Source organism: Fundulus heteroclitus, chromosome 11 (genome assembly GCF_011125445.2).
Source record: "Fundulus heteroclitus isolate FHET01 chromosome 11, MU-UCD_Fhet_4.1, whole genome shotgun sequence".
NCBI classification, from domain to species: domain Eukaryota; kingdom Metazoa; phylum Chordata; class Actinopteri; order Cyprinodontiformes; family Fundulidae; genus Fundulus; species Fundulus heteroclitus.
The window spans coordinates 33,631,699-33,746,379 of record NC_046371.1 but is presented as its reverse complement, the minus strand read 5'-3'; the positions used below and the strand labels follow the sequence as shown (position 1 = coordinate 33,746,379).

At 41.7% G+C, this 114,681-nt stretch overlaps 2 protein-coding genes across 7 annotated transcripts in view; both read right to left on the bottom strand.

The window, feature by feature from the left end:
* Positions 1-16,801: 16,801 nt before the first annotated feature.
* spns2 (spinster homolog 2 (Drosophila)) lies at positions 16,802-91,263 on the bottom strand. Of its 2 annotated transcripts, none has more exons than XM_012865233.3 (13): positions 90,781-91,263; positions 67,272-67,337; positions 48,902-49,038; positions 43,879-44,030; positions 41,475-41,541; positions 37,926-38,065; positions 37,189-37,341; positions 36,852-37,041; positions 33,940-34,005; positions 32,827-32,925; positions 28,234-28,394; positions 24,360-24,412; positions 16,802-19,384 (listed from the first exon to the last, which is right to left on the bottom strand). In XM_012865233.3, the coding sequence occupies exons 1-12, from the start codon at positions 91,010-91,012 to the stop codon at positions 24,364-24,366; spliced, it is 1,512 nt and encodes a 503-aa protein (XP_012720687.1). In that variant the 5' UTR covers positions 91,013-91,263; the 3' UTR covers positions 16,802-19,384; positions 24,360-24,363. The 2 variants fall into 2 exon arrangements, with proteins under 2 accessions (XP_012720687.1, XP_012720686.1); XM_012865232.3 differs by having other exon boundaries at positions 24,370-24,412.
* A 17,115-nt stretch (positions 91,264-108,378) lies between these two features.
* Positions 108,379-114,681, bottom strand: part of spns3 (spinster homolog 3 (Drosophila)) — an 18,746-nt gene continuing 12,443 nt past the window's right edge. For all 5 annotated transcript variants that reach the window (XM_021317863.2, XM_012865229.3, XM_021317862.2 and 2 more), the window contains 8 exons: positions 113,722-113,788; positions 113,473-113,615; positions 113,101-113,253; positions 112,826-113,015; positions 112,027-112,092; positions 111,833-111,931; positions 111,573-111,744; positions 108,379-108,770 (listed from right to left, as the gene is read on the bottom strand). In XM_021317863.2, coding sequence (XP_021173538.2) covers positions 108,700-108,770; positions 111,573-111,744; positions 111,833-111,931; positions 112,027-112,092; positions 112,826-113,015; positions 113,101-113,253; positions 113,473-113,615; positions 113,722-113,788 — 961 coding nt within the window. In that variant the 3' untranslated portion in view covers positions 108,379-108,699. The remainder of the gene's footprint in view (positions 108,771-111,572; positions 111,745-111,832; positions 111,932-112,026; positions 112,093-112,825; positions 113,016-113,100; positions 113,254-113,472; positions 113,616-113,721; positions 113,789-114,681) is intronic.

Sequence of the window (114,681 nt, the reverse complement as noted above, 5' to 3'; positions counted from 1 at the left end):
TTATGCTTTCCCATAAACTGCTGCACTGTTTAATAAGAGGCTGTTTTATTTAGTTGTTAGTAGCAGCAAGTTTTTACTTCACCATATGATGCATTACCATACATAATAACTTATCCTATCCCATAAACCTCCATCGGTTATTCTCCACAAGACTGCACCCGGCTGCTGGTTCCTGTCTCTTCTGATGGATTCACCACGTGCATTTCTGCCAGGATGGCTGTCTTGTGGTGAGGACAGATTCGCTGTGGCTTTAGTCATTACCAGTACGCTTATTTAAAATTTGTTGCATGTTTGGTAAAATATAGACATCCTAATTAGAATATGGTAAGGACAAACGGGTTGCCCCATGTCCCTCAGCAGCCTTAAACGAAATTAGCTTCTGTATTGGACCATTTTACTTTATTGTCCGTGTGAATCCAAATCATTATGTCCACTGTGCACTCAGCTCTGGCCCTCGGGCCTTCTTGGAAGGGCTCCCACAGTTTGTCTGCACACTGTCCGCAGGCTGTAAGGCTGCACAGCATACTAACCCTTGGTGCCATTTGGCCTGCTGTCCAAGTCTGGCTGAAGAGGCTCACTTCGTTGTCACGCTGCGGCCCTTTAACCCGCTGACATAAGTTATCAACAACAAACGTTCTGCAGATAAGAGAAATCCGTGAAGGACAGTTGCCCTGATGATCGCTTCTAAGCTTGCAAACTAGCAGCCAGGTGCTCTGCACTGTGCCTGGGCTCAGTTAACAGTTATGGCCTCTCAGTTTAAATGTCATTAGCTAAAAGTGCCTGATCAGATCTAGTACCGCTGCTCAGGAAGTGAATCGACTTGTTGATCAATGTTATTGATTAGAAATATCGGCAGCTAAAGTTCAGATAAGCTGACTGGTTCAGCCTTCAACCTGGATTTGACCACAGTGAGATTTATTTGGAAAAGACGGCGCCCCGTAAAAGCAAGGCCTGGTCCATGTTTGGACACGTTCCAACCGAAAACCTCAGTGTTTTTGCTGGGACTTCAGAGTCCACCTGTGATTTGACATTAATCTCTGTTCTAAATGCAGCTGTTGTGTGAAGGCCTCAGAGGTTAGTTAAAGAACCCCAGGGGACTCACAACATCATGAAGACCATTTGAGGAGAAGTTTAAAGCAGGGTCAGGTTATAAAACTGACTCCGTTGTCTGAAACTCTGAACAACTCTCTGAGTATTTATGGTCTCAGGGTCTGAAAAGTAAAATAGTGGCACACCTACCTGTTGGACAAGGAGAACATTAATCACAGAAGCAGCCAAAAGGCTCATTTTAACTTTGGAGGAGTTGCAGAGATCCACAGGCCAAGTTTGATAATCTGTTGACAGGAGAATTAGAAAACTGTACCATCTTATAGTTTTATGTATATAATGTATATTTGTAATTTTATGCATTTATATTTCTAAATCCTAGGAAATCCTGTTTGCGGTTTACCACAAGCCTTGCAGGGCAGGGGACATGCCTAACATGTTGAAGAAGCTGCTCTGGTCGAATGAGACCCCACATTTTCTCTCTTAAATGGAGAAAAATAAATACATAACGCCAGATATTATCCTAGATGTATATTACCCATTGGGGAATGCGATGGTGCCAGCATTATGCCGTGGGGATGCTGTCTTTCAGCAGGTTTAGGGAAGCTTTGATTTTCACTGATCTATAAAAAGGTTCAAACAGTGTTGGAATAACATCTAAGGTTCAATTAACAGTAGCGTCAAAGTGTTTGTTATTTGGATCTTGTGGCTGTTGAGAGTCAGTAATGATCGTTGTTAAAGCCATTGTTCCTCTGTATTGCAGCAACGTCAGGTAACAAACAAAGCTGCTGAGAGGTCGGGCCGTTCCTTGTCTGACACGCTCGTTGAAAAAAGTATCCGCTGAGATCCAATGGTGCTGATGGGTGAACTTTATTAACGAAAATAAATAAATAAACAACGTAGAATAACATATCCAAAATATAACTTGACAAACGTTAATCACAACGATCTGTATGGCGGTCAACAAAAAATACAGCGGCCCACTCACCCACTCTCTTTCAGTGACACTACAACAGGTGAGTAATGTGCCCAATTACCAATCTCCACCCACATCCTGTTTACCCATACCTCCACAACAAACAACCAAACAAAAACAAAACAGCTCTAAACCCAGACAAACGAACATCAAATTTATCTTTTCATTTATAGCTCCTACACGCTGATCTCCACTTGACCCCGACCAAATTGATATGAACTTTATGCCATGAGAAGGAACAGAAAGCCAACATGGTTTATTTCAAAACACTAAAAATAAGAAAAACAAGGATGACTGAAAATAGTGCCAGGATTCATCTCTTGCTTTCACATTTCTTCTGTCTACTCAGCACATATTTATTTATGTGTCGGCCTTGCTGCATCCAAGCCTAGAGGTCATCTTCTTTAAGAAGGGCTTTTAAGGTTTTAGATCCATTTGGACTGAGATGTCTATCTCCTCTATCTGGGAGGAAAAAAATATAAACCTTTGCTATTTCTTTCTCCATCTTACTGCCATATGTGGTCTACGTGGTCAAGTCAGAGGCCAATGAAAGTGACTCAGTCCTCCCTTTTATTCCTATGAACAATTCATTTTTTTGCAGCGTTGGGTTGTAACCCTGCTTCCAACTGACTTTTCTTAATGAGTAACCCACCGTGTCTGTAAAAAAAGATCCCTGCTGTCATAAATAACCTGGTATCAAAGTTCTGACTCAGTGATATCTGCTTCTTTGTGTTAAGATATGCAGTATATTTCTGTTGTTGCTCTGGAGGTTTGGTGGGTGAGGGAAGAGAGAACAGAGGTCAGAATATGGAAAAAACGGCTAAACTAGCCATAGAATCTGCTTTAGGACAATTAGTCAATGGTCCCAAGTCAAGTCCAAAGTCAAGAATTTGGGATCAAGTACATTTTATAATATATGACTGCCTGGTGCTGCTATCTGTCAGCTTAGATGCCCAATTTTAGGCTCAAAGCAAAGAAAAATTATAATTGTAGGAAATCATTCAGTTTGTTTAAGGGAAATACGGGGATCAAATCTTTTCAAGTCAGAGGTTGAAGTGAAATAAAAAGTCATTGCTGTGAAAGATAAAAGTCGGGTCCAAAGTCCTTCATGATTTTCTCGAGTTGAGTCTAAGGTCATTAAACCTGTGACTCGAGTCTGACTCGGTTCTAAGTCGCTGACTCCAGTCCACGCCTCTGCTGTCTGTGGACAGATGTTAACGGTGTTATAGCATCAGGGCTGTGAAAGATGTGGGCCCTGTACTTTACATTTGGATGAGTGAAGTGGAGAAGAGGCTGGAATCAAAGATGTGAAATCACCCTGCTGAGCTGCTTGAAAAGCTACATGTGGTTTTAGCAGCAGTTGCTTTTTCAGTAGATCGGAACAGCGATGCCAAACATTTTTCAGGGTGCAGATGTCAAAGACGGGTTGGTTCAGCATGGCTATATTCAAAAACTGACCTTTTTGGCTGACATGCAAAATGTTTAGAGTGGTGGAAAACCAGCAGATTTCAGGGAACCCCAGAATCTCTGGTACTGCTATGTGGTGGCAATCAGCAGCAATGAAGGACAACCGACTGGGAAAAGGTTCTAAGATGATTTCTTCAAAATAAGAAGTTTATATATAATTCCTTGGTACTTGGCAGAATTCCATTTTGGGTATCCTTCCACAAGCTTTTCGCATTGTACCAGAATTTTTGCCCATTCCTCCAGAGAGAACTGGGGTAACGGGGTCACTTTTAGGCTGCCTTGCTCACACGCATCTTTTTAAGCTGCCCCAAAATATTCTATGGGACTGAGATCAGAATATATTTATTCCATTTCAAAGATGCATTTGTGCCCAAACATTAATTTGATGGCTGATGTTTTGAGATGGTGCTTCAGTATTTCTCTGCCTACCTCTTTCCTCGTGATGCCATCTATTTTGTGAAAAACCACCAACCCTTCCTGCAGCGACTCACACACATAACGTTCTGTTTCCACCCCTGTAATTCAAAGCTGACAAGGTGTTCTCAGGCTTTAAAACCTCCCCCTCAAAATGATCATAACAGTGGTCTTTGCGGCCTAACACTTTGGTTTTAGTCTCATCAGACCCAACGACTTGTCTTCATAAATCGAAGTCTGTGTCTCTGAGTGCACTTGCACATCACACTCTGTCTTTTGTGTTGCTTTTGGAGTAATGACTTTATCCTTCCTGAGTGGCCTTTCTAGGCCACAAATGGGGCTAAGAGATCTTAGCTTTTGTTCTTTGGTTGATTTGCACATTTTGCATCATAACACGCTCATTACCGGGACACATAACCCCTCTCCTTCCTGAGCAGTGTGGAGACTGGATGTTCCCACCTTCAGGCATCAGGAAATTATACCTAAGCCAAGTATGAAGCCAACTTGTGGAAATCCACATCTATTCTAATATCTTGACTGTTTTGGTCAAAATCTTCCATGGTATCACATAAGGAAGCTGTGTGTTTGAGGTGCTGCCTTAGAAATACACAATTAACTTCTTCAATTAACCAAATGATGACATCAGAAGCTCACAAAGCCACGTGGACTTTGCTAAGCTGTTTATTTATTTCATTTTTCCAGTGTCCTGTCTAGCAATGTGGCAATAAGAATTGATGTCTTAATGCCAAACAGAGCTCGACAGATTTTGCTTTCACAAGTAGAGCAAACAGCTTTCGCCATAATGCTCCGCTTGATTTGTGCATGTAAATACCTTTATTGTGATTCCTGCAGGGAGAATTTCAAATTATATGGACACTACAATGGGAAAGTGGGAGAGTAAAAGAAGAACAAGAAGAGAAAAAAAAAGAAAGAGAAGAGGTGAAAGAAAGAAGAGATAAAAGGAAGAGAATGATAAAACGTCCTCTGTCTGCTCCATCACCTGGAAAGAGACGCAAAAAGAACAGCACAACCAGCAGACATAAAGCAACAGATACAATCGAGTAACACCTTGATACCATTGCTAAATGTATTATTATTTAAGCTGACATGTGTAATGTGATACCTTAAAAAAGAAAGTGAAAGAAAATAAATAAATAAATTATAGGCTTTCTGTATATAAGTGAACATTTAATACCTGGGACCCAGCACCTGTGGGAGTTTGTGAGAGAGCACTAGTTTAAGTGAAAATTATACAGAAGGAAATAGCTCGATAGTGGTTGTGGAGAAACAAAGACCCGCCTTCCCCGAGCACAGAGGCAGGGGTCAGGGGACCCATAACCCCGGACTCCCAAAGGGGCCCCCAAAGCAGTGCGCCCAAGAGGGGCCACCACGGGAAATCTGCAACCCCCCCCCCCCCCCCCCCCAAGGAAAGAGGAGAGACGTCCCCGAGGAAATCCCCCAGCCACCGCAATGCCGACGCCCCCAAGAGCTGCGGGGACGAGCCCGTGGGCTCCGCCGGCAGCCAGCCGCGCTAAGTTGATCCTGGCCATGGGCCCTGGGGGCCAGAGGCCCCAGGGGCGCCCCGCCCCCGCGGCAGGGGCCCCGGCCGCCCCCCGGGGGGCCAGGCCCCGCGGAGCCGCCCCCGGGAATGGGCCGGCGCCCACCCGGGAACCCGCCCCAAACCCGAGGACTGTCAATGCGCCAGAGGGCCAAGGCGCAAGCCAGCGCAGCGGAGGAGGGCAGGACGTGGGGGGATGGGCTCCGCACCTAGCGGAGACTTCAGATGTTCTTGGGAGAGGGAGCGGACCACACCCATACCAGGGGAAAAAAAAAAAAAAAACTCATTCACACCATACCTCCCTTGTGCCCCACTCACCACACACAGATTTAAAAAAAAAAAACAGACGCTGTACACACATTCCCACATAACACTCGCATCCAACACTGACCAGAGGGGGGGGGGGGCACCCCAAATCGACTATACGACTGCTTGTGCCCGACCCCCGGCCCCGCCCCCAGACCAGACGCCCCCCGGACCGGGCCCCCCAAAGAGGGCGGGCCAACATGACCTGTACGAGCCACCCAGCCAGAACCCCCCCTCACCCCCTAAATGCCTAATAAACCCCCTCCCTCCCCCACCTTACCCTAGCCACCCCTGCCCCCCGCCCCTCCTGGGGGGAGCGGAGGCGTCAGCCCCAGACCTGGCAAGCCGCTGACTACCCGTTGCAGCCCCCCGCCAAGACCCCGGACACAGTGGCCCGCACCTCCTCCAGGCCCCAGACTCCTTGCCACCATAGGAGAACGGGGGTGTGCAGAAGACCTCCCTACGTCCGCTCAGATGTTGTGTTGTTGCATGTTGAACTCAGGTGTGTTTAAAAACTGGGAGCGCCGAAGGGGGTGCACGGCACAGCCCACCCCCCCTCCGGAAGGAAGCTGGTGCCAGCGCCCCCCCTCCAAGCAACTACCCAGAACCCTCAATGTCTAAATGCGAGATGTTTAAAGGCAAAGTAATCGTTGTCTATGTTAACCTCGGATTTTGAAGAAAGCTTCATGGGTGTGATTCTATGAGACATATGCCAAATTTATATTAAAGGCTGAGCTGTAAAGCGACAAAATGGTGAGAATGCTGACAGAGTAGGATGGGAAACCTACTAGTCGGGATTCCTTAAAACTGTCAGTGGTGAAATATCTCCTCAGCTTGTCAGGAGCAGAATGGAGTTCAGTCTGTATCGGTCTCTCTCTTGTAGGACGTGGTTGGAGTTGCTGTTGTGTGCTTTTCTGGGTGTGGGTTGTTTAATCAGGCTTCTTTGCTGCAAACCCCCTTGAAATAGATACATATTTGCTATGTATGTAGGGGACATGCTGTATGTATACATTCCCTGCCTTTGTGGCTCCATTTAGAGAGCCTTTCACTGTCTTTTTGTCTTTATACTGCAGTCATTCACAAAGGTTCTTCTGGGGCTCTGCTTCACGTGAATGCAGCTCTTACTGTCACGCACGCGTGGACAAATGCTCAACTAACCTTTAGAGCCTTGCCCAGATTGCTATATGCTGCAGTGGGAACATCAGTTCTAAAAATGGAAGCTTTTGAGCTAAAAATAGCTCCTACAACCAACCAGCACCATTCAGTCTTTGCTAACTCAGGCATTCGCTCATGGTTAATTCAGAAAACAATGCTATTCATAACTCTAGCCTGCTTTGCCTACGGCCCTGAGCCTACCGTGGCACAAAACAAGCCCACTGCTGCAAGACTGCTGCAGTCAATTTACAGGACATCCTTATTAGTCAGGATGCAAATCAAACTGATCCCTCGCAGACACTTTTTGATAGTGTTAGAGCTCCATAGAAGACACTATCATAACTTGATGAAGGTTGATGACAGCCTCCCCTAATGTGACTTGAACATTTGGAGGGTTGGTTTTGTCGCTGGTCTTCTCTTTCTATGACCCTGCTTAGCTCAGCCAGTCTCTTTTTTCCTTTCATCGAAACAGACAGCACCCAGAAATAGGAAAGCATAACATTTCTCAGCAATTACTGTTAAAAAATGCATTTGTGCACACTCAGAGGTTAGTCGACTCCCAGAAGAATCCTTGAATGAAATGTAAGCGACGACCTTCCAAGAAAAGAAAGGATTCTCAGAAACTAGAAGAGAAAGGTCTCTCCATTGTCTCTCATTGTGTTGTGTTTTTTTGCTTGTTTTGCTCTAATCAGTTACTTTGATTTCATAGTTTTTTTAGGGGAATTCTCAAGGCTCAATAAATAATTGCCTTTTGGTTTCCTTTTTCTTTTGCAAAGTAACTGGTTATACAAGCCATGCCTCGTGCAAACTCCTAGTGGAGTCAGTGGAGACTAATTATTTACCTAAAAGGGTGGTAAAACTAAGAATCCCACATACACAGCTATGCACTGAGCCCCATACAGACCAATTTAACAATTAAGGCCTGGCTCACAAAATACAGTTATTCCAATTCAAATGCACAATCTATGATTTTTTTTTATGGGGGGTGGGGTGAGGGTGGGGGGGTTATTTTGTAAATGTGTACAAAGTTGAACTAATTTTTCAATATTCACTTGTAATTATTAAAGTACAATACATTTACATTTTAAAATACATTTTGAAAACAATAGCCTTTAAGTAGGCATCAAACAGACTTCTCATTAAGCCCAGATTTCTGTATTGAAGCTATTTTTATTGAACTGATGTAATGTTCTCATCTTTACTATGTTTTCATTAGCTGTAAGTGGAAAATAATAACAGAAATAAAGGCTTGAAAACACCAGACAGTTTGGAATTATTCTATGTATTGTGTTTCACTTAGTGCATGGAGACACTGAAATAAATGAACTTTTCAATGATATTACAACTCATTGAATGGCTCTCCTGCCTGAGGTGCTCACTGATATTCAAACCCTGGCGTTCCTGTCCTTCCAATACCAGATCCATCCATCCTTGCACCGTCTTTCCATCCATAGTGGGTCAGCCCTGGGACCTCTCAGTAGGACATGCCTGCAAAACCTTGCAGATATGTCCTACTTGAATCTCCTCAACTGCTTTCTTACAATATGGCAGAGCAGGAACTCCACTCCATGGCCCTTTATTTTGTTTAGTTTTTTCTAAATTTTATTCCAACTTGCTTTTATTCTGTTTTTATTGTCCTGTATTTTAGTCATGTAAAGCACTTTGCATTGTCATTGTACTGAAACGTGCTATACAAATAAATGTGCCTTGCCTTTCCTTTCCTTAGGAGAGGCTCTTTGTCCTATATCTGTGGCTGAGTTCATCTACTAGGTATCTAGAATCTTCTTCTTGTCATGACCCATGTGCCCTTATCATGGGTGTGGACTAAAGTGAGAGCTTTTTAACTCAGCTCCTCATTCACGATGACACCACCACTTGTCATAAATATATAAATAATAAATGCCCTCGTCATTCTGAGGGCACTTTTAGGCATCCCAGAGTGTTTTTTTTACAGTGCAGTCAGTCTTTAATGGATTGTATTTGTGCTTCATCTAATGACAGCTATGTTTGATTTATTCTCTTTTGTGTTTGCCTTTGTATAACCTCTTCTAATGGCAATGCTTGAATGGGTGGGCATGTCTACACCTCAGGCTACACAATTAACTATTCTTGCTTTTTCCCCTCAATTGCACTGACAGCCCTGACTTTGAGATTTTAGGGTTTTTTTTCAGTTTTTCTTATTAAACCTAATCCACTCAAGTTCATTCTTGTTAAAAAAAAAAAAAACCTGTAGTATATGACAAGAGCATGACTGGTATGTCAGCTTACGTCCTCGTCTTCACAGGGTGCAGCGTGGACACAAAGCTCTGGCGATGACATTCTTGCTCTGTCTCTGCATACCAAACCCATAGGTGCCTTTAAAGAATTGCAAAAATGTCCAAAAAGAAAAATGTAACATCAGATTCTAGGTAAGTGAAAATATTATTTAATGTGAAATATTAAATAATATTCACATTATAATATTCTCGCTCTAAGAGTCTGGTCTGACATTTTACTGCTGTCTCTCTTAGACATATCCATACCTCCACAGTTAGACCATCAGGACCAACTGCCTTTCCACTCTTCAGAGATTTCAGTATCTCCATTACTTCATACTTACTAGTGTTATGGTTTGTTTAATTTGTGTAACCTTTTGCTATAAAAGGGTAAAGCTAGTGTAATCAGACATAGGCTGTGTGCAGTTCTTGATGGAACACCTTTCCATGTGATTTAGAGACGCGCGTTCATTTAGTCAGCTCAAAGACACCCACAAATTAACACATGCTGGAAAAAAGATAACACGACAACACATTCTTTCTTCAGACATCAAGTGAAGAAGGAATGCGGTGTGTTTAAGCTTAGAAAAAGAGCACGTGGTTTTGAGTCGGGACGTAACCTTATGATGATTTCTTTGCCGTAATAGAACAAATGGTTAAGCTAAAATCTGAAGTTGAGTCATCCTTAGAGGGTGTTTATAGTTGCAAGCTGCTTGGAGAAGTTAAAAGAACTGGAGGAGCAGCCATGATGTTAGAGGCTTACTGTGGGTACAGTACACATATAAACTTACACCAATGTTTGCTGCCTCCAGATCCACAATGGTCACTTCTTCTGCTCTTTGTTTTCTCTTACTGCCTTTCTCAACATTTCAAAGTTCCCTTTCATCTTCCTATCCCACCTGCTACACCTGTGAGTACATTTCTGTCTCGATCCGTAATGTTTCTAACCTGCTGAACATCCTCACCATCTCTGTCTCTCTGCCTCATCAACCTGTATAAATCCTTCTCTCCCTCCTTAATGTCCAACATATCATATAAGCCACTGAATGCCCTTTGGCCTTAGCTACCTCTACCTTCACTCTACGTTGCATCTCTCTGTATTCCTGGTGACTTTCCACAGTCCTCAGCATCCCTCTTCCTCTCGGCTGATGTCTTTCTCTGAATACTCTCCTGTACTTCTTCGTTCCACTGCTAAGTCTCCTTATCAACTTCAAGCTCTCCCTACCTGTCTCCCTGATAGTGTTAGCTGTGGGGGTCCAGTCCACTCTGTCCTCTTGATCTCTCACGTGAAACATTGTAAAGTCTGAATTTTAATAAAGCTATTTGAAATTTTACTTGTATCCTGAAAATGTGTCGACATGAATTTTTTGTTCTAGTCAAATTTGCAAGACTGAATCACAAGTGATGCGTAATTCTTTACAGAAGCAAAAACTTTACTGTTTTTAGCCACTTTATTTCACATAGTTATGAATTCTCAATTTCTTAAAATCATATACATATGCCTTTGCCCCCAAAACAAAATAATTTTGACATTTTGTTTGGTTAAAAACACGCTTGTATTTTGTTTTGGCCTGCCACAACCAGCCACTAAAAAGAGAGCCTATCTTGTTGATAGCTGTAAGTCTGCGGCACACTTTCACTTACTTTTAAAACAGTTTTAATAATGTGTCGTAAGAAGGAGAAAAAAAACTATACATGTAAAGCTTTAGAGGATTATTTTATGCGAGGTCTGTCAGCTACAAAAAAAGTAATTGCTAACTTAATTAAGCACAGAGACAGAATGCCACATTTGTTTGCACCTTCTAAAAAAATCAAACAGTTTTCCAGTAGACAAGATGTTTTTTTAATTTCATACAAGCGGCAGCGCCTAATTGCTGTGGTAAAGGTAACTGTGGTTCTGCAGTGTGAGGTTGGCTGGAAGCAGAGGTGGGAGATCCACAGTGAAGGTGTGATTTCATGTGTTCTTCTATAGATTCTCTGATCCTGAATTAGAAGCGAGATGGGTCTGGTTGTGCTGTTTTCCTTCTTTAAATGTTCTGAATGAATATCTCTAAACAGCATTGATGTTTTTATGTAGCTTTATGTAGCTTTACATAAAAAAAGCCAGCTGTGTGCATTCTACCTCAACATGAGTTGAAGTGTTGTAAAAATATAATGAGTTTATGTTGACATGTATATATAAATATATATATATATATATATATATATATATATATATATATATATATATATATATATATATATATATATATATATATATATATATATACATACATACATACATACCAGATTTGCACATCTACACTGAAATATCTGCCCATACTTGCAAAAGTCTCAGTCAGATTCGTCAGATTCAATGGAGAGCATCTCTGTACAATAGTTTTCATGTTAAATTTTCACTGGACTTGAATGTATGAGTGCCAGATTAAAGGATTTAGAATAGAAATCCAAGGGCACAATTGCCATTTGTAAAATGAAAGGCATTTGTCCTGTATTATGTCCCGTCACAGCCATGTGTTACTTGGTCTACCACAATGCTAGCTAATGCTAGCTAACTAATTCATTTGAAATCTGTGGGAAGACTTGAAAATTGCCTCTCCATCCAGTCTGACTGAGATTGAACTGTTTGTTTTGGGTGTTTTTGATTGGTTTATTCCATTAAAGATTGAAATGTGTGCTTGCAATATGACAAAACGATTTCTTTTGCAAAGCACTGTCAGTCAGGAGAGCTCATAAATTTAAAACCAGAAGTTACCTTAGTGTGACAGTCTAATTGTTTAAGCTTTGCTTAAATCAAAATAACATGTCACATGAGCTCAAAGGGGAATGTTCAGTTTATTCACGTGTGGTCGGGGCATTTCAGTACCATATGGAGAACCTGTTTGCCTACATATACTAGAGCAGACTTACACTATGAAAGGGATTTCTTAAGATGAAATCCTAATTGTGTTAATGATTTCATTAAATCAAAGCTGGATCCAGAATCAAAGGAGGCATGCTGCACTGATGCAATATTGACCTACGTTTGTATGACCTTGAACCATTTGGATTTTATGTTGTGTGGGAGAGAGGTTGTTGAGTGTAAGTGCAGAAGTAAGTTTGTGTTGATTGGGTGTACTGTAGAGTAAGTGAGCGAGTCAGTCACCTGGAGGTGCCCATGTGGTTGAGTGGGCAGAAACGCAGAAGGCCTGCAACACCTAGCACCCAGGAGCACATACCTGACTCCAGAAAGCCGCAGCAGCCCAGGGCAGACAGACGAAAGGCGTCACCCCAGGGTAGGCGTGCACAGAGGTGGGTCATCAGTGAAGCACAGAAGCACCAGCACATAGGCCAAAGAGGCAAAGACCAAGTCCTTCTGAAAGCCCAGAGCCCATTTTCACCGCTGGCCCACTCTATGTGTTTGCCCATGCAGTTTGGACATGTCTTAGTGAGGGAGAAACCCATTTGGAACATCCTTTGTCCCATGTGCTTAATTTTATGAAGGATTTTCTGTTGTATGAACTAAAGGTGGGAATTTTGGGTCATTCTAAAAGCAAACTCTACTCTAAAAATCTAATTCTTTACTGGTAAACAGATCGATGTCTCCATTGATGATAGAAAGTGGGACAGTTAAATCTTCTGAAAGTTTCATGTTTTTATTTCTTTATCAGCTGAATAAATAGGACCACAGCAGGGCCTGAACATGTGCACATTAATGAGGGTTAGCCTAAACAATGCACCGCTGTAACTTTTGATCAGCCTGACATTTTGAAGCTTAATGTCCTCTTGTAGTTCCATTTTTTTATCCATCATTTAGATTGCGTGTTGTAAAAAATGTTGTCCTCTGTGATTTAAAGCGGGAAAGTGCAAATGGAAATTCCAGTGCCTGCTAGAATGGCTCCCCTTTTCCTGTCACACCCAGTGTTTCCTGCCCGCTGCCTGACTAGGTGTTGTTGAAGATTGAAGATTGGCGCATCTGACACTCTGGGGTATATTTGTCTGACTGTGGGAAAGAGTGTTGGACTCACTGGGATGTTTGCCCGCCAAGCAAATGGTCCTCCACTTTCCTTTGACTCATGTGTAATCTTCTCCTCATTAAGATGAACACAGGGCTAAGGTAGTGAGGGTCTGTCTAAATGAAAGGCCTCACTGCCGACATTTCAAACCTTTTGGCACAAATGCGGCATGCACTTAAAATTTGTGTTTGCGCAGCCTTGTCATTGACACATCCATTAGTGGTATTAGCTGTAAATGCCAGTCAATATTCTCTCTAATGAGCATCAGTACACAAAGATCCTTTTGTAGGAGGGCTTCCAAACTTCCTGTGAAGGTAAATATTATTTCTTTGGTCCTCAGCATTGATGGAGACCTGTGTCTGTGATGTGTCAGTGCGCCTGTAAACCACTCGAGGGGGGGGGGGGGGGGGGGGGGGGCTTTAAGATTGCTTTACAAACTGAGCCCAACATAGGCCTGAACTCCCAACAATACCGTAGCTCATTCATAGACAAAGGGCGGCTTTCTCTCACTGAAATAAAAATCCCATTTTCGTAAGCCTCTGCAAAGATGAGGGCTGGAGGAAGTGAATTGGATCCTGTTTTCAAAGATGGTGTTCATGTCAAATAAAATAGTTGGAATGGCTTTGAGCTGACTCACCTATCTATGTCTTTGGTGAAGCGGAGTCAAAACTGTTTACATTTTACAACAAAAACTTTGTAGGTGCGGTGAATTAAGGCATGCTTGTGAAATTAATTAGAGTTGCAAAAGCAATCAATGTTAAGACTGGTGTCTGTTTGTCCGTTTACAGATTTACAGAAACATGTAAATGTTTCAAATCAACAAAGAATGTTTAATATCAGAAAACATAATCTGCATAAATACAAAAAGAGGTATTCAAATGAGGATTTCAGTCATTTGGAGAAACAAACCTATCAAAAAAAAAGAAAAAAAAAGAGTAATCAGCCACTAAACATAATAACTGCCTGTGCCTCCTGGGCTGAAACGACTGACATGATAAGTTTTCTATTTTAATTTAGCCACACTGGAACATTCTCAAACATGAAGAGGCAATTTAAGGTGGGACCATGTAGACCTTAAGTGTCTCAATCAGAGTTAAGTCTGGACTTTGACTAGGCCAAGCCAAAAGTGTTTTTTTAACGTGCAGCTATTCATTATTTTCCTGCTGCATGACCAAAATGTGTTTAAAGTTAAGGTCACTAATTGATGGCTGGTCCTTTTTTTTCACAGGATTTTTTTGGAACACAGTTCATACTTTCATCAATTCCAGTGTGTTGTCCATGCCCTGAAGAGGCACAACAGCCCCAGACCATCACACCACTGCCACCAAGATTGACTGTTGGTATTATCTTTTTTTATTATCTGAAACGTTTTGCAAGTTATAAATGGATAGGGACCTTCCAAAAATCTTCACCTTTGTCCCATCTCTCCACAGATTATTTTCTCAAAAGTCTTGGGGATCATCAAGATGTTTTGGCCAAATGTGGGTCTTTTTGATGAGCAGTGTGTTTCACCAGAGAATTCTCCTCCTTGTTATCAAATCAAGCCCTATTTTTTAATAATAAAAATAGTAATTTTCAATAAAACAAAGACAGAGAAAAAAAACACAAGTAACAACTTAAAATATTCAACAATGTATTAAGTAACACCAAACAAAAAGTGAACAGTCTTGTCCCTGAGTTTACATACAAATCTAATCTATAAATTTATTATATACATAAATACACATGCACAGCTATATAGTTGCGTACACATACATATGCATGTGTGGCTACATAGCTACATTTAATGTACCTAGTATACATAAACACCTAAATTAATATTTGAAATTACAATTTATCTCGTTCACTGTCATACACATTATTTACGTACTACTTGTATTTTCTATGACGCGTGCAATATTTTACTCTGCTTAAGGAAAATTAGACCTGCAGTGTTTAAGATGTTGTTCTGGGTTCTTTGGGATCTCTTGAATAAGTCCTAGATTGGTTAATGGAGTCAGTTTGCCATTTTTGGGAAGGTTCCTCACTATTCCATGCTCTCTCGGTTTGAGGAAAACGGCTCTCACTGTGGCTCACTGGTGTCCCAAATCCTTAGAAATGACTTTATAAACTTTTATAGACTGAGAGATATTATTTATAATCTATTGTCAAATTTCTATAGGTTGGAGTATAACAGGTTTGATTCTTAAGCCCTTTAGCCTAATTAGTGTAGTCAGATATAATCTATTTATGGTAAGTGTTTTTTTTTATTCTATCAGGTCTGGATTGAGAAATAAATTTCCTGTTTGAACAATGGGTATTAGTTGAGCTCTGGAGAACGCTGATAGCTTGAAGGCCTCAAGATAAAGTTATTTTAAAGTCTCCACACAGACTTGGGACGGCTCGGCTCAACATTCATCAGAAAACAGGGCCGCATGATGTCAGGAAATATGTCATTAAGAAACTGGGGACTTGTCCAGAGTGTATACTGCCTTTCGCCAAATGACCGTTGGTTCCTTTAATTAGATAAGAATTGGCTTTACTTCTCTTGCACCATGCAAGGATTAAGCATAGAGAACAAATGGGTGGATGGGTTCTTTCCTCGCAAAGCAATGAACAAAACACAGAGATCACACTAGCATGAAGTGATTAAATAAGTTTATTTTGATTTACAGACATCTTTACATTTTTTTTTAATCAACAAATCCACATACGCACCATCCTGTCCCCTGACGGGAGCATCACAGTTCATGTCTAAAACTAAATCCTGATTTCTCTGACACGTAGCTCTACTGACTAAAAACAAAAATAAAATCTGTTTTCTGCTCAAGATCAGAAATAAGTTGCTTTGTACAGGATTCTTGTATAACAAGAAATAGCACATACTTAATATATCACCCCAGTGATTATTAACATAGCTTAAGTCAATGTAACAGGCTATAAAATTGGTGCTAAATCAACCCAGTTTTGGCAAAGTGAAACTCAGCTCCTGAGCCGTCCTCTGTGTAGTACGACAGCTCAAAGTCAGCACTTACTGTGGGTATGGAGTGACATATACTTCTGTGACAGAGGTTGTAAAGACGATGCCGGGACGCGGTTCAAACGATTCCCTGAACATTAAAGTGTGCAAAATGGTTTGATCGGTTACTCTAACAAAAAAACAAACAAAAAAAAAACCAAAAAAAAAGCAAGAGCTACAAATACGAATGCAAAAGCACTGCAGCCTTCCATCAGGCTACTTAAAAATCATCATATTGCATTTTGTTCCATTGATATATGAGATGTCTGATAAATGATCACAGTTAACAGGATGATTCTTAGTGACGTGTAAAAGGTACGGTGTTAGTGATACATATAAGGTGAACTACTTGGCATTTAAAAGCATTTAAAAACCAAATGACAAAAAAGTGTTGTATATTCAGACAATAAACTTCCCTTTATAGAATATTCTTCATTATGATAACAAACAAATAAATACATTGCATTCAAGCCATCATTTATACAATATATTAGATACTGAATGATATAGCTCTTTCTCTGTTTCATATATATATGTATATATATATATATATATATATATATATATATATATATATATATATATATATATATATATATATATATATATATATATATATATATATATATATATATATATATATATATATATATATATCTGTTGTAGTTTTAAAAAAACTCATTTGGTAACATAAAAAAGACAAGAAAATGTATAAACGTAAGGTAAGAAGCTTAGTTCATTAAGAAGATGAAGGTGTGTAAACACGGCAGGTTGGACACAATCACATTCAGAGAGCTCCATGCAGCTGGAGAGAAACTAAAGCTACTGATCTGGCCCAGACGGCATCCCACGCAGGGTCAGACACACATCACCACAGAAACCGCGGCCCGTACTTTCTCCTGTGTTCTCTCAGACGTCTGGAAAGTGCTTTCTTCCCCTTTAGACAAACGTTTTGAAACCTACAAGCATCATGGTTATTTCCAGCTTTCATTAAAGGTGTGAGCGTTCATCAGGTTATCTTCCACAGAAAGAATCCTTCGTGGTAAATAGTAGCACTTCATCTAACCAAATATATATTCCTCACAGATGTATTTGGTGAGTTAAAATTAGATAAGCTTAATGGGAAAACTGTATTATGTTTCCAAAACAGCATAAATTGTTTCAGTTAGAGACGCACCAATCAGAATTTTGCAGGCCGGCTTCCAATCACAGTTTTAGCCAAGACAATGGATCAATGTGATATATAATTTTACAATATTGAATTGGTTTTCTTTTTTTGGTAATTTTTTTCCCCCTCACCTAGCGTGGTTAGCGCAGTTAGCAAATTCTAATCAGCTTTCTCCGAGTTCATTTCCACAAGAATGTAGACCTACACCTTAACTCTGAGAGCTTTAAAAGGCTAACATTTTCTAATCCAGCATTTTGCATTACAAAGAGATTAAAGCTCAAAAGGAAAAAACAGACCAATACACCCAGCCTTCCTGTTATCTGATAAAGTCTTGCTCTCTCTCCAAAAACCTCTCCGACTGTTGTTGTAATTTTCTAAAACATGTCTATCATTCTGCAGAGTGAGGGTGGAGCTGGACTGCTTTGTAGCTCCTGGACAGACATCTGATCATTGGAAGCCTCCAAACACATTGCTGGACATCATTCTAACCTGATGCAAAAGGCTTTCCTCTTCCTGTCTTGGCGTTTTGATTCCGATCACTAATTTACTGATGACAGTGTCTCCAGGAAATGGCTCTCTCTCTACATAGGGGGGGGATCAGATATCTACAGCTGCATGGGGGACAGGTCTCTCTTCACAATGCCTGTTATTGTAACCCTCCAGGACTGGACGGGTACCCTTCATTAAAAGCCCCTCTGTCTATGTGTGGCCCTTTTTGTGTCCAGAAACTCAAAACCAACCATCAGAAAGCCACCCGTCTAAAGGGAAAGCAGCTTACTGATAAGGCAGTAGGGATACAAAACAGTTGGTTTTCTCAAAAGAAGGAAAGAAAATATTTTTTTTGTATTGCTTTTCATATAGATGAAACACAGGTGTCACTCTTTTCAAGTCCAAAGAGTAGCATTCTATTTTCTTTTGGGAAAAGCATATATAAGTATATTTATAATAAATTACAAAACAAAGAAAAAAAAATCCAGTGTCTGCTTCAGATCACCTGAACAGCATCATGATCCTTCTGAAACAATCATTGGCAGCGACTTCCAGTATTAAACATTACACACGCACACACACACAAATGAAAAATTACAAAAGATAATGTGCAGAAAGCTCCGTCACGTTCTGTGGCACTGTCTGCACTCATTTAAGTGCTAAAAGCTCAAAAGGGAAACATGTATGATGGGTCAAAGGAAACATCGGTGGCTGGGAGAAGCTCCTGTTTTAAGGCGGATTCACTGACCTTTAAACAGTAACACTTTTTTGGCTCTTAGCGGACCGTTATGTTTACATGCACGGCGTCATTAATCGGCAGAACACTGCATTTATTGTGTAAACTGTAATTGCAATGTTAATACTGTGATTAAAATAACATTGAGGCCATGTTCAGCCGCATAAACTGCATAGCTGCATGTTTTGCTGCAGTTGCACGACCCATTGCGAATAAAGTGGATTGAACACAAGGTTGGGATGATTAGTGAAAAACGTGCATGTTGTCTGGAAAAAGGTGTAGTGTGCATGTAAACGTAGTCAGTGAGGAAGTCGTGAGAGGTGTCGGTGGTCAGTGCAAAGTCTACAGGAAGGAATGTAATGAGGCTATGGCACTTAGTGCAGACTAACAGCCGATGGGTGATGCAGACATACAAACAGGAGACGTACAGGCAGGCAGGCGAGCAGGCAGGCAGATAGACAGGGCAGGTTCATGGTCAGCATTCAGTAGTATGGCATCCAAAGTCAGAAGGGCTGCGGGTGTCCCTTGCCCGGAAGGTTCAGTGGATCCTCGCAGACTCAGGTGAGAAGCTCCCTCGCTGTCAGACAGCCGCTCTCAGCAACGTTTCACCAGAGGGCTCGAGCGAGAGCAAGGCGCTCCCTATTTCCAGTTTTGAGTAGCCTCCTCAAGAGTGTCAAAAGAACATAAGAGCAGCAGGAGCAAAGAGGAGCTGGAGGATTGTAACGGTGACTAAGGGACGGAGGACACAAGGGCTCTTCTTCATGGCCGTTTCGTCATCCTTTTAAACGTCTGTGCAGATAGGTCCTCGTCTGCTTATTACCTGGGAGGGAGAGAAAAGGAGAGCGGCTTGAGCCTCTTGGAGCCTGGCGATCACCACAGGACATTCTCATGTAATTAATGTTGAGGTCGACAGTTCTCGGGCCATCTGGTGGGACCTTCCTGAACACGCCTGCACACTATGACCAGACTGTGACCTAAATATATTCCTGCACACAGCATACCAAAGTGTTAAAGGCGAGACTCTCCAGCCTGTACGGCACAAGCGTTAAATCACAGCGACGCACTGCGTCTAGGTGTCCGGCATATGGAGCTAAACGTGACTGTAGAACTCCATGATGCTATACTTTATTCTCCTTTACTGAACATAAACAATAGAAAACTTCTGAAAGATTTTTTTTTGTTGTTGTTGTTTAATCATATTTTAAGTTTTTAATTATCTGTGATGGTAGTGCCCACAATTATGGGCACACCTCGCTTCTCTAAATAATCCTCTTCTTTCACGAGAGACTCTAGGCCTGTAGACTGAGAGGAGCGTGGGAGAATGTTGATTTTGCGTCTAATGAAACCTTTCCGTGTTGATTTATCTGCTGATGACCCAGAGCAAATGGACCTGCTCGTGTTTGCAAAATCTCCTGAAGTTGCTTCGACGCTCATAAACACAGCCAACGTGGGAAATCTAAACCCTAGCGTGGGGATTACGACGTTCAGCGCTTGCAAAGCCACGCCTGTGATCTCTTCAGAGTGGACGTGAGAGAGTGCTGAACACGCCGCTTGTTGTAGTCTGTAATTACGTTGCCCTGGGTGCTCTGGCGCACGCACTGCCAAGGAAGGATCAGCGAAGGCAGCTCAGCGGATCCATGTTCTGTGCTACTCATAGAAACCCACCAACGGCCTCGCAGACACTTGCACATCTAGGCAGACACTGGCCGTGGTAATCAGAGTGGGTTAATTAGTTTCAACAGAGGGATTAGTGGATATTCAAAAACAGTGTGTTTTGGTTGAGTGCGAGCAGACCCAATTCGTTTTGGGATGGACGGTTTTCCACAGTTAATAGCTTCAGTTATGGCTGCATTGTTTGGCAGCTAGGCTTTAAATCGTAAGAAAGCTGCCCGTGCGACGTTGAGACGACTGAAGCCTCAAACGTTGCTCTGATTTGCGCGAATACGGGCCGTCCTGCTAATAGTTACCTTGCCAATATGCTGGGGGAATGCTGGCTTCATGAGCTGAGGGGAGGGCTGAATGGCCTGGCAGCCCAGCAACGTCTAATCAAACCAAATTGTGGTGCTTTTTTGGCAGAGAGGGTCCAAATCATGACTAAACATGTCTGGCTTCAGGTTTTGAGAATGGACGCGGAGAATAAAAGGCATGCTCTTTTGTGCCTTTCATGTTCATCACATTGTGAAGCATAATGATCAGGTATTCAAGAGCCCTTTCTGAGTCTGGCTCTACACTGTGTGTGTGTGTGTGTGTGTGTGTGTGTGTGTGTGGGGGGGGGGGGGGGGCTCTGTTTAAGTAGGAAGCGCTGTGGCCTGTGGCACCATGAACCCACTCAGCACAGCTGACAGAGGACTCGGAGCTTTCCCTAAATGAATAAAAGTGCAAAGCAGGAAAGTATGCACCTGCAGCTGTGCAAACACTTGTAGCAAACACTTCTAAAAGTTTTGCCGTGTGATGTGAATTTTCCTCACGGGGCAATATGGGATAGTGGTTACTGAATAAATGAGTGTGAAGCTCTGCTGTCAGAGCTCCTGCTGATGTTTTGATTGCGCCCAGCTTGGGGATGCCCTTCCGTAAATCCTGCGGTACAGGAGGAGGACAGCATGAGGGGGTGGACATGGTCAGGAGAGGCGAACAGAGGAAGCTAATTGGATCTCAGAGTAGTCGATCTGGGCCAGGGTTTGCGTCGCTGGAGATTAATAGCCCGCGATGTATAACAGCTTAAGCGATTACTGCTTCTCCTCATCCTCATTTATTTAGCCGTGATGTCTTTTCTCTCCCCTGCCAAAATGCTCTTGATTCCCTTCGACTTCTTGTCAGAGATAATTGCTAGTTTTGTATCTCTCCTTAAAGCCTCAAAGTAAGTTACGGTGGCGGCAGACTCAGCGCGTTCTCTGTCTCTCCGACCGCTACTCCTCCTTGTGTCACAGAGCAGGCCGCTCCGCTTTAAACAGTCTGTGAGTGCAAATCATGAGGTGCTTGTCATCAGTGAACAATGTCATCTGATAAAAACTCTACGGCTTTGATCCTTTGCATTTTGAGACCAGATTAGCTGAAGTTCAGTTGTTGCAGAGTGTCTCTGTGATTCTTCCACAGGAGAGAAAAGAGCAGCTCTGACCCGGAGTAGCAATGATCAGTGCTCTCTATAATTAGCAACCTTTGACAGTGGGAAACACATGCTCAGGCTGCTGTGTGTTTGTGTGTGTGTGTGTGTGTGTGTATGTGTGTGTGTGTGAGAGAGAGAAACAGAGACAAGGAACTGATGGAGCCAGCCTCTGAAACATGATACATGTGCCAGCTTTTCATGTCACCTGTCTTTAGCTTTTGCCTGCTAATATCAACCTGTCAGTAGTAATGAGACCACTCGTTTAGACACTTTTTGCTATTTTTGCTTACTTGGCTTAATTAAGCCAAGTATCAGCTTAATTTGGGATATATTAGTAAGCAGCTCTTAGCGCATATTGATGCTCCGTGTGGGCCATGGGTTATGTGACTTAGAGCGGCGCTTTATGGCAGTCTGAGCTCCCCTTAAACACGACAGCTAACCTTACATGCTTCTACTTTTCTCATCCTCGAGTTAAAAGGAGAAAGCAAGACAGAGATCGCGCCATAGGAAAAACAAAAGGGGATCTTGTGCTAACCCTGGGAGTTACAAGTCTAGCACCCCTAGTGGGGAAAAGTTACACCGCACTGCTTTAAGCCTAAAGTTCTAAAGTCCACTGAGATGTTTAGTCTGACTTTCTGTGTTAAAAGCAGATCACTCAGCTTGACTAAAGTAGTTGTTGTTTTATTTGTTAGTTTGCAAAAGAGGGACCATTTTATTTGACAATAATGCAATAAATGGCAAATGTGCTGGGCACTCTGATTGCTGACACATTCAGGTACATCTTGCATAACATTTTTTGTGTTCATTGTAAAAACAAAAGTCAAGGTTTACAGTTAATACCTGAATTGTGGTTTTACTGATTAAAATGTATTGTAGCAGCGGACAGAAAATGGGCATACCAACAATTCCCTAAAGTTCGACAACGGAATCGCGACTATGTCTCGCAAAATTTACGATGCATATTTGTTAAACTTTTCCAAATTGCAAACTTTTCCTTTGTCAAGCTTTGATTGTCATTTCATATGTCTCAATGGTCTTGACGATGCTGTATGTTGTACTTTAACTAAGGGTGCTTAATACAAATGCATCCTAGAAAATTTTGATTTCTATATTCAAAAAAGGCTTCCCCTTTACAATTAAGCATTAAAAAGTTGGTTGTAACATGTCAATATGAAAAGGTTCAAGATGTGTGACAACTTATGCAAGGTTCTCAACTTTCCATCTGGTAGGACAGCCCAATCATTCCAAACATGTTTGGAATGATTTTATGCAAATGGACCTTGAATTGCCTCCTGAATTACTTAGAAAATGGTGAAAATCACTGTTGTTTTTATTTGTTCTTTTCCCAAAATTGGCTTCATTTTGTTTTTTGATAAATCTGCAAAGACCAAATGTGTGTCCAAAGACCACTTTCATCACTGACGCATCCAGACACATCTTGTTGAACTTTTTCTATTATCCTAATATGATTTTATGTGTTCCAAACGATGCCGAAATTGCGGTTTTACTTTTGAAATATGGTTGTTTGTGCTTGATGGATTGACAGTGGAGAAAAAGAAAACGACAAATTAATAAAGATTCCAAAGTAAAAGCAAAGGATTCAACGTATCTGGAAGCGAGATGCATATTTCAAAATGTAGTTAGTGTCTCTAGTCAGCAAGATCTCTGCGTGACCTCGCACCTCCTCAGAGTTTTTCCACTCGGTCGGCTGTCTCTCTCGTATATTACAGGAAGATGCAATGTTGGCAAATGATCACTCTGCTTTCCTGACCCGAGCTCTGCCCATCCTGCTAGTGTCCCAGTTCTCACTTCAGTTTTCTGTTTCTTACCAGTCTGTGTAATCTCATTGCGTAAAAAAGAAGATGAGATAAGAACATGGGGTTGAAATGGTTCCTGCTTTGCTTTTTATTCAAATAACAGGAACTAATAGATGCATTGCTGTCATTATACATTTGTGCACCCTCTCTGTACAAACAGAGCTTTGCTGAAAGGTAATGGGACTAACCCTGAAGTGCACACATGACCTACCTGCTTTTCTATGCACTTCTGTGTGCTTACAGTGTTTCAACAGATACATTTTGACAGGTTTGTAAAGAAAGCAGCAAAGCCTTGACATTTGCTCTGAGCATGATAACCTTTACAAATAAGTCACAACAGATTCCTTGTCCTCCTTATCAGGAGTCAAAGTTTATGCTTGTTATTCTTCAGTCTCTACTACAGAAGCTCCCCATTGTATACAGAGCTAGCTGGTGTGCTGCCAATTATTGTGTTTTTCGTCTGGGTTAATAATTCCAGAGCTTGTGTGGGGTTCTGATAAAGGCAGGAAGGAGGAAAACAGCTCAGGTCTTGATAAGATGCCATACAGTCGGTCCAGTCTTTGAACCCTCCTGAGCATAATGCGTTGGGAAACGGCTCATGGAGCAATCATCTTTGCCTCGTCGTGTTTATAACCGTCAATGGTGAGGCATTCCACCTCAGGTCAAAGTCTTTTTTTTTCCGAAGTTCTGGAATATCTTGTTTGTGCTTTAATAAAACGGGGGTCTTCACAAGGTGTGTGTCAGGTAAAGAGAGGAGAGCTCTCTAAATGCTAATGTCCAAGGGAAGTCTCTGTTTTATCAGCCCCTCAAACTGCCTGACCGATGTGAAAAGCACTAACGTCTCTAAAGTGCCTTTGTAATAGAAGGCAATTTACCTGGTCATACCTTGACTGAAGAAGGTGGAGGCTGCTGCATCAGCTTCTTCAGCCTGAAAAGATAAAATTGGTTAAAGCAATCAATGAAGCACTTATATTTCTCAAACCACATGTAATCTGATACCTTTTTTGTTTCATTTCTTTCTTTTTCTACCATTAGTTTCCCCCTATGGCTGCACAGTGGTAGCACTGTTGCCTTGCCATCTCTGGCGTCCTCTCACAGTACCAAAACATGACTGTTAGGTTGGTTGGTCTCTCCTAATTGCCCTTTGGTGGGAGTGTGTGCGCATGGTTGCCCTGTAACGGACTGGTGACCTGTCCAGGGTGTACCCCACCTCTCGCCCAATGACCGCTGGAGATAGGCGCCAGCCCCCTTCGCGCCTCTGCGTAGATAACTTCATTTTATCGTCTCATAGTGAGGAAAGTCCTCCTCCGTCTGTCAGTCACACTTCATCGCTCTCTTTTTCTCGCCGTCTTCAGCCTCCCCGGATGCACACACTGGATCTGTGCTGTCAAAGCTCGTTGGATGAGACAGTTCTGCTCTCGCACATCACCAGGCAGAACTGAGGACTGTGTGAATACACTGTGGGTATACACTGCATCGCACTGCACTCGAGCTAATAATGGCAACCCAGCAGCTAAAAAAAGCTAAGAAGCTAGGAATAAAAAAGCACTCTTGAAGGCTGGAAATAGGCACACGCGCTCCAGTGAGTTACTTGTTCGGCTCAATGCCTTTTTATTAATAGCACCGAGTTTCTAAGGACACACTCAGGGGAGGGAAAAAGAAAAAAAAGAGTAACACTCCGTACAGTCATGGGGAATTTCTAAATTGTAGGGTTCATTGCATGAATGGAATACATAAATATCCCCATCGGTGCCATGGAACAACTCTTGCTGTACACTGTTGTGCCTGTCATTTTACTTGCTCCCCGAGGTGCTGTTTGCGACTTGGGTTACAAAAATAAATAAATAAATAAAACTGCATTTGCTACTGCTTTTTATTCATTGGAAAGTTTGGCATAGATCTGCAAAGGATTCATATTCTTTTTTAAATATGCAACATTATTGCATTGTGCATACCACGGTGGCCCAGGAAAGCACGAGCCCTGTGAAAATGCCAGGTTAAGCAAGCTGACAACTTAGAGCTTTCTATACATAATGTTACATTCAGCCTGTAACAATCATCTGAGAAACAAGCAAATCTGTTGGGGAGGAAAGGGGAAAAATCAAAACAAAAAAGTGCAATACCCTTCTAATAAGAGGACAGAGGATGTGCTGGTGTGACCACAGCTTTTTCCCCTTCTATATGAAGTACAGAGTAAAGGAATAGGGATGGAGGGCTGTGTCCAAACCAGCAAAGACACATTTGGAGAAATTTCTGAGTGCACAAAACCCTGAACAGTCATGGGATGGGTATTAAAGGAGAGCAACCCATCAGTCCTGTCAAGATAACACTGCTTTTAAAAGTACAGTTTAAAGAGAGGATTGTCATGTCTGTTAAGCTGCTGACTAGGGGCTGCATGAGCAGACAGCTCTACTAAGGTACGCCATAAGCTTGCCCTACTACTTTAAGAGTGATATGTATAAAAACAATACATTAATGTCATAAAAAGCCTTATTCTAACTAAACTAAAAGCTATATGGCATATTATTTCCTGTATATGACCATCAGTATGAATAAGCATTGCATTTCTGCTTAAAATTTTTTGACCATGTTATATTTCTTTATTTGATTAATTTTAGGGATGCACAATGTATCTGCATTAAAATCGTTATTGGCCAATGTTAGCAATTTTATCACATATTGGTATCAGTCTGATAAGTAAAACTGAGCCGATATGTTTATTCCATGTAGTCGGCCTTTGTGCCTGTGTTTCAGGAGAGGGAGGGTGTTGGTCATGTGTTTTTTATCGGGTCATGTGACAGTGACAGTTATGCATCGCAGCCAGAATTGTGTATTTTTTTAGTAAGTCCAGACTATAAGTCACATTAAAAAATTCAGACAAAATATGACTAATCTTTCAGGGTCTTTACTGTGACTCTCTCAGTGTAACTCTCCCCAGTCTATAGCTAACCTCAAATGAACTCCAAACAAAACACAAAGATTGGCTCCGAGTGTGTTTGTGCAAACTACTGTAGTTACAGTAGGCACTCCCTGGCAATCAGTCATTTGTGTTTGCAGCTCGCTGGAAGAAAAACGGTGTCTTTTGCACAGCGCTTTTCTAAAGCAGCACCTGGAGAATGTCAGGACCAAGGTGTCTGCACGCTCCAAAACTCACATATCATAAATTGCCAGAAACAACGAGGCTACAGAAAAATATGTAACTTTTCCCTATAGCTGCATACCTGGTGTCCAGCTCTTTCCTCCTGTAAGTTGTCCTAAGCTGTTTAAAATTCCACAGGTTCAGATGAAACACTTTCCAACCTGGCAACCCAAATTAGCTTGTATAATTGGTTTATTTTGGCAACCTACTAATTAAAGACCTTATAAATGAATTTATCAAAAATCTTATTCACTCATTTCTGGAATTTTAAAAGCTGTTAAACAATTAAATTAAAGCCAGCACCCACAACTGCACAACAGGACTCCTATCAATATGAAGACTGACTGTGTTTAGCTGTTTTTTCCCTGTTTACGGACACTTCATCAGCCTGTGTGGCAATATTGGCTTTGTCCTGCAGAGTGTTGGGTGAAAGTCAAGGAGTTGTGGTTAGTTTCAGTCTGAGTGAACATTCGCCAGCTGCCTGCAGCATCCGAGAGTGCGGTTATAGTTTGAACCACTTTTTGGACCACAGGCTAATATCTATTACTGGCACCCTTTTGGCAGAAGAGGTTCTCTTTTAGTCACTGTTCTGCTTTTTGTTTTTTCTACCCCTTTTTTTCTTAGAAGAATCCAAACAGAAACCATAACAAGGCTCGGCGGTGGCAGCCGTGGATGTGTGTCTATGCGGGCACCCTTTTCAGCACGGCATTTCAACATCAAAGAGGAAGTATTCCCAGCTTATCTGATAGTGGGAGTTTGTCATCATAGAAAGTAGAAAAGCTAATGAAATGGGACCTGAGCGGTCCTGGAATCTCTTTTTGCAAATTTTAAAATTCGTATGGTGATGAAAAGTTTTAGTTTTATGCCAGGCTGTGCAACAAAAGCCTTCCCTAATAATTTTAGGCATGGTAATGAAAAAAAGATTAAAAAACTCCTGAGGGCAAAGACAGGGCGTCTGCAGACGGACGTCAGACATCACATCGCCATCCTGTCTAAAAATGTTCCGCATCTTCCACATGAAGGAAGTCATTTCTGTAAGCACTGGTAACAGGGGAGCAAGCAAATGTGATAAAAAATAGAAATGAAAGAAGACGTTTTGTCTCGCCGTATAGAAAAGGACGGGAGAGCTTGTTTTAGCCTTTTAAGGCCATGACCAGCATTTGTTTCCTACTAATTCACATCTTTGGTGCTTATAAAAAAGGAAGATGTGAGTACATGAATGAGAGGGGAAGTAGTTGATGTAGGTCTAAAAAGCCGCCCTTAAACAAACTGATGGCTGGAACAGACTGTCGGCTGTGGAGGACTTTTAGCTGACTGGGACTTTCTGATGGCTAAGAGGCCTTATTTCTGGATGTACATCTTTGGATATGAGTTTAGAGCAACACGCCAACATCCCGGAAACAGGAGAAAAGTTGACAGCAATGCACAGAAAAAGGATCAACATCTTAAAATTATAATTTTATCTACATCAAGAAAATTTCTTTGGATTTCTCATTGCCCTTACTAAGAAAATCTGCAACAAACAACCCGTGGAAGTGCTAAATATCCTAAGAGTGGACTGCTGAATAATGAAATAATAAAGTTATTCCAACATTGTGTGCTTCACTCACTGTTCGGCCTTTTCCTTGTCGTCCAGAAAAAACAATGCCGTGGCCAGGAAAAACATGCCCCCCAGGACGATGATGAAGGGACACAGCATGAGGGCATAGCCCAAACTGAGGAACTTCCATAGCTCAGATGAAGCGTAGCTCTGCTGAAGCTCATCGGAGATCTGCAGCCAGACACGTGCACGCATTGCACAGAAGCAGACATGTAAACACACACACACACACACACACACACACACACACACACACACACACACACACACACACACACAAAACACATACACAGAGAAGAGAGAATTTATTTCAACAAAGTTTTGCAAATATCCCGTCCCTAACCCTTTTCTAGTACACTACATGGATTTCACATTTTTGCATACACTTTTGTCCGACTCAGGGCAGAGTTTGACAACTAATAGATCATCTTAGAATTCAGTGTGTCACGTGTTACAGCTGAACAAAAGTGGGTGTCAAGTGACCTGTTATGCCACCCGGTATCACCCATAACGCTTCCCACACTGCAAAAACGGATCTAAAAATAAGTAAAATGTTCTTAAAGTTAGTGTATTTGTCCTTGATTTGAGCAGGTAAATAGGATTATTTGCCAATGGAATGAGTATTTTGACCCCTAAAATAAGATAATTAGACATCATGCACTTGAAATAAGATGATGGAGATGAGTTGCTCCTATTTTAAGTGCAAAAATTTTATTCCATTGGATGATGATGATGATCTTATTCCATCATCTTATTTAACTGCTCAAATCAAGGAACAGGTAATTTAACAACATTTTACTTATTTCAAGTTGCGTTTTTGCAGTGCACTGACAATCATCGGCAACAGAGGCTCCTGATGGTAACACTAAGCAAACTGTGTGAGCGAGTCCGAGCGTTGCAGTGGCTCAGGACGCATTGATTTCATGTTAAGGGAAAGCAGGAGAATCACTGACAGGAGGATACCGAGGCAGGCGGACCCATGCGAGGAATACGTGCTTGGGACGAGGTGTGCATGCACACACAGCTTAGCAAAGAAACGTTCAAAAACCCAGCTGACAGCTGTGTGTGTGGCCGGCGCAGGGCTCATTTCAGCAGGTACGCTAAATTCTCTGCAACTTGCATAGAGCAGCAAAGCTAAAAATAAGCAGAGAACTGCTGCTGGTCTAATTATCCTGCCAGGAGGCATTTCTTGGATGATTGTCGAGAGATTGTTTCTGGCATTCCTTTGCTACCAACTATGTGGTCCAGTCCTTGAACAGAAGGGGAGGATCTGCGATGGGTTTCCAAAAGGGATTCTTGAGTGACAACAGTGTGTGTCCTAGAAGAAGATGAGTCTCGACTCATGTTTGTAAGAATTTAAAATATTCTAAAGCTGTTTTTTTATATATATTTTTACACCAAGGTGGTAATTTTCCTGAGGCGTTCCCACTAAAAAGCAGCTTTGCTGCACCGGATCTGGTTTGTTGAGCTCAATACATCATCTTCAGGTCTGCTTGGTGCTCAAGTCCAAAACCCCACTGTGAACCAAAATAACAGAGTCATTCCCTATCTTTCTCCTGTGGTTGCTTGGTGATAACCACTTGCTTTTTCCTGCTATTCCATTTTAGTCAATTCGCAGCATTCCTGCCAATATGCATGGGCGACTGCATATCTGCCCCCACTCAGTGTGCGTCACGACTGGTCCATCATACTCGTGTGCTAAAACCTCAGCTCAGGAACCGAGGCACGCAGACACTGAGCGCTGACGCACTTCCAGAGCTCTGCGCGTTGTCAGCCGCGCTTTTGCGGAGGAGCGGGAAACCTCCAAGCATTCAGAGTGTCACTCTTTGGAGGGGCGTCATGACCGCCCAGGAGAATGAGTGGACCAGACGGGGGCGACAGATGAACTGTGGGGCAATGCAGGACTGATTCAGGGCGACACAGCCTCTGTGCATTACTCTGACTGATGGCACTTGCACTGTTGAAAAAGTGGATTTACGATACTGGACCGCAAATTTAAGAATGATAACGTATAGTGCCTCGCCAAAGTATTCATACAGCTCAAACTTTTCTAGATTTTTTTTAGGTTAACACAACAAATACCAATATACTTATTGGGATTTGAGGTAATTGACCAACAAAAAGTAATGCATTATTGTGGAAGGAAAAGGAAATTAAAAATTTGAAAGGATTAGCCTGTATTTGCATTTAGCTCTCTTTATTCTGACGCCAGATGCCTTCAAAAGTCTAAACACACCATCACCACGGTGATACATGGTGATGACCGCATCGTGCTGTGGGGGTGCTTTCCCTCAGTATGAACTATTATTGGGAATTTGGGTGGAACTAATTAGTAAATATCCCCGATAAAAACTCATTAGAGGCTGTAGACTCCAGAATGGGTTGGGTTCACCTTCCAGATGGACAATAGCCCTAAGCATAAAGTCAGATCCACAGGTTAACGTTTTCATGCGTTAGAGGCTAATGGTCAAAGTACAGTCGGAATTCAGTTCAGAATCTGTGGCAAGGTTTAACATAACTACTTACAGATGCTCTCCATCCAATCTGACTGAGCTTGAGCTTTGTCGTTTATTGAGATTTTGTGTCGACCGTCTATCACATAAAGTCCCAATTAAATGCAATGAAGTTTGTGTTGCTAACATGCCAAACTATAGAAAAGTTGAAGAGGTATGAATACTTTTGCAAGGCATTCCATAATAGCACTGTTAACATTGTAGTACTCCCACTTTCCTAACAGTTCAAGGTCCATTAGTCAGATTTGTGCATAAATAAAAAACGAAAGCTGAAAATCTTACAATGCTTTCACACCAGAATGTTCTGGGAGGCTCGGTTTGATCGGGTGGAAAGCAACAAGAACAATTTCACCTTTATTTTCTGTGGCCAACTCTTAAAACCTCTAAAAAATGTGTAAACCAAATTCAGACTGAGGAAGTTGAGAATTATGTTGCCAAATAACTGAAATGTTATTTAAAGTGTTACTTGTCACTGGGTGGGCGATATGGACTTTAAATTTTATCACGATATATTGTGGTACTATTGTGATAGTGATAAAAGTGGTGATAAAAGACTGTTACGAGCTTTCTGTAGTCTTTATAGGTAACTTTTTGGCTGTGACGGTCACAATTGTCTATTATTGCCCCAAAAATACAAATACTGTCCTTAAAAAAAGTTAAATAATGCAAAATATCTTAAAACAAAATTCAAAATATATTTCATCAGGACCCAAGTCACTACATTTTTTTTATCACTAAACTGCACACAGTAACAGCATTTAAATATATTCTTGAATTTATTGACGTTTGTTGATGCTCTGAAGAAACCAACAGTGGAGAAAATTAAACAAACAATCCTGACAATACTGGCACCTTTTGGGGACATTTCTGACATTACTACTTGGAATTTATTGTTGTAAAGATAAACCCAAATTCTTATCATGATAAGAAAATTTTCACGATAATGATAAAACAATACAATAAAGCCCCAGCCCCACTTGTCATGTTTTATTCGACTTTTTTCCACATAGTTTGAGTACAACTCAAAGTGAACTCTTCACTGGCAACATTAAGCTCAGAAACACCACTGTAAAATGATTCCAAGAATAAGGACAATTTACTTCAGCCCCATGCTCCATCTGATCCCCCTTTTGAGCAGCTCTTCTTGTTCGTGGAGAAAACGTGCTGCTTCTTTCATCTGCTGTCGACAATAGTTTAAGATTTTCATTCAGGCGAGAAAGAAGAGAAACGGCAGAGTTTCAATGCCACTCAGCAGACAGCTGTGCCTGTCAGGTCCTGGCAGAAGATCTTGGATCAGTTGATTCACTTAATCAAAGACTTCCGCTGCTTTTGTTAATGCAACTCAGACTGTGAGCCAGACTACGAGTGATAAAACACGTGACGACAAAGCCCTCTGCTCTCCTGATACAATTTGTAGCCGTGCGATAAATACTGATTTCAAATGTTAAATACGCGGATGGAGTGTGACACGTGATGCGGCATGCAGAAAACTACACTCCTCCCTACCTTTATTCACAATCCAGTACTGCATGCAGAATGGATTGAGCGGAGTGGAGGGTATCCATGGAGTTACTATTTAACTTTGGAAGTGTTCGTTCTCACTTTAAAATCAGAGAAATGTGTTGTGACAGTCTGATGTGAATCCTGTTTCACACTTCATTGAATGCCGAGCAGCACTTTCACTCAGGCTTCCTGAATGCTGTTCTTTGGGTGTGTTTGGAGGGCGGGGAGAATTAGATTGGGTGGGCAGGCTGACAGTGACCTTGAGAGGCCCGGTAAGGACTCGCTGATCTCACAACCAATCACATACAGAAACCGTGGCGTCTCCAGGGAACCATGAGGCTTACTAGAAAATACCACTGATTGCTGGGAGAGCGGTGGTGAAATCACCAGCTCTCCTGAGACGTGGGCTAAAAGTGCCTCCTGCGGCACACTTTTTTTTCCACTGGCCTAGTTAAAGCGAGAGCTCAGCTGCTATCTAAATGCATGTGTTTATGTGTGAATGGGCTGCTGAAGTGGTGTGCCCCACCTTTTATAACCTGGGGGACATTTTAACACACATTCCCGTTCAAGATTGTACAGGGTCTTACCAGGCCTATCAGGTACGGGCTTATTGCATCACCCAGGACATGCGAGATGAAGGTCTGAAAGGCAATTGCTGTCGCTCTCCGTGTGGGAATAACAACAAACTGCGGAGAGATGAAAAGAGAGGGAAAGGGGAAAATGAGCAACTTTAGTCAAGGTGAAGAAGAAGGTCACCCCAGCTGAGACAACCACCTAGGTTCAGGTAAACCTGCCAGTGGTCTACTTTGTGCATACTCGACCCAGACGTACAATGCATTATTAAATACTAAGGCCCCCTTTTGAATTTTTTTTTATATTACAACAATTAAAACTTTAATAGGATTTATTGTGTTTTTATGATAAAGACAAATGCAAAACACTGCAACACAAACTTTAAACACATATAAAAGTCGGACGTCTTCTCCAGCTTTTCTTCCAGCACTGTTCTGTATTTATCTCCATCCATCTTCCCGTCAACGCTGACCAGCTTCACTGTCCCAGCTGAAGACAAACAAGCGCCATGATGCTGCCATCACCATGCTACACCACGAGGAAGGAGCGTTGACTTAAACTGTGGTCTATCTGAACAGAGGCACTCCTTCCACATGTCTGCTGTGGAACATCTACGGCCTGTGGCAAGCTGCAGACACGGTTCCTTATGGCTCTCTCTCAACAATGGCTTCCTTCCTGCTACCCTTTTTAAAGGCATTTTTTGGGGATTTGTTGAGTGCAGGTTCTCCTGACAGAATTACCCTGGACCTCATTGTTTCTTCTCTGATAAATAATCTTGTCAGTTTAGGGATTTGGCCGTTGTGATTGGTTAATCTGGATTGTATTTATGGGTATGAGAGTAAAGGCGGATGAACACAAAAGCTTGCCACAATTGTCAGATTCTTATTTGTAAAATAAGAAGAAGAAAAAAAAGGAAAACATATATCCTTTCCCTTCCACCTTAAAAGGTAAGAGCAGCTTCTTGTTGGCTGCACAAAACCACAGTAAGATGCATTTAAATGTGTGGCTCAGCGTGACCAAAAAGCAAAGAGCTATGGATATTTTTGGAAAGTCACCCTATTAAATTTAGTGTTAGGCCTTTATGACAGAGTCCAACTCAAAGGACTGTGCCACTTTATTCTACTTACCATTAAAATGTCCGCTGTGATGACCCAGTTCATGAAAAGCAGCGTCTCTCCAATGAAGATGCAAACCTAAGTAAAGAAAGAGAGATTTTATTTACCGCGATTTTACTTAAACAAAGAGGCTCCACTTTCCACTGACTTGACAGGAAAAGCAGAGAAGGGCTGGAAGATGTTTTCATCCTGTGAGAGCTCGCCGCTTTTTTAAAAAGCTGCTCGGGTTAAAGTGGTTGAAAAACATGTTATTACGCCGCGGCCCCGTGGACGCTGCCGACATGCGGGCTTTCACTGAGCTGCGCCCCACGGGCAGAAAACCAGCGCAGGACGACAACAACTGTTTATTCTTGTCACATTGCCAATGTGGAAAACACGCTGGAAATGCAAAGTTTCAGGATGTGAATTTCTATCCCTCCAGAATAGGTGGAGTGAGACGGTTACTCTTCAGGTAACCTCACAGAGCATGCCGTTGGTGTATGTAGGAGGCTGGATGTGCCGCCGCAGCGAGCAGGGGCAGCTGCTTTCTGCCCGCTTGAATCGTAAACACACCTAGAGGGGTTTGGTTGCTGTGGAATCTCATGTATCTGTACCGGCTGGTTTCATCTAAACCACTTTAGCACGGCCGACTGATGTGTGTTTCCTGCTGGGGAATAGCACCACCACCCCACCCATCAGCATGCCAGACCTACAGTACAGCACAGAGAGAGCTCCAGCAGGGGTCTGACAGCCGAGATGTCAGGCAGGTCTGCTCTAAGGGCCGTGAAGCAGGCGTCAGGCTCAGGACCGACACGCTGCCTCCTGAAAGAGAGAAGCCGAGTCTCGCCGCGGATTGGCTACGCGCTGAGGAGGCAACAGCTGCGAGGGCCCGCTTGGCTTCCACAGAGCAGCACCGGCGGGTCCAGCCATGTCACGCCTGATAATATGACACATCTGTCAGCTCTTTGCGGGGAAACCTGAGTCGCTCATTTACAACTGCAACAGTGTACGATGATTTAATACGGTACAGTAGAGCACTGACAGCAGAAGCCAAGCCCCAGGCTTCAAGCTATTTATGCTAATGAAGATGCAACATTATTTTTCAGCTAATTGATCCCAGCATAATCATCTTCATACTGCACCTTTGTTGCGCCTGATTTCTGATTCTCATTCATTAGTGTAAAGTACAACCTAGTTCTGCAACGTAGAACTCGTGTTAAATTGAGTTGGACAGATATGTGACCGTGAAATGAATGTGGATACTTCTGCAGCTAAAGTCTAATTGGCTGAGTCATGCCGCCGTCAAACACCTGATAAATGTCCACCTTTGACCTAATGGGAATTGATTTGGATTTAATGGAGTAAACGTTTTATTGTCCTCCATTTTGGCACTTATTTGATATTTGCAAACTAAATTAGAAGTTGCAGGTTGACTGCTGTATCTTCGCCAGAACATTATTTTACAAGCAGAAGCCATTCCATGTGTGCACACAAGCAGAACATCACTGCAGTACCGCTGAGAACTTCTTTCAGAGAACAATGATTGCAAACCAAACAACTGGATGAGAAATGGATGCACAACCTTTTCTCTAATTCACACAGAGTTACAATTATACATGCTGGTTCAAAGAGCTGTTAGATTAGCCTCTGGAAAAACACTCTGGCTGGATATTTGACCACTTTTCTTATCAGAATTAGCAGAGCTCATTCAAATTGGCTTGTTTCAGACTACAGGCATGGCTTTTGAGCATAGTCCACACTTTCTCATGACGATCAAAGTCGGAAGTACATTCTAAGGGGGCCTGTTTGATTTATATGGTTCCAACTGGATAGTGGTCCTCAACACATCAAAACTAGTTTCAGAATGGACAAAACACCTTAACCTTGAGTTTGAGTAATGTTTCAAACTCCAACACTGTTAAAGAATAATAGCATTTCCTTAAAAGCAAGGTCTGTGCAAAGCAAACAACCCAATTATATAAAGTCTACCTGTCCTGATAAGGAAAAGCCAGGTCAGAACCTTGCTCATACAAAAAGCGCAGGGACATATGTGCAAATAATAGTCGTGTGGTGTATGCATTTATTTAAGCCAGTAAATTGGATTTAATAAATTCATAATGAGTACAACCTTGTGAATCTACTTATTTTTTAATCACTAAAGCTGTTTGTTACATTTTTATTATTATAAGAATTTATGACTAGAAAATTAAAGGTTCTGTCTTCATAGGCTCTTAATTGATGTAATAATATTCTTTTTCACCAGCAAAGGGACCTCAAATGAAACGCTCTTCACTAACCCCGTTGTGAAACAATGAGAGGCTAGACTCTCTAAGGTCGGCCATGGCCTTACTTTTAGGAAGTCCGTCTGTTATGCGCTCTGACAGGCATGGGAAAATATTTTCCAGATATGCAGCACTAATACCAACCAGCACCTTGAGGGTCATTTCCTATTCCTTTGTAACTGATAAGAACAACAAAAAAAGTGTGCTCGCTCCAGACTGTATTGTTTTGAGACTGTGATTGTGAAGTTGCACCCTTTCCTGCTAAACGAGGCTGTTAGACTGAGAATGCCATGCTCATTTGATCATTTCACTATTAACCACCGTTACCTGCAGCAGCTTCTGGGGTCGCTTTAAATCTGACCTGGGATTAACGGCGATCATTATATGGAGCGACAGCCGCTCACTGCCCTGGGGGCCTGGGAAGAACTGCTGTCATTCTTGGTGTCCTCTTACAGCTTTATTCAAACATCAACCCCTCCTCAGTCAGCTTTAAAAAGGCCCTCACCTGCTAGACGGCTCACAGAACTGTCACTTTCAGCGTTCGGGCCCTAAGGTTAAACGCCGTGACTCACGTACTGCAGTGTCACCCTCTGTGAGGGGGATGCTCGGTGCATTTTAACAGGGAGGTGTTTCTGTCAGAGTAAACAGTAGGGATAAACTTACATAAGCTCCAGTGATGCTGTTTTTGGCCACGACGAAGATGAGGCAGATGAAGATGGCGGAGCCCAGCATGCTGACGGCGCACACAAGCGGGTCGGCCCGCTCCGTCTTCCGGCGACAGAAACGCGTGGTGGCGGCCCCGATGACCACGCCCAGAAGCCCCGTCACGCAGGTGATCGCCCCGAAGATGAGGCTGCAGGAAACAACAATGTGAGCGTTAATGCACACATCCACCCAGACAAAACCCACCAACTCTTATTGCAGACCTAGCTAAATGACTATATTTCTTTAGCACCTATAAGCATTTTGCTCATTGCATGAATCAAAACAGACGTCTCACCTGTCTTTGCTGCTACAAACTTTGGATGTGCAGGCTTCTACTTCCTTCTGCACCACCTGCGCTCGGAACAGGTAGATGGGAATATACATTCCAAACGCACCGACGGCAAAGGTCACTGTTGCCGACGCCACGGAGGAGAATACGTAGCTGCGGCTGGCAGAGAAGAAACACAAAGATAGCACAGCTTAGAAACCATCACAAAATACAACAAGCTCCTGTTAAATGATAACACAGTATCAAGCTTCCTAATTGCTCCAATAATAATAACGGCACAAAACTTGTTGTTCTAGGAAACATCCCTGACTGTGCAAGTGGATAATTAACCTAAACCCAGCTCTAACGGCAACTGGGCGTCATGTATGGAGAAATAATTTGGCCATTGTTTTTTCCTGCAGAGATTAATGTATGAACCTGTGATGTTGTTGCCTGGGGAACAATGCAGCAACAAAAATCTCCCCGGTTACATTTATCCAGTTTATTACAAATCTAAAGCGAATATGAGCCGTGTGCATCATGTCTGCCTCTTGGTAATGTAAGGGGACTGGCGGGAGTCCTACATGTTGTATGTTTTGAAAAAACAAAATGTACACTGTTGGAAAAAAGAAAACTGATTGGGCGTTGGCTGATCACAGCTTTACAGAATCGGCCGCAAAACTCTCTAATTGGTGCATTGTAAATTGATATCATTGCAGTTCTTGTCAAGTAGCAAAAACCCAGTCCACGGTACAAAGCCTTACTTCTTGGCGAGGGCCTTCATGTCACTGATCCACGATGGGGAGGCCTTTCGTCCTTCCATTTGATCTGCACTGCCTCTCTTTGGCTCAGGCACAAAGAGCAGGATCAGAGCGCTCACAGTGATCCCCAGGAACGGGGACACCTGAGGAGACAAGGAATCAATCGGTCAGTGCTGTTCACAGAGACCCTATGTGGGCTGTGATCATGTTAAACCATGTGATATGGGACAAAGAACCTTGTGTCTGTGGACTGAACCTGAGGCCGCTGTTTGCTGATACGCCTCACATCCTATACAAGCCCTATAAAACTACAAATGTTGCCTTCGCTCAATGTATGGGGACTCTGTATGTGTGTTCTTGTGTGGGTGTGGGCTGTATGCAGGAGAGCAAATCAGCTTTTTGGCTTTGTATTGTGAGTGGGACTAATTCTCGCAGGCTCCCATCTGCTGTGATCTTTACTAACATCCTTTCTGGCCCATGTAGTTGCAGGTTTGTACCTGTGTGAATCTGTTGGTGGGATGGTTGCGGTGGTGGTGGTGGTGGTGCAATGTGTGTGTGTGTGGGGGGGGGGGGGGGGGGGGGAGTTACAAAGACAACAAGGCAGGATGGTAGGTATGAGAGGGGATTTGTCTGAGTAATCCATGCTACTTACGACACCAAAGGTAATACGTGTCACGATAAATTAACCCTTAACACTTTATTAGCTCATTAAAGACCGTTATATTTAAAAGGTACTTTTAACATACAATCTGCTTGTATAAAGGGGTGGATGTGTAAGGATTAAATCACCTCCAGTATCATAACCTCAGCTTTGTTTGCTCAACTGAATCAATATCTTTTTTTTTTTTTTTTTTTTTTTTGGCGTGCTTTCAGAATAACACATTTATTGAATCTAATCTCGCCGAAGTGAAATGCACACATTGTGCACACTGGCAAAAGAGTTCATGCCCCATGGATGGTTTTATATTTTGTCAGGTTGCAGTCACAAACATCAGTGTTTTCCATGGTGACTTCATGAGGGAGTGGCCATACTGTAGGGAACCCATTGCTGTAGAAGTCAACGAGAAGGCATGTTTGGGGTGAGATAAAGGCCATGCAGAGCCCACAGCAAACAAGTTGGAAAAAGGTGCTCCGATCAGACATTCTATAAAATGTATCTTTTTGCCCTGCATGCAAATGGCCATGTGTTGAAGCACAGTGCACATCTCCCTGAATACGTGCAGGAGGCATACAGCCAGAGCTGCAATGGACTGGTTCAGATGGAAGCCTATTCATGTGTTAGAATGGCCCAGCAGAGTTCAAATCTAAACCCAATGGGAATATGTGGCAAGACTTGAAAATTGATGTTTCAGTTCAGTTGCTCTCCGTCCAATCTGGCTCAGCTTGAGCATTGCAAAGACAAACGTTCCCATCTCTAGATCTGCAGCTAGCTATTGAAACTTGGTGGAAACCTGCAGCTGTATTTGCAGCAAAAAATGTTGACTCAGGGAAGTTAAACACCCAATGCAGGCACACTTTAAGGATTTTCAGCTGATTAACATTTCAATACATCCAAAGACAGCAGCTATTTTCCTTTTTCCCCTTCATAATGACGTGATACTTTGCAATGGTCTACAACATAAAATACCAAATTTCTGGTTGTAACAGGATGAGTGAATATATTTGCAAGCATTGCATGTGCATGAGGCTTGTGGTTTACAATTTGTTTTAATATTTTTGCCTTCACAGTTAATCAGTGAGACACCAGTAGTCTGTGACCTTTGACCCGCACTCCTCCGGGACCCATTAGACACTTCCTGTTTAACGTAGTGCAATCACACAAATTAGCAAATCCCCCCTCTCCCGCAACACATTTTTTTGTTAAATCTCCCTGGCTATTTTACTCCATTGACATTTTCAGGAAGGTAGCTGGAACACACAGGACAAAAACAACGGGAAGTGCCGCTACCTTTTTATTTTTTTAAATCCTTGTTAAAACAGGATGCGACCGCACAGAAAACGTTTCATGTCTTGGTATTTGTCTTCCTCTGCATGCCACACTTCTGATTAATCGGCTTTGAGATTGTTTTATTGGAATGTCATCGTGACTGCTTCGGAACAAACTCCCCCACCGTTGCCCCGTCCTATGTTTGTTATTTTTTAATGTCTTACAAAGAAAAGAAAAGAAAACAAAACAAACGTACTTCCTGTCCCCTAAGTCGTCATGTCCAGGGTTGATTTCCACCTCCAATGTTCTGGGAATGTAAAGGCCTTCCTTTAAACAACGGTCTGTTCGCAAGAAAGCAAGGTCATAACTTGTTTTAACGAGTTTAAAAGCCGACCTTGAAGCCAACCGTTCCCGGGGAGGCCCGTTAGACCTTTCATTGGTCTTTTCTATTATAGCTGGTGTTCCTTTTAGAGCACTTTGGTGTCAAGTACCAAGTAGATTCCCAGTAGAAACGAGCTGTGGGCGTGCTCCAATGGTGCAGGGGTAGTGCGCACAACCCACATATGGAGGCCTTAGTCCTGGACGCGCTTGACCTGTGTTCGATTCAGGCCTTTGCTGCCTGTCTTCTCCCTCTCTCAAACCCCCTTTCCTAAAAAACTAGCCACTAGTGCTACAAAAAACCCAGAAAAAGGATAGATATAAAAAAAAAGCTATGACAGTGATGTATGCTACTAACTTACCACTAGTATTCATTTTGTTTATGCAATAAGTTATCACCTTTTAATTTCGAGATTTTCCACATTTGAGGCATTCTGGAACCAGGGATGATGTAACAAATGGGAGGCTGAACTGACAAAACATCACTTTCAAATAAACTGTTGCTCACCACAGAAGGTTGGGGAACTGATCCAGTACATTTTATTATGTCTTATTTAACTACTTGTGCTTTATAGGAGTTATCTTTTTGAGATGGGCCCGATCAGTTTAGATGTCGTTGGACCCGATACTGGCTTAACTCTTGGATAGGCTTAGCCACCAATCTAGATGACATGGTCCTATTTTGCTTTAGATCAATATTGATTGATCTAAATATACTCTGGAAGTTTAAGCTTACACACACAAAAAAATACATCTCACTGATATAATTAAATATAAATAGTAATCCAAAGATAGTAATCCATAGATAGTAATCGCTCATCCAGTGACGAGAAAGGCAAAATAAAAAGGACAAATGTTGGTTATGTGTTTTGTGAAAACATCATTACATTATGTCCGACTGTTATGGTAATAACTAAACAGAAAATTATTTGGTTTAAACACATTTGAAAATGCTAAACATATTTGATGGTAAAATGTTTGGAAGTGTTTCTGCAGGAGGGTGCACTATCACTGATGATTGTGACAGTTGTTCAGCCTCTAACTTTCTGTTGTGTCAGTTCTCTGCAAAGGCACAGCCAGGATGGCCGTGGATCCAGACATATCGCCCGAGTGCTTCTGTCCCCGCTGACCCCAGATCCATAACAAGCCCCACAGCCAATCAGGGACTCTTCATCTGTATTCATGGCCATGCATTTTTTATTTTTTTACAGGACTGCTGGCTATAACAAGGATAACAATAAACTTACCCTTAATGCACAGTGCCAGTCCTCAGCAGCCTCCTTGGCACCAGAGCCCAGAATGTACCCCAAGCCACTACCGAGGGAAAAAAAAACATTGCACATTAGCAACCAAAAAATCCCCTCCACTTATTGCAATTAACATACAAAGAGCAATGAGTTGACCTGAGTCTGTCAGTACCACCACTTAAACATATGCATACGCTGCTCTCTTCCTGTCAGTTGTCTGACTAAAGCTGTAGGATATGATGTGTGAGTGATCAAAGCAGGGGTAGTCAGTGGACTTACTAGTCTATTTGCAGCTCTGCGATCAGGGCACGCATTCAGAAACTGCAGGTGCAACACTGCCTCTGCACTACAGAATTGAACATTAACAAGGATTTCTGGCCACAAGCAGCCTTTACTTTTGTCTATATGACAGACTAGGACACATTTGTTGCCATTCCTTATTGAGGGGCCTGTCCCTTACATCTGTCCTTCACTTGGATTGTAGAGGGTCTGTTGAAAATACTCTCACTCCTAATCTCATCTGTTTAATTCCCAATGGAGTTGATCCAACACTATGTGTTTTGTTTGTTTGTTTTATTGCATACTTGGATGGATTTCTTCCCCCGGCACGCATCCAAAAAAAGCCTGCTGGCACTACATGGCATCTAACATGGAAACCCGTTGACCTCGAAGATGCAACTTCACTGCAGTTTTCCAATAGTATGCGGTTTAACTTATTTTACAAAAAAATCTGTCTGCTTGATTCAAGTGAATTCTTTAATCTTATTCCACTGCTAGTGCAGCGTCTCTGAACAGGGTTTGCTGTGTATTACTGCAATAACAAGACAACAGATTAGTGTTTAAACACAGCCAAGACCTTAGCACTGCATTCTTATCAAGAATAGCTGCTGATCATCCTTCACTGGCTTTGTACAAACTCACAGCAAAATAGAGAAACTGTTTATGCTTGTGCTTCGATGGTTAGTCCTCCAAAATCAACAGTGTATTATAAACTTTATCCCAACAGCGTGCCATATTTCCAGTGAGTGTCTTATCAGAATCCATTCAGAGTGCATGCTTGAAAAGCTCAACATCATCAGTAAAACTAAGGCCTTAAAAAACACACACTCCCATAAATCAGCACCTTGGCACACAAATATGCGAGAGAAGCCAAGTTCCAAAGAAAAACAAGGAAAACGGCAGTAAACACAATTTCCTTTAAATCTGATCTAATTCCTTAGGTTATTTCCTGGAAATGGCCCGAACACTATTAGTAAAAACAAACAAGTAGGAGACTGGATGGGAGGTTTGATGGCTGATTTCAGAAGCCAAACCTCTAGCCTTCGATTGTTAGTGTTGCTGGGCAGTTTGCAGTGACCAGAAACTGTTTCAGACAGTGACAACGTGACCACTCGGAGGCCAGTTGTCTTTTCTGTCTAATTCTCTCGTATATGAAATTAAGAACCGATATTTGTGATGGAGCAAATTGGTTATGTAACAGCTCACCTCTGCATTCTAACCGGAAATAACATAAAGTGACATGTTATATAATTTCAGAATATATCATGATGTTAGAGAGACTGCAGCAAATCCTTCCCACCTCCATCCTTCCTTGTAAGTGACTATGCATGCAGAGGAAGGTAAACAGCCTCATTTGCAGCTGGGGCTCATGTTGTTGAGCTCCGTTAGCATTAACTGATTCCCGTGATCCAGCACAACATGCACCTTTTATCATTTGGGTTCATTTGGTTTCTCCCCATGGACATGTTTTTCTGAACTGAAAAGGCTCCTGGTTTGTGCTTGATAATAGGCCACACTTCCACACCTTCACACCACATCTGAGAAAATAGCTTCCCCCAAAGCCCACCCTTTTGGAGGACAGCACAGTCAGGATTAGATTTTTTTTGTCCTGAAAGTGAGTTCAATAAATGATGAGATGATTACAAATGCCAGCCCAGAAGTTACAGTGTTGTTTTTTTGTCTCTTTGTTTTTACAACATCTAGATCCCAGTACAAATGATACTGTAGGTGCATCTCGATGATTTGAAATGTCAACAAAAGGTTGAGTTCTTTATCCAAGAATCTTAACGGAATATTGAGAGAAGAATAGGTTTTAGGGGGTGATAGCTTTGAGGGCCACCACATACGGATGTATAAAGAACATCCATTTTTGTTGGTGTCCTGGAATAATCTTTTTTTCTTCAAGAAACTGAGTTTTGAGTTTTCCCAGGGTGTAAGTCTTGCTCGTCAACACCAACAGAAATAACAGCTATTACTCTGTGTGTAATGATGAGTTTCACTTGTTGAGTTGCATTAATGAAACAAATTAAATCAATTTAATTTAACTAACATTTAATTGAAACAATTTAATATTCTAATTCATTGAGATGTACATGTATCTCAGCCAGACCTGCCTGCCTCTTACCTTCCCAGGGGGATGGCCAGGTAGAAGATGGAGAGCATCATGGTGCGGCTGTTGTTTGTGTACAGGTCTCCTATGATGGTGGGAGAGATGGAGGTGTAGCTGGACTCACCGATACCCACCAGTCCTCTGGAGAGCACAAATAGCCAGTAGTACTGCAGAGAAAACAGAAAAGGTGCAGAAAGAAAAAATAATCAATAGGCTCTGTAGAGCACAGCATCTGTCCTAGAACACAATGTCAAACAAAACACGTTTTTCATCGCATTTAAGGAGTCTTTTTCTTCCCAAAACTTTCATCTTATACAAATTCTGTATAGAGAAAAAACCTTTTGTTTAGAAATCAGTGTTATAATTATAACACTAAATCCACTAATTTATATATATCAACAGGGATAGATTAGTCATAGACAGGACATTTCTGAGATAGATAACAGCAAAAATGAATGTATAGACTCAACAATGAAGGCAACTGAAAGCACACCAATATTTGTTCAATTTAAAACTTTTAAAATCACTTTTGATCAGCTTAATTGAACATCGTATTTGAAAAAATGCAAACATGTTTTAGTGAATGTATAGTATAAGTATTGCCTCGACAAAAGACATGCCTGATACAATGCAGTTTGACTCATTGGCTAATTATGACTCATTATCTTCTATCAGATGTCACAAAGTGAAAAATGAAAAGGTGAACATTTTTAAAGGCTTTTTTATTCAGAGGCACCTGTGTAGGCAGCTGGATTGTCAGCTGTTTCCATAGCAACCACGATTCACAGGATATAGGCTTCGATGTCTGCCTGTGAAGCTGCGAAGAAATCTAGTCCCCCCCACACAGTGAAGTGACGCAAGCCTCACACATTGGCCACAAAGCAGATATCTGTCTTTTACATCAAAGACAAAACCTGAAGGGGAAGTCAGTTTTTGACACTGTTACTGTAGTGCCTCGTGTCCTGTGAATTCTGTCGGATTAACTTTCCCTACCTTCCAAATTCAGTGCAATGGATATTGCATGTCCTCCTCAGACACATACAGACACTGGGTGGGATAGGTGGTAGATGACTAGGGGATCACTCTGTAAAAAGGGCTAAAGGTGGCAACGGAAAAAGAAGCTCAGATCGTGACCTCAGGGCTGACCTAAGCTCCCAGCTGACACCTCAGGCTTTGTGCCGGTTGAAGGCCGGGGCACGGTGTCATGAGGTCACTCACAAGGAGACTACAAACATTCTCTGGAGACTACACCATACACACCCCGTTGTAAAATCACGCTCAAACGATTCCCCTCTACAACCCTCTGCTGCTGTAGTTCACCAAGTTGTTTTCAATGATAAATGTGCACAGGTTCCCAGGGTTGATTTTTTACCATTTAGTTTTGTAATGCTTCGTTTCAACTACTGTGATTATAAGCAATAACCCACTGAGGTCTAACTGCGGTGGCTACATCTTTGTCTCCCCACTTCAAAAGATTCATTCACTGTCTATTTTCATCCTTTAGCGGTCCATTGTTTAGTAGAATCATGGTGGCTGCGTCTTTGTGTGGTTGCAGCCAGACTATATCATCGGGGTTTGGACCAAAAATGCTAGTGGTGCAGCAGACAGCAAAGAAGTCAACGTGATGGCAAGAAAACACCACAAGTATTTGGCTTTGTATTTGTGGTGATCTGTGGTTTGACTACAAAGAGATGAAGGCGAAGTTTAGGTGTGTGGGGGGAGGGGGTGGGGGAATTAAAAACCGTTTACAGGTAGCCTATTTTTTATAAGCTTAAACTTAGCTAAGTTCTAATAAACTAAATGCTAACATGAAATGCTAATTTGAGAATTCTTATTGTGCAAATGTTTGCCGAATGTCTACTGGTTTACAGTCACTAGAGTTCTTTAATCAATTGAGACGATAAGGTGTCCACACTCTGTATTGTCTTTCCTTTGTGCTTCAGTGTTTAGGGAAATGATAATAGCAGATGTTTTATGTGTGTCAAAACAGCAGTGTTTCAAAGACCAAAATGGTCCAAGTACCAATGCCAATCCAAACATTTAGCTTAGAAATTGTGAAAGTGGCCTTGAAGACTACAAAAGCTGTTTTAAGTAACTATTTGAAATCTACTTTCAGTCTCAGGCTAGCTTGTTATCGACTAAATGGTAATATTAGCTACTTGCTAATATTCTGACAGAGGTCCAGCAGAAAAGCAACTGGTTTATCACTAGAATTTATTTTACCTAATACAACCCTTACACAAATAAATGACTCATACTTGGTCTATATTAATTTTTTTTTTAACCAAAAATCCAAGTAGAGCTGTTAACAGCAAAGTACTTCCAGTAGTGACAACAAGAAAACACCAAAGAATTTAGCTTGTCTATTGAAGACTACAATGGGGTAAAACCAGTTTAGAAAAAGCAGATTTACACAACTAATATCCATTTTAATATAATCTTTATACTACTACAAAATAAAAGCAAATATGTGCTACTGTGAGAAGGTTTAGTAGATAGGCTACAAGAGTTCTTTGTTATTTTGATGTAAAAATAAAGATATTATTATTATTTAATCTTTATTTTACCAGGATACTCTTTTTGAAACCATATTTGCAAGGCTGTGTGAAGTACTTATCTTATGCAGCCTAATTTGATGCCTAAAGTATATTGTTTTAATATTGGTGTTTCTTTTAGTTTTTATGTTTTTACCTGCTTTTACCTGTTTTTAAATTATATTGTTTTATTTCTTGTTTTACTATTTTCATCACCTACTATTCAGCACTTTAAATGAAAGTGGTTTATAAATACAGTTATTATTATTATTATTATTATTATTATTATTATTATTATTATTATTATTATTATTATTATTATTATTATTATTATTATTATTATTATATATTTTGTTTTAATACCCCTTTAAGACGACCTGACTTAATTGATTGAGTAATTGGACTACTTACAAGCTAAAGAGGCTTAAATAAAAAGGTCAAATCTATTGCTTGCCCAAAAATGTTTTATTCAGATTCATGTTTCATCCTGTTTCTTCTCATTCTTTTAACTGAAGCGGTTACTTGGCACTAATGCTAACTTCAATAAGTATGGATCTGGATTGCCGAGCAATGATTTTTCAAAGGTCATGGGTGAAGTATGTAACTGGCTGTAATTATTAAAAATCAATTACCTGATGTATATAGTATTCTATATGTTTTCTTAACAGAAATGACCCTTGTATTTTGTCTCACCGGTCACAACATAGGTTCTTAAATTTTATGAAAAAACATGTTTTCTGTTATTTTCAATTGAAAGTTGTACTCATGTACTGTACCTTTGTGTCCCTCTGCATCCTTCTCTGAACTGCTTCTACCTATCCTGATTTACTGCTGGTTACGTCACTTAAATTTCATTGCACCTCTACTAACTTGCATCACCCTCATCCATTACAGCCTTCTTATTGACTTCTCCTGGACCGTTTTTAATTTGCACATTTGTATAATAAACATGACTGTTAAGGGAAAAAATAATAAATACTTTGAATTACAACAAGTCTCATGGCAGATTTTAGCAATTAAACTGTAGGGTATTCAACTATGTACAAAATCTTAGGGAGGAAAATGCTGTTAGCTCGACTAAAGAGAAATTAGAGAATATGTTGTGCCTGTGTGCTGTGCAGGAATTCTCATTCTCACATTTCATATCATGTTTTTGGGATATGAGTGAATGAAATAAGTTGTGGTTTCTACAGAGGAAAGACAAAGAATAACATGTAATTGAATACAGAGTAAATTGAAGAGGTGTAGGTTGTTTTGCTGCATACATAACAGTCAGGAGCATTATGCCGCAGACAGTCATCAGTGTGTTTCACACTACAGAAAAGGGATCATTTTAATAGTAATCCATTGCATTCATGCAGAAATTGTCTGCCTTTCATGGATTTCTGTTACATAAGATCCAGATTCCAAATCTGCTACAAATTCAAATAGAAAATGGCCCGCAGTGTCCTAAATGCGTAATGATAGGAATCAGTTATAAGTGGTTGTTAACATTTCATTACATGACATATCTTTCATCTCTCATGGCGACAGTGGCTTGGTGCTGTTACGTAAGAGGGACTTGTCCTTTTTGACTGGCACAATCGGTAGCACGTCCACCGCCCACATCCTTTCTGGCATTTGTCAGAGGGGAAGAGACCCTTGACTTAAACAGCTGGGGCTTATTTCTTATTCTACTTCCCAAGGATGAGTCTGCAATTTTAGCTCCAAGCGGATGAGTCTGAAGAGGATTTCCATCAAACTATACCCCCCCGAGACCATCAACCTCTCTGAGCTGTCACTTTTGTCCACAGCTCTGAAGAGCTATGGCGGGGAACCGGATTACTCACCAGAGACACAACGTTGTAGGACTCCATAATGCTGCTTTGCAGACGTTTTGTGTGCTGCATAAATGTAACTTACTCTGCCTTTAATGGCACATGCCCATTTCAACATGTTCAAGTGTCAGTTTCTCCTGCAGTTTTATCGGGGATGTCCATCAGGCCTACCTAACCAGACCACCCAACATTTGCATGTCTATAAACAGAGGCTTTCACTGTAATGTGGTGCCTGCCCTTAGAGGTGTTCACCTTCCCCCACACGAAATGGCCTAGAATAATGTTCAATGCACCCAGCACCCCAAAGGACAAAGCGGCTTTTAGAGATATCAAATCTAAATACACGTTTATAGGCAATGAAACGACACAGTCTTATCTTCTAAAGGATTGTAATTGAGACAACTGTGAGAGGTGGTCCTTCATTAGTTGATTGGCTGGCAGCCAGGGAGATAGAGAGAGTAAAAAAGTGAGGGGAGTGTGCAGACATAAAGAATGTCTTCAAAGGCAAAGCTGCTGTCTGATTTAACGAGCGTGTCATTTCATTTTGCTTGCCTTAGCATCGAGCATATCCAGATCACGGGCTAATTAGCTCATAACTGTCGAGGGAAGAAGTCAAATAGAGCAATGCCGGTGATCTCCAGCTGCCATTGTCCGGCAGTTTCCTTGAGAGCAGGAGCTATGCCGTACCTCTTTGCTGATGAACGAGCTGGACAAGGTCACAATAGACCAGAAGAAAATGCCACAGCTCAGGATGACCTTTCTGTTGAAGCGGTCGCCCAGGTAACCGAAGATGGGAGCAGCCACCATGAAGCTGCATATGAAGACTGTGGAGGGAAGGAGAGGAAACATTACTTTGGTAACAGTATATAAACGGAAAACGACTGGAAACGGCATCTATTATTTACTATTGGCAGATTTGTTGGTCTGCAAAAGGCATGGGCCAATTACCAGTTTGAACATATACCAGTATTTGAAAAAATTTAAAGCTCCTGAGCGAGAGATTTCTGTGGCTGTATGGAGCATAGACTAACACACCTGTTGCTGTGCACTGCTGCCTAAGAAGGCCATTACACATTTCCCTGGCTTACAAGGAAGATATATTTGGCATTTTGAGAGTATTCTGGTCGCAACTAATACAGACAGGCTTATTAAAGGACGACACCATCCATTACTCTTTTTAAGGTAACAGCTAATATTAACTTTATAAAGAGAAAAAACACACAAAAATAGAGTTTTCTGTGCAATGAATACCTTAACGCTAGTTCTAAATTTGGATTGGAGTTTCTTCTATAATTTTGCTCAAGGTAATGCATCAAAATATTCAGAAAAATGCCATAGATAGCATTATTGTAATTGTAACTCTCTGTGATTTGTAATTTTAAGTAAAAGTGAATTGAGGATGTCAAACCTTTGTCTCTGTTGCTGTGAATTTGTGGTATTTCTACTCAAGGTTATTATACCCTGATAATCTCATACTGGCTTATACCTTGTGTGCATTGTTGCTTTGTTGCTTCGTTGCACTTTGCTTTGAAAGAGCCCAGCTGAGTTGAGCACACTCTCTCGGCTCCCTGTTCGACTTATTAAATCAGGACCTGTCCAGTTTGGATCAGCTGTGAGACAGCGGTGTGCCAGAGACACTTGAGAAGGACTGCCAGAGGACACCTCCAGCAGGGATCATATTATACTTCACCTACACTTATTACAAGTGCCGCAGCATAGGAGCATTAAATGCAGAGCACTGATAAGACCATTTGTGGGTGATTAGATTTATGAAGACAGACTGGAGATAAACATGAAGTGTTCCAGAGCTGCGAGGGCTTCATTTGGGAACGCAGCCTCCTACAGCAGCCCCTCGAAGAGTCAGAGAGTGAAAAAAGTGACAGAATTAGGCTGCAAGTGTCATCAAGCTGAATAAAGGCTGGGGGGAGGGGGGGGGGGGGGGGGGGGTCATGTCATGTTTTAATGCACAGCTGGAATTAAACCCACAGATCCACAGCCGTTTAAAGCAATGCATCCCACAGAGGCACTGTGGATGAACAGGACCTCTGTGGCTGAGCACCATAAATAATTCCTGTCTTAATTTCGAGCAAGTGAACCTCTCAGTAAAATGAACACAAGTGCTTTAAAACATGCTCCTCTAATTTCCCCACTGGCTACTGGACAACTACGCCCTGCTGTTGAGGCTTTCAGGCAACATGCACGAGGAAGATCCAAACAGACATGACATTTTAATCCCCTATAAAGCGGGGTTTCGTGTTTTTTTGTGTACGCAGAGGAGAGAAAGGGCAGAAACGTTGCCCTTGACCACAGTGAGGTAAACTGGTGAAGCAGGATGGAGTGTTTTGTCACATCATCAGCACAAACATACAGAGGAGGAGCGCAGACGAGAGAGCGAGATGAGGAGGGGGAGTTTGTTACATAAGATAGAGGCATCTCAGTCCCACAGCTGCTGAGGCCAACCCACAGGATAAGGGACAATAATCAGATTATAGAAGCTGTAGTTTTCAACATGTCATATTCTGGTGTAATGCACACAAAAAGAGATAGATGTCCGTTTGAAAATCTATTTTTAGAAGAAGAGTTACTTAATGTAATAAAATCTTTTTTACATAAGATAGTTACAGGTATTTAAATGGAATACCATTAAACAGGCAACCCTGTGTAACACGTGATTCTGTATATTTACAGCACATCATTATAATTCTAATAGTATTCACACACTTGAGGGCATAAAAAGTTATGTGGCGTCATAATTTCTCCTAAAAAATATGTTGAAAAACTTATTTTTGTACAAATTCTGTCTTATGCTTTTCTTTAAGTCTACAAAAAGATGCAGCATCAAGCACACAGTGAATGTTATGTTTATATTTTTTAGATTTAGAACACTGTGATTATACTCTGAACCTTTTTAATACCATGTATATAATGGACTATATTTGAAACCACAGTATACATACTGCGATGTATGTCAACATACACCGCATTTTAGTTTCCTAAAAATATACATATATATAGCTTATTATTTGATTGTGAGAGTAGTTTAAGTCAGGAAACAGGAAAGGAAGGAATCACGAGATTCAACCTATTTACACTAAACCTTTTCAGATTTTTTTATTGTAAAAAAAAAAATAAATAAATAAAAAACTTTATACCAAAATATCTTTAGAAAGATTTGATTGAACAGGAAAAAAATTTATTTCAGCATCTGACCTGCCAAACCTTAAAGGGAAAATTGACCAACTACCACCAAATGACCAATATATAAAAGAACAATAGGTTTTATGTGCTCTCCCGAACCATTTTTCAGGTTCCATCGTGAACCTTAATCAAAACACAGTAAGCGGCTTCTGCAGTGCACTGCTAAATGACTATGATGGTCAAAGATGATCTTTACCAGTTCAACACACACACACACACACACACACACACACACACACACACACACACACACACACATTCTGTAGTGAACACTGGAGATAAGATGTGGGTGAGGACCACAATCATCCACCACCAGCTGGTCCACGTGGGTTTTACAGAGCTGCCTAATATCATTGTTTAACAAGTAGAAACAAATACAGATTCTGAATTTTGCTAAGTGGCCTATTGGAAGTCACTCCCAGAGACGGACGTGAATGATGACAAATCTCACCATCCACGTCCGTCTCTAGGAGTGTGTGTGTGTGTGTGTGTGTGTGTGTGTGTGTGTGTGTGTGTGTGTGTGTGTGTGTGTGTGTGTGTGTGTGTGTGTGTGTGTGTTTGTGTCTTATTTCCTGTAATTTGTTGATTAGTTCTGGCATCCTTCTGAGCCCCATTATCACCTCTTAACAATGTCAGCTCACACTAATGAAGTCAGGCTTTGACAAGCTAGTCATGACCATCTTTCTTTATAAAGAAGAACAGACCTAATGGGAAAGAAATAAGGCCACTTGGTACCAGGATGCCAAACCCAAGACAAAACAAATATCTAAAATACCAATTTGTGGTGATGGTATGAAAGTAGAGTTACAACCACCACAAGGTTCTTTTCTAAAGAAAAGACTTGAACTCAAGTGACAATGAAAAAAATGTCACCCTTGATTTACCAGCAGAAGTTTTCACTATGTGTCATGAGAATTCATAGGTTTTGTTGGGATGTCAAAATTGAAATGAAGTAAACACACCCTTCCAAAGCATGACTGTTTCTGAAGAGCGCTATCTCTCCTCGGATTCCTGCTGCATGAACCCAACCCAAAGGTTGATCACTATTGAGGTTGCCGTCATTGATCTCATTCCAAAGCCTTTGAGATGAGTCTTTGCTCAGAGTGACAATGAATCATGTGCTCTGAATGAAAATGCAAGCATGGTTAATATGTGGGTGGCAAATCACAAAAAGACACCAACGCTCTTCTTTTTCCTCAAGTCCACAGTTTTAGGTTTTCCTACATGGAGCTGTCTCAGCGATCCAAAACACATGTTCTCACTAGGACAAGATACACATTACTGTCACTCATAGACCTTGGAGGAGTTTGTCTACCACCAGGAAATGTCCTTTCATAATACAGACTCTGTAGAAAACAGTATTACTTGTCTCCTGTCAGTCAACACAGGGGGCCTCAGACCTAAAGCGGCCTAAACGATTACATCTGTCATACTTTAAAATAACTTTCTTAGCTAATGAATCTTAAAAAGATACTTAAATCTTTTGGCATCAGTCTATAGGACTATGTTGGATGGGATGTTTGCTTTAGCTTCCAGCGACAACTGATATGGATTTGTACCAAATAAACGGGGTGATAAATAATTCACACCAAATATTAGAAATGGCTTTGCAATCCTTTCCAGACCGATAGATGTCAATGTCTTGTTTTCCTCATGTGTTCTTGAAGGTGTTTAGGTAGAGGGAAGATGTGCTGCTTGTTTGAGATCTTTTTGCCTACTTCATGCTGTCAGACAAGTTTACAGGTCAGGTAGTAGTCAGGCTCAGGCATGGCTGGTAAAACGCGACTCATCTCTCCAAAATACATGTGGGTGATCACAGTTAATTCCTGATTTAACAAGGAGGGAGATTACTTTTACACATTAGGCCAGTGTGGTTTAATAGATTTTTCCCCTGTGATAAAAAAAAATTAATAACATTTTTTTTAAAAATCAGTAAATGAAATTGGCATTTTGTATTCACGCCTGTTATCTTTGTCAGGTATTAAAATCATTTGACAAAAAAATACATTATTAAAATTAGTTTTATGATCTTATTTAGATATATAAGCCTTTCATCAGAGCCTAATAAAATCTGAAATGTTCATTTAAAGTCTTTAGAAGAGAGCATGCATTTTATGGAAAAAGGTACCTGGCTGGTTTTAAATGATACATTCCTCTGTCAACTGTCATCGTCCCGCGGTTCCTTTATAAGGTTCCTTTATAATTTCAGCAGTAAATGACAACAAATACATCCTCCTGTGATCAAAATTGCACTTCAAAATACAATCCCCGACAAACCAGTCATGATCCTAATCTTATAAACGCAAAACAAAAATGTCACCAATGCAGAGCAGGAACACTGCAACAGTTAAGGGCCGATACCTGGATTACAGTAAGACAGCTGCAGTGTTCTTCATAAAGAAATGGTTTTATGTTCTAGTTTGTTAAGAGATATTATTATATAATTATTTTTGATCATCGCAGCATGCATGGTTGTGTATTATCGCAACAGTGAAACAAAGAGGACATTGAGATTTCTGTATCACATAAAGGTGCAGTTTCTTGAGTTAGCATAAACAAGGCTGATTCATTTATTTCAAAATGTATTGGCAGAATATAATCCTGCCTGCCTGTAGTCTCAGATCCATGGACTGAGTTTTAGTTAGGATGTTTTTCTGTGATACTGCCGTGATAGTCAAGACCAGCGACAATGACGGCATCGACCTCTGAGTAAACTGACTCTACCGTACGCTGCAACGCAAACAAGTCCTACGGTATCAGTTCGGCCTCACATCCTGCTATTATCCTTAAGCTTATGTAACGTCAGTCTCGCTATTAGCCTGATAAACACATATCCCTGCCTCATAAAAGCCGTTGTTTACTGGTCGTGACGAATTGAAAATTCCTCAACTGTGACTCGAAAGAGTGTTGGGACGTGAATTATGGGGTGAAATAATCCTGTAGGTGATCAGGTGGTAAATTTAAAGAGGATTCACTATAACATCTGACAGTCGTGCAAAACTTTCAGGACAATTTTGTTTCATGGTTTAAAAATTTAAAGCTTCTGTAGGACTGGTTTTTGATTTTACTATCTGTTAGTGATAAGTGCTCAACTCCCCCTCCCTTGGCTGGATATTTGTGACTAAGATAGGGTCAGTTAGCAGTATAAAGGTATACCTTAGGTGTTAAAAACTTGTGGTCTCAAAAATCACCAGAGAAATTTGCCACATCGTTTAAATTGTTTTAATAGGATGCCAAAAAAAAGTGTCAGCTCATCTCTGACTTCATGCCATGCACCTCCGGTCAGCTCCCAGTCACCTTTCCTTCATTTACACCAAAAGAAAACAAATTAGCAACATTTGTGGTCACAAGAAACACGGACATTTGTGGTGTAGAAACGAAGGAGCTCTACATATCACTCTTTTTAAGGAATCTCTATTTTAAAGCTGCAGTTGGTAAGTTATGAGTGGCTTGTTTGGTAAGCAGCGGTCTGCAGGCTAGCTGCAAGAGCAGATATCCTGACAAAGAAACACAGGGTTTTTATTTTTTTGGTTTTCTTTTCCAGTTTCACATTTACCTTGAGCAGGAGTGCCCAACCTATTCTAATGTTCTTCAAATTCCAAACGAGATGCTGCGCATTTTTCTCACGGCCTCCATGCGGGCCAATTAACCTCGGTGTGAGGACATTCCAGGGAGAGGACGCAGGAAGTTCGAGAAGTCTGAAGCCAGAGACAATCGTCAGGTACACTGCAGTCAGGTATTCAGGTATAGCATTACTTTGCACTTATAGCACCATTAGTCGTAGCTTAATTGTCTTGTAGTACACTTGTCAGCTCTGGGAGAGACAAGACAGAAGAATGAGGACATTATGTATGTAGTTAATCTCATACTGATATGCAGAAGCAGCTAAAAGACGCTACAAGAAGTCAATTAGAATAGGATATATCATCCATAATTATAATTACTAATCATCATTTATCATCCATCATTATGTGTGGCCCCCTATGAACCTGTAGATGGGATAAGATTCAGGGCCTACAGTGCTTCCTAAATTAAAGGGTCGATTTTTAATCAGCATCTAATTATGCCTCGTCTTCACGGGTTTGGGAAGTAAATACAACCAGGAAAACCAAAACAATTAAGCAAGCTGTGCCAACAGAACACCCCGCCTGAACACACACATCGCAGCTTTCCGTTCCACACACACGGAGACGTCCAGCCCTCGCTTTGATTGGCCAGCCTCAACAATAGCTCTCGTGTGAGTCACTCTGTGATTCAGTGCCACTGCATCAGGAAGAGATGCAGAGACGTGTGTGTGTGTCTAATTGATATTCCTTGACGCCGTGAGGAGAGATTTCCCTATAAAGTGCAGGACGACACCCCACCCGGAGAGCACCTGTGAGCACCTCCGCATCCGGCTGTGGGATGCCAGCAATACTTTTATTCTTAAAAATACAGCACAGCTTCTTCTCTCACGAGTAAAGGTGTTACCTGAAAATGATTCTGCAGGATGTTAGGCAGCCTCAAATATTCACTTCCTCAGAGATTTAGCAGATAACACAAGGTATCCCTGCTTTTGTGCTTTAAATATAGAAATAAAGCAGTGTGCACCTTTATGCTGCCAGAACAGAGGCAAAATGTGGGAAATAACAAAAACAGATGATTAATTGTCACTGAGGCCGTGTTCTACTGCAATCATGTTGGGATAAATTCTATCATTTTTGGATTTGCTGCCCCAAATCGGTCAGTTATTTGGGCGTTTCCCACACTTGTCTGAAGGGCCTGTGGCCCTCACAGCTGTCTAAGTGAGAAACTCCAGTTTGATGAATTTGCAAGTCCATCAGCTGCCAGAGACTGAATTACAGGAGCAGGAGAAACATATCCTTTCTGCAAGTCTGTACATGTCTGCAGCCAAGGAGTGGCCAGTCAGCGGCAAAAAAAAACACTGCCGAGTGTCGGTTTGACCCGTCCGCTGTGGACGGGGTGTGTGCTGAGGTGTCAGCGCAAACACTCGGCTTCTATAAATACACCATGGATCTTCAATGTGCGCTTGCTCTCCTTCGCCTTTGTGCCCTGCATGTGTCATCCTTAAACCACCTTCTATGACTGCTGGTTTCTGTGTAGCGTGTGTCGGAGGGACTCCTGAAGATCTTGAGTCAGAGTTGAAATTCTTCACTCCAACACGACAAGAGATCAAGCCGTTAATAATGTTGGGTCACATCGATAGGAAACTAGTGATTTGATTCTTACTAGGGAGAAAACCCTGCAGTTATTTACACGTAACACAAAACCAACGCGATCATGTCGCGTAGATTGTGTCAAGGGTGCGGGCTTTGCTGTGGAAACACAACAGGTAACCCAACCCTGCATACCAGGGATGTCATCACACAAAGAATTTACTGTACTGGACACTCCAGCCACACTTAACCTGTGTCAGAACTGAAACCGATCATTCGGGATGTTTCCGAGGCGATTTTGTTTTAACAAACTGGGCCCCCGACTGAAGGCGTGATCACACAAAATGACCCGCAATCAAACATAGATGAAATAAGGTGTTTTTAGTCAGAGGAGCCAGCTTGCTGTCTTTAAAGAGCTTCGCATTTAAGACAGCTGTGCCCATTCAAGTACACAAAGACATGTGTGAGGAAACACTTTTCATTTCTCAGCGAATTTACAAGGAAGAAGCCTCATTATTTTCAGGAAGGAATGAAACAGTATGACAGTTAATTAGCAGCATCAGCAAACCTCTGAATGGCAAATCTCTTTAATTAAAACCTATTTTCTCTGTGTGCAGAGTGTCTTATTTAGAGTTAATCCTGTGTCAGCATGGTATTAGTTCTAATAAAAAAGTATGCCTAAAAGATAATTACATTAAGAAAAGGGTTGAATCTACAGCATAGGTTTATGCAGTCTGAACAACATCATTAATAATACATAGATGATGATATTACTGTTATTATAGCTTTATTCTTAAATGTTCTAATCCAGATTCAGCTGTTGTCACAAATGATCATGAGCAGGTGCCTCTTACTGGTAAACTGTCTAGGACTATCTCAGACGGACTTTCACACATTTGACGTGGATCACTTATAAGAATTTTGATTTAAGGGACTAACAGAACTACTATAGACCACGCACATCATTTTGTTGTTCAAACAATCTCGGCTTTGTTTGAAGCATTCCATCATAAACCCACACAGACGAGCCAAGTTAGAGCCATTCATGAATCACAGGTAAAAGTCTGCCATAACCCAGACCGCTGTCAGTTTCCAAGACATAAGTTAGCAGTGGGGTCGACGCGGAGTGTCATGTGGCGTCGATGTCGGCACTACGCATAAAATCTGCGTCCAAGGTCTCACCATGGTATTTATTTCACAGCAACAGTTGTGGATGAACCAAGAGAAGAGATCATTTTGTTTAAATTGAAATGATATGTCTCGCCTTCTTACTTCTTCTCAAAAACAATTTCTGGGTCTTGTTGACACATATAAATCTGGTAGTTTGATGGTCGCACAAACCAAGCCTCGTCACAACATCCCTCCCGCGGCATGGAAACCTGCTCTTCTGCATGCCAGCAGATACAGTCGTGTGACTAAATCACTTGGCATGACAGAGCTCCCTCACCACATCGGTCCTTATACAAAACACACGGATATGGCAGAAAGACACCTTAATCCTTGTTTGAAGTGCTTTGTAAAACCCTTTAAAATGACTTTCACAGTGTGTAAGAGACTATATTCACTGCTGCTACTGCTTTGACATCCCCAGCTGTCACCCCAGAGAGATGTGCACCTGAAACACTCGTCTTTAAACCGTACAACTTTCAAAGTATACAAAGTAGAAGAACTTTTTACTTCTGTAAGTTTTATAAACATATGATTGACTGAAACCACATTAAGATATATTTTGAGGCAAATTATCAACAAGGCTATCAACAAAACAGAGAATGTACATAGAAGGGTTAGTCTGGTGCTTCCAAAAAAAAAAAAAAAAAAAAAAACCAGCATGGAAACAACACCAGCAAGAGCAGTAGGCATGTTTATTAAAGATTAAGTCAGATATATCCTTAGAACAAAGTAATAAAGCTAAAGCTATCCGGAACATCGCTAGTTAGTTAAGTGGGACACAACTATAATACTGATGTAGATAATGTAATACTGATGAGATGTAATCCGCTACTTTACTGCACATTTTGTGTATTGATTTGAATAAAGTGTCACACTGTGTATCAGCAAAGGACTTGGACTGATATACGGGACAATATTTTCTGTTTGGAACAACACCAGTTATATTTTCCTTAACATTTAGCTGTTCTGCTCGCTTTGATATTTTTTTTAAACTGTTGATTTGTGCAGCAACCAAACTCAAGAGAAGGTGCTATATGTAGAGCCTCTTTGGTCGGCCTCTACGTATTTTTCTTAATTTGCTTTTGCATAAATACCATGAAACTGCTATTTTAATAACGGTTATCATATCAATCCTATAGCAGCCAATGCTTATTGTACACATAGCAAAGCTGTTGAAATTTAAAGGGGTTAACAAAGCTAATAAAAAGCCAAAATGTATGCATGTTCAAGCCAAGACATCCAAAGGTTTCTTTACTCAATAGTGTTCACTGTAAACCATTTAGAGAGGCATGTAAGCACATGTAAACAGAACTGATCAGCAGTCTTTTTCACTCAGACTGGAGACCTGAAAGGGTTCCTTTAGCCTCAGGAGGCACAATCACACCTATTTGTCGATCTATTTAATCGTGATCTATTTATTGTAATAAACAGATTGTGGGTTTCCCCATCCCTGCCTTTCAGGTTTTACATTTTTCTCATCCCCAGCTTGTAGAGCAGAAAACCTGTTTGAAATGTGCTATTTATCTCAGTAATCTCTACAAAGGCCTGACCCAATCAGCTGAATCATGACGGCAAGAACCTGGATGGAGAAAACCTTTAGCAGGTAGTTTCCAGCGGGTTTACTCACTGTGTTTCCTGTCAAGGGTGGAAAAGGAGTGGTTTCTCCCTCTAATGGTTAAGAAGGACTGGCCTTGGAGGGTGTAACACATAACTTTGGTGTGAGTAGGACACCTGAGCCACTGTGTCAGACTGAAACTTCTCGCACGTTCCCGTGCATTGCGTTTCCCTCTTGTGGATTCCCCGTTCATATCGGAGCCCAAAACATTTCTGCATTCCAGACATTTTTTGATCCCCCTGTTATTCTCCAGGCATCCCTTCAGATCACATTTCAACAACGTTGCATTACCAGCTTGTTGGCTCCCATTTGATAAATCCCATATGCAGCCTTGGAAAATGCAGCATTGGGTTCCCCTCACCCGAGCGGCACATTAAACCGCCTTTTATTTGATTGAGTTTTAAAGCCACTCTGAGAGCTGATCGCTTGTCTCTGCAGCTGCAGCAAATGTTTCCACTATACCTGGTCGTCACAAGAGCTGCAGCTGGGGAGAATTACACGGCCCGACTGGCAGCAGCCCACTAAAGCCTAGTCTTTTTGCGAATTACAGCCCAATATTGCAAGCAATCTGGTAAGAACGAAGAGAGCTGCTTGGTTTATCCGACCATAAACAAACAAAAAAGAACAATGCAGATTCCGCTGAGAACACCAGCGAGGCTGATTTTTTATTTTAGTTTTGTTTTTCAGGATTCGTTTTCAGTCTCAGAGCACTTGAGTGGAGAGAGAAGAATAATTATTTCCTGCCATTTTCTATAGCAACTGCAGGGTTGGAAGACTTAATGGCAAGCCCAAGACGTGTGTTCTGTTAGCCTGTGTTTTTGTTCTCGCATGCCAGCCTTTTAATGGGATAGATGGAATATGAAAACTAAAGCTGACACACTGGGAGCGATGCACGAGGCCTGTATGTGCCCAATTGATCCGTTGACGGGACATGGCTGCGGGAGAGCGGCGGACAGACGTAGCAACAATCAATCGGCACTCAGAGAAGAAGAGAATCAGTTGATGTCCCGAAATGCTTGGTCACTAACATTTGTTTCAAATTTGCATTGCTGCCGTCCTCTTTTGTTTGACAGCATTTGCATTCCTTCATCTGCAGGACACAGGTTCACCAACAAGAAGCGAAGGGGAGGACAACAGCTAAAGCACGGTGCCAATCATCACCCAACAGCTGCCCCCTTTTAGAAACGTGGCCTAATAAAACACACACACTGTTGTGGTACTGATCCATTATTGGGTCATCGCTCTATTCTTATCACAGCAGAGGAGGAGGTGAAGGGGGCTGGGGAGGGGGGGGGGGTAAGGGCCGTTGAACAATATTGCAATGGAATTACTTGGCCTTGGGAATCAATACTGGAGAAGATTAAACCTCGATGTCGGGCATGAGGAAAAAGGAGGAAGTCATAGGTGGCTCTCTCTTCTATCGTTTCCTCTCATGTCACATTCGGCCTCTGCTTCTGTAAGTGACAGCAAGGCAACAACAGCTGCCAAGCTGCTGAGAGAGAGAGAGAGAGAGAGAGAGAGAGAGAGAGAGAGAGAGAGAGAGAGAGACAGACAGACAGACAGACAGAGAGAGAGAGACAGAGAGAGAGACAGAGAGAGAGAGACAGAGAGATAGAGAGAGAGAGAGAGAGAGAGAGAGAGAGAGAGAGAGAGAGAGAGAGAGAGAGAGAGAGAGAGAGAGAGAGAGAGAGCAGGGAGGGAACGAGGGATACTGTTGAGGCCAAGAGACAAAAAAAGAGCGTCCTTGACCGGCCAAAACAGCTGATCAAGTAATGATCTCTCAACTTCCAACTGTACAAGGAAATCCGGCCGTCCTCTGTGTTATACTAAACATTTCTGACTGACACATATCACTTAAACTGTTGGTCACGTCATGCATCAGAGCAATGCTGAGACTAATGCAGCCTTTTTGGTGTCTTCTGTCAGGTTCTTGATGTGTTGTGTGCTTTTAGTTCTTTCTTGGCTGCCTCTGTTCTCAATCACTTCTTGTTAAACTATGTTTGTTTTTTGTTGGGTTGTTAATTATTGGTGTCTTGTAAACATATTCTTCTATTTTCTTGACCGTGTTTCTGGTTTATTTCTCTAACTTGAACCGTGCACACATTGTCCACTAACAGTCCATTGTAAGGTGAATTGATCATTTTGGAAAGGCATCTGGAACTCTAAGTGGTGGCCTAGTGATTAGGGAGCCGGGCATTTGTGTTTTGGTGAGGCTGCAAAGGTCACCGGTCCGAAACTCAGTCTGTCACTCTGGGTCCCTGAGCAAAATCTTTGACAACATATTGTTCCCCATGCACCACTCAGTTTAGGTAGTACACTGCTCCCTAAGGGATGTGTTAAACACAGAGACAACTTTCCCATCTGTGGGACTATGAAGGAAAGAAGGAAGGAAATTATTTATTTAATTTTTCATTAGTTTTGGCCAAAGGAGCGCAAGAGCCTGAACCGACTCTGCATGCTAATCCGATGATTAGCCTGCTGGGGATATTCCTGCTTTGGATTTTTTCGGAAGATGGAAGATGGAACTAGGAATGATAAGAAATCCAAGTTAGTAGCTATTTGCAAGTCGGAAAACCAGTGGTATTTGTTGTGGCGCTACAAGTAGCAATATAAGATGAAAACAATATCTTTTGAGGGATTAAGCAGGTCAGAAAATGGATGGATGGAACAATATATTTCTCTCTGTTCAAATACTAACAAATGTTCACAAATGGAAGTTATACAATATTGTATTGTACCACTTCTTTAATGATGTTCAAGTTCTCAAAAGCACTCATACATAGTTTATGCTGGGAATTTTTACAAGGTTTTATATGCTTAGCAGCCATATTGGATACTGATTTTAGAGCTGCGACTATTCAGGTTTGCAACTTCGTTTTTGTTATATTCTCATTTATCACATTTTTTGGCGCGCATTCTACTGGTGTTTATTTATGCAACATCAAATTAGAAATACGCCTAACACAACCACGGTATTTTATTTCTGTGTATCACATTGTCTCTGTGCTTAAAAACAATAAAAAAAATATGCGTGGCTATTGAGTTGAGTAAAATTTTAAATAAATAATTTTTTAATCCTATGTACAACTGCGATGAGAACAAGAACTGGTTTTCATCTGCCCGTTTGGAAATAATGTTGGGTAATGGAAAGGGTTTCAGAATGTGGGGCCTTAGAGAGGTATTGAGAGTTTGCAGGTATTTTTGCACTAACTACAGGATCTTCTTGTGATATTTTATGTAAAATGATCGCTGCTTTCTAGTTATTATGTGGAAAATATTCAGCGCTGCGTCCTGTTGATTTTACTTTTTTAAACCATTTGCACTGTGTTTCTTAAACAAACACCCTTTGTTCTTTGCTTTATTGAACAATAGTGTGCTCCACCTCCTCCAGCTTGTAGCATGCAGCTGGATCCTGCACTCGTACAACTGTGACATGTTAGGATGTGTGAGCACAGCTCAGGCCATTAGTCTCACACAGTAACTGTGGCCTCATTTCTCACAGGTCTCTAGCTGGCTGCAGCAGACTGACACCCTGTCAAGATCAGGGCAGTGTCAGTCTGTGTTTGTGTGTCTCTGTGTGTGCGTTGATATCGTGTTTCAGACAAGGTGAGGAGCCACACTGAGGAGACAGCGCACTCGGCCTGTGAGCTGTTCTCAGCCCAGGTGCCTTATTAAGCTGCCTCCCCACTTCATATCTAGCTGTACTGACCCCTAGCTCTGCCTCCATAATAAACAAAGGATGCACATTTATAATGCCAGCTTCCATTATGAGAGATAATTCAACTTATTAACTTTTCTAGTTTGCCTCAAAGCGCTTGGACACAATATCCGTAGTAGGCTACAAGGAGGGAAAATGTTCTCTCAGATTTCTCCGTCTACTCAACAAAGGAAGCCAAACTACACCTCTATACAAAGTAATACCATCCAGGTGAACCCCCTTTCCCAGCCCTTTCTTCCATTAACCTTCCATGGCCTCTGCACCCTAGGGCCTGTCCTCTTCACAGCCGTGTGAGACACAGTTACTTCAGCTAGCCTCTGCCGGAGACACACACACACACACACACACACACACACACACACCTTAGTCTTAAACCTAACCACACACCCCCACACACCCCCAAAAAAATGAGGACATAAAAAAAAGGTCCTCACTTTAAATTAAAGTCCTCACTTTAGTGGTAAAATACAATGAATAAGTTCTCACTCAGCTGCAAGTACAAGTATACACACACACACATACGTCCTTATTTTAGATACCTACTGAGGACCGTGACTTAACTTCCATTCATTTCAACCATTTCTATGGGCTAACATTAACCCTAAACCTAAGTACACACACACCACACCATATTTTAACATCAGAGTCAGTTTAAGTCTGTCCATGTGCTCTGAAAAGCCCGATCGGCTGGTCGGGGCCACAACCCTCCAGGCTTAACAATCACGTCTTCTCTGACTTGAAAGATAGCTATGAACTCGGTTCTTCGGGAAGTAAAGACACGTGCAGAAACAAACACATGCTCAGTAGAGGTGAGCACATACCTTGTCAATTTGTGTTGTGTAAGCTGCTTTTGGAAGCATCTGTTACCATACAGCAATGCAGAAGCTGAGCTCATCACAGGGTATTTTCTTTGTGATGTTCCTGAGCGCGTAAACACTGCTTAACACAACACAAGACGGCAAACAATAATTAAAAAACGTTCAGGTCAGCGCTGTTAGAGGGAGCTTGTTGAAGAGCTTTTAGGGTTTTACACCCCTTGAACCACAGACTTCAGTGAATTCCATGTAATGACCCAACAAAGAGTGGCACAGTTATGAAATGGAAATGCATGTTTCTTTACTATTATATCCCTAAACAATCAAATGTTCTTGTTGGCCAGAATTGGTTAGAAGATAGATGGAACTAAATACAGAGAAATCCTGAAAAAAATAATTAAAAGCTACAAAAGATGTCCAAGTTGAGACGGTTTATGTTTGCCAAAACATACAGCCAGAACTACAATGAAATGCTTTTTATCAGAGCGTATTCATTTGCTATTATGGCCCAGTCCAAGTCCAGACCTAAATCCAAGTGACAGTCTGTGGTGAGACTGTAAAAGTTCTGCCTAAAAACTCCTATCTTATCTGGATGAGCTTGAGCTGCAAAGAATAAGTAACAGAATGTTCATCTTCATGCGCTACATTGGGTCAGTCTCCCAAATAAAGTTCAAATAAAATAGCCTTGTACTTGTGCCTGTAGCGTTACAAAACGGTAACATGTTTCGAGAGTTAGGATTTTGTCTTTTGGGGGAAAATTTGATGTAGGAACAAAACTTTTGCAGCTCTAGGAAGTTATTCCATTGCTTGTTAAAGATGGTATTTCCTTAAATCAAACAACCAGCCTCAAGATATGGGAATATTTATCCTGTATGTTCAAAAGTCAAGAAAAATAGCAAAAAGCACTTCAAGTGATTCTGACTCAGCTGTGGGTTTATTCTATGACTTGCAGTGTGTGGTCAGTTTGACCTGGCAGCAAAGAATGAGTGGCACCCTCATTGCAGACAACACCCACTGGCTGTAAAACTCCTACGTCTGCAGTTTGTGCTCCCAGGTGGACCCGAGCTGCCAGGGTAGAGAGGATGGAGGAAAGGCAGGACCAGCCAGGTGCTCACAGAGGTGGGGATTGTTCCCTCTAGAGAAGGAAGTTGGGGGTGGGGACACGGGATGTGCAAACTGTAAACATGCATGTGTACACACTGAGCTGAGAGTCTCTTCCAGGACCAGTACCATTACATCACCCTCCAAACCTCTTCTTCACACCTAAGTTCGGGGTCTGCAGCCACTCAGTCTCGCAGCTCAAGTCCCCGACAAGCAAAATTCCTCATTCCGGTGGGAGACTCGGGTCACCTGGATATCAGGGGCCGAGCGGAGTCCAGAGCAGACAGACAAAGCCTAGCAGGCTGGGACCAAAACTATAAGGGAGGGTGGGGGGTCTATCGTAGACTAGCAAATGCAGATGTATGGGGGAAATCAGCTGTCTCTGCGAGTCAACAAACACAGAAGTGTGTGTGTGTGTGTGTGTGTGTGTGTGTGTGTGTGTGTGTGTGTGTGTGTGTGTGTGTGTGTGTGTGTGTGTGTGTGTGTGTGTGTCAATGTGGTTCTGTGCACAGCAGACATAACAAGCCAAAGAAAACAAAATTAAGAGTCAAACACCCTTCACGTTTTCTGGTTTCCAATGAAGACTTACATACAAAGGAAGAGGTTGGAGCAGGCCCACTGCTGATTTAAAAACTCCTGCTACAGATTAGGGCGAGTACCCCGGCTATACGAAATTCTCATCAAGAGTCTAAGGTACACAGTATATACTGGATCATAGGTGTAAATTACATTTAGAGGTAAAGAAGTGGCTCATTCAGTGAAAAAACTTTTTTTTTTTTTTTTTCCTGCTGGATATTTTTGTCCTTAAGCCATAATTCAACCAACGTTAGCTTAGTAACACCAAGTGAAGGGTAGAAAAACACTGATCTGACCCAAATCTGCCTGCTTGTCCTCAATGCCACTTTGTGTGAGTTTGTTGGTGTTTGAACGACTGAGTACACAGCAGAGACAAGACGAGGTCCTGTCCAGCAATAAGGAGGCTTTGGATGGTATCTCCTTAAAAAGATGAATTTATTCTGGGGTACTGAACGGCGCAGGAAACCCTGCCCCAAACCAGAGTCGTCAGACTCTCTGGAGGCGCGCATACAGGAGCTGTGTTTTCCTTTCTGTTGCCCGGCCGCACTGACGCTGCAAAGAGGAAATGCTTCTCCCACAAGTCAGCCTGGGATCCAGCGGCATGGAGTCAAAGACAAAAAGCTTCATTTTCATTCATTTATCCATTTCTCAAGGTCAGTTGAGGCTGACCTGTTTTAAAACCTTTATTAGTTTTAGTCTTTCATGTGTTCCGCTAAGCGTATGTGATTGCATTTAAGAAATCTTAAAATAGGTTCTAATTTCATTGTAAAATTTGACCCTTTAAACATCTCAATGAGTCAAATTTACAGATGTAATGAGAAATCCAATTGTCACAGACAGAATTGAAAAAAATCCACCCTTTTCTCAAACAGTGAATGCCTCATACTGAATGCTAACAGGTCAACACAACTCCTCAGACTGGAAGTTGCTTCTTACTGCAGAAGTTAGCTACCTTTACTATCAGTGAGCGATTTAAAAATGATATCAGGGCAACTATAGGGAAGAAAGAAGCTATGTAAAAGGAATTGAATTTTTATAACACTTTCAGACCTGACTAACTTTCAGCAAATAACAGGGTGGCTGAAAAGAGGAAAAATATGCTCTATTTTATCAAGCTGAGTTTACAGCCTCTGTCTCTCATGGACCAAGGAACGAAAATAGATTCGGAAATGTTGGCTTCTTTTGGAAATCATACCATCTTTATTCAATACATATTGGATTTGCTGTATCAGCCATGCTGGCCGTGCTAACTGCTAATATAAGATGCCAACTCTGTCCCTCTGTTATCTTCGCTCCATGTTTATCATAGCTCTTGAAGAGAAACCTAAAATGACTAAAACCGATGTCGGCAGGTCAAAGTTTTACAAAAAACAGAGATAGGAAATCGGTCACAAAACGTTTCGTTGTTTGCATCTCTAATAAAATGTCTTTCTTTAAAAACGTCTGTAAAGCAAGCGATATGTTTCTTCTGGAATTTCTGTATAAAAGGTGTAAAACATAGCTGGTAAATCCGTGTTAAGAGGGATTCCGTTTTTAGAAGCTGAGACCAAAACAGCAGATCTGGAGTTTAACAAATGTTCCCTCTTCCATTATTTTAAAATTACACGTTTACAGTAACTACAGTCATCACAGAGAGATGTGTTCAGGAGCTGAGCTAACAAAAAAAAAACATTTCACATGTGTGACGAAGGGATTAAAAGAGAATTACCTGTTTGCAACAAGCCGAGGTTACTGTCCGTCACATCGTAGTGCCGCTGGATGTCGAGCAGGACACCTGCAGACAGGAATAAGCAGAAAACATAAATGTGGTTTCAAGGCATAATAAGACACTTAATCACAACCAATGAAGTCTATCAAACTAACAGCCCAATCCTTTCTGTCTTTATGAAATCTTTTGTGGCTTTTGAAAGCTAAAGACAGTACCAGGAGGCTGTCATTCAGGTATGATCAAAGAACAGAGAAGGGATTTTATTTTTGTCCTGTTAAAGAGCTTAAAGATTGACCCAACATGGATATCTTCACTTTTCTGTGCTTAAGGACATTTATCTGGGTGAATTAATAACCAACTCAAAAGGATATGTAAATATCTCAGATATTCAGTGAGCAGCTCAGGTTTGTAGTGTAAAAAGCTGTCACTGCCCCTATTCACTGTAGGAAAAAATTTTCACAAGTTGCTGTAGTAACTGCACCTCTAAACTGGAGAAAACCCTACATATGGTTAGCTATTGCTATTAGAATAAAATTAAAACTAAATACTTCATTTAGCTTTACAAAAAAATCGGTAACATTGCCCTACCCATGCATAAATGTTTGCATGGAAATTCAGATTTTATAATAAACGAGTTGTGAATTAAGGTACAATTAACCAAAGCCATGTTCAGTGAAAAAATTTGACAGTTGGTCAAAAGAGGCTAATCTCCAGATTCCACATCCTCCATGACCGCTCCGTTGTGTTCATGTATGTATACGTCTGACAGACGGATCAACTATGTTGTCACTTTAATTAATGAGAACTGTTCCACATTCTCCATGACTACTCTGAACATCACCGTCAGTGGATACGCTCTCCGTCGTTCACCGTCAAAATACAGAACAAGTCCCATTTACTCCACAATTGCAATCGTACCAAAAGAACGTCCGTATCCGCTGGTTTTGTTAAAGACAAACCAGTGGTTTGTCTTTAACTTTGGGCCATGCAAGGACAGAGCTGGTCTTTCTGATGAGCTTATCTAAGTAATATTATCGGGTCAGTGCACCCATTTATCCACCTACCCAAGAATTTCAGCGCAGCCTTGCTAAACTTGTAATCAGATTATGTGTACTATAGCGAAGACATAGAAATGCACACCCTCTCTATCTCTCACTCGTGTGAACAACTCATGAGAGCAGCAATGGCAAAAAACTGTTGAAAATATTTTCATTTTATTGGATGGCACTGAAATAGATTGCATGTGGTCGGTGGGTCTGGTGGCCCTCATCAGTGAGAGAGACAAGCAGAAGTAATTAAACCTTGCACTGGCATGGGAGAAACCATTGCGCCTTTGAAGACATTTCAGTCCTGTTAGTGTAAGCCGCGATCAACAAGTCTGGAGTGAAAGAAATTACAACAGCGAGGGCTGCATTAATATCCCAAAGAAGTGAATGGCACCCTGGGTCTGGCTAATCTCAGGGCAGGATATGATGCAAAGTCCCGAATATCTGCTCATCACAGCATTATGGCTTGTTTGTGTTGATTACAGGCGCGTGGAAGAAAACTCATCAAGTTTTTAACATGCCATAAACATCAGAAGATTGCGATGGGGATGAAGATCAGAGCTCCCTTTATGGCGCCAGCTAAGTTTAAAGCATCAGCAAACGAGAAGCAGCAAGTCAAACAAATGCTGCTGCTTCTGAGAGCACCAGCTTGAAAGTTTTACTTTATATCAGGAAAGAAGAAAGGGAACATCATCTATGCTAGAAATTCTGGCAGTTCAAACAGAGAGTGATGTGCTTGGCAGTGCAGCTGGCAAGCTGGATATGGGATTGCAACACAGCTCATGAAAATGGAGCAGAAACACGAGCAACATGCTAGGAAACTGGCTGCGTCTGAACTGTTTGCCCCCCGTGCACACCATCACCAAGCAAAGCCTGGATACTACAGTCCACCTGAGTTTCAGTAAAAGGCTCACGACTCTCAGTCATCTCAGGGACAAAGAGGGAGAGAAACTCCACGCTATCAGCTGGAACATAATTCCAGCGACTATGACCTGCTCTGCGTCGCCAACAACGGAGCAAGGCAGCGCAAAGCAGGTGCAGGTGCACATACCGCTCAGCTGAGTCAAACCACCGACTCAAATTCCTGCCGTGCAGGAAGCATATTTCAAGTTTACAGTAAGAACTCTTTCCGTTGTTTCTCCATCATAAGAACTTGTCTCGTGTGTGCTTGCATGCAACTGACCGTTTGGTTTCAGCAAAACGTCATTCACAATTAATGCAGAGAATCTTTTGAAAGACTTTAATGGCTTTCAAGAACAACGACTAAAGATGAATGAATGAAAGGAAGTCAAGTTGCGTCAAGGATCAACTACAATGTGCCATGCACACATCAAGGGCTCAGTTTTGTGTTTGATTTTTTTCTTTTCTAAACAAGAGTATATATATATATTTATTTATTTATTTATTTATTTATTTATTATATATTTTTTTCTGCCACTGTGATTTCAATCTGTCAAGCAGAACGCTACTTAGTTACTGTCAATATGGGATTTTTTCTGGTGAAGTATCTTTAAGCTCTTATTATAAGGATGTGTGCCTGAGGCTTTACATTCTGCTGTGCCTGTGTTTTAGACTCTTATTTTGTAGTAAGTAAGAAAAGGCCTGTTGTGTTGTTGACACAGTTGACCCAAATAGCCAGCTCGTCAAGGCTACCTCAAAACACTCGCTTCAAAAATGTTGAAAAAGCCCCCACCAAGTTCTCACAAAGGAGTCAAAAAGTGATGGCTGTGATACAAATGATTCGTAAGCCCTGAGTAGTCGTTAGCAGCTAAAGACACTGCTACTGAGAGTAACCTGAAGGAAATCTGGACTGTATTTGGTCACATCTGGTGTAAAACCTAAAATGTTGGACTGGATCATTCTGCGCTAAACAAAGACTCTTTAAAGCCCGGTTCTAGTTTTACGACACCTGTAGGCCCTGTCTGCACTGACACAAATATTTAGTGATCAGAGATTGCCGCTCACATGCGAAGTACATTCTTTGTTTTGTTCTAGTTTTGTTTTTTAAATAAAAACTGAGATTTAAAAAAGAAAAAATCAGAAGTGTAGATTAAAGATTCTGTTTGTGTTGTAGGTAATATATTTTGTGCCAGAAACCACAACAGCGGAGCCCTTTGTATTTTATTTTTTTCCACATCTGTCTCGTACTCAATGACCAAACTTACGTATTAGGCCACACATGAGCCTTGGCATGGCAAAGAGGAGGGTAACCCTAACATGTACGCCCCAGATTAATACTCACGATTCCTGACATTGTGGTTTGACTTTAAAAGAATTATATAATGAAATAATAAGCCAGGGCTAAAAGTTATCAACCAGACCGTATTTACAAACACATTTCTGCCTGGCTTCAATTACAACATGAAGATGAATAAATACGAAAAAGCATTCCTCCAACTAAATGTTTAGAAGAATCATTTATTTTTAAAATCTCATTTGCAGTTAAACATTTGATCTGAGACTATAATCGTACGTTGAGTTGCATTTGAATTAAATCATACTAACTTAAGTAAATTCTTAGATGTTAGGGGGGGATGTTACAGGGAGTAAATGATAGACGGTGATCCCGCCTTTGAAACTCAAACACATTAGGCTGTCTTCCCTACATGCCCTCTGCAGACTCAGTAGCTGTAATAAGGACTCTGTCCACCCTGTCGAGCCTGTCAAACAGCAGCAAAAGTGTAAAACTGCAGCTGTACCGTAATTAGCCCTGACCGCTCGCCCACCTCCCCACCCTACTATACACTCAACAACACACAGACACATATATATACACATCTGCTGCGAGGAGGATTCCTACACCAGATGGTGGAGCGTCCCTCCTGGACACGGTGTGGCTTCGTCTGAGCCACACCCGGCTACTCCGCCAGCACAATTACCCGACAATTACTAAAAATCCTATTCCTCCGGACTCCGAGCGTAGATCTGGAATCGTTAGCTAGTCTGAGAGCGATGGCCGCTGAGCAGAAATGCAGCGATGGCTAGATAAAAAGAAAACGTGACAATAACTGCAGAGCAATTACAGCATAAACGCAGCATGCTGCGTTACGGCAGATATATTTAAATAGTAGATAGGAGTCAGATTAAAGCTGTCGTGTGTTTTATGAGTTTCGAATGCAATGAGCCGTGCAATGAACTAAATTAATCTGTGGGGGATTACAGAGAAGAAGCAAAGAGCGTGCGTAGCACTCTAGCGAGACCGGCATCTCAATTCTTTCTGCCGCCTTTCATTAGTTCACATTCAAACGGTTCTTCTGATATCTCCCCCTGATGATCGGTTTCTGCCTCCCCTACATAAACCCCCCTTCAGCCTTTCAGTGAATCTTGATCTTTATTCGATGCTTCAACCTTTGTTGGAGCCTAGCAGCACTTCTGCAGTTGCCATGGCGATGGTGTATGTGAGCAGAAAGAGATAAAGGTCAAGCGAAAGGAAGGCGGTTTTTGAAACATTCAGACCGAGTTTATTCTAACTAAATCCGAACAAAGCGGAAATCCGTCAGATACGCAAAAATCACAGAGCAATTCAACAAATGCCTTGTGGAAGATTAGCAGTGAAAAGAGATGTTTCTGGTGATGCAGCCGGTCCCCCAAACATCCACTTTACAATAAGGCTCCCCTTATAGATGGCTAATAAATAGTTTATAGATATGTTATCAATTCATTTGTAAACACTTTATAACTCATTCAAAAGTGCTTATTATGCATCCATTAAGGGCGCTCAAGAGACTAAACTGACCGGTGACTTGCCAATTAGTGAGCCTAATCTGTTCAACTATACATTTTCATTTAGAGTTGCTTAGATTAAACATCGCAGACTAAGTTACTACCTTGTTCTGCCTGTCTCTTGCTCCCCCTTAATTAATGCATAATAAACAGTTATGAATCTGTGCACGTCAGCTTTCAAATCAAATGCCATGTCCCCCACATGTCTTGCAGCAAATGTTAAAAACAGGACTTCTTATTCATAAAGGCTTCCTTATTTTCACACTGCCATGAAGACCAGATGTATGGAGCACATAAGAACAAGATGACCCTTGAACCTCCTCCAGAGTCACCAAGGGAACTCTTGGCTGCTCCTCTGATGAACGCTTTCTTTGGCCGGCCCCTCAGCTCGTGTGTTTGGCTACATCTTGGTAGACTTCCAGTTGTAACATCTCTTTCCATTTTCTATTTCCTGATGATGGATTGAATAGTGCAGAGCACACTTCAGCTGTGTTCTGTGAGATGTTCAGCTCTCGGGATATTGTTTTCACAACCAAACCCTGCTTTAAACATCTCCACAGCTTTCTGTCTGTTGTGCTCCTTGGTCCTCAGGCTACTGCTGGCTCACAAATATTCTGCAGGAAACCCCTACAGAACGTCTGCATTGCAGAGCTTGAATCACACATAGATGGACTCCATTCATTTGATTACTTTTAAAGTCAACTGCTTGCTCTGGATTTTATTTAGGGGTGCCAGAGTAAAGGCGGTTGAATGCAAAAAAACACGTTGCACCTTTCAGATTTTAATTTAGAAGATGTTTCAAGAACAATAAACCGTCTTCCTGTGCACCTTGTGTTGGTTTAATCACAGAAAATTCCAATAAAACACATTGAGGTTTGTGGCTCGGACGTGATGAAATGGGAAAAGGTCCAACAAATCGTTTTGCAATGTACTGTAACTGAACAACATCATTAAGTTCCTCAAGTCTCAACCGTCAAATTGTTCTGACGGAAGTGATGCCAAGGAGGCAAACATCCCAGGAATGTGGCTCGTCCTGACGGCACACACAGGAACACCTGCTACCGCCACCTCCATTCTGCACAGTAGCAGGACACTCCCTCATACCTCCCACTCCACCGGTTTATCCAAACACGGCAAAAAAACAGCTTTGACAAGGCTTGAAAACTACACCCCTTGACCTGCTTTGTGACGTCGGGTTTATGTCTCCTTTAAAACTTAAAGAACTCTTTCATGAATGGATCGTGACGGCGAACTGAGCGTTCATCTGTGCGCGACGCTCACACGTTGCAGTTAAAAACAGAGCAGGTCGGCCACAGCGCCGGGCTCACACTTCTTCCACCCGCTCATAAAGTCTGCCTTTATGAGCGGCAGAGCAGGAGAAGAAATGACTCAAATCGGTGAGCGTTACCGTGCCACAAATGGCACATTCAGAGCCATGAATGGTCACTGATTATTCTGAGATATGAATAGTACTTTTTGTATCCCGCGACCCAACTGTTGACTCACTGTAGGAGCGAAATAAATCCAAACGAAGGCATGAGACAAACACAGCCTACCCAGACATACACAGACAGGCCTCCGTAAGCTTGCAGAGGGCAGATTTCATTTCCAATCCCCAACAGAGACTTGCGGATCTGCAGCCCTGCTGCTTCTATTTCTGTTCAGAGAAACTAGGCTAAGAGGACGAGGAGAATCCAGTTTAGCGCTTATGAGCTGGTGAGACCCTGAGACTCGGGAGAGGAGTCATGATGCAAAGAATACTTGGTGGCTACATCAGGGCTGGGTTTGTTTTTCTGGGAGCGTTTTGTTTCCATTGTTCGGTATATATGTCTGATTGTTCCCCTTTTCCCTGGTCTCACAAGCCAATGGATGGAAGTCATTCATTCTGGCCAGAGTGCGAAGAGCAGCGGTGAACCGCTCCTGCTGATGTGGGCCAAATCCTTTTCCCGCCGCTCCTGCGAGAAGGAGGTGCTCCCTTTTTCATGTGTCGCCCCGGTCAGTATAAATAGTCTGGGAGGGAAGTCGGCAGGAGAAGATAATGAGTGAGGAGAAAGTGCTCCCCTTTCTGATTGTAATTCTGACCGAAACTTTTTTTTTTGGGGGGGGGGGGGGGGGGGGGTGTTCGGAGGATTTGAGCGTGTGAGAAGGAGCGAGCAGAGGCAAGGCGAGCTGCAGACTGAAGCCGAGGAGAAAGCCGACCACAAATATGCCCGACTGCGGCCGGCGGGCTCCTGACCGACTGCTCTCCTCCCTTGCCATGTGGCTATAGTGAGCGGGGGAGCAGTTTTTCCATTCCACTTCCTTCGCCTGCCGCACAGAAAGGAAACGTGCAGCAGATGTCTGGGAAACAGCGTGCACAGCCGCCTGTATGGGAGGACTTCAGAGTTCATGCAAGAGGTGGATTCCCCTCTGGAAGCAGCAGGTCTCATAACACGCTGGAAAGTTAATGTGGAGGACGGAAAACAAAGGGATTACATTATTTACACGCTAGTTGCTGAGCAACCGTCTCATGCACAAATTCATGTATTGAAAACATTAAAGGACAAGCAAGCATAGTTAGATGTATCCCAAGGTTTAAAGCTCTTTTCTTGAGATGTTGGAGAAAATGCAGAAGAGACCAGAGTTTTCCCAACACTCTGTCCTCCCCTCCCTCTTGCTGCACACTGCTGGCTGAAACTGGCTTAAATAAGGCTATCAAAAACTCCCCTTCCCTTTTTTTTTTTTTTTTTTTTTTTTTTTTTTTTTTTTACAGGAAAGCAAATTCATCTATTGACAGGAGGAAATGATCAGCAACCTTTCAGGAGGTGTGCAAAAATGTGTTGCATTTTGGCTTTAAATACATTTTTTATTTTTTTATTTTCTGTGTGCCAATGCTGTGATAAACTGAAATCAAACCCATCGCAGTCCATGCCTAGGGCCGTGCACATTCAAGTTTCTCTTGCTTTGATGACTAATACGGAGTATTTAGCAGGCGTCGTTGCCTAAAGTGAGGGTGTTGCTGTACATTCTGGTCTTTGTTGATTGTATAGATTGATGTGTTCAAAAAGTGCGGAGAATAATGTACACATGGAACGAGACCAAAAACTGTCAAACGTCATGAAAGCTACATGAACAAGACAAGAACTGTATGGACACTTAAAGACACACTAATCAATATTTTACTCAACAAAGTCGTTTTCTGGCAGCATTGTGGTGCAGCTGTTGGTGCTAACAACTGCGGTGTTTGAATATCAATAAATCACACCATAATTCAGCCAAGGCCTGTAATGAAAAGGCTGCCTCTGTAAAGCCTGTAAAGTATTTTTGTTTTGCTTTGAGATGGTGCTTTAACTCCTGTCACCTTTTCCTCTTATTTCAGGATTTTTCCAACAGATTTTTCCAACAGATCATGCCGCATTCCCGATTACCAATAATCTTAAACATTATTGCAGTTTCCTATGGATCTGGTAATCCAAAGGTTGGTGCCGGTCTTCTTTATTGGACTAAATATTTGCTTCACCTGAGCCAGACTGGACCAGCTAGTGACGCTGCAGATGTAAGAGACAAATCACTGGGATTTAAGATCTGTTTTAAAAGTTAATCTTAATATCACTGTCAGCAATCAACGTCAAAACAGAGTTTTCCTCTTTTTTTTTTTACTTATCTTTTGTAAGCTAGAGAGGATATTTGAAGGCTGTATTAGCTCTGACAACTCCTGAAAGTGCACATGTATTTAATTTCTAGGGCTAAAATTGCAAACTGGACTCTGATCCTCTTCTAGGTCTCTTTACAATCGATCTGTTATTAGAGTTGCACTTCTTGTTTGAGTCATTCTTTCATCCTTTTAATTCATCAATGAAAACTACACCTACACCTACAGAAATCAACCCATATTAAACATATTTACCAGAAAACTCTTCCAAAGAACAAAGATGCATGAGGGGTTATTTCAGCAAACATACCAACTTGACCTTTGGAAGAACTTGTCAAGCTAAATCGATTCTTTTACCAGCCTTACCAGCTCAATTAATAGCTCTTTTCTTTCATTCAAGTCATTTTCCATCACTAATCAAAAGCTTGAATTCAGCTCAGGGGTAGTATTGCATTAGTCCCTGCCAATCCATGGTAAATATTTAATAGCACTGTTGTGAATGCATAGTGAAGCGTCGTAGCAGCAGACCAAACCTATAGCTCATCAATAATACATCCAGGGCTAGCCAGCTTGTTCGGATGAGATAATGCATTAGATGTTTTGGATAGAGACGCGGTGAAGCGAAGCAAAGGTATTTGAGATGTGATGGGACTATCTGATTGCTGCGGGGCTATCCATGAGCTGCACTCTTTAGCACCGCCGTCTCCCAGGAATACCGAGCGATGGCTGAACTCGATCGTAAACGTGGATCTGAAGGAGAGGTATTTAGGGAGGATTTCTCCGGCCTGGACACATTAACCAGAGATAATCACTGGGAGGGAAGCCCAAACGGTGTGCGGACCGACACATCAGAAAAGCAACAACTCGGTCGAGCTTGCGTCAGCGCCCAGAAAGAAACTGGATTTTTATTCAGCTCAGACAAGAATAAACTGAAGCCTCATCCTTCACAGACTCATTTAGGAGCATATAGAGCAAAATAAAAACTAAAAACAAAACAACTTAGTATGCACCATGAAATGCTGGCTTGGGATGAGGGATGTGCCAACATCTGTAAATTAACAAACTCCAAACCAGAATAATCATCTATCCACCAGTTGTTTCTTAAATGTTAACTGGAGTGAACCTGTCGGTTTAACCTGTGTCAGGACGAGCAGCTGCCTCGGTTAAAGGCGTCTGAGCACACAGCCAGCGTGAGCACATGTATTTGTCAGTAATCCCGCTGCTTTTTACATAACAGTACAGAGGATTAAAGTCATTATGTAGTGTTTTTAATGAGATTTTATTTCTCCACTATTACTTTCTCCCCTGGTTTCGCTGTAGGTTTATAGCCGCCATTGAAACAGTCGTACGCACGGCACAGAGGCCGTCTTTCACAAGTTAATGCCATCCACTTGCATGAGGCAGGCTTAATTATGGTGAGATGCACGGCTCTATATGCAATAAAGAAGATAGACTTGGTTGTTTGAATAATAGCCGGCTAAACGCAGGCACCATTTCAGAACTGCTGTCAGTCCGTGTTATCGGCGGTGTGCTAAGTCTGATTGGAACGTCTTCTACAAGTTTTAGATGCGTGCAAAGCAGCTGAGAGGTCTGTAGAGTCCTCTGTGTATTCACTTATAACACCTGACTCAACTCTTTAGCTCTTCTCCACTTGGTTTAACCAAAATATAACACTGCCTATTTTGATGATTTGCAGGGGGCTGCAAAGCTCAAAGGAACTCTTAAAACCGGGTTCAGTTTTTCAAGCTCAATTAAGCTTCAAAGTGGCAGAAAGCGGTTATTTTCTCAGGATAATTGCTATGCTTGGGCTTCACAAATGACGGATGAAGAGACTAAAGGGACCCAGCTGGTTCCAAGCGAGTGAAATCAAGCGCATGTTTTTTATTTTATTTTATTTTATCTAAACAAAAAACTTTTTATAGTGTGAACTTGAAGGGAATTTTTCTTTTTCTATTTTTACTTTAAGGGACCGGACCAGCGTTCAACTCTAACACCACCAGTCAGTCTTTAGGGGTTAGGATTTCTGGACTGTAGAACTAGGCTTTCAGTAAACCTTTATGCAGCTGATTTGATACCAAATTGTTTAGTCTGAGCTGACAAAACTGATGAAACGTGTGTTTTATATGAAGATTTTAGAAGTTGAGAATCTGACTATTTTCTGCTTGGCCTGACCAGCATGACCAATGACAAGCAGTTGGAATCTCAAAAATATAATCTTTTGCCACGACGCGGCAACTAAACTTTTTTCTGGTGTAGCTGTTTTCAGTATAAGTGAAGTGGGCATAGTAGTTTAAATAATACTTTATTTTATTTTTCTTTTGTAGTTTTGGTTTGTCTTTGCTTTTTATTATGCAGATCTATTAAGGTGTCATCTGTAACAAGAAGTCAATGTGTAGCCATCTTGAGAACCTTTTCCCAAATTGTCAAAAGGTGAATGGACTCAGAGCCGACCTCAGCAGATAACAGGCTAAACATGTTAACATAATAATAGCTCAGTTTTATCCTTTTTAGCTCTCATGCTCTGTCAGTTGTGGAACCTGTTACATTTAAAAAAGCCTTCTTTGGAGATCCTAAGCTTAACTTTAAGGGTTTTCGTGCTAAAGGGAATACAAAGGGTGACTGCTGTTTACAGTAAATAATTTTAGCCGTGCTGAACATGATAATCGCTGACGGAAAATGCTGAAGGGAGTTTTAAATACTAACTACTTATAAGTTAAGCCCAGTTTTGCAGCCACTGCTTTCTCACACGAGGAGTGAGGTTGCTTCCACTTCTAATATCACTCAATTAGAGCAGGAAGGCTAAAAAATATTTGGAAAGCTGTCAATTATATAAAAACAAGATCAGAAAAGATGCCAGTCAAGTCTCTGATCTGTACATCTCTACTGATGTAATTTTTCAAGTGTCACCCGACACATTGTATCATAGACTTCTCTGATCACTGAAAGGAATGCAGTGCTTTCCAAAGCTGACATTTCTGTCTTAGTTAAACGCTAAAACAGGGCGTGTAAATCAGGTGAATTTAAATTCCTCCTGGCGTGGGAAAACACCTAAAGGTAACTGTTTTCCTTTCTTTTTGTTCCTCTCAAGAACTTCCTCCACATACCACATCTGCTCCTCTCAAGAATAGCACCGATTGCTACTGCAGCCTCAGGTAATCCACAGTTAGTTAGCAGGCGTCAATCAAGGGGATTAAGAATGAAACACAAGAAACTCTGGAACAAAGATGCATCCAGCAACAACCTGCATTTCTGCTCATCCTGTTGTTATCAACTGAGGCTTCATTAAATATTTAAAATGTATCTCTGTCAAAGGGAGGGATGCAACAACAATGCAAGACATATGAGCTTCTCTGTACTTTGGATTGCTACATTTGTGGCGCTGAGCAGTCAAAAGGTTCTTTGATGTGTGCGGCAGGACAACACCACACAGCATCTCTTTGAAAATCAGTCGGGTTTTTTTTTACCGTGACATCTCAAGCGTCTTGGGAGCCAAAATCAATGACACGTTCTCATAGAAGAAAGAAAAACAGAGCCGGTGCTTTAAGTGCATTTGTGAGAGTGTGAGCCCACCTTTGACCCGGGTCATTAACGGGAGGATCTAAGACTCAGGCAGGGGTCAGCAGCCTCATTCAGACCCACTTCTTCCAACCGACACATGCGCTAAACGGGGTTATCGAAAATCCTGCAGGTCTCATCTGACGCTGACAACGTGACAGATAAACGCGCATCAAGCCAAAACAGTAGCTAGTGATGAAATATACGAGGAGGCAGAAAAACAAACAGAAGATTATTCCTGCTTTGACTGATGGCTATATCAAAGGATTTACAGCTGAGCTCCAGCATTAGCTCTAATTGAAGAAAAGATTAAATTTTGCTTCGAGAGAGGAAGGCTTCCTCAAATATAGGAGCTGCTGTGAGTTACACACTTAAAAATATTATTCTGGCTGCGGTCAGAAAGCGCAGGAGCTGAGAGGCGGTGTTGCTCCAAGCTGTGTGGGTCTGCCTTCACAGCCGCTGGGTGTGAATTTCATTGCAAGGAAGGTCGACATCAGAGTCCAAAACCCCGACAGAGAAACAAAAACGGGAAATCTTCCAGAAAAACTCGATTTCAGCTCATCTCGGGGACCGGGTGGATCCTGACCTGATGTTCTGTGGATCGATATTCACTATGTGGGTTCCCATGGATACAAAAACGGATTGCGGAGCCTTCCTTTCCATTCCTCCATCGCATATATCAGCCGTCTGGGCCGAACCCCTGGGCTCAGGGGAACCACTGAGTCTGACCTTCACAGCGCAGAGAGGTTCTCTTGTTGTGTCGAAATAGATGTGAATGTCAAAGAGTGCTTGGGGTAGCCGGAGGAAAGGAATACGAACGGCGGGCGGTGAAAAGAAAAAAATCAGCAGCTCGAAAATAAAGCTGCAATACTGTTATTTATAACAATGTCTTCTTACATCAAATATTCAAAAGATATCAAGTATCTTTTTATGTTATCAGCACTGCGAAATTTGCCATGCCGTTGACTGGCGATGGAATGCAGGGAGAGAGAACATTTCCTTATCGCAATTTATTTAAGGAAGGGATGAGCCACTGATTTACGAGAGCATGTCAAAGTCAACAAACTGCCCAGCAAATCTCTATTTCCTTCCTGCGATCTTCCCATCAGCACTAAGAGACCAATTTCGACATTTTCTGCAGGTAAACACTCTAATCTTTGCAGATAATGGCCCAGGAAGGGAGGGGCAGAGGGTACACTTGGAACATGGGTGTCGGGACAATCCTTCAGCCTCCACTTGTCATGTCACCCTAATCATGTGTTTTAAAAAGAAAAAGAAAACCTAATGGATTGATCTTGGGATACGCTGTTTTCATCTAGGACACTGTAACCCTAAACCAAACGCTTTAAAGTAAAGGAAACACATCCTCCCTCTTTTTATGTCCACACAAACACACACACACACACACGCACACGCACACACACACACACACACACACACACACACTCCTGTGATGACAAAGGGGAGGTCATTGATTATCAGACTACCACTTACCACCCATGTCAAAGATCATTAGAGGACTTGAGTAAGCATTGTTGACAAGTGACTCATCAAAAAAGGAAGTACAAGCTTAATCATATCTGCCTTATTTAACATAAATGATTCAATTCAGTTTTATCTATATAGCACCAATTCACAACACGCCATCTCAAGGCACTTTAACAAAGTCAAATTCAATCAAATTTGAATAATGAATAGCGCTTCCAGTATAGCCTGACAAATTATTGCCTGACGTTGGATTTTCCTTTAAACTTTATTGTGCTATAATCAACATGCTATAAAGTGTAAGGTACAGCACACACCTTAAAAACAATATGTTTTTATGTTTTTCCTTTTGATCTGAGTTCTTTGTTGGTCTCCTGGCACCATGAGCCTCCGTAAAGCCCCGATACAGTTTGACTCAATCACAGCTAATTTTTTTTTTTTTTGGTAGAGATTGGCTGATAATGTAGCTAATGCAAAAAGCTGAAATATTAACAATAGTATATCATCTTATTATTTAATAAATGGATGCGGCAGTGAAAACATGTGCAAACAGAGGAGGTGCCCTCATATACTGTTGTTTGTGATGTGAAGCAGATCTGGTATTAAAATGCGTCTAAGCTGGTTTGAAAAAAAAAAAGTAGTCAAAGAGCAAAGCCGGCATGTGCAATGCCCTGCAGTTACCAACAACACTGCAGTCATCTTGATGAATCCATGCTGTTGGTATGTGGTGTGTTAGCACAAGCTAATATAGCTCTGTCAACATCTCTGGTGGCACTTTAAAAAATTACCAAACAGGAACAGTGGCATCTTTTTTGTGTGCTGAAATGGGCTTTTGCCCCATTTGCCCTCAGTCAGTCTCCTGTGTGTTGCACAAGCAACACTGCGTAAAAATATCCTTCAACACAATGCAACATGCAGATGCATCGCAGCAGCGACAAGTTTAAAGTCAGGAACAAGAGCCATAACGACAGCAGCAGCGGAGTGGTCCTAAAGTGAGGGAAACCGGGCTTTTATGGCAGCTGGGGTCACGAGGTGAAGAGCCGCTGCGATGGACGCGCCTCTGCTTGATGGCAAAGTCCAGCGCAGCCACATGAAAGGGCCTCCACTGGCCCAGGAAGAAGTTCTGCCTAATTCCACCGGTTACTATTACAGGCGTCTACTAAATGGGAGCCTAAAGAACACACAGACTGTTTTCTCACAGCGACAGCACGCTAGGTTATGGATATAAAGAGATTAGTGGGATATCTGTGGGAAACCAGTCTGGAAAAGTCTGCTTGCTAGGAAGTCGTGTAAGTTTTAAAGACTCTGTTTTAACAAATGTTGGATCGTGGCAATATTTTCTGCTGTGAGTAGTGAAATAATAGGCACTGAAGTAGAGTAGAAATTAGCTGAAGAGACCAAACCTCTTTGAAAAGAGACGCAGAGCTTTTATCAAACAGCAAATGGAAAAAAAAGAGGCTCGGCAACCTTATAAAGTAAAATCACTAGACGCTCCCTCCATCTTTTAAAGGGCTCAGCTGTTGTTGGGGGGCTTTTAATGTGAATGCTATAAAACAAGAGAGGGTAAAATGAGGGAAAAGAGTGAAGGGTGAAACTAGCGGGAGGTAAACCCCAAAGCAGCTCCAGCAGGGCCGCCAAGTAGCCGGAAAGCACTTTTCCAACCTTCTGTTACATTCAGAGCTTCATGTTACCAAGACGATCTGATGTGTCATGTCTCTAGCAGCGGAGTTTCTATTTGGGGCTGTCACAGAGTAGCATCATTGTCTACATTTGTATCACAGCAGATCCTGATTTATTCACAAATTTCCCCCAACAGAACACCTACGCTGTGTTAACTTCTCTTCTTCTCTGGTCTCTGAGGAACCGAAAGCGGAGGATGTGTCTAGCTTAGGGAAGCTCTTCTACGCCAGAGTAAGCAGAGGAGTCTATGACTGCAGTCAAGAAAAGCACACGCACTGCCCGGCCAAAGAATCGTTCCACATTTTGTCAAATTACACCTAGAAACATCCATACATTTTATTGGCATTTTATATCTATGTATATATGTGTGTGTTCTTACATAAAAACTTTAAACGTGTGGTTTGCATTTGAATTTAACCCACTTTACACTGATGCTCCTAAACAAAATTCAGTACAACAGTCTTTAAATGCCAATTAATAAGTAAATGAAGCCCATCTGTGTATTATTTCAACAGTCTAAATCCAGCTGTTCTGTGAAGGTCTCAGAGGTCTCAGCAGACAGGTTATGAAGAAAGCTGTGGAGATGTTTAACGCAGAGCTATTAAATAACATTCAAGGCTTTTAACATCTCACAAAGCATCATTTACTCCACCATCTGAAAATGAAGAGTATGGGACAGCTGGAGAACTGGACGGCCATCAACTTAAACAGTTCATGCAAACTAACGAACTGCCAAATGAATCCATGGTAACTCTGGAGGAGCAGCAGAGATCCATAGCTCAGGTGGGGGAACCTGTCAACATCTATTTTTCGCTCCCCCTCCACCAATCAGCCAAAAAGAAACCCACAGGAATTGCATAGGATCACAATAGGGGGTTTTCAGCTGACGTCACGCTCACGTGACTACTCAGCGCGTCCGCCATATTGGGTGGCAGTCGTTTCGCACCGTTGACCTGCATTGTATGACGCCTTAGGCAGTATTGGAAGTGAACAATGGGGAAAACGTGTTTAATGGTTGGTTGCACGGCCCGTGGAGGTGGAGATCAACGCTCTTTCTATCGCCTACCAGCCGTAATAGTGAATCAGTGTGAAAAAAAAAAACAGCTGTCTGAACAACGCCGTCACCTATGGCTGACACGGATATCCAGGTCCGATTTGGACGGTGTTAAGCTGGAATACGCCAGAGTCTGCGGTGCTCACTTTGTCACAGGTAATTAACTGTTAAGTATTTAAAACATGTAAGAAGAATATATTAATAATAGGGCTTGGGCGTCATGTTGACTGCCTCCGCCGCCTCTACTGCCTATGACTACCGCGTACTGTAATCCCTCTCAGCCGTGTTTTAATTTGATTTATTTCACCTTAACTTGATTTCAACCATGGTAAACCGTTGCTGTATTGTGGGCTGTAACAGCACAACACATGATCGCCGTGGGAAAAAGATAGAAAATGGGTTAACTTTCCACCGCTTTCCTGGCTGGAGGCGCAACCACGGAGAACAACTGTTAGAGATAACAAAGAGTTGTCGGCTCGCTTGGATCGCGGCTGTAAGTCGACCGAACATAACTTTCCACAGTATCCCGATGTCAATGAGAGTGTGTTCTAAACCTTTGAAACACATAGCAGCTAGTTAAAAGTACATTACATGCGTGAGTGGTTGTTAGCACTAACGGTTAGCATGTGCCAGAGCCCGTCTGAGCACAGCTTACCTTTGAACGAGTTGCTGTGTTCCCACTGTTTGCTGGCTTTATGATCTGCAGCTCCTACCGGCGCCAATACGGTAAATACAACTTAATTTTGCACTGGTCATTGTTCTGCTTAAATAATTAAAGCCGCGAGCGGCGTCGATCGGCCCTGCAGCCAAGCGCCTTCGCGCACCGCCGGCCGCCGGCCGTCAGCCACCGCAGAAGCATGCGACGCATTTGCGTCGGATTGTTTACATTTTTACCATCTTATTAAAACTCACCCGTCCACGTATGATGGCGATTTCCTTGATGTACATAACCAGATGTGAACTGGTTGTGAGCCTCTAGACCCTTGTAAGCTCTCATTTCCTCAAGAGTGTGCAGAGGGTTTTCACCGAACACCAGGTAATGCACTATGTCGGCGTGCTCTACATTTGGCCAATCATCTGGATTACGGCTAAACAAGGCACCGTGGAGGGCATAGGGGTCCATATGGTCGATCACGGAACATTTCCTCAGATATACGTCCTTATCTGGTCGCTCTAGCGTGCTGGCGTACTTATCCATTCGCGATACGAAAATACGTGTACGACAACTAGAGATAAGGAAGTGTGCCACCCAATATGGCGGACCGAAAGTTGGCCAGTGACGTCAGTGAAACCCCCCTTTTCATGTAGAGGAGGCATCAGGCAACAGGTGAAAGAAGGTGCTCTGGTCAGATGAGACCAAAATAGAATATTATTGTTTCATTGGGTGGTAATAAGCCAGTAAAACACCACCGTAAGACAGCGTGGTGGCAGCATGGTGCTGTGTGGGACACTTTTCGCCAGCAGTGACTGGGAAGCCAATCCGAGTTGACAGGAAGATGGATGGAGCTAAGTACAGGACAATCCAGGTAGACAAGATGCTAATAGGGTTTCTCTGTACAGATGCTAATGTGGAGGAAGGCCCCAGGCCAGTGTGGACAGGGAAGATGAGCAGGCACAAACTAAACTGGACGAAGGTGATGGGAATTAATCTGACTGGCTGGTCAGACAGGACAGATAGCTGCATCAAAAGAGCTTGTCTCAAGAGGATTATGACCACAGGCTCATCTGTGTCTAAACGCAAGACACCAAAGGTTCACATGCAATGCCCTGCACTCAGCCAACAGAGCGTGACTGTGGTTTGGAGGTATTCCTAACATGACCGCTTGACTGAGACAATTTGTCTTAACAGGCCTACACTAGTGTTAATCTACTGCTCACCGATGTTTATTCTCAGCACTGATTGGGCAGCGCTGCGTACCCCACAAATTGCCTCTCGGCCTGCACACGAGGGAGGCGGCCAGATTTAACGCGCATCATGGCTTATTTACTTAAGCAGCAAATAACTTTAAGTGCAGCGTGTCTGTCTCGCATATCCTCATATTCTCTGGAAGGAGAAAAAAAGCAGCTAATCCCCGCCTTATGATAAGCTGTCGAGGAGCTTGGACTGTCTACTAGGGACCAACACCAGGATTTAAGGTTTCAAAGCTACCTCAAATTAAATTAAACACAGTGGTCCCTCTAAATCTCTGAGAGCGTAGACAACAGGAATATAAGTGGCCATGGGCTGAAATGTCTTCTTCCAGTGACCAGGCCGGACGACCATAACTCATCAAGCTGCAGTGACTCCACACCGCCCCCCCCTAATCACCCACCCGCCCCCAGCATAAGTCCTGCTCAGTCAGATCTCCATCTGTGTTTTTGTTTTTCTTTCCCTCCACATTTGCATTTTGAGAACGAGGCAAGAAGGGAGCGCTTGACCTTGGACGTCCCAGACACTCCCTGTTTAAAACCTCATCTACATCACAGACGGCCATCAGGCAGGTTGGACTCGACCCGGAGCGCCCGATCGCCCCGACCTGTCTCTCGAACAGCTGAGCCAGAAGTCAAACTTGGCGCTGAGAGTTTGCAGCGCGCCGCTTACGTTCACGGCCTCCTTCACTGTATGCTGCTGCTGCTGCAGCTCCCTTGAAACCCAACAGTGGTCTCTTTTGCAGCTGTCCACACTTTGGATTTGGCCCATTACAGTAAGTGTGTCTGAGTAAAACCAGATCGCTGTCTAACGCCAACTCCGCGATACAGAAGAACTCAGAGGAAAGTGAGGAAATCTGAAGCCTTTACACCCTGTTGATGACCGTAGTTTAGCACGCAGCACTACAGCAGGAAAGCAGATTTTTCTTCTTTTTTTAAAAAAAAAAAGGCGTGTTAAAAAGACGCTGGATGAGCAGATGAAATGATGGAACATTTTAGAAACATATGCATAATTCGGTCACATTGTATAACGGAAAGCCATTAGATTTACAGGAATGTGTAATTTGTCCGACATTCTGATCAAATGCGACGCAGATTTCGTTTCTCTCTTGACTAGCAGCACGCTCAGATTCAGCAGCCTCAGTAAGCAGCAGCTTAGCTCTCATATAATTACAGCATTTTGAAGCTGCTGCCCCATCTCATAAAAGCGTGTCACAAAGTCTGACACAAAGCATATTGGCAGTAAATATATCCAGAACCAGATCAAAACAACCTCCAGTTTTAAAATTAAAAAAAGGCATTGTGACTTCGCTCTTTTGTGGCTCTGAAACCATTATCTTGGGTAAGTGACGTACTTGAATCGCAGAGTATCTGCAGTGTGTGCATGTGTGTGTTGCATCATTCATCTCTGTCATGAGGGATTAAGGACAAAATCCAGTTGTGTGTTTTTTGCCTCATAACAATTTGCTTGCTGACAATAAAAAACACAGCTGGGTAAGGAGGAACAGATTTCCACAGCTGGATTTCGAAATAAAAATAAAAATGTTTTTACAAAGTGCACTGGAAAACTAACTAGCCGCTAATACTGCTCTGTTTGTGTTTGAGTGGATGATATCACAAGAGGCACAAGCATCAAGCAGATCAGCATGCATTAGTAAATATCATGGAGGACGAGCGAGTTCAGCTTCATCTGCTTGAGCCAGAATTTGAGTCCGATCATCCCCGGGCCATGACGGATGATGGTTTTCAGAACTTTAATATCCTGATGAGAATTTTGCATCACGTTGGTCCCTAGAAATATGGTCGCCTGGTGCTAACCTTTAGCAGAAACACTTGGTAATGTGGCAGTTCTTGGACCTAAGAAGAGTCTTAATAAAATGGATCAACCAGACTATTTGGTTTTTTACAACTTTGCCCGGCGCTATCGCAGGTTATTTTTGATCATGAAATCTGGCCATTCTGCTTCACGCTAATCCACGGTTGCCAAATCTTCATGGGAATTTCATACAGCATTTTCCCGTGCAGCTCAAACGTTTTTATACATAATCCAAGCACACACCTTTGAAGAAGGAATCAGATTATAAACATGTGAATAAAGCGCTTTGATAGGTTGCCTTGTGCCTCTAATGATGTCACCAGAGTCGCCCTGCATGCCAGCATGTTTTTTTAGGCAGGTAGATTACCTATTGATTAACTAACGATTCACAACAAAACGCAAAAGAAATAGCAAAACAGATCGTGATGTGTGGCGGTGCAGCTGAAAGGCTACATGTGAGGTGAGTTTGACTGGGTGCACGGAAAAGTCCGGATGGCAGCTTTAACATAAAGCTCCAAGTCATGAGGCGGCTGCCGCACACTGCCAGGTGCAATTTTCCCAGTCATTGTTACGGATCAGAATAGCTGTGCTCTCCAGAATGGTCACCGAGTGTCCCTGTGACAATGCCTCAGTGATCCCCGCACACTACAGCAAAGGCTGCTGGTACAAAGACCCTTTTACACTGATGTTGTAAGGGGGAGTAGGGGAGGCACAGCTCTGGTTCAGCTCTGCCAGCATTCAGCGTCCACTTGCCTCTGACTGCCTGCCACTGCAGCAGTCGACCACTCCCCTCAAACGTCCCATCGTGTATTCAGCCACTCTTGAAATGCTCCAGAGAGTCCTTCCTAATGCGTGTGTGTGTCTGTGTGTGTGTGTGTGCTTTCAGTGTTTGTGTTCGTGCGCCCATCCCTGCTTAATTGACATTAAGATCTATGAGTCGGGGAGGTACTTTGGGTACCTGCCCCTGAAAGCAGGAGAGAGGAAGGAGGAGGCAGAGCGGGCAGAAAAACAAAAGGAACCGAGGCCACACTTGCACATTCGGAGCTTGTTACCAGCAGATGCACTGCTCCCACTGGCTAATTACTGCTGCAACACAGCTTGCACTGCAGGACAGAAAAGCTTAAAGAGGAGGGGGGGGGGGATGGCAGAGACGCTGCAGATGATGTTTTGTGTGTATTAGCTGCTGTTGGATGCACATGGCTGATGGGAATCGCTGCCCTGATGCACATGCTGGCCATACATAATGCAGAACGGTCCAGCAGCGTTCAGGTGGCAGCGTCGGGAGGAGACCCCCCCTCCACTGCGATGGACAAGTTGCAGTCCATCGCAACCCCCCACCACCACCTTCCATGCCCACCTATTTGTGACCCCTCCGCACTCTTTAGACCTGCCTGCTCCCACTTCTCTCTCATCCCTCTTCATGCTCTCGTCCCATGGATGTCCGGGAAAATTCCCCTCCACTTCTCGCTGGATACTCTAAAAGAGCAGAATCGGGCTTGTGATGGAAATGCCAGTGGCTTTTGAGCTTAATGAGAGCTTTCCTCTGATCAAAGCATGAGGTGGTGTGAGAAAACAGGAGGACAAATGGCCCTTAAGAGCGGCGACTGACTCATCCTCCACTGTGGATGGTTTTGTTCTCCTTTTCCCTCAAACTATCATCTGACTGAGGTGTGCTCAGGGATGCTAAGATTAGATAGTGCATATGTGCACACATTCATGGCGTGGCCGTTCAGCTGAAGCCATCCTGCTCTAATGACTGTTCGCTCAGGCTTTCTACGGATGACCGACTGGACCTGAAACCTTCAGGATGATGAGGCCGATGGCATGCAGCTTTTAAACGCCTTCTCGGTGTCTGATTGACACTCCTTCTTTCTGCCAGAACTTGCAATGGAGAAAACCTCCGATTACAGCATTAATTGAAAATAGGAAATTACTGTGGCCCTACAGTGGTGTGGATACGGTTTGAACTTTTCCACATTTTTGTCAACTGATTCTAATTTTATTTGGAAATTATATTAAGAAAAGGAATACACGGTTCTCACAGTTTTAAAACAATAAAAATGTGAAAAAAGTGCATTCAGCCTTCTTTGCGCTGATACCCTAAAATAACTCTTATGAAGGAATTTCATTAGTAAATCCAGTTATGTGCTGGAAAGTAACATTACACATCACCCTAAATACACCATCCCCACGTTAAAGCAGGGTGCTGGCAGCACAATACTGTGGGAATGTAATTATTCCAGAAAGGGAGTGGACTTAAAAACATGATGAACGATTAGAGGCTGCACAGGACTTGAGAAGACTGGGGTTGTCCTTAAAACAGTACAACCTTAAACATGTGAGCGGAGCAATGATGGAAGGGAGTGAACACCAAACCATATTCACATGTTACAAAGGTCCAGTCAAAGTTCTGACCTCACTTCAATTGAGAGTCTGTGGCGACACCAGGAAAACTGCTGCTCATGAAGATAAATTGAACAATTTTGTAAAGACAAATTGACTTAATGTCTAGTTTTGAGACGTATGAGGTCTATCACATAAAATCCTAATAAATAAGGCTGTGGGTGTAAACTAAGAAATTTGTGATGCAGTGAAAGGCATGCCTAAATGTGACATGTATGAGGTTACATTCATGTACACCCTACTTGTGTAAGATCCAGTTCCAGTTAATAAGTCATTGGTGGCAACATTATATCATGTTTGCACATTAACCAGGATGGCATGCCTTTCCACCGAAGAGCCTGGCAAATTCCCTCTGTACTGATGCTGCAGCAGTATTTTTAACCCATTCAGCACCACGGTTCACTGATCAGAAGCATAAACATTAAATCCACCAAACACCAGCTGTTTGTCAATGCCGCAAGCAAGGATCAAATGAAAAATCAGTTTTAATTTATTGTATAAAAGGTCAAACACTTAATTCTTCGAAATGCATCTAACAGGTGACGCTTGAGAGCTTTGTTCTCTGCCTCAAGGGTGCAACTAAAGTCAGAGAATCTACTTCACTTGAGTGGGACTGGCAGCCTTTATAGACGCATCAAACCACCATCCAGGGCTCCAGGAAACAAGCAGGGAATCATGGCTATACTGTCATGTTGCCAGCGGATGAAAGATGAGCCCACACACACACACACATACAGACACACACACACACACACACACACACACACACACACACACAGTGGCTCCTCACGGTGTGTGAAAGCATGCAGTCAGGTTCGTGGGCGGTCGGAGAGCTACTCGCCTTAATTGATCGATTTTCAATCATCTTAACATCCGGGCGTCACATTAAAAAAACAAAAAAAAATCTTTATACTCGGGGATTTTAGTGAGCGATAAGGAGGGCGCATATCTGATTCAATCAACCGCTCTGCATGCAGCTACAAGACAAGCACCAGAAACAGCGGACGGTCCATTGTTCCGCCCGTCTCAGCTGAGGTGAGCTGGTTGCGCACGGAGCCGCTCGCTGGCCAATTAGAGCGCAATCACTCCAGCCAATAAACTAAATAAAGCTGTTCCATTGCTTCCACGGGGGAAACCTGATGCGGATGAATCAATCTCACATCCTATTTTTTTTTTTTTTTAAAGAAGTAATAAATCACATCTCTTACCAGCCACTGTGTATCTGTCCATGTAGTTGAGGACATTCCCAAAGCTGAGGATCCCCGCAGCGGCAGCCGGTGAGCGGCACCGGAGCAGCGCCGCGCGGAATTTCTGGCCGGGTTTGCAGGGGTGAAGGTCCGGGCTGGGCATTAGTCCGGGGCTCATGCTGCCCGACAGCGTGCGCACCTCGTCCGAACTGCTGCAGCCTTCGATCTCGCATCCATCGCTTTCCACGCACATGATTTTCTGGCACGGAAGATCCAGCGCAGAAGAGTGAGGGAGAGAAAAGGTGTGGGAGAGAGCTCGGGAGAAGAAAACAGTTCAGGGGGAGGGGGGAGCAAACGTAGAGCTGCGGTCACTGGGTTTGGCTGAGATCAGATGTTGTCTTCTTTGGAGAGGCGCAGGATCTTCTCCGAATCATATTTCTGCTAGTTGTGGACGGTGACGGACGGCTGAGCGCTCCTTAGCTGCTCTCTCTCTCTTTCCACTGTAGTGAGGGGGCGTGACGTGGCTCTAACTCCTCCCCCCGGTCAGTCTGATTCTTGCACCTGATTCTTGGAGATGCTGGGAGATCAGCATGACTGTGTGCGGTTTTTCAGCGGGCAGATCACAGTATTAACGACCGGGCGTCATTTCCTTTTTGTTATCTATTAGGCATTTACATCACAGCCTTTTGTACAATTAAAAGGCTGTTTAGGGATTCAATGATGCTTTTTATTATTAGGCTCCTGAATAACTGGGGCAATCTAAGTCGGTCACAAAGCTAAAGGTGCGACTCAAAAACTCTTCCCTATAGGCTATTTCAACAGTGTCATTTTAAAAGTCAAACTCGTTCCCGTATTTGCTAATCTCTTATGTCTTATTTCATCGGCCATCGGTAACCAGGAACTTTAAAATGCAGTTTTCGAATGCAGATTTCATTTCACAGCATCTGAACTAGATTTAAGTAAGAACTTTGACTAGGCCACTCGAAAACACTTTTTTTTAATTTGCTTGTTTTTTTTGTCTTTTATCTTTTTATTTAGCTTAACATGAACTGCCTGGTTAAGGTCGTGTCACAGCATTAAAAACAAATATGAGTCCAAACTTTGACTAGGCCAAAACCTTTATTTTACGTTATTCTGAGCCATTCACAAGTGGATTTTGCTGGTATTCTGGATTGTTGTCTTGTTACATAACTTTGCTTGAGTTTCTGGTGATGAACTGAAGGATGGTTCTTCTCTTTCAAGGTGCTCTGTTAGAGAGCAAACTTCGTTTTTTTTTTTTTCTTGGGGGTGGTTTACTTTTGATAAAATTATATGTCAGGTAATAATCTGGCATGCATGTGGCTAGTGAAGTTAAACCCAATATGATGTGGGCTAAAATAATTATTTAATAAAATAAATAATAATTTTAAAATTCCATCTTTTTTACTCATATTATCTTTGACTGATATCAAACTTAGTTTCTTTATTCAAACATTTAATTGTGACCAACAAAAAAAAACAAAACTTAATGACTGCAAATAAACATAACAAATAAAAAGTTTAACTAATCTGCACAATGAAAAAAATCACAGCATTGTAATATATTGATTAATTACAGAGGAGTGAGACATTTCAAGCATTTACTTATGAAATTTGCTGATTATTAAAGCTAAGCCATCCATCCTTTCTTTTCCTCTACCTTCTTTATCCATGAAGGGTCACTGGGGCTGGTGAAAATTTGCTTTCTTTCTATCCATCTAAAACATGGAGCCAGCATCATTTGTCGGCATCACTGGAAAAGACTGTAAAAACCCTTCAAAATAAATTCCTCTTTTACTGCTGTAGCGTCATCCTTCACTGAAGAAAAAAATAACCTGAGAACTTTATTCAGTGGTGTAAAAAACTGAATTTATATATTTTTTTACAAAAAACTGTTTTATAAAGACTTCACGAAGCCAAGTCAAGTGCACTCCAACTCCAACAAGGTTGCCAGGACCTAAGGAACAGAAACAGAGCCCCAGCATCACCAATTCTTCATTTATCTTTTTTACTTTTGGGGTTTTGTGCCTCTAGTGGCGTTTAGTTGGAACTACGCTGACAGGAAATAGGGTTGAGAAAGTTGGGTGGAAAATCATTCGGAAAAGGACTACGGGCTGGGACTCGAACCTGGGACAGTCGTGGCCAGGACAGAGTCCTCCTTACATGTTAACCCCGTACCACCACCCTGCTCCTTCTTCATCATACATCAAAACCAAAGCCCACAGTTCCAGTTAAAGTCAATAGAGTTGAGCAAACAGCATTAACAGTTGAGACAATAGGACAGAAAAGGCTTTTTTCCTGACATACAAAACGCTCATTGGTGTGTAGATAGGATCTGAAGCCGTAATGAAGACATGGTGAATCCCAGCTGGATGTCCATGACCGTGAGCTTTGTTACTATCCTGCTCATTACACAAGGTGGCAAGATAAATATAGATCCTCGTCCAGCCAAGAAACCAACGGCTAAAAAAGCTTATCTACTGGGTCATGTCATATTTATAATACAGGGATACAGAAAGTCATGGATTACAAATTAGATGTTCCTTAAAGATCACACCAGGTTCAAAAGGCAGAGCATAAGTGTAGAAAATTGGGAAAATGCTTTTTTCCAAATAGCTAATAAAAATTACCAGGCAAGGTGTTCAAGATGCATGAAAGTGTTTTGGTTAGACATCCATGTCTGAATTATGTTTTTGCAAGGAGTCTTGCACAAAGCACAAATTAACAGAACTTCAAGGAGCACCAGAAGTGATCAGATTAGCAGCACAAAAAAGGGATTGGATCCTCCTGGGAGTGAGAGCTGATAGGAGATGAGATCATCCCACATTAAGCTCTTAACGTCGCTGCTGAGTCACACAGTGGCTTCATGTAGGTCATAGCCAAAATCATAAAAAGAATTTTATAATACAGTTATTGTGGTTATTTTTTATACTGTTTTGTTTTCTTTGAAAGCTGGGAGCTAAAACTGGTCTGACATGTATGAATGAGCTCTAATACACATTAAAAGGCTGCCTGAAATGTTAGTTTGAACTGGGAGCTCCACTGTGTCTAGTTCAGCTTTCTTTGTGTTAATTATTCACCTTCCCTCGGTTGGCCTATTTTGCTCTCCTCCACATCTGTTACTTTTCCCCTGATTAGCACAACTGGAGCCAGTGTCATTCTCCACTCTTCCCTCAGTTAATAGGCTCGCTGATTTTCATTATTTTTTGCTGGGTTCTCCCGTTACTCTGCCCGCTCTCCATGTCCTGCTCTTCGTGTAAAAGGTCCCCAGGTTTTCTGTTTATATTATTAAACCTCCATCATGCTCATCCCTAGTTCCTTTCTACATTTTAGTCCTACTCTTGACATACAAAACATGACGTAGAGGTTTTGAGAAAGAGGGGAAAGACGTGTGGCAAAGGTCCAAGGGCTGGGACTTAAACCCAGGATAGCCACTTTGAAAACTGAGGCCTCCAAAAATAAGTCCTGTACTCTGTGCCCTGTGCCATCGCTGCACTCAGTATCACAAGGATTATTTTTAAACCCATTCTGGGAGATGCTTTCAGACCTTTCCAGAGACATTCACCATAATCTGAGTAAAGTCTTAGTTACTTACACTCTGTTACTGTTTTGTTATCTAACCCTGCAATTATTGTCTAAGTGAAATAAAACGTGCAAGAACCCACCCAATTTTTGTATTGTTTCCAACATTCACAGGTGGAATCAGAGTATGAATCCAGGGTCAAAAACAGTACACCCGTGTGCATTTTCCACATCCAAAGAATTACTAATCGAATCAGAACTGCTTATCAACTTCAATATCCTGGTTGTCTGTGGAATTTTCTGTACAGCACACAACCAACAGGATATTAAATTGCATATATAATTTCTCAACCAAGAATGATCTTCCCTAGACTGCATTTCAAACACTTTAAACCCTAAAAAATTGCAGTCTCAAAGCTATAGTTGACAATCCTGTTCAGAAACACTTTTGTTATACTAAGTAAAATGGTCCTTAATATTAATATATATATATAATATTTAGTACCATTGTCATTTTCTTCTTATAGTGCACAGAACAATGTTTCAGGCCCCATGTGTTGCACTGGGATGGAGCCAAATCATCTCCTCTCCGAGATAGGAATCCCTGAAATCGTTCCCAGCACCAAATAGTTGGCCAAGAAAGCAGTGCAGCATAGCATAAAACCCAACTCATGATGTCGAACAGGGAGATGTGAATGAAAGAAAGAACACAAAATGCTGTTGATTTTTAGCCAAATGAGTAGAGTTGGTTGTATCAGTGAGAGGTGGGCGGACTGAGAGAGAGACAGATTTCTATTAAGTCTTGTTTGATTTTGCTGAAAAGCAGAGGGTATGTTGGCCAGTGAACAAATAACTTTGTGACATTTATCCTGAGGTAGTTACTTCCCCAAAAAAATTAGCCTTGCTCAATTAGCTTAGCCGGTGAAACTCCAATGGAAACATGACGAAGAGAAAGATGTGAGGAAAAATAGAGAAAGAAAAGGGAGGCTGAATGCTGGCTTCAGAAAGAAAGACGGCTGGGTGCCTCTGCCTGGCTGCAGAAACTTGGCATTCAGAGGATATCAGGCTTGAATTAGGAACACATTAACATGCACTGGATGGGACCTGCATCGTTTGATTTAGATTAAAAGGAGAAACCTCTTTCAATAGAACCTGTACAGTTCCTTTATTTCAATAAGGTACCTCCAAAGCAATCATGTGCTTGTAACACAAAGACATCGGCACCTGAAATCTCTCGCCGTCGGTTCTGTAAATTATATTGCAAAAAGCTCAGCCTGAAACAGATGAAGCCATCCAGACAACAATCCTGGTGACTGAACCCAGAAAACGTGCAGAAAGGGGGTAGACAGGGTTAAAGTGGTCTGTGGCTTATAGAAGGGAGCGTCAGCAGAGTGGGGGTCTGTCTCCCTTCTGTGGAGATCCCTGCTTCTCCCCCTAACACTTTCTTTGGCTTGTGTTTGATATGCTGCTTGTGTCGGTGGGATCCTGTTTGCTTTTCCGCGGAGTAGAATGGCTTGGTGGATCCGTGGCTATCTCTCTCTGTGTTCTTGTCTGCCGTTTAGAGGCACCGAGTCACAGCGCCAGCCTTCCTTCCTGTCTCTGTGCGGGGCCAGGCCTGTGGTGCAGGATGGGAGATAACCTGCTAATCGCTGGCTTGGTGCAGTGCCTGCAGCACGATAAGGTCTGGCGTCTTCTTCCAGGAAAGTTTAAATGTCCCTTTGCCACGTGTGTCTGTCAGCTGTGTGTCTATCAGCTGTTCCTCTGGTCTTTACCACTTCCACACCACAGAAACATCCAGGCTCTTCTTGAGGAACAAATAGTAGTTCAAACAAAAACAGAACCTCCAGTCCCACTTAACGCATTCAAAAGACACTATAAGGATGCTTAAGTTGTAATAAATTATTTCCGGATTATATTTTGGATCATACATCTGTAAAAATCAAGTGGAGTGAGAGGATAAAATCTCCAGTGTCATTAAGGGCAACCTGACATATGTGGCCCTTCTATTGTCTCCGTCAGCCGTGTTTATGAGCATTGCAGCCTAAACTTTTGCTTCCTGTGCCAAGAAGCAGCATTCTCTTGGAACACTGTGTACATTAGAGCTCAATAAGGAGGGATCTGAGTGCTCCATCTCCACCCTCAACGTTGGAAAATCCCCACCAGTTGGACCAGCAGCATCCCATCGCTTTAGGAATGCAATATAGCATTCCTAATGCAATGCAATAAAGGAACAGGGAAGCTTTAGGTCACATTATATTTCCTCAAAATCTGCCTCTGTCACGTGATTGGGTCATGTTCAGTGGACCCAGAGGACACGCCGGCCACGGCTGCTGGATGACGATGTCATATTCATACTGTGTTTTGGGGTTTTTCTGTTTGTCACTGCATGATTATGTAACACGTCAGAGTTTGTATTTAAGCATCGGACATTTCTTTACGTTCAGCTGAGAACCACCTGATTCAGCCGCGAGCTGCCGAGGGACCTAAAGAAAACCTTGTGTCATAAATCAGCAGCCACGTTTCTACGGTATACGTTGTATAAAAAAAAGACACAGGACCTTTTCTCACTGCCTGATCTTATCTTCTGTCAAAACGTCTCTTTAACTTTCTTCAAGTTCTGAAGTACACTTTCTCAGTGTTTGGCACTGGCCTTTTAAACAGTATGACCAGGGTCAGACGATTTCTTTCACAGGCTTCTCACAATAGTTTTCTGGAATTTTGGCCCAGACAGAACTGGTCTAACTGATCCAGTTTGTGAGCCACCTTTACTCTCGCACACCTTTTCAGCTCTGCCAGCAAACCCTCCATTGTACTAGAATGGTATTACCTATGTGATGGCCGATCCAAAATATTGACATTGCTGTCCTCAAGCCCATTTACACCTAACATGGTTATATGTTTAGGGTTACTGTCCTTTCGGAAGACCCATTTGCACCCAATCTTGAACTTTTAGCTTCATCAGACCACAGGATGTGTCTCCTACACTTAGGGTGTTTTTGTTAGAAAGTCATTTATTTTAGTAACCTGATTCAATATGGGGAAACACATTTAACAGATTAACACAGACTGATGATGTTTTAAAGGCCTTTAGTTCTGTTAGTTATGATTATTTTTTCCACCTCCAGCTAACAAAAACACAGCATTTAAGATTAGAAAATTGCATCAGACCGATAAAAAAAGCAAATTTTTCATGAAGAAATAAGGACTTTATGAAAAGTATCTTTAAGACTGGCTTAAAGAGTTTTTTTTAAAAAAAAGGTACTTTTAATGTGACAAACAAGCCTCTTAGAAATTAATTTTCTAATTTATTGATTATGACAAGTGCAAACTGTAATCTGTGTTTTTACGTTGCGTTTGGTGTGATAGCTTCATCCTCTCTGAGTGTCCATTCAGTCCTTGATGATGCAGTATTATAGAATATGTTTGGGATTAATGATGTAATTTAACATTGAGTAGAATTGAATTTGCTGTGGATAACACCACTCCTATCTGCTTCAGCCAGTGCCCTCACTTGGTCTTTCACCTTTGTTCTGCAGTTGATGCACCTCTCTCACCTGAACATGTTCCTCTGTGTGTTTATGTTCCCAAAGGGGAAACAGAAAGCTAAATGAATGTTCTGCCTCCCATCTAGAGGCCTTCAGCTCGTCCCATGACTCAGCTGTTATCTTCACGTACATGGGGCACATAGTAAGAGCGTCCAACCTTCCCTGATGTGTGGTCTTTACAGCAGCAGCCTTATGTCTGCTCCCCCTCGCATACATTTGTTTTTGGAGCCGAAGCCGTCTAGGCCCGGCCCAGCCTTAAGGTGAAGGACCAACTACTTCGACCTCTCCGTGTTCATTGTGACCTCCTGACTGTCTGAGACTGCCTGTAAGTTTCAGGAGCAGCTGCATGCGTGCAGCCGCTTGAGTGTTTGGCTGCCAAGCAGCTGAGGTTTGGAACAGATGTGGGGAGATGTCTCCCCTCCTTGGAAGTCTGATTCGGAGGGGCTCTTTTATTTTCCCATAATCCTTTAATCTGTAGACCAGGGGCTACATATAGGTTCATGTAAATACTGAACTGTCATGGCCGCTGCACAATGAGTCAGCTCTCTTCAGGCTGGTTCCAGCAAACCTTTGCAGCTGGAATGCTAAACACACAAGTCAACATATTGCACCTTGTCAAAGTATTCATACCTTTTGAAATTGTTTACATCTTGTCACAATCCAACCCCAACTCTCAATGTATTTTAATGAGGTTTTTTTTCTGGTGTGTCTGACCAAAAACGGGGTGACACATTATTTTGAAGTGAAAGGAAAACGATACGTGACTCTCAACATTGTCTTTCACATTTGATAGACATTAAATGGCGACGGCAATCGGAAGGTTGTGGGTTCGATTCCAGCTTCCCCTTGACATATGTTAATGTGCCCCTGGGCAAGGCACTTAACCCCAAGTTGCCTACTGAGCTGCGTCTAGGTGTATGAATGTGTGTGCATTAGTGTGAGCGACTGGGTGAATGTGGCTACAGCGCTTTGGGTGGTCAGCATGACTGGAAAAGCACTATATAAGTACAGTCCATTTACCATTTAAATCTGAAAAAGGTATGCTGTAATAGCCCTAAATAAAATCCAGTCCTATCATCTGCCTTCGGACATCACCTTATTAGTTTGTTAGTCCAACACTGTGTAACGTAATCTCAGTATGAACACAGCTGTGCTGCGAAGGCCTCAGAGGTTTGGTGTAGGTGCGGTACATCGCCCACCATCAGTACAGTGGAAAATGGTAGTGGCAGCTTCATGCTGTGGGGAAGCTCAACAGAGTTGATAGGAGGATGGATGAAGCCAAATTCAGTGTAATCCTGGAAAGAATAATTTTAGAATTGGTAAAAGACTAGAGAACGAGGCATTTGTTGACCTACTAACAAGACAATGACTCTAAACGTACAGCCAGAGCTACAATGGAATGGTTTCCATAAAAGCATATTTGGATGGTGGTAAGGCCTGGGTATAGCCCAGACCTGAACGCTGTTAGGAAGCTGTGGCATACTTAAATGTTGACATTCAAAGATGCTTTCCGTTTTATCTGACTGACCTTGAGCTATTTGCAAATAGGGCAGAAAATTCTTTGTCTTGATGGGCAGTGCTTAGAGAGACAAATCCTAAAACACTTGTAGCTGTAAATGCAAGGAAAGGTGGTTCTATGAAGCTTTGACACAGGCAGGCTGATAACAAATGCATGCCGCACTTTTCAGATATGTTTTTATTTTTTATTTTTCAATGCTTACAACCTTGGGCCCGTTCTTCGTATGTTGCTTAAAACATCCGAGATCAAATGACACATCCAAGATGATTTCATCCGGCTAATCATGATCCGGCTAATTGGGTTCTTCGAACACACCTGTTGTTTATGATTAGTATGGCTGGATTGAGTTATCTGAGATAACTGCGCGTTCATGCGTTTGTTTAAAAGGGGGAATGTATCGATAGTAGAAACAATGATCAGCAACGCTGCTATTGGCTGTTTAGCATGGCCAAAGAACGCCCATAGTTTTTCTCCCAAGCAGAACAAGAGCTTTTAATGGAAGGTTATGCTGAATTTGAGTCATTAAAAAAATAAACGTCAGGGAACCCCTCAAAGTCTGCTAAAGGCAGGAGAGAGGGCTGGCAAAAAGCAGCAGACAAATTAGATGCGTAAATACTGTCCATGTTAGATGTTTCTATCACTTTATACAGAATGTATTTGCATTTTAATAATCTCATATTTTGTTTGTTCTTTTATATCAGAGCCTCCACAGGACCCACTAGAACATGGGGACAAGTAAAAGTGAAATACAAGAATATTCTACAAAATGGTAGCCTTTAATTATTATACTTTATTTTAAAAAGCCACTTGTTATGTCAAGAGATCCAAATTTCGGTGTCATTCCTTAGACACTGGAAGTAAATGACGCGTGCAAACCGGGAATTTTAACTAAAAAAACTAAAAAAAAAAAGTTCTTCCTTTTCCAAGTCATCCACAGTTTACACGGTAAAACTGTATTGCTCCATGTCTAGATAATCCATCCATAGTTTTTTTCTAATACAATATACGGCTCGACAAGGAAGCAAGCCTTTCAAAGTAAAACTAAACTTCACAATAAAATGGCCTGAACAAATCGTCTTACTAAATATGATAAAAAAAATAAAAAGCAAACCATCATACAAATAACTTAAATATTTTCTATTTATGTCTCTAACACCACCTTTTCCTCTTTAAAAGCCACTGTTAAATGATGTGCTTGTCTGTTTATAACAGCCACCAAGAAAAATCTCTCTACAATTACACTGCTGCGCTAAAGGATCCTGTCTATTGCGCAATACGCGATTCATTCGAAAAACTCTAAAATTATTCTTGCACCTTCCGCAACAGGTTGCAGTCGTAAAAATGGACATGGCTACGGCAGACTTCCCTACCTCCTCCGCTTATACAGCTGCGATCTAATCCTGTTTACATGAAATAAGCCTGCTCGCGAACAAGCTTGCGCACATGTTGCTATGACAGCAAGTGCAAGATGAGTTTCGAAGAACCAAACGATCCAAGATCATGCCAAATCGTCAACAATCAAATCCAGCTAACTGAGTTAGCGACGTACGAAAAACGGACCCCTTGACTCACTTTGTGTATGTAAATGACAAAATGTGGTTAGTTTGAAGAGGTGTTGACATCTTGGCAAGGCACTGTGCACATAACACACACACACACAAACAAACACACACACACACACATAAAAACATTTGAGCTGATACCCGTATGTATGATGTCAGCATGGTGACCTTAAATAATCCTCCACTGTTGTGTGTTTAGCTGAAAAATAAATAAATAAATAAATAAAACTTATAGATCCTTGTTTTGATTAACGCTAATGATTTCTAAACGTCAAATTAAGATACTGCCCAAGTTGTCACTTACACATTTCTTCAAATTTTTATGTGACAGCCTACACACAAACTGAGTGCTCTCTCAAACTCCCACCCGCCCTCCATGGGCAACTTTTATTTAACTTAAGGGAAACATCTTGTTGTTTTTTTGGCTTTTTTTGGCTATGACTTACTTGTAACACACAGTTTTAGTGTTATTATTGTCTTTTTTAAATGGAAATGCCACATGATGTAATTGTCCATACGAGTGACAGCACAGATGTCGGAGGGGCACACTTAGTCCATGTGACGTCAGAATCCGCAGCAGTTTGCCAACGATAAGGACCGTGAACAGCTTCACATCTACCACAACTGTGGTTTAACTCCTCTTATCACTGTTCTGTGGAAGGGTGAGAGCAGTGCAAACATGGTGTAGATATGTTGTCTTTTCTCTGACAGCAAATTTGTGCTTTGTACACAAGGCATTTCTGGTTATTAATGATATCATCACTGCATTCTGATTGAGGACTACTCCCTTGTAGCTCCTTCATGTGATTGTGTCCTCATCCCTGAGTAAATAGCGACAGGACAGGATCAGCTCCCTCAGTTGCTCAGCCTGTGCAGTTTATTAGCCATTGTGACAGTTTCCTGTAAAGCTGGGCTCAACGTGACGGAAACGGAGAGGTATGCAGATAAAGTGCCCCGAAACATGGATCACAATAGCCATTGTGTTTTAGAAGCAGGTCAATCTGTAACCTCCACAATATTTTTCCACATACCTTTCAGGGTGCGTGTGTGTTCTTGCTTGTTGTCCAAAATGCAGTGCCCGATTATTTCCCTCAGTGTACTGAGCAAACACATAACTTCATGGAAAATTACAAGCTCCAGGTTGAGAGGCCTAAAAACAAAGGGAAATAGTTTGGAGTGCCACAATAACAAGAAAAAGACCCATCAGGTTTAGTCAAGTGCTTTAATCGGAAGTGTTTGGATGGAAAGATCATAAATTAGTTGGCACGAGTTCCCCCCTTGAGCACATAAGTTTTAAAATCAACATACGCCACCCTGACAAAGTGGTGCTGTCACGCAATCAACTTTTGGCTGAGAGCAATAGGGACAATAACCTTTGACCTCTTCGGTTATTTCGCTCAAGTGCACAACAATGAGGAGAAGTATGGACATGCAGTCGTTGGAGCATGCCAGGACACGTTTACTGATTGACAAGCAGCTGTCACACCAATGTATGGAAACATGCTCTCTGCCTGATCTGTGTGAGACTATAACAAGAGCAGCCAAGCCTAAGACGATGGATCTCAGCTCAGAATTACGGCCAGGATGTAGCGTTTAAGAGTTATAAAATGTTGGACCGCTTGTTTAACATTGGAACAAATGTGTAGTTTAGGAATATCGAGAGCCAAAGTACCACATTTGAATAAATAGGTCATTAAATAAACACAAATATATGTGTAAGTACCTAAATAACACTATATATTTATATGAAATATATTTATACATAACAATTTCAATATTTTATATAGTAGGTAATGTAAGAATTAAGTGTGGACATATTTAAGTAACATATTAAATTATATAATAAAAGCATATGTAAGTATTTCCTCATGCATTTTATCAATTGAAATTTCTGTAATTAACAAGGTGATTGGTCTGCTGGTAGACTGCTGTGCAGGTTAACCAACCAGATGTTAGTGTCAGTTTAATTATTGAATTATTCAGTGAATAGCCATGGCACGGTGAATATGAAAGAATTCAATGAATACTGAAATAACTGTTTTCTATTTCCAAATCTTATTAATTAAAATTTCAATTAATGTTTTGATTTACACATTCCTTTTTTAATTGTGGATTTACTAAATTCTTCACACATTTATATAAATGCTCATATATCATTATTCAAAGTATATATTACAGTTTTTTATAACTTATCATATAGATAAAGTATGTCGTACTGTGGCAGTTTGGGCCCTTGATACATTTAAGGCCATTTAATTATGTCCTAAGTAGCATTCAACAAAACAACACAGTGCATCTCTGGGATCTAAATATAAGAGTATAGAGATTTAAAAAATACAAGACACATGGATTAAGTGTGTTTGTGTTTGTGTAAAGTGTATAATTCTACCAGCAGTTCAGTATTTTAACATCTTGAGGCAAAGAGTTGCATTGCAGTCTGCAGACACTGATGGTAGTAGCAGCATGGAGATGGTGTGAGTCTCTGACAATGTTCAGCGCCGTGTTCCCGCAGCAGCTCTGAAACAGAGCCTGGACTAAGAGTAGAGGCCTGTCAATCACCTTCCTCTCCAGGGCCCTCTTCTCTGCCATGTTGCAGCTGGAAAACCATGCTGGATGGTGCATGTCCGAACACTCTCAACCAGAGCACTCCTCAATGTTTTAGGATGCAGGTGGGGAGAAAGTTTTTTGCCATTCCGTGATCTTTCACTAGATGAGGTCATCAGAGATCCTCATTCCAATGAATTATACATTGTCCACTCTCTCTGAGGGGCGTATGCTCAGGTCGTGACCTCTGGCTGTAGGCAGCCATCACCATTAGTCCCACTAGATCTGCTTTTCCTCATGTGTGGATGCACAGTTGTCTGTTAACAGTTTGAACAGCAGTAGGCTGAGCACATAACCCTGAGGCCCCCCAGTGCTCAGCCTTCTACACGTGGACTGACCAGCATCTCTGAGTCAGAAAGTTCAGGCCAAGCAGGAATGGGTGAAAATTTGGTTTTGTCTAGTACAGGGGTGTCAAACATACGGCCCGCGGGCCCGGTGGCTAAATGCATTATCATTATAAAAAAAAAATAAATAAATAAATGTTTTTTTTTTTTTTGTTGTTTTTTTTTTTTTACAGTGTCCTGTCTGGCAATGTGACAATAAGAATTGTTGTCTTAATGCCAAAAAGAGCTCATCAGATTTGACTTTCACAAGTGGAGCAGTACTGCTTTTGCCATAGGGCTTCGCTTGATTTATGAATGTGAATAGTTTTATTATGATTCATGCGGGGAATATCTCAAATGATATAGACACTACAGTGGGAAAGTAGGAGAGGAAAGGAAGAACAAGAAGAAAAATTGAAAATCTGCAGTTCCTATATTCTCCACTAGGGGCGTTGTGTTTTAATTAGCAGATTAAGCTTCAGGTGTGGAAAAATTTAAATAATTTCTTAACTTCTATCTGTTTGATGTATTTTGTCATGTAGGACAGTGTTTTTAAGTTCCAGAAAATGTCAATAAATGTTTTTCAACATTGTACAATCACTGTGATCAGTTCTTATGCATAATGCACAAGTAAATGTTTAACTGAGTAAAAGTATTGTTGAAATTGCACATACTTTTCTTAAAAACGCTGAGGTTATTCATAATATATTGTGTAAGAGTGGAATTCATTTAATATAAAAATCAACAACAAGTCCACATTTATTAGTTCTATTTAATCTTGCAATGAGTTAACTCGTGTGGCCCTCTTGAGATCAGATTAAGCTGTATGCGGCCCCTCAACCAAAATGAGTTTGACACCCCTGGTCTAGTACATTGAGATTTACTACATGGTAAATCTCAATGTACTATGATGTATTGCATATTGCTGTTCGTTTCGTTGGTTCAGGGTTCTGTTTATGTTACTACTCGTATTGTTTTTCGTGCAACATCAAGCAGACTTGGATTCTTCTCCTCGTGTTGTTTTCTCACCGCAGAGCTGTCCTGCACATCAAAATATTAAAGCAAGCAACATACAGAACGTCTGCAAGAATAATTTGCAGAGTTTTTCGAATTAATCACGTATTGCGCAATAGACAGGATCCTTTAGCGCAGCGCGACAGTGTAATTGTAGAGAGATTTCTCTTGGTGGCTGTTATAAACAGACACACACATCATTTAACATTGGCTTTTAAAGAGGAATAAGTGGTGTTGGAGCCATAAATCTAAAATATTTAAGTTATTTGTATGATAGTTTGCTTTTTATTTTTATCATATTCAGTAAGAAGATTTGTTCGGGCCATTTTATTGTGAAGTTTAGTTTTACTTTGAAAGGCTTGCTTCCTGTCGAGCCGTATATTGTATTAGAAAAAACTATGGATGGATTATCTAGACACGGAGCAATACAGTTTTACTGTGTAAACTGTGGATGACTTGGAAAAGGAAGATTTTCATTTTTTATGGATAAAGATTTTTTTTGTTAAAATTCCCAGTTTGCACGTGTCCTTTACTTCCCGTGTCTAAGAAATGACACTGAAATTTGGATCTCTTGACATAAAAAGTGCCTTTTTAAAATAAAGTGTAATAATTAAAGGCTACCATTTTGTAGAATATTCTTGTATTTCACTTTTACTTGTCCCCATGTTCTAGTGGGTCCCGTGGAGGCTCTGATTTAAAAGAACAAATAATATCAAATTATTAAAATGCAAAAATTCATATTGTAGAAAGTGATAGAAACATCTACCATGGACAGTATTGCATTAATTTGTCTGCTGCTTTTTTGCCGGCCCTCTCTCCTGGCTTTAACAGATTTTGAGGTGTTTTAATTAATGACTCAAATTCGGCATAACCTTCCATTAAAAGCTCGTGTTCTGCTTGAGAGAAAAACTGTGGGCGTTCTTTGCTGAACAGTCAATAGCAGCGCTGCTGATCAATGTTTCTACTATCGATACATTTCCCCTTTTAAACAAACGCATGAACGCGCAGTTGTCTCAGATAACTCAATCCAGCCATACTAATCATAAACAACAGGTGTGTTCAAAGAACCCAATTAGCCGGATCATGATTAGCCGGATGAAATCATCTTGGATGTCTCATTTGATCTCGGATGTTTTAAGCAACGTACGAAGAACGGACCCCGGGTCAGCTGGGGAAAAAAGACTGAACCTTAATTTCTACTCAAAAGCAGCCATCTAGTGGCCGAAACGATTAGTGCTGATTTTAGACTTAGACAATTTTATTTGTCATTTTGTATGCACAGAGTGCGTATAGAATGATATTCCGTTGCATACAGCTTGTAAATTACAGTAAATTACAGTATAAGGTGCAGCAGTGATTTAAAAGTAAACAACTGAAATGTAAACAATGCAGGAAAAAGAGACAGTGTGCGATCACAGTGTACAGGTGACTATTTTTAAATATTAGTTTTAGTATTTTACCAGTTTACCAGATTTTTTTTAGCTATTGCTGGGGACCTTCTCCTGAAAAACAGACATGAATAAAATCAGTATAGACTAAAGTATAGACTTGACTTGTCCAGCAACAATAAATAAATGGGAAAAGTTTCCTCCATCTTTAAGTTAAGCTGTGCATCTGGCCCACCCCTCAGTTTGAGGCAATAGAAGTAGTGCATCTCTGTCATCGACGGAGAAAATACTAAGCGCACAATGATAAGCATTGTATTTATTTATTTTTTTCTTTTGTTATTGAGTTGGCAAAGTGAAGTGTGGAGCACAAATGGGTTTCATCAGCATGAAGGTACCTCAGCGAAGGTCAGAGGGATCACAGGAAAAGGAAAAACCAGCAAGGAATGCATAACATTTCAGAATGATGTTGAACTCTGAAGAACTTGATGCTTTTATCAAAATCAAAATTTTTACTTTCAACTCCTCTACTTACTCCTGCAATGTTTCACGAAAAGAGATTTACCTGGGGGAAATACATGATATTTCTTAATGTTATGATTCTAAATCATCAAATCTGATTTATATTTCTTCTGTTGTTGTTTGTAGCTGATAGGGGGGAAAAAATTGCCAGATTTCTTTCAGTTAGTATCAAAATGAGATCCATCCATTGTTCATTATGCTAGCAGGATTGCCTGGGTGGTGCCTACGTATATCCCAATTACTAGATGGGATATACTAGGTCACTAGGTGAGAGGCAGAGTATGCCATGGATAGGACACCATCGCAAACACACATACACAATTTAGAAAGCAATTTAGAGTGACCAGTCAACCTAAGAGCTGTGTTATTTGGTCTGTGGGAAATTACCCAGGGAGAACTGATGCATGGAGGGCTCAAACAAGCAAATTCCATGTAGAAACAACCCAGGCTGGGAATTGAACCAACGGCCCACTTCTGCAAGATGATGGTGCTAATGGTGTTCTATCATGCAGCCCCAATATGAGATACTCAGCCAAAATCCCTCCACAGCATTTTCAGTCAGGTTAAAGTATAAACTTAACAAATCCTTTTGCCTGACAAACTGCAGTACTGATTGATATAAGGCATATTAAAGGCATCAGCCCCGGTCCACCACCCACGTTTGACAGTTAATGTGAGGTGTTAGTGTTGATTTGCATGATGACGGCTTTCACTTACAGAAAGTGATAACGGTACTGTCTTTTCTTACTATACTATAGTTAACAGGAGCATTTAACACGGTAACTTTCTTGTGAAGCCTGAGGTGCAGCTCTAATGTTACTACAGTTGCACCTCAGGCTTTATGTGGACTTGTTAGAGGGTAAACTTGATCATGTTCCATTCCAGAAAAATGGCAACAGGACATTACTGATGATTTTCCTTTTGAGCATTGTGTTACCACACCCACGAATGTCCCAGAGGGGCAGGATAGCAAAACCTTAGTACCTTTTAAAGAGGTGCTCATGCATTTAATTTGTAGACAGACTTTGTAGAAATGAAGGAAGGATGAATGGAGAAATGTATCGGGACGAGTGGAGATTTCTGAGGAAGAGAATAGTCCCAAACACACAGCCAGAGAAACTCTTATCTGGTACCAGAGGAAGAAAGTACTAGAGTGGTCCAGTCAGTCACGGGACTTGCATCCAATAGAAATCTATAGAAAGAACTGAAGATCAGAGTGCATAGAAAGGACTTCCAGAAAATTCAAGATTTGAAGACAGTTTGAGGGAAGAATGAGTCGAAATGACTCCTGAGCGATGCATATGACTGGTTTCTCCATTCAGGAGACATCTTCAAGTTGTTATTACCGAAAAAGCATTTTCCACAAAGTGTTCTATAAACTTATTCCCATTATCAATCCAACTTTTTACCAATAACTTCATTGGTGAACTAATTTGCCTTGATTTTGTATGAGCAGATTACTGAGGTTGTTGCTGACATCTGCTGTGAGATTCGGGTCAATGAAAAAAGATGCTACAATAATCATTGGGGTGTTCAATACTCATTTTACCTGCTGTATATATATTGACTTAATACGTAAAACTTAAAAGAAGAAAATAACCCTTCTTCAAGGGTTAAAGAATTGTTTTATTATTTTTTTAAAACACAAAAACAGTATTTACATAGAAATAGCTATACTTATTTTTCAAGTATCCTGGCCAATGCTTCAAAATGGGTGGTAATACTGGGATGATCAGATCTGAAAGCACCAGATTTGCCACTTTGAGGTATTGCTGTGGGTAGCAGGCACTCCGTTGTGAGATTGTAACTGGGTTTCACACACACACACGCACACACACACACACACACACACACACACACACACACACACACACACATTACCATCAACTATACATTAATAGACTAATTTATTTAATTGTTTTGTTTTCACACAGTCCTCTTGTTGCTCAGCTCCATGGAGGAATCAGGTGTGGAGCCTTGCCTTGGGTGTAGATCTTCTGATAACACAAAAACACACAATTTTAAAGCAGAATCATTCTTGGTTTGGGGTTAGAGACGTGCATTCATAGTATGGTGACAGTGTATTAAGCCAGCCTTCTTTTTTTTTTTTTTTTTTTTTTTTTAGATATGCTTTCATAAAAAACTAATTTTCTTGCAATGTTGCAATGGGTGTTGTTTTAAAAAAAAAAGAAGAAAATAACTCTTTATTTGTCATTGCAATTGTACATTCCAATGAAATTAGTCTTCTGCATTTAACCCCTCCCTTAGGGAGTAGGGAGCAGGGAGCAGGGGGCATCTTACAGCGCCCGGGGAGCAATCTGGAGCTAAGGGTCCCGCTCAGGGACCCACAGTGGCAGTCTGCCGGGATCGAACACAGTACCTATAACCTTCTGAGAGTGCAAGAGCGCTGCTCTATCCACTAGTCCACCACTCCTCGTTGTGCACCATTTCCTCTGAACTTTCTGTTTTTCTTTAGAAGCATGTTTCTTGAATCATTTTCAGTCCACTCCTTGTATTTGAGTTCACATTTCTTCACTGCATTGTTTTATGTAGACCAGCACTGTTCTATTCTGCTGCATGAGTAAACACCTCGTAGAACTGCGTTTGGCTGCGGTTACAGCTGCACATCATTTTGGAAGATGTCGCCCACCACTTTTGCACAGTCAAAGACTGACATTCCTGCTCATTCTTCTTTGAAGCTCAGGCTCAATCATTGGATACACAATATCAATAAAGACCAATCTTCAAGATTTTCTCTGTTGTTTGTACATGGATTTAAGGCTGACCTTTCGACGGATCACTGTAATAAAATAACCTGTTTTGATCCAAACCATTTCACTGCAGCTCAGGCTGTATGTTTAGGGCCTCTGTCCTGCTGGACAGTGAATCTCCTCCCCAGTCTAAAGTCCTTTGCCCCCTTAACATCACCCTGTATTATTCCCACCAACTCTGACAAGCTGTGCTCTGCCACCTGAAGAAAACCCTCCCCACATCATTATTCTGCCACCACCATGTTTTATGGTGGGAGTGTTGTGCTTAGGAGGACGTGCAGTGAGTTTAGCTGTGTTCTTCTCTAACCACAGGTTTGGTGTGTTCCTAATATGGCTCATGTCAAATTACAAACAGGACCTCTTATCATTTTCTCTCCCCAACGGCTTTCTTCCTACCAGTCTTCCATAATTGTCAGATTTGTGGAGTGAACAAGTAATAGTCGTCCCCTGATTAGGGTCTCAGATGTTTAAACATCTCCTCAGCTTTCTCCCTGACCTGTCTACTGTGTTCCTTTGCCTAAAAAACGCTGTTTGCACTCTAAAGTTCTCCAACAAACCTCTGAGGCCAGCAACAAAACAGCTGCATTCTGAAAGCAATCGGTTGCAGTAGATTTTGTTTTGTGGTATTAGGGCAAAAGGCTTTGAAGTGCGTACCACGCTTTTCTGATTTGTCTAATGTTGTGGAGGGGAAAAATAAACCATGTAAAAATGTCCATCCACATCACAGTTATGCACTGTTTTGTGTTGGTCTATAATAGAAAATCCAGATATAATGTATTAAAGTTTTTTGTAGCTGGTACACTACAAGATGTGGAGTTCTAGGTGCTGTGCATGGTGCTGTTGGCACAGATTTGCTGTACATCAATTACTAGTCCCCAAAAATGGAAGGAAAAAGGTAATTTAAGGCAAATCCAAGTCATAAGGACAATAATGACATTCTCTACCTCTGAGCTGCCAGAAAACCTAAGTGCCACCGAGTTATTTAGGTATGTATGCAGTTATGGAGAATTTGTCCCTCATGGCAATAAGCAAGCGAGCCAGTGTGTGCCTTGGATAAAGGACTATTATTCAGGAAGGCCTAGCTTCTCCAGCGTGTGTGTGACACAGGCGTTGAGAGTAAGCAGAGGTGGGTAGTAACTAGTTACATTTACTCGGTTACATTTACTTGAGTAACTTTAGCAGCAAAATGCACTTTTAGGAGTAGCTTTACTGCACTGTACTTTTTTACTTTTACTTTAAAGTATTGCCACTCTTAAAGAACTATTCTGGCTACTCTACCTACTGGGGGTAACGTCATGAATAAGGAACTGACGTGTTTTAACCAGAGAGACAAAAACTGAGAGGTTAGGTATAGTGAGACTTCTTATTTACACACAACCTTTGTTATTTTAATGTTATTTTCTATCTGCTGAGCACATTGAGCCATTTGGAGGTCAAATGAACGTACAGTCAACAGTACATATTGTCACTGGAAGTACTAATTCCATCATACTGCATTAACTGCTGTAAGTAATGCTTTCAAGTCTAATGTTGAAACAATGATTTAGAAAAGTGTTTCTTTTGTCTTTAAAATACCAGAATTTGCACATAACCTCGTATTTTTGTCCATCTGATTAAATTTTTTTCTGTGTTTTTGTGACAACAGTGACTCTGGGTTTTTTTTTTCACAATAGGCTCAAAGGAAAGGGGGTTTGAGAGAGAGGAGGGAAGACATGCAGCAAAGGACCTCAGGCCGGAATCGAACCCGGGTCAGCCGCGTCGAGGAACAAGGCCAGCGGAGCATGCCCCCGTTTGCATATTATTTAAATATTACATCATTAGCTTAAGTAGCCTTCTTACTGAATACTTTTTTACCCTTAATTGAGTACTTTCTTGGCTGACAACTTTTTACTTTTACTCGAGTAAAAATACGTTAAAGTAGTGCTATCCTTTCTTGAGTACAATCTTTTGCTACTCTACTCACCTCTGAAAGTAAAAGCATAGACTTTTCAAGAGGGCGAGCACAAAAGTTTAAAAAAAAAGTCTTACCTTCAACCAGTTGCTGGACTGCTTTCCTGTCTTTATTAATATACATGGTGGTGATCAAGAAAAAGACTCCGCCCAGGATCCCAACAAACGGACACAGGAGGAGGCTGTACATCAGGCTGCGGAAGTTCCAGTCGTGGGTTTTAGGATTGGAGGAGCGTATAGCATCAGAGATCTGTGACATGTGAGAAGAGTGTTGCAGAGAAGAAGCTAAAACCCAAAGGGGTGGCACACAGCTGAAAGAGAGGGGAGCGATTTCTCACCACTCCCAACAGGTACGGACTCCCAGCATCACCAAGAAGATGGCCAAAGGTGATCTGTAGAGCCTCTGCTGTTGCCCTTCTGGTTGGTACGACGACATACTGCGGGAAATCAGAAACCACAAAACAGCCTCTTGACACAGGGAGCCTGCCGGATGCTTCCCATTTCACTACCGCTCAGCAACGTTTGAACTCACCAGCAGGATGTCAGCCAGGACGGCCCAGTTCAGAGAGAGCAGTAACTCACCAAAGAAAATAAACACCTGGAGGGAAACATTCCAGTCAAAAAGTGAGGAAATAAAACAGAGATGGTAAATAAAATGTTTAAAAAAAACTGTAATGCTTACTTTTTCATAAAAAAAAAAATAATAGGTAAAATAAAATAAAGGTAAAGGTAAAATAAAGGTTTGAGTCCTTTATGTTGGGTCTACTCATAGAACAGGCCGATTCAAGCCAATTACGAATTAAAAAAAAGAAAATTACGCTGATTTTATTCTCAGCTAAACATGCTATAAAAATGATTGTAAATATGATACCACTGCAGGAGGAACCACGAAAAAAAAAAATCATGTGAGGACAAAATTGTGGGGGAAAACATTAATTTTTTGGGTGACTCTTCATAAACAAAAACACACAAAGGGTAAAGCAAAGGTAAGATCTAAGGCCAAAAGAGCCTATACAATAATTGCATGCATGTAGAAAGGATTAGTTAAATAATTATTAATCAATCAATTAATTAATTAATTAATTAATTAATTAACAATTTTATCCCTTTTTTAGAATGTTTTTCACACCAGAAACATTAGAATGATAAAACAAGAAAGGCTAGTTTCCTTGAGCTTATTCTCTCTGCGTGTTATTGTTACAGAATGTCTGAATTAGTTTGTAATGGCTGATGTCCCATTTAAGAGCTGACTTCTTTTAAACTCTGAACTTAATTCAACAGAACTTTGCATTATACCCACAAGTAGAAAACCTGCATTGGTTGTCTCTTACATAGGTGGCTGGAATGCTTGAGGATGCCACAAAAATGGTGATGAAGAGGCAAGGGACTGATCCGAGCATGCCCACAGCACAGATGAGAGGGTCCGCATGTGTAACTTTATCCCTGAAATATCTGGATAAGGTGGTGCCCAGAGCTCCTCCCAGAATGCCCGTCACCACCGTCACAGCACCAAATATAAAACTGCGGGGTGAAAAGGCACAGACTGTTTGTATCTTTAGGGATTTTGAGGTGAGATACAAATGCAGGTCAAAGCTAGAGAAGCAACCTGTCTGTGGAGTTGCAGGTTTCCCCAGTGCAAGGAGGTCGGAGACCCTGGGTGATGTGTGCCCTGGCCAGGAAAGTGGGCATCCAGAAAGCCAAGGCCCCGGTGAGGAAGGCCAGAGCCGTCACGCCGAGCGATGACCACACATAACTTTTACTGAGATAAGAACACGCAAACATAACATTAGAGAACTGCATGTGCCAATTTAAAAAGAAAACTGCTAGATTACTGGCTTATTATAAGACAGGTATTGCAGAAATACAGAAAGAATTACTCAGCAAAATTCTACTAAAATATAATAAAGTCTGTTTAGAAAATATTATTTCATTATAGCAATTTGCAAAACAAAGGCAGTTTTTCTCGTCCGCATAATACTTTTTCAGAAGATACTTCACGTCCTCCTTGTAAGAGCTGTGAGCCGTCACGCCGTCTCCGTGGGTTTCTGCAGCCCCTCGGGGCGGGTTAGGGCACAGAAACACCATCAGGATGAGTCCCACGACACCCATGATGGGAGTGATCTGATAAAAACACAAAAGGTTTCTCCATTATTCTCTATTATACCATAAAGAATGATGGTGTTTGGATGAGCTGCAGACTGGTGTGTTGCATTAAGGAATGTAGTACCCTGAGAGCCCAACGCCAGTCCCCCGTGAGACTAGCACTCCCTGCCCCTGTGATGTATCCAAGACCACTGAAAGCACAAAATGATGTTGTCAGCTTAGAAAGAGGCCGAGCAGATCACATTGTAACACATCAGTTATTATCTTTAAAAGCAGTTTTCTGAGACAGAAAGAAGTTTTGGATCCGCGCCTCTCTGTAACGGCTTAGCACACATAACTGGAACCACACAGGGCCACTGGCAGCTGTTTTAACCACAAAACAGACTGCCATCTTGACAAAAAATACCTTTCTAACAGGAATAAGTTGACTAGATGAGCAGCTGCTTTTTGGCACGTCAGAAAAGGACGGAGTGAGCACTCTGATCCTTCTGAGTAACAAACATGGCTGAGCTTTGTGAAAGTAAATGGGTGACAAGGACAAACTTCTCTTCCCCCTCTTAATACAGTAAATCATTCAAAAATAGCTTTTCTGTTTATGAAACAAATGTAATCGAGGAGACAACAGTTCATGTAACGAAGACAACTTTTACCAAAGCCAGCAGCTGAACCATGAGTGTGACCCTGTTAGTATTCTGAGCATAAAATCTATCAGGTTAGGAAACATTTTTGTTTTTTTGTTTTTTCCTGTTTGATTTCTCTATCAGTGCAAAATATCTGTGGTGAGCCATTTTTTCGCTCACTGAGCCAAATTATTGAAAGAGTGTTTGCCTAGAGATGTTTTTTGATTATATATTACCATTGGTAACTTTCCTACCCACCAACATTAGCTCGAAGTCAGTTTTAAGGACCAAATGACATGCTTAGAGAAAATTGACTGTTCATGGATTCACTGGGTTTAAAAGCTGTGGCACATGGTGTACCAGGAATAATGGTTTGCCAACTACTTTACTGCTGTGCAGTCAAATCTCAATGAACAGAACAACAAATTAAGTGTGGAGAGTGGGACTTTTTGCTGCTTCCATTC

Excerpts from the sequence above, each read along its gene's own strand:
- spns2 (XM_012865232.3), bottom strand. The coding sequence starts at position 91,012 with ATGTGCGTGGAAAGCGATGGATGCGAGATCGAAGGCTGCAGCAGTTCG. Across the intron at positions 32,926-33,939 it reads TCACAGCGGACATTTTAATG|TTTGTTGTTATTCCCACACG; the intron begins GTAAGTAGAATA and ends ATCTCTCCGCAG. Across the intron at positions 24,413-28,233 it reads GACAAGGAAAAGGCCGAACA|GCTGAAGAAGCTGATGCAGC; the intron begins GTGAGTGAAGCA and ends TTATCTTTTCAG.